The 112,351-nt window shown below is 42.3% G+C and overlaps 8 protein-coding genes across 15 annotated transcripts; 4 read left to right on the forward strand and 4 right to left on the reverse strand.

Annotated features, from left to right (window-relative positions):
* Positions 1-1,259: 1,259 nt before the first annotated feature.
* Positions 1,260-11,399, reverse strand: caprin2 (caprin family member 2). Of its 5 annotated transcripts, none has more exons than XM_085252548.1 (21): positions 11,261-11,399; positions 10,460-10,706; positions 10,333-10,395; positions 10,161-10,247; positions 9,551-9,789; positions 9,209-9,291; positions 8,806-8,907; positions 8,117-8,154; positions 7,827-8,009; positions 7,358-7,399; positions 7,136-7,264; positions 6,938-7,022; positions 5,311-5,360; positions 5,112-5,219; positions 4,933-5,034; positions 4,708-4,848; positions 3,957-4,098; positions 3,705-3,878; positions 3,340-3,401; positions 2,562-2,613; positions 1,260-2,439 (listed from the first exon to the last, which is right to left on the reverse strand). In XM_085252548.1, the coding sequence occupies exons 2-21, from the start codon at positions 10,691-10,693 to the stop codon at positions 1,820-1,822; spliced, it is 2,736 nt and encodes a 911-aa protein (XP_085108674.1). In that variant the 5' UTR covers positions 10,694-10,706; positions 11,261-11,399; the 3' UTR covers positions 1,260-1,819. The 5 variants fall into 5 exon arrangements, with proteins under 5 accessions (XP_085108674.1, XP_085108678.1, XP_085108677.1 ...); XM_085252552.1 differs by having other exon boundaries at positions 1,260-2,394; positions 3,765-3,878; positions 10,460-10,709; XM_085252551.1 differs by having other exon boundaries at positions 3,765-3,878; positions 10,460-10,709.
* A 1,147-nt stretch (positions 11,400-12,546) lies between these two features.
* Positions 12,547-35,937, forward strand: ipo8 (importin 8). 3 transcript variants are annotated; one of them, XM_085252484.1, is made up of 25 exons: positions 12,547-12,947; positions 14,566-14,647; positions 15,185-15,341; positions 15,487-15,645; positions 18,075-18,231; positions 18,657-18,746; positions 19,645-19,739; positions 19,835-19,919; positions 21,182-21,316; positions 21,697-21,796; positions 22,136-22,212; positions 22,462-22,578; positions 22,672-22,761; positions 23,252-23,417; positions 23,877-24,037; positions 24,377-24,502; positions 24,589-24,664; positions 25,104-25,229; positions 25,878-25,975; positions 26,089-26,184; positions 26,443-26,663; positions 27,242-27,447; positions 29,139-29,360; positions 32,059-32,188; positions 34,360-35,937. In XM_085252484.1, coding segments are annotated over exons 1-25 (3,057 nt in total). In that variant the 5' UTR covers positions 12,547-12,863; the 3' UTR covers positions 34,361-35,937. The 3 variants fall into 3 exon arrangements, with proteins under 3 accessions (XP_085108610.1, XP_085108611.1, XP_085108609.1); XM_085252485.1 differs by having other exon boundaries at positions 24,589-24,655; XM_085252483.1 differs by lacking the exon at positions 34,360-35,937 and having other exon boundaries at positions 32,059-32,192.
* A 3,676-nt stretch (positions 35,938-39,613) lies between these two features.
* glipr1a (GLI pathogenesis-related 1a) lies at positions 39,614-45,606 on the forward strand. Of its 2 annotated transcripts, none has more exons than XM_085251542.1 (6): positions 39,614-39,854; positions 40,460-40,708; positions 40,821-40,933; positions 42,873-42,958; positions 43,950-43,976; positions 44,145-45,606. In XM_085251542.1, exons 1-6 carry the CDS (start codon positions 39,684-39,686, stop codon positions 44,294-44,296), a joined length of 798 nt encoding a protein of 265 aa, XP_085107668.1. In that variant the 5' UTR covers positions 39,614-39,683; the 3' UTR covers positions 44,297-45,606. The 2 variants fall into 2 exon arrangements, with proteins under 2 accessions (XP_085107668.1, XP_085107669.1); XM_085251543.1 differs by having other exon boundaries at positions 40,460-40,687.
* An 11-nt stretch (positions 45,607-45,617) lies between these two features.
* On the reverse strand, positions 45,618-52,373 carry krr1 (KRR1 small subunit processome component homolog). The gene is made up of 10 exons (XM_085251544.1): positions 52,264-52,373; positions 51,570-51,745; positions 50,685-50,819; positions 50,418-50,543; positions 50,025-50,108; positions 49,661-49,717; positions 46,586-46,756; positions 46,381-46,458; positions 46,167-46,263; positions 45,618-46,034 (listed from the first exon to the last, which is right to left on the reverse strand). Exons 1-10 carry the CDS (start codon positions 52,337-52,339, stop codon positions 45,874-45,876), a joined length of 1,161 nt encoding a protein of 386 aa, XP_085107670.1. The 5' UTR covers positions 52,340-52,373; the 3' UTR covers positions 45,618-45,873.
* LOC146554879 (uncharacterized) lies at positions 51,657-57,973 on the forward strand. Its single transcript, XM_085251541.1, has 6 exons — positions 51,657-54,585; positions 54,708-54,779; positions 54,871-54,989; positions 55,061-55,121; positions 55,212-55,306; positions 56,755-57,973. Exons 1-6 carry the CDS (start codon positions 54,550-54,552, stop codon positions 57,734-57,736), a joined length of 1,365 nt encoding a protein of 454 aa, XP_085107667.1. The 5' UTR covers positions 51,657-54,549; the 3' UTR covers positions 57,737-57,973.
* An 848-nt stretch (positions 57,974-58,821) lies between these two features.
* LOC146554880 (uncharacterized) lies at positions 58,822-68,291 on the reverse strand. Its single transcript, XM_085252767.1, has 19 exons — positions 68,101-68,291; positions 67,958-68,016; positions 67,821-67,881; positions 67,099-67,259; positions 66,945-67,009; positions 66,744-66,837; positions 65,775-66,038; positions 65,244-65,534; positions 64,859-65,110; positions 64,203-64,517; positions 64,003-64,124; positions 63,223-63,436; positions 62,980-63,132; positions 62,654-62,844; positions 61,915-62,066; positions 60,592-60,849; positions 60,115-60,268; positions 59,248-59,377; positions 58,822-58,962 (listed from the first exon to the last, which is right to left on the reverse strand). Coding segments are annotated over exons 1-19 (3,063 nt in total). The 5' UTR covers positions 68,103-68,291; the 3' UTR covers positions 58,822-58,837.
* Positions 68,292-69,490: 1,199 nt separating this feature from the next.
* On the forward strand, positions 69,491-96,916 carry LOC146554881 (cAMP-regulated D2 protein). Its single transcript, XM_085252581.1, has 8 exons — positions 69,491-70,051; positions 72,011-72,212; positions 72,642-72,775; positions 75,107-75,234; positions 75,396-75,514; positions 75,990-76,130; positions 76,405-76,577; positions 93,710-96,916. Exons 1-8 carry the CDS (start codon positions 69,584-69,586, stop codon positions 94,160-94,162), a joined length of 1,818 nt encoding a protein of 605 aa, XP_085108707.1. The 5' UTR covers positions 69,491-69,583; the 3' UTR covers positions 94,163-96,916.
* Positions 96,917-108,580: 11,664 nt separating this feature from the next.
* On the reverse strand, positions 108,581-110,863 carry LOC146554882 (uncharacterized). Its single transcript, XM_085252796.1, has one exon. The coding sequence runs from the start codon at positions 110,861-110,863 to the stop codon at positions 108,581-108,583; it is 2,283 nt and encodes a 760-aa protein (XP_085108922.1).
* Positions 110,864-112,351: the final 1,488 nt, after the last annotated feature.

Below are 112,351 nucleotides of genomic sequence, written 5' to 3' on the forward strand. Positions count from 1 at the left end.
TCTTTGGTTGATTAATAGGCTGGTGTGAAAAATTGCTGCCACACCGCCCCCTCGGCCTGTGCTTCGAGGTTTCTGGTAGTTAGAATGACTCGGGGGTGTTGATTCATTTAAACTAACATAATCATCCTGCTGCAACCAGGTTTCTGTAAGGCAGAGTAAACGATTTGTTGATCAATTATTAAGTCATGTACTAACAGAGACTTGGAGAGAGACCTAATATTTAATAATCCACATTTCACTGTTTTACTCTTCGGTTCAGATGTGGATACTGTATTGTCTCTAGCTTCACATGTCTGAGAACAGAATCACCAATTACCAGAGTTTGACCCCCGGCGGGTGTGTCGCCGAGTGGGGAAAAACGGTTAGACACATGAACAGGTTGGTGGTGTACCTGGGGCTTCTGTTTAGGACTATGCTTCCTCCTCACCGTCACCCAGCCGCCCTCTTTCCCCAGCTGCTTGGGATCTGCCGGGGAACAGCCAGCGGGGCCTACGCCATCTTCGGCTGCACCAGCTACAGGGGCCTGGCTAGCTACGGGTGAATGAAGGGTGCGAAGCAGAGTCTCCAATTCAGTAATCCTGGCCTCCAGAGCTGCAAATATACTACATATTCTTTTCATTGTTTTGTGTAAGGGAAACTCTGATCATGTGAAAAGCATTGGTCCCAGCATAAAACTAAGTTAAATTCCATAACCAACTTTTTGTGTCATCGAGTTCCTGTCTGTCTACATCTCAGGATTTCTTTCTGGTATCTAACAGCAGAGGGGGTACTTTTTGGCAAACTGTCCCCATTACCAAACCGATTATACTGGATGATGTTGCTGGCTGCACAATGTTGACTCCTCAGACTCATTTAAGTAAAATGCTAATTTATGCTTCTTAACTGGACAGATTGGTACCCTCCAAGTTTAGCCGACTTGTTTGGGAAGTGTACTTCACGTGGAGCTCTATATCACCACCTGTTTGAGAGAATAAGCGTCACTGTGGTTACAACCACTCACCAGTGGCTTTATGTTTAATGACGCACTTAATACTCATGTGCGGAATGGTTCTTATAGAGCATTTTTGTATGTACTCGAGTAGGGCTTTTTGAAGTTTTGTGAAGACATTTCACCTCATCCAGGAGGCTTCTTCAGCTGTGAACTGGCTCTTAAACAAACCTGCTTAAGTAATGTAACCCAAGAGTGTTTTTGGTTTTTTTAGTTTTTTTTTTTTTTTAACTTAAATAATAAAACCACAAAAACCACTACACTTCACTGCTCATCTTTTATTTCAGCAAGAGACCTCTTATATCTTCACAGTAGACAGTGCTACAATTTTGCCTTTAGTGTTTGACACCACACCCACCACCAAGAACAATCCTTTCCTCAGTAAGAATGAATGATAGGAGCACAGCATCAAGCAAAGTGCTGCAAATACAGTTTGTCAATTCACCTGATATGTTGAACTAAATGAATGACTTGAGGTTAACATCTGGTCAATGCAAACATTCATTGAACAAAAAGGCACAAAATGATTCCATTCTTGCAGGTGCCGCTTTACAGCAGACGGCGTAACTGTATCAGTCAAAGTGGGAGTTCATCACAATGGTTTTTATTTGGTCTGCCTGGTTTGTCAATTGGTAACAGACCCCATTTGAAAACAGGTAAGTTGTGTAAGTGGTCAAAGTGTATAATCTATACTCTCACCCATGTTGTGAACAAGTTTTATGCATTAGCATGCAGCCTGACCACTATACTCAAACGTCAGTGCAGTCACCATTCAATGCAAAGCAAACAGTCCACACACTGGAAGAAGAGTCCCATCAGGCTGACTGCTACTCAATCCTGGTACAGCAGAAACCCAGAGAAGGTGCTGTACTTCCAAGTGCTGCCATAGATGGCTCCACGATGCAACCTGAGCCACACCTGGTCTCCTTGGAAAAGCGGCAAAATGGCGTGGTTGCTGGCCGTTTCATGGTCTGGGGCTCCATCGTTGGCGTATGCCGACACCATCACCTCCTCGTTGCGCATGAGGTTAATGTAGAGTGGCACATTGATGGCAAGCTTCAGGATGTGGAAGATAAAGACATAGGTTCCATTCACAGGGCAGGTAAAGCGGCCAATGTGGGTATCGTACATCTCCCCTAGGTTGCTATGGAGCTGGTCAAATACAATCGGCTGGTCGAGATTTCCTGGAGCGAAGTTGGCAGTGCGAGAGGCAGTGAAGGCCACTCGCAGAGGCTGGGAGAGTGGGTAGAGCTGCATAGGCAGCAAGGCGGTGTGGTGGTGTCCATGTGGAGTGAGTGGGACCTCCACAGTGGAAACAGACAGGGAATCCCCATGACCCGAGTCCACAATTGTGAACGCTCCCTCCCTGTCTGGGCTGCTCACCTGAGAAGAATCACTCCAGGCTGCTGTGGAGTTGAGATGACACAGAATGCCATGTTGATTATTTTTAACTGCAGGAAGAAAACATCAAATCCCAAATTTGAGAATTTGGCTGTGGAAATATGTTGGTGGCACCAAACTTAAAATCAAAAATGGAAGTGGAAGCTGTAGCAGAAAAGACAATGGTTCCTACCACTGTTGTTATGTCTCCCTGCTCGCCTGTAGTTGTGCTGGTACCCCGAGTCCTGAGAAAAAGGCCACAGAAGCACAACAGTGACTTTTACACAGAAGGAAACAAGGACAGAAGATGCGCTTGGTATAAAATCTAAGTTGAAAAATAAAAATTCTGTAAAATGGAAAATTTTGCATCTCTGTGGTTTTCTCTTTTCAGTTGATTTTCATGGAATGGGCCCTCTATACTTCCTGCTTTGAATCTAAATTGTGAGCAGCTGTCTGACACAAACTGGAATTTTATATTTTGTTATTACCTTTAAAAAATGATTTTATATAAAAGTCAGGCATTGTTCAAAGCTTTTGGTGAGTGCTGATGATTACTTGTTATGGCAACCAACACAGTCAACATATCCCACAACTGTTTGCGATTGTGCAGCCTACTTTGTATAAGCAAATACACTTCTACACACCGCTTTCTGATGATCTACTTGATTATGAATTTTAAAGCTGCAAACTTCCTCAAAACAGATTGTGCTTACAGAAAAACTGCCCCCATATAGAAACAAAACGTGTTCCTTTTCCACATGAACAGACTAGTATGAAAACTGCAGGACTTGAATAAGTTGTGCTTTTACTTAGTGAGCAGCTTCACTTCTGTAAATAAATTTATTTGCTTGTCAAGTAGGTTTCCCATCCTTTGCTTGGGTCATTTAATGAAATGCCTTTTTGGTTTATGGCCGTATTTAATCCATCATTTGTGCTGGGATTATAAAATGTTAAAAGATAGGTTGACTTACTCTAGCTGCATAGAGGAGGGGACCAGAGTCCCTGAGATGAGTTGGAGAGATGTAGGATCCTCCTGTAATCAGAAACTAGTTTAAGAAAACCTCAGTTTAAATTGTGCCAGTTCACAAAGATGCTTGATGAGAAGGTCATAACCCCACAATATTAAGGAAAACTTCACACAAAAAACACTTTGTGGTTGTAGGGAAGAAGAACTCCCTTTGAACAGGACGAGCCCTTCTGCACAGAGGCACAGCCACAGCTTGGGGTGGGGTGAGGAAACGCACAACAACAAAAAACCACCACAAACAAACCAAAAACGAAACAAAAAACAAAACAAACAAAAAAAAAAACAAAAAAAAAAAAACAAGACCAATACCTCGTTGCCACCCAGAGGAGCGAAAGGTTTGAGCCAGTGCCTTGCCACCACGTGCCATACCTCTCACAGAGCCTCTGGTGTAGTATGATTGGCTGGGTCGAGTCACACCACCCGACTGGCTTGGAGACTGAAAGATCTGTCCACCATGACCCACCGAGTAATCCGACTGGTACACTAGAGAAAATGCATCTCGATGATGACGACCGGTCTAGCAGTGAGGACACAAAGCCAAGAATGCAAAACTCAACATACCTGGCTGTGCCTCCTCCTCTGAGAGGGCAAACTCGGGTGGTGTCTGGGTGCTGGCAGTGGTGTATCTGGGCTCAGTGAAAACAGAATCTGGTTTATAGGTCACCTCCCCCGTCTGAGTTAAGGAGGTGCTCACTTTAAAGACCTACAGAAAGCAGAAAAAACACAACCAACAAAAACCTCGAGGAGCTGGTTTTTTTGGAAGTCACAAAACAGACATTGAGAAAATGTAGGCTAATGAGCTTGTTTAGCATTCATACATCCATAAGCTGTATGGGTGTTTAATAGTTTGTGGTACTAACTATTAAAATATTAGAATCTTACTTTCCAGAACTGAACCACAAAAATATTTTAGATGAGATGTCAATTTTAAATATGATGGTTCATGCACATGGTTCTCAAAAATTACCCATCTTAAGACTTCCACCAACTTTAAGTTTGTGAACACCCAGAGACTACAGCTGGAACAGCAACACATGTTCAGACACCCAGTAAAATGGCGATATAATACCCACTAACAGCCTTTGACCCATTTGCTGACACCACAAGATCTTTAATCAGAATCTCTTATCCTGAGCTGCACCATGTGTGAGAAGTCTCAGCTCTATTTCTTGCGTACAGTGAGATCTTATCTCACCTCATTTCTTTTTATATCAACACCGTCTGAATCGCATCTCAGAGAGGAGCTACAGCCCTGCACTTTGACTTTAGCCACCAATGATCAAAGTCTGAATGATACTTTGATGAAACTTACTGACTGGATGTTCTGAAACTGTGCAGAGGTCAGAGATCGCCTGGTGGGCGGTGTAGAGAAAGTCTGTCCCTGAGGGGGGGTGGAAGTGCAGGATGTTACCCCATTACAGGGCGACTGCTTCCCTGAATCTGTTACTGGTGTCTGGGAAGGTTAAAAGAAACAAAATAAAGTATTCTGGCAACACTTCACAGAAGAAGTTCTCCGATGGTGGCTAAACTAATCTACCATAGGACAGCTCTTCTCCTCCAGATTGCTGGAGGCAGTCGACTCCCGGCGAAACAGTGGCGGTGAAGGAAAAATCTCTTTTTCAGCCAACTGGAGAGACTCCTAGATTGACAACAAAGCTTAAGAGAGGCACACAGAATGCAGAGTATAACTTTATATTGAAACGAATGGCTCCTTACATGAGGTAGGGCCTTTGGGGAAAGTTCTATGTCACAGGTCTCCAGGCTCCGATTTCCATTGGTCAGACTGACTCTGCGCTCTGTAAGCCTGGTGGGCAGTGGAGTGGACTGAATATAGGAAAGGTGGATATGTCACAACTAAAAACTGTTCTCATTTTTAGTCACACCTGCTTTGTTAAAAAGGAAAAGAGCTCCTTACATGCATCACTTTGGGTAGGACATCAATTGGGCTTCTCAAACCTGCTTTAGCTGTTTAGGTGAGATGGAAAACAAAACAAAAAATATTAGGAAATTTATTCAAAAAAAAATCTAAGCAATATTTCTTTTGTATGACTAAAAGACCGACAAACTGCTAAAACACAAATCACATTTGCATATACTGCTAGTACATTTATAGGCCACACCCAAGCCTGCAAGCGCTTTCCTGAATATTACGTTTAGAATAGATTTAAATGTCTTTTTTTTAGTGTATTTCACAGTTCTGTCTTAATCCTACATCTCCCTATAGCAGCTCAACCCCTTCATAGGAGCATTGCCACGCTAAATGATGAACACATTTTTATTGAGTACTCAAATGGCTTTTTAGTCACACTGAATCGGGGGAATTTGAGGTTCAGCATCGAGCCCTAGGATGGACGTGGAGACTAGATGAGCTGGGAAGTCAAACCACTGATCCAAGTAGAATGCAACCTGCTATACCCACTGAGCCACAGCCAGCCACGCTGACAATCACCTGTACACCTGGTAAGGTCCAGCACACTCGAAAAGCCTCCCATCAGTGATGTTTCCAACACCAGTCAAGTTCATCCATCTCAACCCTGACAAAACAGAATTCATGTAGTCATCCTTTAAACTCTCCCAGTGAGTTTATTACTACACCGGCCCCTCTCACCAGTGACACCAGATCATCAGCCACCAAGACTCTTCCCATCCAGGTTTGCTTCTTTCAATTTAGATTGTTTTATTTTTTAAATTTAAACAAAACTATATTGGATCTTTTGTACACAATCTAGATAAGGTTGGTGTAATTATACCAGACTAAGATGACTCCATCCTAACCACCATCTATTCAACATTCTGCCCTCTAAAAAAAACAAAACAAAAACAAAGTTCAGATCCATCAGGTGCAAAACCAACAGACCAAAGAACAGCTTCTACCCGTGGGCTGTGAGAACCATAAATGCAAAGTGAGCAGACCTCTCTCATACCATCACTTTGCCGCTGCTATTCATTCCAGTCCCTGTGCAATATTTCAGCAGATGTGCAACTTCCATCCCTATCCTTCGTGACCAAAGCCCCCACAATGCTTCCTGGAAGACAAACATTGTGTAGTGTTCTTATATTTTTTTAACTTTTGTGGTCTTGCTACCTTATTTCGCTGTGCGAGCAACCCTACGATGACAATAAAAGTTCTAATTTTTCTCTTTAAGTACCCAGTCCTTCCAAATTGATCTTTATATTGCATCATGAGAACTATTAATCACTGCTGCATTAGCAAGCTTTACAATGATCCCAAACACACGGCCAATGCAGCAAAAACATACCTTTACCATTAAAGAGTACTTTGGTTGGATCTCTTAGTTTTCAGAGTTCAAAGCTGTGCTGGTCAATGCTTGTTGGTGGCACCTTCGCCTAGATAAGGACAAAAGGACCTCCTTCCATTGAACGTAAGCTCTGTTGACCTTTGATAAGCTTCTTTTAAAAAAGGTAAGGCCCACCTGTGCAGTTTCTTTCATCTATGCCATTTTAATTGTTGCATTTTATATGATAAAGCACTTTGTGACACCTGAGAATAACAGACCTTGTTAATTTTTTTCTCAATTTACCCAGAATGGAGGGAGATCCAGAAGGCTGTCTCTTCAGTCGGAGCTGGTCATTTGTAGGCGAGCTCTCACCATCTAGGAGAGAGTCCTGAACAGGACAGCATTAAAAAAAACAGAGCAATAAACCTTCAGTCACTGGCAAAGCTGAAAACAACAATAGTACCACCAGTTACACACAGAAAGTTGCAAACCAAAGTCCACCTGCATAAAACTGAAGGAGCCATGGATCTTTGTCATGAGCTCCTCGAGGTGTTGTCTTCTCAGGATGGGATCTTTAGGTAAGGCAGATGCAGAACTGAAAACTTCCACAGGTATATCCATGCCAACTACCTGTCAGGAATTACAAGGGGCTCATTTGTACACCTAAAAATATTTACAGAGCATCAATGTGCGTGTCTGGTGAAGATCAGCTGTTCAACTCACCAACTTTGAATTTTGCTCCTGTTTGGCCTTCTTCTCTTTCCTCTGGGAAGAATAGGATTTGAATCACCTGAGCTTTTGAGCCAATACTGGCAGATCAGTTCTTGTAATTTAAGATCAACTGACTACTTTCAATAAGTGCGCTCACCCCAGAGAATTACAGTACATCTGCAGCCCTTCCTTATAATAGCGAGTCTTTGCTGTCCCCTCCCCCGAAGTAATGCAGTCACTGGAATGTTACCTTTGCTAAACTACAGCATTAATGTTTCGTTTTATTCGTATCTCTACCTACTGAGCTGTTGTTCACAGACAGCCTGTTCTTCACCATGAGAAGAGGAATGCATAAATCATGTTATACTTCCGTTCGATTCATTCTGATACTAATATAATGAATAGTCGTCATCAAGTCACCCAGTTTTACTCGTCATTGCAGATGACAACTGAGGAGCAAAAATGTTTGACTATATTTTACCAGTTTGCAGTCTGCAGACTGCTTCCTTGTGGTGGATGGAATGACTTTAGGTATTAAAGTGGCAGCTCCTCTCCATGGTTTGAGGACTGCAGTTTGCGGTGATGAAGGTTCCCCTGGGAGCTCCATATCCCAGCAGTCAGGAGGGTCCTGCTCCTTCTCACTCACATATAGTCTATTGAAAAACTGGCATACAACAGAGCAGTGGGTTGGGAACTGTTTGTATATAGAGCATTGAAATGCAGTCGAAGGAAAGGGTGGGGGAGGGGACCCTAAATGAATATTGGGCTTACCTCCTTTGAAACTTCATTTGATTTTGACTTTAGTATGGCTGACAGGGCAAAGCAGAAAAAGAAATATGGAAGTCAACTTTTTCAGGGAAAATATGGCAGTTACAGAAATACATTTCATGTAGTGATGCCTTTTAAAGCTCAGCTTAAGCAGAAACAGGGCAGGAGTGGGATCACAACACTGTCAAAACTAACCTTGGAGCTGTGCAAGGGCCAGAGAACTGTTAAACAGGAGCCCGAGGTGGGACACCTGATGCCAATACAACTACACAAAAGGAATGTAGATGGCTGCAAGTCGCAGTCTAAACAAGCAAGAAATCAAAGCCAGGAGGGGCCGTAGTCTGAAATCTCTCACCTCCCTCTATACGGTCTTATATTGCAGATCGACCAACTCATTTTTCAGCACATGAAGTTGTTCTTTGCCTGCTACAGGTTCTGGTACTTCTAGCTTACAGAACACAACAAGGACTGCCACGGGCATTTCCAAGACAGTACAGTTTGTACAGTTTGGGTCAATTCCTGGACAGGAAACTCAGGAAGCACCAAAACAATGTCAAGGACCACCAAAACTAACCTGGTCAACCCGCTGGTAGGAAAGTACAAAATAAAAACCTAAAACACCGATCCTGTAACACATGCAAGGTTTTTCATGGCTGAAAAGTTGCTATTGAAATGTAATTATGGAATCTTACGAGTGTGGCTGGCTGAGCTCAGGACCACCTCTGGAGGAGGTGGAAGACAACTGAAGTACTCGCAATTCAACAGCCTGGTGAGCTCCTCTTTCAACTGTTTAACTGAAAAGGAAAAAGAAGGCAAGTAGTAGGGAAGATATTCTTAGTAAGGTAAATCTATATGCAAGAATATCCATGTATACCCTGAAAGGCTGAAATAAAAGCTGTGGATTAGAGAAAAACAGAAACAAAAACCTCCAAACACCTTCAAGAGGCTGAGGTGGAGGTTTATGAATATTTTGCTGTGTTTTTCTTGCTGTTCTTTGAATTGTAGACATTGCTTTTTGCAGCTGGTTGTAGGGCTTTGTGTCTAATATGTTAGAATTACAGGAGCTCTAGAGATCTTTCCGGTTTTTGCACTCACACGAGGATCCAGCCACCGGCTTGTCTTTTCCCTCCAACAGGTCCATGTAGGCCAGAGCCGCCTGCTCCATTTGCTCTTGTAAACTACAGCGAACAGAAAAGAGATGTCAGTAGCTATATCCTGAAATTCAAGCCACCCTGTGCCTGACATCTACAAAAATTCTATGTCAACACTCAACTTCCACTCAAGAAGGGCAGAAAACTTGGCTCAGAATTTGTGGCCTCCTGAAAATATTGTGACATGACCAATGAGAAGTGAAAGACTCGGGTCAGAAGTTTCAGTCATTTCAGTTGCTACGTCACCTTCAAAGGAGGAAGTTCACCATCTTATGGTCACTCTCACCTCAGTCTGTTATCTCTCTTGACTCCAAGCAAGGTGGTGAGCTGGCTCAGACTATGTAGCTGCTGGCCTGGAACCAATGGTGCCTGATTCTGGCCGGCCAAAAGGTCTCTCCTGACATGCTCCTTTTGCAGGCTAGCAAGGAGGTGCTGGACCTGGAGTACAGTGGCCAGACGTCGCCTCTCTTCCTCCACTATAGCTACTTGCTCCTTCTTCATGGCTTTCCTCTGGGCCTTAATCAGCTGCAGGGGAGGATTAAAGGAGTTTTCAAATTCTATAGCTAGTTGTGAGACTTCTGACTATACAACAGTTTAATTTATATAATGCATGTGAAGACATGAACGTGCATTTATTTACAAAGTACAGTTCAAATGCAGTTTTAGACCAGATCGACATCAAAACAAAAGGAAAGACAAAAACAAAACAAAGAGCACAGGTTACATTTCTAACTGGGTGGGCAGCCTACAGCCCACCAATATCATCAGATTACCAGGTGTAATTTTGGATATGCTTATCTAATGCACCGGAGCCAAACACAGCACAAGCAACCTAATGCCCAGGGCATAATAACGCCTCGCCAGGATATAAAGACAAAGTGACCAGACACATTTACATTCTGAGTCAAGCCATCCAGGGTTTTGTGGAGCTCTCGTGCAAAGTCCAAGTTGTGCAGCACCTCCTCATACTTTTCCACAGCCGCCTAAAATGGAAATGGAAAGCTCAAATCACCAGTGCAGGTTCTAGAGACAGAGCTCATTTAAGAAATCACTACTAGCTGGACTCACCATTTGATCTTTGTTTAGAACCTCACCCTGCTTCAGTCTCTTCCTGTAGCCGAGCAGTTTCAGCTGTGGGGACAACACGCGTCACAAACAGCAGGCGCCCACTTTTACAGCACTGTCAGAAACTTACCTTCTTTTTCTCTAGGTTGCGAATTTTGTGTTTGAGGCAGATGAGGCCATCTTCTATGTAGGTTTCATAGCCGTAGTAAGCAGTGGAGATTTCCATGTTGAGCTGCAGCGTGTTCAACCCAGCAGGTGAGCCCATCTTCAGGATACCATCAGTGACCGAGTCCTCTTCTCTTCCTTTTGACTTCTCAGGTGGAAAGGTGATATCCAGGGTAGGTGAAGGAGATAGCTGCACCATAGTGAGCTCCACACTGCTATGAAAAAAACAAAACATCATCAAAGCTGGAGAGGAAAGATCCTGTTGTTGCTTGCAGTGTTTCAGTAGAAACAGTGGCTGGGTGGACAGAAGAGTTTGGGCAGCCGCCAACCCCGTGACAAAGCATTTATCCCGGCCACTGAGCAGCCGGCTGTCCCTGGATGAATCATGAAAGGAGCAGAAGCAGAAAGCGCAACAACGCGAACAACGTGCGCAAAAAGATGGTTTTTGTACATTTTCATTTGAACTAAACAGCCTTGTTTAAAACATCCACGTGATTCATTTTAGCCTCACTTGTTCTGCTGACTTGTCAGGGATTCATATCAGCAGAATGGGCTTCATTAAACAACATATGAGGAATTACAGCGTTTGGCTCAAGGTTCCTCAGGTTGCAGTCAAATCCCGATTAAAAATCCACGCAAACTTTCCTGCAGATATCGCGTCAAAAGAGCAGACACTTAGCGGATCAGAACTTTGCCTTCATATTGTCATCATTTCAAATTGTATCACTACAGACGCAGCAGCGTATCATTTCAAACAAACACCCACCTGGTAGCTTGTAAAAATTCCCACAGGAAGTGCCGCCGGACAGCTGCAAGCTCCAGACCAATCCCCCTCTTTTCTAACCGCGATGTTCAGCTGGCAGAGGCCACGCGGGTGTCGGCTCACACCTTTATATACTCTGCCGCTTTACACATGCCCTGCTGGGGCCGAAAGAAATCAGCCACCCCACATCCGGTTCTAGTACCTGTCGGTGACCAGACCGGATTCTCTCTGAAACATCATTACATCACTTTATAACAATATTTCACAAGTGATTTGATGGATGGAAGCATTTTGTGTGTTTTGTTGTTGGTATAAATAAATAATTCAACTGAATCATGAAACGAGTTTACACGCTGTTCGTTCATGACATAGTTCTGTTTAAACCACAGACTGTATTTAAAAGATAGAAGTAGTCACCTCTGCATTTAGAAACATCACCTTTACCTTTTCACTCAGGTTATTTGATGTATCTGTTCATTCATTTATGAGCAAAACGTGACCGTATTCGTACAAGAGTGTGGGAGTGCAAGGTTATTAGTTATTAGTTAGCTGTCTCCAAAAACTATTTTTGTCACACAAAAATAGTTAGTGACAAAAAACTAGTTTGTGACAAAAAGCTATTTTTGTCCCACATAGAAACATGCATCATCGCAACTTTTGGAACCAGCCTCAAGTGACCACTGGAAGAACTGCAGTTTTTGGAACTTTCAACACAGATCTTTCTGCTCTGGAGGTTTGTGCTGCGTCTCTCTCTAACATACATTTACAAAGCTGCACAAAAGTCTGTCATGACTCTTGTTTATTCAGATCCTCATATTTTTGTGTTGCTTTGCTTCCATATTCAGAACTTCTTCAACATGCTGAAATTTCTTTATTATTTATTAAACAAATTAATTATTGAATTGCGTGATAAATATATTATATTATTATTATATTATTAATACTAATATTTATTTTCTTTCACATCTAATGTACAATGTCATTCATTTACGTGTTTAGTTACTTATGTATTAATTTTACTTACTTATTTGTGCTGTTTCTCCACATGTGTGGATTTTCTTTGAGAGACTGAAATTATAGATACAAACGGTGTGTAACTGTGTGTAACTGTGTGCTCATTTAAATGAGCATAACGGCAGGAAAAGGGAATAATCGCGGGTTATAGGAACTTCCCATTCCTTGCAGAAATATTGCATTTTGGAGTCACGTATTCACACTCCAGCCCAGCAGGTGGCGGTAATACAATAAAATGTTGAATGTCAACCGCCTAAAAAAAGAACTCGAGCCAATATTGACAGGTCGTTGCCTGCAGCACTGATGTGAGCGCTGTAAAGGTGTCGGGACATTAGCAGAAAGAACACCGACGTGTCTTTAACAGAAACTCGCCTCCGCTCCTTTAAACAAAATGCTGAACATGTGTCCGATAACAAGCCTTTTATTTTGAATGCTCTGACCGGACGTTGTGTTTTTTACTACCGGAAGCCTTTTCGTGTTTAGGCCACACTGGATGCAAAAGGCACGAATTTTGGGTGCAGAAACGTTAGCTTCTGTTAGTTTCATGAATGTGAGAATAAAAATAGAAACGGAACCGTGGAACTAAACACACATGGATCCCAACCGTATAATCCAGGCTCTGAAGGGAACCATCGACCCCAACCTGAGGATAGCGGCAGAAAATGAACTCAATCAGGTGGGTGAGCTAAATAGTTTTTGGTTTGCTTGTTTTCTTTTTTCGTTCGAGCCGAGGAGGGCTGCTGGTGTTTGTGGAGGATGGCGGACCGTGTTTTGGGGCTTGCGCTCGGCTTTACCTGGTTAACGTTCAGATGCATATATTAGGCCTAAGATCAGCATTTAGTCTAACCGGTACCCCGACAGTCACTGCGGCAGCTGCCCTGGAGAACAATAGCAGGCAGTTCTGACAGCCATCACGAGCTGACGGTCAGCAGCGGGGCTTCCCAAACTTTCTCATGTCAGCACTGGAGTTCAGGACTTCCTCCAGTCCTCTGTTGTTGCTCCTGCCTTCAATGGCCGAATAATAAAAAGGATCGCAATATTTGGCGATTGAGAGCTTTGCTGAGTTACCCAGAATGATGCAGAAACCCACTAATGTTTATGCTGTGTTATTTTAACGCTGGCTGCATCATGACTGAAACTTGAATTGGTAAATCTTAAATGGGTTTGAGCTGTGGGCATTCACACTGTGTAATAACTCCTTATTTAATTACACATGCATTGTGTGATTATATAAGCTTTACATCGAAGCTCTAAACCCCCCGTTTATCAACTATCACCTGCTGGGCAATCCTCGTTTTTTTAAAGGAAAAGAAATCATCGTCCTCTTTTTCTTTCTCCATCTCTGAGATCGCACATTACTTTGTGTTGTTTTTCTTTCTCGGAAACGGATCTATTGCACTGTTAGTTTGCAAAGCTATACAGAAAAGGTTGGTGTGTTTGTTGAAGTTTCATTTTAATTTGTCTGCAATTTCAAAAGAAATAACTGTGATAAGTCTTCGATGTCACAACTTTGACATCTTCCTGGATGAATTCATGGCAGGCATAAGATGTACTTCAGGATGCAGAAGACTGAGTAAGACAAAAAGTATTTAACTCCAAATCTTGGAAAGGGGGAGCTGGCCGGAGAGGAGGTGGAGAACAACAGAAGGTTTGATGTGGGATTGGAAAGTTTACAAAGGCCAGAATACATTCACTGACCAACAGCTGAGAATTGCAATCCTCTAGAAAACATCTGTCTAGGATCCAATATTCTCTTGCGAGTGGACCATGAATGGACTTTGACAGAAGTACAAATGGTAATAAAATAATAATAATAATCAATCTCGCACTGTTCAAGACAGAAATGTTAGATGGCGCCAAATTATAAAAACAGTTAGACTGTATATACTGTGATGAAGTGACGCGACAATAAGTACTGATGGCCTGCAGTGTCTGTGGGGTGCTGCAGCTGCATGAGTGGGCCAATAAAAGAGAATCACACCACTAATGCACATAGACCTGCACAGCACAGTCTTTGCATGCGCAGGCTGCAGTCAGCAAAACAGGTAGAATTTTCATATCAGTGTTATTTTCACTCATTCACTCACACTTTCCTCTTTATCCTTTGTCTTTGCAGTTTAAGTGCCTTTACCGGTCACACAGTTACACACTGGTGAATGCTTCAGAGGCCATTTTTAAGAGCTGCAGCTTTGGCATCTTACATTTCATTTCCAAAAACTTTGGGTTTAAAAATGTTTTAATATTGTTTTGAATACATACGAAATTTTGAAGCTGTCCATCTGTCTGTGTTTCAGTCCTACAAGATCATTAATTTCGCCCCTACCCTGCTTCAGATCATTGTGTCGGAGCAGGTAGAGTTTCCTGTTCGCCAAGCAGGTAAGATGCTAACTGGTTTTGGTCACTCTGTTTCCATCATTATTTAGTAGTTAGAAAAATAGCACTGACCTGCTGAGAGAGACTGTTGTATGAGTATGTCTAAAACTAGCTGCCATGGCCTCCCATTTGGGAAGCACTTCACTAGTAAGTATTTGGAGTAGCAGAAGTGTGTCGGAGTGTGTCGGGGTTTTACACCAAACTTGAAAGGTTAAAGATTTGGATCTGCACGTGTGGTTTCTCAGCCTTAAGAAAATATTAGATATCAACAGGCCCTGTGTGTTGGCCCTGCGACAGACTGGCGACCTGTCCAGGGTGTACCTCCGCCTCTTGCCCTATGACAGCTGGGATAGGCTCCAGCGCCCCCCGCGACCCTGAAAAGGATAAGCGGAAGTGAATGGATGGATGGATGGATCAACAGACCAGTGTTTTAAATGGAGTCTTTGTGATTTGTAGAAGCACATAAATAAATGAACAGTGTGAAACTACATTAGCTATATGACCTGTGTGATGATGGTCTGATTGTCTCGGTGTGTGTAGCTGCAATCTACCTGAAGAACATGGTGAGTCAGTACTGGCAGGACAGGGAACCATCTGTCGGGGAGGTTGTCTTTCCCTTCAACATCCATGAGAACGACCGGCAGCAGATCAGAGATCAGATCTTGGAGGGTATCATCCGCTGTCCAGAGTCCATACGGTACATGCACATGTGCATACACCTGCTCACTCAGGACAGCTTTTCCCCTTCTCTTAGATCTTAACCTATTTCAACCATTAAAAGCCCTTTGAATAGTGCCCACGACATGATAGTGACGCCACATATTGTTTTCTTTTTTCTGTAGTGCCCAGTTGACCATGTGTTTGCGAGCCATCATCAAGCATGACTTCCCCGGCCGCTGGACTGCCATTGTGGACAAGATCAATATGTACCTGCAGTCTCCAAACAGCGGCAGCTGGTATGGAACCCTGCTGGCTCTCTACCAGCTGGTCAAAACATACGAGTAAGTAACCTGTTCATGTTCAGCCCACCCACCAATCACGTGTGGAGAGCAGAACGGGTTATTATTATTTTTTATTACATCTGAAATCCTTTATTTGAAAAGATAGTGAAATTGAGGTCAGGGCCCCTTTTTAAGAGTGATATGTGTGCAAAAGAAAAATTGAGTCTTAGGCCAGCGGCCCCCATCCTTTTTTGAGCCACGGACCAGTTTAATGTCAGGCAATGTTTTCACGCTGCGGCCTTTAAGGTGTCGCGGATAAATACGACAAAATAAAATCCTACGACCGAGACAAAAACTGGTATTTTGTAAATATAATAATAAAGATGAATTCACTGTGTAACTTTATTAGCAGCGTCCTCCTGAAATGCTGAAATCCTGAAACAACATGGAGAGTAACATCCTCCTCTCTGCCCCTTAATGCTCCCTGGTCACTATGGTAACATGTAACTATTTCTTTCAAAATAAGACACATGACTACAACACAGGAAAAGACCCAGGGAAGCTGAGTTAACGATAAAAACCCCGAAAACCATAAATTTCACACCAGAGCCTCAAGTCTCGCGGCCCGGTACCGAACGACTCACAGACCAGTACCGGACCGTGGCCCGGGGGTTGGGGACCACATGACTTTTTTAAAGTTCATCTGGCATGAAGCTGAAGTTTTATAAGAATCAGCAGTTTTAATCTGACGGCCATGAAGGATCTGAATATGGACTGTAGGCTGGATACTTTTTGGTGACCTCATAAATATTGATGTAGAAAAAGATTTCTGAAATTTGTCGAAAGCAGACTGTGGATTTTCAGGCTTGTCATCTGCGTATTTGCCTGTAACACATGTTACATTAAAAATCCAAGTTACAGGAGCAGTGATCATATCAGCACTGAGGCGAAGGAGGGACAGTTTACTGTAGACCATCGTGTGGTTTATCGAGGTAAACGCAAATTAGTTTTTACAGTTCTGAATATTTGGTGGAGAACATATAAAACTGTGTTGTTAGACAACGAGTATATAAAGCAAATTCCCAGCGTGAAAGCATTCCAAACTGATTCCCGAAGGAAGTGATGTAGGTACGTTTTGAAGGCTTTCCAGAACTCGGATGCTTTTCCTGGATGTTTGCAAGAGATAACCAATAGAAATATGATTTCTGTTGTCTAATTTTGATGATGAAATTTGGGATTAATCTGTGTTTTTCCTCTCCCCAACATACAGGCTGTGTCTTTAGCATTGAGATCTCTGGAAATGACTAATGCAAACCAAGGCTTGTTCTGTTTTAAAAACACTTTCAGAACATTGAAACTTTAAATGTCACAGTGGGGCTAGTCATTTTTGTCCTTATCTGTAGCAAAGCTAGCAACCAACTAAATCGCTTCATTTGAGGTGCATTATAAATCTAGTGGAAGCCCGGCTTATGAAGACCCCATTTAATGAAGAATTCATGTTACGAAGGCCTGTGGTACGGCAAAATGCCCGCGTAATGAAGTAGATAAAACAGAAAATATTAAAAAATTAAATAAAATTCCATAATGTTATGTACATGTATACGTACATATGTATGCATGCATACGCATGCTTTCTTCAACCTCCTCCTTCGTCTTCAGCCAGCATCGCCTCACTCAAAAGGCGATGGAAAAAGGTGCTTTGCCTTAAGAAAAATTGATTCACGAAAGACCCTCTGGAACGAATTAATTTCGTAAGTCGGGGTTCCACTGTATTAATTATTTTACAATTAGTAAAAATGTGCAGCTAGTTACAGTTTACATCTTTGTGCCAGAAAATATAACATTACAGTATGGAAGCCCGTTTCTGCCACTAAAAAAAAGGATCCATAACTCGAAATTTCGAGTTATTAACTGTGACGTCTTTTCCTTGTCACCCGGAAGCTGAAGCCCTCAGGCACAAATGCTACAGCTAAGCTGTATTACATCCAGTCATGAATGCACAGATTGCTGAGTGTTTTCAGCCTGGCTTCAAAAATGATGAAATCCTTGTGTTATTGGCTGAATCACATGGTGTTACTATCAGCAGACGTACTTGCAAAAGCGCCAGTTTTGAGTGCGCGTTGCTCTGCGCCATATGCTTCCGGGTAACAAGAAAGTGACCTCATTCACGTAGATTACTGATTGGCAGAGCTAACTCGAAATTTTTAGTTATTAACTCGAAATTTGGAGAAATATAAGTCGAAATTTCGAGTTATGGATATTTGTCTTTTTTTTGTTTGGGTGTTTTTTTTAGTGGCGCGCTTCCATATTACAGTGTAATGTCATTTAAAGAAATTCTCTCAGACCAGCAAGGCATTATAGAGACAGAAGCAGATAAGGCACTCTCTGCTTCAGTCTAACAGCTGAAGGAGAATGACGTCTACAACCTGAAGCACGTTCTGATTTGAACTGAGATCATTTAGTAAGTATCACGCATGTGTGTGCTTCAGGTACAGGAAAGCAGATGAGAGGGAGCCGTTGCTTGCAGCCATGCAGATCTTCCTGCCCAGGATTCAACAACTCATCAGCCAGCTTCTGGTTGATGCCACAATCTTTTCAGTCCTCATTCAGAAACAGATCCTGAAGATCTTCCATGCTCTTGTACAGGTGTGTGCACGTGTGTGAGCTTTTTTTCAGATGTTTTCATGTGCTAAAAAGCCAGACACTGAAACTTTGAAATGTCTCATGTCAAAACATGTAGTTGTAGTTGTTGACACATGTAGCTCTAAATTGATATGTTTCCTTCAGTTGTCTTATGCTGAGCTTACAGAATGTGACTGTGGCCAGACTGAATGCTAAGAGGGTGAGAGGGACTACAGTCCTGCACCTTTTTATTCCTAATTACACACTTTTCAATGTGCCCTAAACTCCACTACACTGGTACAAACAGCAGCAGTTGCTGTTTATTCAGATTAACTGTCGTCGTCCGCTGATGTGACTTATGTATTAAGGAAAGGCTCAGAGATGCTTTCAGAAAGTAGACAGGTGGTCGTAATGGAAAGGAGTAAGAACGTACTTCTTCTTTCTTGCAGTATTCGCTGCCTCTCCAGCTGATCAACAACACAGTGATGACTCAGTGGATGGAAATACTCCGAGCCATAATGGACCGAGACATCCCAGCTGTAAGATCCCGAATCATATAGACACAATGTGATTTAACAAATCCAACAGTATGTGACGTCTTGATGCATTCTCAATCATCTAGATAAGGAAATCCCAAAAAGTTGACTCTGTTCATCTGCACGTAGCGTTTTCAGTGGTCACTCGTCCAAGTGACGTCTTCAGTCTCTGACTGCAGGTTTCCCCAATCTTATAAACAGTACATTTGCATAATGACTGAAACCAGGACCACTAGTGAACAATAGGCTGTGAGGTCAGTTTATGAGCTGACCTCACAGTTTCTTGATCATTTTCACATTACGGATCATTAATATGCAAATTTCCAGATGAACAGAATCAACTTTTACATGGTAAATCCTTTTAAGGTTTGGGATTTTATTTTCAAAACTTGTGTATTGCACTTTAATTCTAGTCACAGAATGATCATTAAAGTACTAGCATGCTTATTCTATGCGCTTTCAGCCCTTTATCTGCCTCGCATTACCAATCAGCCCAGCATGGATGCTTGTGGACTGTGGGAGAGTCACACAGACACAGAGAAACCAGCAAACGCTGAACATTTGTTTTAATAAAAAAAAGTCTATAATGAACTTTTTTTTAATTAAGTCCAAACAAACCACATTCATTTGGTTTCATATTACACAATCTTACAATTACACACGTGAGCCTGAACTGTTAGAAGCTTACTTCTGCTGAGACATTCAGTTATTGTGAGAGCTGAGTGGCACAAAACGGCATCATCAGTGCAGAAACGTTTTTCCACTGACACAAGTGCTCCACAGTGTAGTTAAAAACCCCGTAAATAAAGGTTTCTATAGTATTTCTAGACGCACGGATTAAAATTCTAATGAATGTGTTCTTCACGAGGACCTAGTGCTGACCATACAGTGTGTTTGTTAGGAGACACTGGAGGTGGATGAGGATGACCGTCCTGAGCTGGCGTGGTGGAAGTGTAAAAAGTGGGCGTTGCGCATCATCACGCGACTGTTTGAACGGTGAGTCCAGAAATGCTGTTAAATCATTACCGAGCAGATTTGGGTTTGGCAGAAAGACCTTTTCAGCATTCCTGTATTTCTGATGTGAATCACAGATATGGAAGCCCAGGAAACGTGACAAAAGAGTACTACGAGTTTGCAGATTTTTTCCTGAAGACATATGCAGTGGGGATCCAGCAGGTAAATATGTGTCACTGAGTCTGTTTGAGTTATAGGGAATGTCCGGTAAATAACACTCTGACTTTGATCTTTAATGTAGATTCTGTAGTTGATACGTATCTTTGTGGTATTTGTGCGTTACAGTCAGTAAACATGCACTCTTATTGTTTTACGTGCTAATTGGCTTTGTTCCTCAGCATGACAGCAACAGGTTAACTCAAGAGCTCTTCAATATCTACTTGAAAATGCTATTTTATATTAGGTGCATTCCAAATTCAAGGTTATGTGATATTCATAAGGCGTTTATGCTGTGCCTAAAGGCAGACAAAAGAACATCTCCTAGATTAAAGGATGGTCGTAACAACCGGAGAGTCCAACGCTAACAACATGACTGGGAGCTGAGAAACTTTTATTAGTGAAGAATTCTGTGCAAGTAAAGACTCTACAGACTCTACCTGAAATGTCTGAAGGATATTTTCGGAGGGAAAAGTGAAGAACCGCTCTGGACTTGCTTGAACTTCAGAGGGAGCTGGAGACTTGGATGACTGCCCAAGAGAGACGGGAAAATATGAGAATCCCTGGTATTACAAAACAGAACCTTGAACCTTGAACAGGCGGAAGATAACTTCCTTGCCATGGTGTTTTTGGAAAACATTAAGAGAGAGGTTGGAAATTCCTGAGATAACGAGTTTGAAAATAGAGCACATGAAAGTTTGGCTTCACAGCCCGACTGAGCCACGAGCGCCCAGCCCCGGACGCCGAGAACCACCAATGCGCCGGCGGCTGAGAGCATCAGCCACCAGCAGGGAGTGTGGTGGGGGGTCCCCACAGATGGGGGGTCCTGAGATGTTCCCAGAGGGGCAGTCTGCCCCCAGAGCCAGGAGATGTTGCCCTCTGCTCTGGGGTGGAGACAAGCAGACCACCCCCGGTCCTGCAGCAGCAGGGAGCATCCCAGACGCCAACTCCTCCCCTCAGCCCCCCACCCCCCAACAGAGAACGGGGGTATTTTACACTGACCAAGCCAGATGAGTCTGCCTGTTGCTGTCTTTACCAAGTCATGCTGGTGATGCTGCCGGCTCTGCATTGCTGGGACAGGCTGAAACGTTTGTCCGCAGTTGCTCTGCTTCGACATCTGCAGTGTTGTTGTTTTCAGATGAACAGAATCAACTTTTGGGGATTTGCTTACCTGGAGTATTGAGCAAACATCAAGACTAACAGTTTGTTGCAACTAATCCTATGAGCGACGGTGGTTATTCATCCTGTGCGGTGTGTTATCCATCCAGGTCTTGCTGAAGGTGGTGGACCAGTACCGACAGAAGCAGTATGTTACTCCTCAGGTCCTACAGCAGTGCCTCAACTACCTCAACCAGGGTCTGTCACACTCACTGACCTGGAAACAGATGAAGCCGCACATGCAGGTAGGACATGCATGAAGGAATATGATCTTTGCCTGTTCCTGATCGGACCAGACCCTCTTATTCAGTTTAGAGCGATCTGAATTTAGTTTCACCAAATACTTAAAGGTACTATTCCACCAAAAATGTCAGGAACTTTAGAGAGGAGTCCTTCGGACTCAGTTCAAAGTTGACTTTATTAAAGAGTAACGAATGGATGCTGACTGAAAGTTGTTCTGTCTGTGATTTCATCATTTAATCATTCACATAGTTACAAATTTCTGCCCTACTTTTTCCACTCTGGTCATTTTTATTGTCTATTTATTTTAATAAAGCCAGTCTTATTTCTCCCTCTTGAATCATCTTTAATCTCATTAATATTATGAAGATTTTGTTTCATGTAGACCATATGCCAGGAGGTCATCTTTCCTCTTATGTGCTACAAAGACGAGGACGAGAAACTATGGCAAGAGGATCCATATGAGTATATCCGTATGAAGTTCAGTAAGTGTTCAAGTATCCTGGTATTAGGGTTGTAATGATACTAGAGTTTTAGTCTTGAATTACTTGTGCACACTCTGGAGTCTCTGCTTAGTGTTGCTGTGGTTCCCCTACTGCTCTGCACAGGAACAGGGGGTCCCCATGTGTCTGTAATCTGCAGATTGCAAAGGCAACAACAGCATATCTGAGTTTGGAGTTTGCCTACCAAAGAAACCCAAAACCCTAAAAGTGAAATTGAGAGAAAGTCATTTTTGGCCATTGCTATAACATTGAGTGGTGAAGGTGAGTGCATGTCATGTCTGGGAATATGTTATTTTTGAGAGTATCCATCTTTGTATCTAGACCTCTATGATGACCATGCTCTCCCAGTCACTGCTGCCCAGAGCCTGCTGTGTAAAGCTGCACGCAAGAGGAAAGAGGTGAGCGGGGGGGGGGCATGATAGCGCACATCCACAGGAACCAGAGTGCTTGTACACAGTATGTGGCAACTAGCCCTTTGCCCAGGGATATTGATATTATATTATAGTTTATTCCACCACATGAAAAAAGGGCTCTTTCTCTTTTCCTGCCAGTGTATTTTATTTTTATTACCACAAGCCACAAGCTTTAGTTTCTGCACACAGATCTTGTAAATGTAATCTGCAGGATGTCCTGTATTCATTTTACAGGTCCTGCCTCAAATGATGGAGTTCTGCCATCGTATCCTGATGGAGCCCTCTGCTGATCCTTGCAGGACGGATGGAGCGCTGCACTGCATCGGAGCTCTGGCTGAGCTCTTACTAAAGGTACACAGAGACACGCACAGGAACTCTAACGAGCACTTTTATCAAGTAATCAGCTTCAAGATTCGCTGCATTTCTGCATGTCTGGTCCTACAGAAGCGGCTGTACAGGGAGCAAATGGAGCTGATGCTTCAGAACTACGTCTTCCCCTTGCTTAACTCTCCTTTGGGTTACCTGCGTGCCAGGGTGAGTGAACCTTCCTCCCTCCTTGGTAGAGCAGTGTAAGAGTGTCATGATGGCTAATAATGTGTCACCACTGAATGAATAATGTGGGTGCAGTTTAATCCTGTATGTATAATTTTCACCCTGTGTTTATTTCATAAAACTAAAAAAAACCCATATTATGTCCAGTTAAGGTATTTGAGTTCTATATTAAATTGAACTGCGTGTACAAACTCATCATTTAGGTTTAGGACCTAAACTGGAATAATTCCAGTTTATTTGAATCATGTATTCCAGTGGCTATTGAAACTAATGAAAAGTATGCAATAACCAGTGGTAGGGCATATATTCATTAAATGAAACTTAAAGATGACCTTTTTTTGAGGAATTATTTACATTATTTACAAGCTGCACTAGAAGCTGATGTGGACTAGTGCTGTACTGCTTTCACAAATTTGACCAAGGTGGAAATTGTATGGATGCTGTACAAACTTGGGATACTCTCCTTTGTTAGTCCTGCTGGGTGTTGCACTCCTTCAGTCCGCTGCGTTTCCATGACGAGCTGGTGCTGAGGAATGCTGTGGAGTTGGTCAAACAGGATCTGATAGATGACAAAGAGATGCCTGTCAAGGTGGAGGCTGCCATCGCTCTGCAGACGCTGGTCAGCAACCAGGAACAAGGTCTGTGGAGGACAGCTGATTCACTCCTGTGTGTTAAAGCTGACATTTGTACAATGCACCTTACCAGCTTGACTGAAATCAGAATCAGTCCCATCACAGGGTTGTGAAAATGAATGTTTTGAGGGAGGTATTAGCAGGAAGTTATAATAACTTTGAAAAGTAACGTGATATTGGCTTCGATTTTTCAGATTTTTTTTTCTTGTAAATTTCTCTCGTTTTTCAAGTTTGGTTTTATTTTCTTTCCCATCACAGGCCCAAGCTTCTATTTAAAAATAATGTGTGTGTAAGAAAGGAGACATGGGTATTCCTTTAAGTAGGGATTAGAGACTGGTTGTCATTGTAGTAGTAGAAGCACTTATGAATATTGGTAGAACATAAACACTGATAAGTGCAAATATGATCATCTCCCATACACAGATTTAGTCTCATTTTCTCACTCAATCTTTTCTCATTATAAAGCCAAGCTGTACATCAGGCCTTACATTCGGCAAGTCATGCAGGAGCTTCTGCATGTGGTCAGAGAAACGGAGAACGATGACCTGACCAACGTCATTCAGAAAATGATCTGCGAGTACAACCAGGAAGTGGCCGTCATCGCTGTAGACATGACACAGAACCTGGTAGGACGACAACACACACTTATTTTGTAGCTTAATCAGGTATTAAGGAAGCATGCAGCATCCAGGTGTGTGTGCGTGTGTGTGTGTGTGTGAGTGTGTGTGTGTGTGAGTGTGAGTGTGTGTGAGTGTGAGATTGTGGGTTTGTTTTTCTTCTCCTGAGTAAGACACAGATGAAGCTACTTTTAGGTTAAGTTAGTTTTATTTTAAGTTTAGCTGTGATCTGGGGTAAAACTCGTGAAAAACATCAGGGCAAGGTAAGAGTTAAGATTAATGTGGATGTCCACAAAATGAATCAAGGTCAGTGAAGTGATGGGAAACACCACTGTGTGTGTTCGGCAGGCAGAGATCTTCACAAGAGTTCTACAGAGTGAGGAGTACGAGGAGAACGAAGATAAGACTGTCATGGCTCTTGGTATCCTCAGTACAATTGACACCATCCTCACCGTAATGGAAGACCACAAAGAGGTCTGAGGCGCACACAGCAAGAAGTATTTGAATTTGGGACAGTGGTGAATGTAATATTTGACGCATTATTTCTTTTCATCTCTCAGATCACACAGCAGCTAGAGGGGATCTGTTTGCAGGTGATTGGCCTGGTCTTGCAGAAACCCATCATAGGTATGGCAGGTGTGTGTGCACGGGCAGTCCAAAGAGTGTGTTTTGTTTTGTTTTTTGGCGGGGGGCGGGGCCTCCCTTTTCAAATTCTGTCGTCCTGCACATTTTCACACTTTTCCCTCGTCCTAGATATTGCAAGTGTTCCAAATTTTGTTAATGAATTAATTTTGTTATTTCAAGTAAATACATTCCTTGCTATGTATCCTGATGGAGCCACAGTGATCTCTAGATTATTTTTCCATGTCTACTCAAAGGGAAGCAGTCTCATACACTGGTGTCACGTTTTATCTCCTGCATTTAATGGAAATATGTGTAGAGATTGCATGTTCATGCTGAGTGGTCTGTAAACAGCACCGAGATGACTCTGTTTCCTGTTAGTGGTGTTGGATTGTCTTTCTCTTGTATCTCAACGATGTGGCAGAATATCATTGTCATTCTTTAACCACTGCAGAATTCTATGAGGAGATCCTGTCACTGGCGTTTGGCCTTACCTGTCAGACCATCTCCCCCCAGATGTGGCAGCTGTTAGGCGTCCTGTATGAGGTCTTCCAGCATGACTGCTTTGATTACTTCACAGGTATGTCCTAAACCCAGTTTCATCTCCACTAACTCTTGACTGTATGTGGTATTTTCCTCCTAGATACGTGCAGAAGTTGTATTTGTGTTGTTTTGTCCATAAATTTTCAAATTATATAAAATACGTCTGCTTAAGTTCCTTCTAAACGTGTTATTTAACCTAATTAACCGTCTGCAGCTGCCCAGAAATTCAGTTTACTGTCCAACAGGAAATAGAGGAAATTATCCCCCCTGAGAGGCAGAAACAAGCACATATTTCACACGTTTAAAATATTAATCATAAAACAGTTTTTTGTTATCACAATAGCTGTGAAACCACAAATTGGTAACAACAAAAAAAGTGACATGTAGCCACATTAAGACAGTGACACATCAGCCTATTACCATATTTATTAAAGAAATACACATTTGTGTTTTGTAAGTTTGACTGCTGTGTTGGAGTTTTTACACGTCTGTGAAAACCCCAGACAGCTGCAGATGATTCAAAGGATTTTTGTGTGAATACACAGAGGTTGTGTCACATAGTTCCAAGAATATGAAACATAAATGACTATTAACTTAATAATAATAAAACTCTTGATTCATGTTGGGTAAAGCTTATATGAAAACACTGTTGGAGTTCAAAGTATGAATTGTGTTTATGTCACAGATATGATGCCGCTTTTGCACAACTACGTTACTGTGGACACGGACATGCTTCTGTCCAGTCCGAAGCACTTAGAGGTCATCTACAGCATGTGCAAAAAGGTCTGGCTCCAGATGTGTTGAACTGTGGTTCACAGAAATATCATCAGGAACAAACATGCAGCTTTTTTCCAATGTTGTTGCTGCATTGTGACCAGTAAGCCTTTTTGTTTAAGGTATTGTCCATGGATTCGGGCGAGGATGCAGAGTGTCATGCAGCCAAACTGTTGGAGGTTATCATCCTGCAGTGCAAAGGCAGAGGCATTGACCAGGTCAGGTGCAGCTCTGTACCTTTATTTTCCACTTATCACACAGCCAGCACCGTTTCCTTTATTTCTAACGTCCTGCAGCCAGAACACTGAAGTGTCGCTAAGTGTTTCTCTCTGTCGGTGTAATTATGCCCAAAGCTGGGAAGCCAGAGTCATGCCAGTTTGTTCACCTGCATGTTTCAAGCACACTGTGCTTCAAACCACATGTTGCTGACATTCTGAGGAAACAGTGCAATGTTTTCTGCTCTTTTGTTTCTACAGTGCATCCCTCTTTTCGTGGAGGCAGTGCTTGAGCGTTTGATGCGGGGGGTGAAATCCAGTGAGCTGAGGACAATGTGTCTCCAGGTTGCCATTGCTGCTCTCTACTACAATCCAGCCCTGCTCATCCATACAATGGACAACATGCACTTTCCACACAACCCGCAGCCCATAACCACACACTTCATCAACCAGTGGATGAATGACACTGAATTCTTCTTGGGGTAAGGCAGCAAAGAGAGTCGTTTGATGCTAACTACTGAGTTAGGGTAGAGAAATTCTGGATCAATGTTCTCTTGTGATTTTAAAAATTTCATGTTGTGAAGTTTTTGAGTGAAGCTGTGATTGCTATGAAGGGAGGGACAGTTTAATTCAGTTTTATTGCTTTATATATTTATTTATATTGTGATGTAAAGATCCTGCAGCAATAACAAGAAAGTCCAGACGGTTTGACGAGTTGGAGAAAGAAGTCGTTTTCCTGTGGCTCTATATCAGGAAGATTTATGTTTTCATTTTAAACACAAATTAAATAAATTCGACAGCTAATCAGCGAGAAATGTTGATCACTGAACCATAGAGACACCGTGTCATAGATTTAGAACTGTTTGGATCTGTTTTTCTGAGCTTTGAGCAAAGCCAGCCTGTTTTCCACCTACTTCCAGTCTAGCATCACTGTAACTCCAGCTCTGTAATGGGCACCCACATACCAACAGGTGTTCTTTCATTAATTCTTTTAATTAACAGATGACAGTTTAATTTGTGTGAACACTCAGAAACTGCCTTGTTCTGATTCACTCTACAGACTCCATGACCGTAAGATGTGCATCATCGGACTGAGTGTGCTAATCGAGCTTCCTAGCCGGCCAGCAGTGCTGGATGCAGTGGCTGCCCAGATTGTCCCCTCCATTCTCCTCCTTTTCCTGGGCCTCAAGCACATTAATGCCTCCCGCCTAATCAACAAACCAGAGCTGCTTGCCCGTGCAGGGGCTCAAGACGAAGACCAGAATGGTGAGAATAGAGCAGAAAGCAGGAGGTTGGCACCAACAACAGAAGAAAGAGTCAGTCAAATTAGCCACTGAACTCACCAGCGCTGAGTGTAAATTAGCTGCACTATGTTTCTCACTCTCTGCTCTACTTTGCTTCGGTTAAAAATAAAGGAATTGGGTCCTTAAACCTTCTCTACCTCTGGTGGGTCACACTCATAAATGTATTTGCTGTTATTGTTGTGATTGAGGCGTCATTCTTTTACTCGGACATGTAAATATTTTGATTCGAGTGTATTAGTTTTCTCTTAACTGGGTTGTCAAAAAAATTGATGCTAAAAATTAATATTGAATTCAGATACTCATTTGCAACAATATCGATATCAACTGTGCCGTCTTTGCCCCTCCAGCTGCACACAGCTGCACACAGCTGCACACAGCAGTCAGACAAACAGCTCCTCCCCTCACTAACAGCTGAAGTAGTTTTTCAAGAGGTCAGTAAAGCTCACGGTTCAACAACAACAAAGGAAACGGTTATCATGAATGTTAACTTGACCGTTACATTTTAACATTTAATGTATTTAAAATGTGTTTCTTATTTAGTTGTAGCCAGCTGTGTGGTCAGTTTTAAAATGCAGGCAGTGACTGCATGTGTTCAGTGAGCGTTCTGAATAACCTGGGGTATTATTTAAATATTTAAATGTTAGGTATTTTGCTGTTTGGCCTTTGTTTTTATTAGTAAGTTCTAAAATATTGAAATCATTTGTCAAATGAAAACCAGCACAGCTGTTAACGGAAGCTGAGCGGGAGGTCGAGGCACGGTGTGCCGGGAGTGCGGTGTTCCCCCTGGCTCTAGTGGGCCGTGACCTCCCGGTCAGCTTCGAGCTGGTGGGTAACAGACGTCTCCGAAAACGTCGGAGCACTTTTGCAAATATGTGATGTCTTGATAAACTGAGCAGATATCTGAAGTTTACACAGCTACATTCACGGCTGAAAATATGTTAAAAGCTTATTTTGTGACCCAGAAAGAGAAACATTAAAACTAAGAAGCTGCTGCCACTTTTGGAAACTGGAATTGGCTGGGCCACGCTATGAATTCTGGGATAGGTTGGGCCACAAAGGATAGCAACTTGGCCTTCAAATGTGACCTGCAAAGGATGTGACCTATTTTACGAGATCTTGCAAGAGTAACTCGACATGATCTTCATGTGTTTTTTTTCTCCACTGTCCCTTGCAGGGCTCCATATTTAACCACTTCAAAGCTAAAGATCCAATGTTACCAAAAAATAAAAAATAATCCTGATTGTGTGGAAATACATAAAAGACTGAGCTGACTATAACTGTCAGCTTCTTTAGAGATTTCAGCAGCAACTAGTACAATGTCTCATTAGACTGCACTGTGCTACCAGGTTTCCTACCGGCCTAGCTTGTAATTTTGTAATAGCTACAGACTAAAGGTTACATTACACCCTTACAAAAAGATGCTGTGGTATTCTTTCACATAGGAAAACTCTTGGGAAGATCCTGTTCACAAAGTTGCTTTGGTGTCAGAACCATAAGCAGTTGGTCTGTTGACCACGACCCACCTATAGTGACTCCCCTCTTCTGGGCCAGCACTAGTTTGTGAGCCAGTCCCCAAATCAAACTGTACGCTGAAAATAATCTCTCTTTAAATCCTGGTACCTCACTCTAAATGGCTGTGTTTGTTTACGGCAGAGGAGATTCCTAGTGATGAAGATGAGGTGAATGAGAATTGTAACACCATGCAGCAGCAGTCCAGCATGCCAGCAGGCCAAGGAGGCGATGATGATGACGACGATGAAGATGACTATTGGGATGACGATGGTTTTGAGGGAACGCCTCTGGAGGAGTACAGCACGCCTCTGGACTACGACAATGGAGAGGACGAGTATCAGTTCTTCACGTCTGCCCTGCTCAGTAGGTCATCATTCACGTGTTAGAGAGAACCTTACTGTTTGTTTCCGGGACACTGGGAGCAGATCTTCGGGTCCTTTAGGAAGCAGCATGGTGCTTCATGGACCGGGCTCATTCAGGTGCAACCAAGATCTAGGAAGTTTCGAGAAAGGGTCAACAGCGTGGCCCCTTCTTCAAACCATCTGTGTGTAGTTTTTGTGCTGCTGTTAGAGAATATTGTTGACTTGGAGGTGGGTGATGCTTCTTAGTTGTCTCACTTTCACTCCCCTACTCGTCCACGCCCTGCTTGCAGTGACTGTGGTGCACTACAGTTTGAGGCCCACTGCCTCTCCTTTTATACCATTTTATTCTTTACTTAAATATTTATTTGTTCACTCACTGTGACAAATACAAGACATTATCGTAACCTTCAGAAACCAGCCTATTGCAACTGCATGTTTACATTCTTGCTCTGATTGGATTCGTTGAAGTTGAAACTTTTTAATATCACATACAAAAACATTGCAGTGGGATCAGTTCATTGCTCTGCTGTATTTATGCTGTTATTTTTCCACATAGTTTGGTAACGAAACAGGATAAACACAGATGGGACCGTCCTTGACAAAAATGTGATTCTCAGTAACTTTTTTGTAAAGCAGTATAACCCATTTATAGCAGCATATAACGCCTGCAAAAAGATAGATTGCATGTCTCCCTGGAAGCCCTAAAGATTAGTTGGAAAACTTATCAGAGGGCAGTTAAGGCTGATAAACACTCCTACTTTTCTCAACTTATTTCGGCCAACTCTCATAACCCTCGTGTTTTATACAATACTATAAATTCTGTACTTAACTTGGAGGGTTATGACCTGTTGCCGTCCTCTGAGGCTATGTGCAATAAGTTTATTACCTTGTGGACAAGATTGCTAGCCTGAGGCCTCTGATCCCACCTATTGTTGAGCCGGCCATGTATGCTCCTTGCTCAAGCCTATTCTCTGCTTTTGCACCGATTTCTCTGCGTGATTTAGAGGAGTTGGTGCTACATGCTAAGCCCTGTGGCTCCCCGAACGATGTTGTTACTCCCCGCTTTCTCCAAAAAGTATTTCCCATCATTGGATCTTATATCCTGAAAATTATCAATACTAGTCTGTTAACCGGTCAAGTTCCTAGTGGGTTTAAACATGCAGTCATACACCCCTTACTTAAGAAACCTGGCCTTGATAGTTCTATTATGTCAAATTTTAAACCTCCAAGCTTCCCCTTTTAAGCAAGATCTTGGAGAGGATTGTACATACCCAGCTGTTGGATTATTTGAATGACTCGCAACTGTCTTCCAATCTGGTTTTAAGCCCTTTCACAGCACAGAGACAACTCTTGTTAAAGTTATGAATGACATTCTTGTTGCTACTGATCCTGGTAAATATGCTGTGCTTGTGTTATTGGACATGACAGCTGCATTTGACACAGTGGACCACGACCTGCTGATCTCCTGCTTACACCACTGTGTGGGAATTTCTGATTTGGCATTGACATGGATAAAATCATATCTTTCCGAAAGTAGTTTTTGTGTCAAGCTGGGGCTGGCCGCTTCCTCTGTGGCCCCTCTGCTTTGGGGTGTGCCCCAGGGACCTATCCTTGGGCCATTACTTTTCTCGCTGTATTTACTCCCCCTTGGTGCGATTTTTCGTAAACACGGAGTGTCATTTCATTTGTATGCCGATGACTGTCAGCTTTACTTACCTTTTAGTCATTTGGATACCTCCCCATGTCAATCACTGCTTGACTGTCTTAGCGATATTAAATTATGGATGGCAAATAATTTTTTGAATTTTAATGGTCGCCCACATCGCTCTACTGATACCCCAGATGTTGATTTTGGTGATTTGACCTCTCATCTGAAAAGTTCAGTCACTAATCTTGGTGTTAAACTTGATTCTGCGCTTACTTTTGAAGGTCATGTAAATGGGGTGGTGAAATCAGATTTTATCACCTCAGACGCCTGTCGAAGGTTAAGCCTTTCCTTTCCAAACCCAATTTGGAAACTCTTATTCGTGCTTTTATCAGCTCACGTCTGGACTATTGTAATTCCCTTTTAAAAGGGGTCGGGTCGGGCACCTTGTCACGGCTGCAGTTAGTGCAAAATGCAGCGGCGCGATTTTTAACCGGTAGTAGGAAATTCGATCACATCACTCCGGTTCTGGCTTCCTTGCATCGGCTTCCCATTCAATTTAGGGTTCGTTTTAAAGTCCTTTTATTGGTTTTTACATCTTTAAATGGTCTGGCTCCTGTCTACTTATCTGACTTGCTGAAGCCGCATGTTCCTCCTCGCTCGCTCCGTTCAGCTGAGCAGCTGCTGCTGTCGGTCGCTAAGTCGCGGCTGAAATGCAGAGGAGACCGAGCGTTTTCAATTGCGGCTCCGATGCTCTGGAATAACCTTCCCCTCCAAATTAGACAAGCGTCATCAGTGCAGGTCTTTAAGTCCAGATTGAAAACCTATTTTTATTCCCTGGCTTTTAACTCTGTAGGAAACTGACACCTTCTTATTTATTTTATTGTACGTAATGATTTGATGGTATTTTTAATTTGGTTGTTGTTTTGATCTGTGTTGTTCAGCACTTTGGTCTGCCTGGTGTGTTCTTAAAGTGCTATACAAATAAAACGATGATGATGCATGAAACCACCGTGACACTAGAGCTGTGCTGTGTGTTTGTCTGTGTCTGTAGGGGTCCAGAGTACTGATCCAGCATGGTACCATTGTTTGACGGCTGCGCTCAGCGATGACCAGAAAAAACAGCTTCAGGAGATCTACAGCATCTCACAGCAGAGGAGGAGCACTGCAACTAAGGGCCAATGGTGAGAGACGACATGAGGAGAGAAGTTAGAAAGACAGGAAGAAACATGCTGAAAAAATTGTAATTGACTCGGTGCATGCGTTACCGCATCCAGGGGTCCGGTTCAGCTGTTCAGCTGTTCTGGCCGTTTGCTTAAGCCCACGGTCCTGGACTACAGGGAGTGCAGAATTATTAGGCAAATGAGTATTTTGTCCACATCATCCTCTTCATGCATGTTGTCTTACTCCAAGCTGTATAGGCTCGAAAGCCTACTACCAATTAAGCATATTAGGTGATGTGCATCTCTGTAATGAGAAGGGGTGTGGTCTAATGACATCAACACCCTATATCAGGTGTGCATAATTATTAGGCAACATCCTTTCCTTTGGCAAAATGGGTCAAAAGAAGGACTTGACAGGCTCAGAAAAGTCAAAAATAGTGAGATATCTTGCAGAGGGATGCAGCAGTCTCAAAATTGCAAAGCTTCTGAAGCGTGATCATCGAACAATCAAGCGTTTCATTCAAAATAGTCAACAGGGTCGCAAGAAGCGTGTGGAAAAACCAAGGCGCAAAATAACTGCCCATGAACTGAGAGAAGTCAAGCGTGCAGCTGCCAAGATGCCACTTGCCACCAGTTTGGCCATATTTCAGAGCTGCAACATCACTAGAGTGCCCAAAAGCACAAGGTGTGCAATACTCAGAGACATGGCCAAGGTAAGAAAGGCTGAAAGACGACCACCACTGAACAAGACACACAAGCTGAAACGTCAAGACTGGGCCAAGAAATATCTCAAGACTGGTTTTTCTAAGGTTTTATGGACTGATGAAATGAGAGTGAGTCTTGATGGGCCAGATGGATGGGCCCGTGGCTGGATTGGTAAAGGGCAGAGAGCTCCAGTCCCACTCAGACGCCAGCAAGGTGGAGGTGGAGTACTGGTTTGGGCTGGTATCATCAAAGATGAGCTTGTGGGGCCTTTTCGGGTTGAGGATGGAGTCAAGCTCAACTCCCAGTCCTACTGCCAGTTTCTGGAAGACACCTTCTTCAAGCAGTGGTACAGGAAGAAGTCTGCATCCTTCAAGAAAAACATGATTTTCATGCAGGACAATGCTCCATCACACGCGTCCAAGTACTCCACAGCGTGGCTGCAAGAAAGGGTATAAAAGAAGAAAAACTAATGACATGGCCTCCTTGTTCACCTGATCTGAACCCCATTGAGAACCTGTGGTCCATCATCAAATGTGAGATTTACAAGGAGGGAAAACAGTACACCTCTGAACAGTGTCTGGGAGGCTGTGGTTGCTGCTGCACGCAATGTTGATGGTGAACAGATCAAAACACTGACAGAATCCATGGATGGCAGGCTTTTGAGTGTCCTTGCAAAGAAAGGTGGCTATATTGGTCGCTGATTTGTTTTTGTTTTGTTTTTGAATGTCAGAAATGTATATTTGTGAATGTGGAGATGTTATATTGGTTTCACTGGTAAAAATAAATCATTGAAATGGGTATATATTTGTTTTTTGTTAAGTTGCCTAATAATTATGCACAGTAATAGTCACCTGCACACACAGATATCCCCCTAAAATAGCTCAAACTAAAAACAAACTAAAAACTACTTCCAAAAACATTCAGCTTTGATATTAATGAGTTTTTTGGGTTCATTGAGAACATGGTTGTTGTTCAATAATAACATTATTCCTCAAAAATACAACTTGCCTAATAATTCTGCACTCCCTGTAGTAAGAGACCCTACTGGGTGTTTGCAGAGGGGCGGACCACTAGGGGGCTCCATTCACACCCAGTGAGAAGGGAAGGAGAGGGCTAATGTGTTTGCCGCCTTGTGAGTTCAGTTGTGTGAAGCCGAGATTCAGCGTGTTAGTTCAAAATGTGTTAGCACCAGTCACAATTGCAGTGTTGGCGGCCATGGTCTTTCCACACTCGCCACAGCTGGGGATTGAAACTAGGTCACTCTAGAGCCCTGAGCTTTTCCACACACAGCATCAGGACACGGCACTGACAGTGGGCTATTTTAGCAATCTCTTATCAAAAGCCTCCAACGAATTTAACAAGCAAAAACAGTAGAAAATAAGTCATTCAGTTTACAAATCTTGTGGGTTTTGTCGTAGCAGAGGGAGAAGGATGCAGTTTTAAACGCGTCGCTCAATCCTGAGCCGAGTTTCATCTTGTGTTTTCAGAGCACTGAAGAAACAGATGGGCTGCAGAATCAGGAGAGGGGTCAAAGAAGAGAAACGCTGCTCTGAGCTGAAGTGTACTTCAGTTCAATCTGAACGATGTCAGTCTACATCCAACCATATCTGAACAGATCCCACCAGAACCAGAGTTTCAGTAGACCTGGATGGAGTAGCAGGGGCTGGTTTCAAATCACAATAACTGCTGATTTGCTGCACTGCTTCAGACCCCCACTGGAATAATGCTTTCACTGGGACAGGTCCACCGCCTGTGAGTGTGTGACGGTGTCTCTGTGTGTACTTGAGGAAAAGATCTGCATTATAAATATAAATGTTCTTGACCAGCACAATTCACAAAATATTTTGTACAGTGCAGTGCTTTAATTTGTAACTAAGTCAGTTGTGTTTTGTGTTTGTCTCTCAGCGAAAGTGTAAAAAAGAAAACAATAAAACTGCGTCGGAGTGTTTTTGTATGTACTCTAAGAGCCTCTTTCTTCTCTGGGCAAGAAGAGTCCCTTTCTGTCTGCCTGCGTTGTACATAGACTGTGAATGGAAACGAGATCAGAGGTCTTGTAGATCGACTGTAATGTTACATATGTAATGTAAAGTGGGAGAGGAGGAGCTTTTAGTCATGTTGGATTTGTTTTTGTGAGGTTTTTTGAAACTGATTTAAGAAAACCATGGATGTTCACGCAGTAGCATCGGAGTTTTTTCTTTACTATCGTTACTCTTTACCGTTACTAAACCAACATTTCTGGTGTGTTGTTAAATAACCTGCTGAAATAGTGCAGTTAGTCCAGCTATAAAGAATTTAGTCTTTGGAATTGCTCAGTTTTTATTTATTTATTTATCTTTTTTTGTGGATTACTCAAAAAAAATAATAAAATTTCAGTTAAGTTAAAGAACTAAACTAATAACACAAAAACACTTTTGACATCAGTAAGAACCACAACCGAATTCATGCTTTCTGTAGCTGCATAAGAGTCGTCAGTGACAAGCAGGGTTTAGGGAACATCAACAAAACGATACTTTTGGGATGTTTCGATTCATTTTTCATTCTGCTTTTGCTTCAGTGCTTTTGTTCTACAAATTCTCATAAGTTGTAGAAGTCCTGCTCCTTTGGGGGGGACTACACATTGTGCTTCTGTTATGATCTTTACAGAATACTTGCCACAATGAGTCGTCCTGAATTTACTCAATTTGTGCTTTTGCAAATGGATCAACACAATAGTCTTTTGCATTGATTGTAAAAATCACCACAGCAGTTTGCTCTGGGTGCTTTATATTGGAAAATACAGACTATACAATATTACCCCTCTACCAATGCCAAGCAAGCATTTGACAATGCTGGGAAGAAACTCCTCTCTTTAAAGAGACTTCATCCAAGTGACGAACACTACAAACGCTACGTCCACATGAACAGAGTCAACTTTTGGGGAATAGTAGGACTTCTTTGTGCATTTTTGAGGGAGTAAGCTTTTAAGAGATACACAGAGGAAGTAAATACTGAAGTTAACAATTGAAAGCACCACTCAGGTGCATCCCAGCTGGTACTGTAAGGGTTTGCTCACTGTTTTCAATAAAGATCTGAAAAGTTTCAATGTTTGCATTAGTTTAGTCAGATTGAGTTTGTTTCTACTTTGTGAAGATGGACCACATTTTTAGTTATAAATTCAGAAATTCCAAATTGTTCACATCTTTCTTCCAACGTGGGTATGCGCTGAAGAAATACCTCTGAGACAATGCTGTATGTGCAACACTTTTAGGAGATGGTGCCATTGTATCGCTGTACTGAAGAGGTTTCAATGACAGTGAAGCCTAAGTGAAGATGATGCTTTATCTTCAGCTTAGCAGTTGTACAGAAGTCCAAAGAACTGAAATTTTTAAGATTAAAAATCTTAATTGTGATAATGTCCTAAACAAGTAAATGTAACAAAAGCACAGGCTCTGAATTTTACTCAAAGTAAGTAAGTTTGCTCTTTGCTCCTTGAAGGACGGTTTTACTACCAGCTGTTTTTATGCAAGGGTAACTCAGCCTTGTGCTATATTAATATTATAATAAAATAATATTAGTACATAAGAATGCAAATTGAAATTCTAATTCTAATGAATGTACTCAGCTTGAATCTATTATGTAGGACACAAGCAGTAAAGCAGAATTTGAAAAAAATAACCATTTTCTGTTGATTACATCGTAGACGGTGACTTTAAATTAAATTAAGATCCCTAAAAACCCAAGTAGCTCAACATAGGGAAAAGAATCATGACTCATAATCATTTCTATTGTGTGCTCCAGTAAGTTTTCTGTATACAGCTGGTATAAAGGTGCAATTCAGTTAATTTACCATCATCATTAAATGCAAATTAATCTTGATGTAATCTGACACTTACCATGAGCACCAAACCAACACAGGGCTTCACTCTGAAATCACCACAGTACTACAAGCTAACCTTTTTATCCAGAACAAAAGTACCAGTATTGTCATGCAACATTTCAACATCACAAAGTTACGTTTCAAGAGGTGAGATTAAGAGAAAATGTCTCCCCAACTTAAGATGTAAAAGGTCTTAAAAGCCACCCTTTTATGATTAAAGTGAGTGCTATGGAGGGTTTCTGTGTGTGATTTTGCTAATACTTCAGCTGCTTAAATTTAATCAAAATATAATCAAACATTAGTCTAATAAAATATAATTAGAAAAGTCGAATGAGAATTTAATCATTGGAATGAAATGTTTTTAATACCCGAGTTCTGACATTTTACTGATATTGTGTGTGTACTTCTTTGCTGGGACTGTTTGTGTCGATGGAGAATGTAAGTAAGTAAAACTGTATTTATATGGCACCTTTCTAGATAAAAAGATCACAAAGTGCTTCACACAGGGATGACAAAGTATAAAACAAAAACAGACAGAAGTTAACAAAATGCAATTCTAAAAAGACGTGTTTTTAGTTGTTTTTTTTAGTTGTCCACAGATCTTAAGCTCAGTGGGAGAGAGTTCCACAGTCTGGGAGCCACAGTGGCAAAAGCTGTGTCTCCCTTAATCTATCACCCCAGAACAGGGGTGACAGATTCTATCACCCCTGTTCTGGCCAACTTACATTGGCTTCCTATTAAATACCGAATTGATTTTAAAATTGTATTGTTTACTTATAAAATCCTAAACAATATGGCACCTGACTACCTAGCTGATCTCCTCTGTCTGTAGCCCTCAGAGAGCACTAAGATCATCGGGCCAACTGCTCTTAGTGCAACCTAGGTCTCGGCTGAAGACCAGAGGAGGCCGTGCCTTTGCCGTTGCCGCACCCAGGTTATGGAATATTCTTCCTCTTCATATTCGCGCATCAGATTCCATTCAGTCTTTTAAATCACGTCTAAAAGCGTATTTGTTTAACCTGGCATCCAAGGCTAATTAGGGTAATTTACATCTGGCTTTGCATTTAGATTATGTAATTATTTTATATTTTATTTATTTTATTTATATCTGTAATTTATATTTTATATTGTGACTTTTTATCTGTATCATGATTTTACTGGAAAGCACTTTGGTGTACTTCAGTCTTTAAAATGTGCTATATAAATACATTTTGATTGATTTTTGATTGATTAGTTCTCTGCCTTGTAGGCTGAATAACCAGTAGTCCCTGATCACATGACCTCAGAGACCTGCTGGGGACATAGGGCTGTGAAAGTTCAGTGATGTAGGCTGGCGCTTGTCCATGAAGAGCTCTAAAGGTCAGAACCAGAATCTTAAAATGGACTCTGAATTCGATGGGGAGCCAAAGCAGCTGTGTTAGCAACGGTGTCACATGAGAGTACTTAGATGTTTTGGTCAGAAGCCTTGCTGCAGCCTTTTGGACAATCTGTCGCTCCAGGGAGTCCTTGTTAGACATGTAAAGAGGGAATTACAGTAGCCCAATCGTGATGAAATGAATGCATGGACAACAATCTCCAGTTCAGTACGAGATACAATAGGGCTTCATTTAGAAACGTTTCTTAAATTATAAAAGCAGGACTGAACCAGAGATTTAACGTGAACATCCAGAGTGAGATCTGGGTCAAAAGTTACCTCTAGGTTCCTGATAGATGATTTCACAAATGTTGAAAGAGGACCAAGAGCATTCATTATGTCAGGTACATGTCTGTCAGGAGCACATACAAGGACTTCAGTCTTTCCTTCATGAAGTTGGAGGAAGTTGTTGGCCATCCGACCTTTGATGGATTCTAAGCACACATTTAGAATCTGCAGCTTAGAAACATCTTGGGGTTTAAAAGAAATGTATAACTGGATATCATCTGCGTCGCAGTGGCAACAAATGTCCTCAAAACGCCTCAAAATATGCTGGAGAGGAAGTGGATATATTAAAAACAATAAAGGCCCCGGCACAGAACCTTGTGGCACACCATAGGTGAGAGAAGTGGAAGATGACCTGTACCGAGAAACTGCCACAGAAAAATATCGTTCAGACAGATACGAGGAGAACCACTCTAAGGCAGATCCAGATACACCGACCCAATATTTCAGCCTCTCAAGCTGAATGTGATGGTTAACGGTCACAAAGGCCGACGTGAGGTCCAACATCAGGAGAACAGAACATTTTCCTGCATGTTAGACTGAAGACTGTTTCAGTAGAATGAGCTCTGCAAAAGCCAGACTGAAATTTGTCAAGGATATTGGGTTTGACGGTATTTTTGAAATTGGCCTGTAAGCATTTGGCAGCATTTTTAAAAATAAGCAGGGACTTTACCAGACACCGGTGAAGTGTCAAGTATGGTGAGCACACAGGGGCCGATAGACTGGAAGACATTTTTGAATAACGATGCAGGTAAAATGTCAAGTGAACAGGACGATGCTTTCATTGAAAACTACTTTTACCAGCTCTGGTAGTGAGATGGGTAAGAAACGTTCTAAGATAACAGGCCGAGCTGGAGAAGGAACCGACTATGCAGATGCTGATGGGGAATTTTTTTTTTCTTACATCACTATTTTTTCTAGAAAGAAAGAAAAAAAATGTAAACATGGCACACAGGCCAGATCTTGTCTGAACATGTCAGGATAACTAGGCAAATATTCAGAGAAAGTAACAAATTCAGACTTCAAAAAGGCGAGAAGAAGCATAAATGAGCCACATCTCTGTTTTATCTCAGTTTAGCAGATTCTTTATGTATGTATACATGAACCATTCTGAACATGTTTTGGTTTCTTAGGTGTTGTAAGAACATCCTGTTCCTCTTCAAAGTGTAATTTCCTGCAGCAACTTGACAGATGTCAAAGCGACAACAAACCACAACATCACCGCTTTAGCTTGTTTCACTTTACTGATCTGGAGCATGGCGAGTGCAGTGGAGAGGTTGCTGTGGGCCTGCATTATCCTGGATTCTGGTGTGCGCTCGATTTCACTGCCAGAAATCAGTGATTTGAAGTTCATTGAGGAATGTGTGAAGGAGCACAACTTGGCGCGGTCATCTGTCAGTCCCCCTGCTACCGACATGCTGTACATGGTACGTGAAGAAATGGCGTTTGTTTCCTCTCTCTAGTTCTGGAAAGCAGTAATAAAATCACAGTGAGTAAGCAGTGATAGAAAAAAATGACTTGTTCATGTCTTCTGTGATCTGTCTGCAGACTTTGTTGGGAATGAGGAGGTGAGGGAAAGAAAGTTATTAAAGCATGTACAGTTGTACAAAGCTTCATGCAACACATTCACAAAGCAGACTTGACGTTATTAAGCAGAAGTCAGAGGAAGTAATATAAAAGACAGACAAAGCCACCGATAGTCACAGATAGAAAAGATCTTCGGTAAGTAAAGAAATAAAGAACAGTTCGGTGACAACAAAACTGTGCAATAGATTGCACTCAAACTGCCTTTCTGGCATGGCTAAAGTGCACTGCAAATGTTGTGGCAAAAACCTCGCCACAAGTTTGGAAGTCGACTCAGCCATTTGACTTTTTACTTCTGCTTGTGTATCAAAAATAATGTACTGACTTAGAAAAACAGTGAGGAAGTCAGAAATGTGTATGCACGAAAATGAAACTAGCGTGTTAAAAAAAACTGAATTAACAAAAGATGAGGTCTAATGCTTCAAATCTTCTGTATCTGCTTATCCAGACGTGGGATGAGGCCTTAGCCATTACTGCAAAAGCGTGGGCAAAGCGCTGTATATTTGATCACAACATTTACCTCAAAGATGCTTCCCGCGTGCACCCTATCTTTCTCTCTGTGGGAGAAAACATATGGACAGCCTATCCACCATCACAATTTAATACAGCAAAAGCCATAAAGAGATGGGTGGATGAAGTAAAAGACTACAGCTACCAAAAGAACAGCTGCAATAAGGTTTGTGGCCACTACACACAGGTATGTGACCTTTCTACTGCATGCATAATGTGGAGAAAAAAAAGAGGAAAAAGTGAACCATGATTTTTATATTTTTCTGCATGTGACACTTTAACCTCTTTGGTCTTTGCAGGTTGTGTGGGCCAGCACCTACAAAGTTGGATGTGCAGTACAGCTGTGCCCAGATGGCATCAAGCACTTCACTAATGAAAAAGGTGTCCTCTTTGTATGCAACTATGCCACAGCGTAAGTTGAAAACATGTTTAAATAACACAGTGAAATTAGCAAATGAAAACTTTTGTCTCAGCAGGTTATTCTGGGCTGCCCTGAGTGTCATGTGAAAAAAGGAATTTGTTTATACGTATGTGTTATGCCGCAGTCAACTCATCCAAAATGCTGCTGTGAGAGTACCCACAGGAACTAGAGCCAGGGTGGAAACTCCAGGCCTCGAGGGCCGGTGTCCTGCAGGTTTTAGATCTCACCCTGGGTCAACACACCTGAATCAAATGGTTCGTTCGTTACCAGGCCTCTGGAGAACTGCAAGACATGTTGAGGAGGTCATTTAGCCATTTAAATCAGCTGTGATGGATCAAGGACACATCTAAGACCTGCAGGACACCGGCCCTTGTCATTGGCTCCCTGGCCCCGTCTTATCTCAAAAACCTTATGAAAAGTTACCTCCTTTGCACAGTGTCAGCTTAAAGCACTTGTTGCTGCTGAGTTTGCATCTTTTGCTGTGGAGTACAGCCAGACTTTTGACTGCTTCGCCTTGGGCATTTTTAATCTGTAGCTCTGCTCTAAAAGAATGTACGTACTTGGGCCCGCCTACTATCCTTGAAAAGGTAAAATGATTGGCTAGAATTCAAAGTGTGTGACATCTCAGGGAAAAAAAAGCACCGAAATAAAGCACCAAAATGTGCGCTGCTTGTCGGTCTGGTTACTACCGTTTATGTCAGAAGCGGTGCCACAATGGCACTGGATACGGTACCCATCCCTAGTCATAACTTCTTACCTGAAGTTCAGTTCACCTGACGCTCGGACTGGCGGCCACCTCGGGTCTCTGCTCCTCCTGCCTAACCTTTCCCTCATCCACCTGCTGGCCTCTGTGGAAGCTCCGCCATAGCCACCACCAAACAACTGAGTTATTTTTACACACCGGTCAGCATCTGGACAATCCAACACCTTTCATTGTTTATACCGTCACAAAAAAACCCTCCCAAAAAAATCATCGGCCCATAAAAACTAAAAATCACCATCGGCCCACCGGGCAGATGCCTGGTGGGCCGATGGCCAGTCCAGCTATGGTCTCTCCCTAACAATGTGATGCTGGATGTCTGCCGTTCTGAAACTCCTGTTTGCAGACTACAAAATCTTACCTGGGACAATGTGTTCTAACCCCGTTGTTTTATGGAAGTCATACAAACGAAAATAGTCTGTAAAAAATATCATTCAGTATGATTCAAAGGCGAAATTTTAAAGACTAAGGAAAGTTTAGGGCCAGTCTGCCTGGGCCAGGCAGATCCTCATGTACTAATGAGAAGTGAATGAACTAAAAAAGGGAGCAAGGGTGCAGTTACAATGATCTGAGACACTTTTTTAAAAATAATGTCTGTTGTTTTTATGAATGGCCACAATTAATTATGGGACAGTGTTTTCTCCTCCCCTTTCATAAAGGTCCAGTGTATCCTATGCTAAAGGAAGCATGTTTTTAGCAAGGATGTTTGCAGCTCCAGAATTGGAACAGCTCTTAGTATGGATGCCACACAGATACTCACAGGTCACTTCTCTCACTTTTAGGACCCTCCCTAAGCAGCATGGACTGTTGGAACGAACCCACTGTGTGTTAAGTTATTAATAATCTTTGGCTCTTTTCCATACCTTCACTTTTATCCTGTCCTTCTCCCCTAACCTTTTTTGTGGTATAAAGAGGTTACTATAAGCAGAAAGTACTGAGAAACAAATTAATATCACTGATTTATATGTTTTTCTGGGATCTTTTGACAATAACAATGAAAGAAAGAAACGTCATCTTTAAAATGACCCTATGTTGAAGCAAGCAGATGTGTGTGTGTGTGATAACGTGGGAGGCGGAGGTAAGATGATAAGGGGAAGTGAAGATAATTCCAGAAATTTTCCACCTAGAGTGTGGTGAGGTGACTGAGCCTCTGTTTCTTTTCTTTTACAGGGGTAATATAATCGGACAGCACCCATATGCATCTGAGGGGGGAGCCTGCTTGAGGTGCAGTGGCACTTGTGAGAATAAACTCTGTCGTAAGTATCAAGTGTCTCTGGTTCAGTGTGAAAAGTTGCTGCTTATCTTCAATCAAACCACAAGTTCAAATTTCAGCCCAGCTCATTTTAAAGATGTGAAAATTCTGATTAGAAATCAGCATGGATATTAACTCTTTAACACAGTGGGCCTCATTAACTGACATTTGCACAGTAATGTTCTTGCTGTCATTTTCACAAACCTACAGGATTCATGAATCGTGTCCTGTGTCAGCGAATGTGAATCATTGTAAATAAACAAGTTCATGCTTGCTGTCTGCGGGTTGTAATCTGCAACCTGGAATGTTCACCGTGCATGCTGCCCAGGCCCTCTGTTATAGGAAAACACATTTAGGGTGGTGTGAAGGAGCTCCAAGAGAAAAACTCTCATCCCTTCATCAAAAAAGCAGAATTCTGACTAAAGGAGGCCAAAAAAGTCAGTGTTTTCTTGGAAGTGACACTGGTTTTAAACATTTTTAAAGTATTTAATAATAATATAAAACCCCACTTGGACTGCATGTATCCCCTGAAACTAAAAAGAGAAAAGGTATGACATAAAAGCTGGTGTAGGACAAACTTATAAAAGACCAAACAAAAAGAAGGAAGCAGGTGGAGGACGGGGAGCACCTAATCTTCCACCATGACTAACCCCCTTATCTTTTTACCATGAACCATGAGGTCCGTTTTACATCCTCTCTTTAAATGACCGTAACTTGGTTACCGTTGCAAAATTCAAATGGTTTCAGAAAAAAGAGACAACAAGCTTCATGGTGATGTTCACTTTAGCACAAGGCAATCACAGGGTAGCGTGATTTTGGGCTCGAGAGAAAATTACTTTTTTTTCCTATTATAAGTCCAAGTAGCCTGTATGCTACTTGGATGATTAAGGATTAATGAATGCGGTAAAATACAGTTATTACTCACAGTCATTGAGCTGTGCGTTTACATCTTAAAAAATGTCACCTTGTTCTCTTGTGTCTTAATGTTGTTGCAGGTAGTCCTGAACGTGATTCACAGAAAAGTAAGTCTGATGGTGATTAAGCCAAAAAATAATAGCAGTGAAGGGTAAGGTGTAGCTCACATGGCTTTAAAAGTCCACAGCTGAAGTTTGTCAGTGTGTAGTAATGAAGTAAGCAGCACATTCCACTGCACTCAGAATTTGTCATAAAAACCATTTTTGCATTTCCAGGCTACAACTGGAGCCCAGACTGGGACACCTCGGATACCAGCAGCTCTAGCCCTGTCAGCGTTCTGATCGCTCGGCCGGTTGCCCTCAGCTTCACTTTCATTACAGCGTATGTAGTCCACTACTTCTACCCTGATGCATTCTGCTATGAATAAAGCAGCTTGGCCTGAGCAACACTGATTTCCTTTAGACATTAAGCAAATTATTCTGTCCATGTGAGGCTTAGGCCCACAAATGGAACATGTATGAAAATTAATAAAATTACTTTTATCTCTGCTTAATTATTATCAACTATCAACTCCACTATCAGTCTCACATTATAGCACCAACAACAAAGTCAGTGCTCAAAAGTAATCTTTCATTTGACAGCACGTTTAAGGTGGTCAGGCCAGAGATGAATGGCCAGACCGCTACGAGCTGATGACAACAGTGACTTGGCCACGCGTTCAAACCGGGGCGTGCATAAGAGCATTTTTTAATGCACAACACAAACCTTGTATCAGTTGGGCTCCAGTAAGAGCAGAATGGGGGATTTGCACCATTCATGTACAGACAAGCAACTGTGTGATGCTGTCATGTCCAAGGACCAAGATCTGTGGTCACTAGGTGGTCCAGCACGTGGTTAACGTCCACGATACTCCCAAAAGTATTCGCTCATTTGCTTTCACACACATATGAACTTGAGACTTGAGTGACATCCAGCTGCAGAGTGGGGGGCACAGTTAGGCTCAGTGGGGGAACAGGCGACCATATGGCTTATAGCCAGAGAGCAGTAAGCCTGGGTTCAACTCTTCTAGGAAGGCTTTCCACAAGGTTAAGGAGTTTTATTTTAAATGGGAATTTGTGGCCATTCTTCCAGAAGCCCATTTGTGAGGTCAGACACTGATGTTGGATGGGAAGGCCTGGCTCGCTGTTGCTAATTCATCCCAAAGGTTTTCTGTTGGACTGAGGTCAAGACTCAAGTCAAGTTTACTCACACCTCATTTGCTTGTCCAGGTCTTTCTGGACCTTGCTTTGTGCACTGATGCACAGTCATGTTGGAACAGTCCCTAAACTGCTCCCACAAAGTTGGGGCCATGAAAATGTCTGTAGTGATCGACTCTAAAGAAAGATGGTGATCTCTGCGTACTCTGCGCCTCGCCACTTTGATGTAATACCAATCAACAGTTTACTGTGAAATATTTAGGAGCATAGCATTCCTGAGAGCAATCCATTCTTTCACAAATACAGGTAGAAGCAATCTGCATGCCCAGATACTTGACTTAATACACCTGTAGCCATGGAAGTGATTGGAATGCCTTATTCCCATTATAGTGCAAATCAAAGAAAGCACTTCAGAAGGCAAAAAGGGTCCAACCCAGGCCTTGAAAGGTGTGCCTAATAATGGGTGTATTTCTTTAAGGGTTTGGAGACTGGGCATCTATGGTAACACAGCAAAAATGGAAATTAAGGGAAATGTAAGAAAACAAGACCTAGTTTATTTAAAAAAGAAAAAATAACTCCTTTAATTTTACATTTTTTTCCCTCTGGAAATAATTAATAGCAAGCGAGTCAAACAGAAGGAAAAAACCAACACATTCCCGTCACTGTGTAACACTGTAAAAAGGAAAGTCAAGACAGACGAAGCATCATCTTGATCCACGCTCTACACATTCACTGAAATTCTTCTTGCTGTGAGCTCAGAGTCTTTTCTCTGTCCAACAAGTGCCACAGCACAGGGAACAGTGCACAGTTAGCCTTTGCTTTTCGCTTTGTTGCTCTTCTTCTTCTTCTTTTCAGTGGTGCTGCTGGTGGGAGGTGCAGGGTTTAATGGTGGAGCACCCAGTTTCTTTGTTTTGGCTTTTTTTACTTTGTCCTTTATAGCTTCGATGTCCAGCTTGCCTTCTGTAGGAGCTGTGGATACATAGATGAGACAAGAATGGACAAATTAAGGGCAAAGCTATACCAAGTGCTCAAGCATCCAGGTTTTTCCTTTAATTTGTCACTGCTAGGTTCTGAGATCAGTGCTTGTTTTAATATTTCTACCTTTAGCAGTCTTCTTCATCAGAGGCTTCTCTTTAGGAGGAATGAAGGCTTTGTTCCGCTCTTCTTGCTTCTTGGTCAGTGCGGTGGCCTGTTTCACCTACAAAGAGGAAGGAAGTTTACAAAGGCGACGTTACACAATGCTTGGTTGCTGCCACTGAAACTCAAAAGCAGCCTGAAGAAAACCGAAAGAGACAAAGCCACCATAAATTCTCACCTTGATTTCTTCCATCTTCTTCCTTTTCTTCACACTCTCCCGCAGGAAGAATTCTCCTGTGGCCAGCTCCTGGTCAACCTGCATAGGAAGTCCACATATTTCAAACGTACTTTAAATTGCCTCAACATGCAATTTAGTCTCAGCGGTTGTGTGTGTTTGTTATACATTAGAAACACTGAAATTCTTCAAACATGCTTCCCCTGACCTTGCTCTCTGGCTGTGGAGGAGGGAACGGGGTGTACTCCTTCTTCACGCTCTTCTTCTTGGGTTCCTTGCGCTTGGCAAGATTCTTGTGTCGGAACTTGGGCAGAAAGCGCTCCCAGTTTTGCATCCGCAGTTCGGGGTCTTTGGACAGCTCCCGTTTGATCATCAGAGTCTGATGGTTGCAGCCGTGGGTGGTGGTGATGGAGGGGCAGAACAGCAGTTATAAAGATGCAATACTTTGGTCATGTTGTGTATTTACACCTTATGTAGTGACTGCAGTAAAATGCTGTTTTATTAAAGACTGCACTGTGCAAAAGTCGCTTATTTCGTTTTTTGCTAGAAAACTGGGAAATAAGTGCAGCGGTAAGTGGAGGGATTTACTGAAATGTGCAAACATAAATGGAAACCAACGAAACCAAAGAACATTTCCAACAAGTCAACGTCTCAGAGGAAATTCCAAGGCTCTTCTTTTGTTCTGTTCACAAGATGATCCCACACAGTTTGAATAACACTGATCTGCTTTTCCATCAGATATGCTTTTCCTGCATTGGCAGTGAGTTTGAGATCGCTGTCATGTCTTCCAGATGGTATTGCATGACAGCTCAGAATCTGAAGGTATTTTTCTGCAATCAGCAGACCACCACCAATTTTGACGAGACCTCCACCACTGAAACCACGACAGAACTAGGGCTGCTCAATTAATCGAATTTTAATCACGATTACGATCTGGGCTTTCAACGATCATTAAAAATGACTGAGCCGATTATTAGCCCCTCCCTCGTGCTTTACTCTCGCGCTGCTCTGTGTGGCAAATCCAGCGCACCTCTCTGCATTTCGAACACGTGTCACAACAATTAAGAGCAGCCAGTGTTGCCAACTTAGCGACTTTGTCGTTATATTTAGGGAGTTTTCAGACCCCCTTAGTGACTTTTTTTCTAAAAAGCGACTAGCGACAAATCTGGCGACTTTTTCTGGTATTATTGGAGACTTATTTATGACGTGAAAATGCGTATCGCTCTTACTCTCAACAAGCAGCGGGTGCTGCCGTGGGCACCTCACCCGTGCCAAAGCTCTCCCAGGCGGAGGATAGTCCTCCCCCGCTGTTATCAGGGCAGGAGATGTTCACACCCATGCGTCCAAAGGGCAAATGAATCGCGCATGAGTGAAGCCGCTGCTCCCGCACTGACTCTAACGCAGTCAATTCTTCTTCTACTGTTATGCTGTTTTGTGGATCACAAGGTTTAAAACTACTTATAAACAAACACTCTCACACACAAACTAACTCCACCAGAGCGCCTATTTCGGGTCACTTTTGCCAGTCCAGGCCCGGATAAAGGAGCAGGGTTGGAATTGTGACATTAAAAAACAATAATTGCTAAAATAAATTTAATTTGTAGTTCTAAATAAATTCTAACTGCTTTTAGGACGTTTTTTACTCACTTTATGTCTCTTCCACGATGTTATTTCTCTCTCCAACAACGTAGGTTACAATTACATTAGCATGACCAATTATACAAATTAGGCGATGACGTCATTTGGCGACTTCTAGCGACTTTTAGGACAACCAATAGCGATTTTCCTTACTGAGGAGTTGGCAACACTGAGAGCAGCGGTCTCCAACCTTTTTTGCGCCACGGACCGGTTTATGCCCGACAATATTTTCACGGACCGGCCTTTAATGTGTCGCAGATAAATAAGACAAAATAAAACTAGTACTGGTACCGAAAAAAAGAAAATTTATTCATAACACACGTGAAAAGACCCAGGAAAACTGAGTAAACGATAAAAACGATAACAAAATAACGCTGAAAACCGATAAAAACCCTGAAAAATATACATTTCACACCTGAGCCTCAACTCTCGCGGCCTGGTACCAAACGACTAACGGACCGGTACCGGTACGAGGCCCGGGGGTTGGGGACCGCTGATTAAGAGGACCCGAGGGAAGCTCGGAAAGCTGAGCAGTAGTTATTTGGAGAGGAGAGTGACGGCCGCTGGTTGAAAAGAGAGGTAAAAAAAAACTTCAGTGGTGTGGAAACATTATGGGTTGGCGGAGTCAGACGTGGATCAAGTGGACAAAGTGTGTAAACTTTGCTACAGTGTAGCTGCACCACAGAGCAACACTGCAAAGTTCACTAAACAGATGTTTACATTTTTCATTTATTTTTTATATTGCAAACATTTGCACTGTTATCAGTATTTGCACACTATTTTATGACAATCTTTAAAGTCATTATTCAATACATTGTTATTGTTAAATAAATATCGTCAAATAATCGAGATCTCAATTTCAGTGAAAATAATCGTGATTATCATTTTTGCCATAATCGAGCAGCCCTAGACAGAACCTCCAGTGTGTTTTACAGACGCTGGAAACTCACTGTTGTATCTCTGTCCTAACCTCTAATACGAGCAGGAACATTTAGAGTTTCAATCCATCAGACCTGTTGACATTTTTAGTTCAGGGCTTGTGTAATTTAACCCTTTTTCCCAGTTAATTTCCCTTAAGAATAGCTTCTTCAAAGCCTGGAATACTTCAGTTAGAAGGTTTTCAAGGAGGCATTATGTTGATGCCTGAACCAGCTCAACAGGCTCCCTTTGATGTTCTGTTCAGGAGGAATATTTTTCTGTTGTAAAATATTGGAAAAACATTCCTATGAAAATGATCAGGTACCTCGACTGTAAAGGAATGAGGGAAGAAAAGACCCCATGAAAAGAAATGTAGAGCTACTATTCACACTTTTACAAGAAAGTCTGGCTCCATGGAAGTAAAATATATTAAAATGATGGCTGGCTAAAGACTTCTGCACAGTGCTGTAAGCTGTAACTACTGGTTAGGCAATTTAAATAACATTCTGTGACTCATACAAAACAGGAAGTCCTATTTTAAATAGTCAGCTCTGTGAAGCATGCTCTTTCATGCCCTCAGCTCTGGGCTGAGCCAACCTTGGCGTGCAAACCCAGAGAGATGGACTTCAGTCAGGAAATCAAGAACAAGGATGGAAAACATCATCACTGGGCATAAATGCAGCGCAGTTTCACTCTGACTATTGTTTCTGCAGCAGTTTGAACACACCTTGATGTTGTAAATGGGATGAATGTTCTTCATGGTGTCCAACACCACTTTACGAACCTGAAAAGCAGAGGCAGAAGAAAATCATAAATGCTTCAACATTCTTTGTCTCATTACAGTAACAGTTCACCTCTCCATCAGGTTTAGCTAAACCCAAACTGAAGAGCGTTTGTATTACACCAACAACTTCTCTCTTTTACTCCCACGCATGAACCCACACAGTGGGCTCAGATGTTTAGCTGTCAGGAGGTTCTGTATACCCTGATGTCACAGGATAAACAAACACACTAAAGTAGTCAGCGTAGGCACCTTTTCATTAATACAACTGATCTTATTATGTTTAGTCGCCCATTACTGACAGTCTTACCTCCTTTAATCCGCTGTAGGGTCCCAGTGCAGACACCGTGTTCCCCTGCACCATCACATAGCAGTTGGTCAGTAATTCCAGTGCCTGCAGAGAAGCAACAGGCAACATGAAGCACACAGACAGAACTTCAAAAGAAATCATCTGTTAACGAGAGTTGCAAAGACACATGGGCCGATAAATGCTGCCACCTACTGACGTTGATTCAAAAGTACACAACACAGACTTGTTTACATTGCAGACTGGTGAAAATCAGTGACACAGATGCACAATTCATGATTTAGAAACAAATTGGATTCTCCTACTTTTTCCTAACATCCATCACAACACTCTGTGGAAGCCGTGATTAACTTCAGACAGAAAGACCTCAGAAAGCTGGACTCTGGTGTGACTCACCTTTAGGGTGGAGCCTTTGGGGCCAATGAGTCGCTGCCTTCGCTTCACAAACCGCTCTCTACTCCTCACCATAGTGCCAATTTTGATGATGTCACAGGCGATGTCATCCTGTAATATTCTTACAGCCTGGAGGCAACAACACATCACTGAGGTATCAAAAAGTCTGCATCACTCTGAGTGCTTAGTGACAGCAATCACACACATACTCGAAAACAAAGGATGAAATCTACATGTTGTGCATGCTGCAAACTGGCACAGTAGTGTTACCTGTTCAAATGGCACACTCCTCGCCAGCAGCTTAATAAGATCTCTGGCTCTCACAATGGCATAAGGGTCAAAGGTCTTCTTAGTGGTGCAGACTGTCATGCTGCCTTCTATTAGGTCCAAAGAAGGTTTAATGTGCTGAGAACAACAACAAATGATTCAGTATGTGAACAGCTCAGGTCGGCAATTCAGCCTCGTAAAGCTGCCAATGTAAGAGCCAACTTAACACTTAACTGTGAGAAAATGTTACAGAGGAGAGAAATAATGTGTGATAATAACTGGGGATGTGGCAGTGTTCAAAATGAATTCAAATATAGTTCAGCTGTAGGACTTTCTGACACTGTGGACCGTGGCCTTTGCTGAAAGATACAAAGAGCTTACAAAGCATCAAAGAAGTCTCACTGCTTAAAGGTGTCGTGGGCATCTTTAAACAGTGACACATTCCACAATTTCCAATGCTGACCACACAACCTCCTGAGAGGTTGTGTGGTCAGCATATGTTGTTGTAGCGATTTGGCCGAGTAAAAGAACACAAACTAACACATTTGGACCACTAGTGCTGAATTTCTCATTTCTATTCCTCCGCTTACAAGATTTCAGTGTTTTTTCATTTGAACTTACAGGTGATAGGTCACAATAAAATTTTAAAACCCTGAAATAATTTATCCTGGAACCTTTTTTACATTGTAAATCTGTTAACAGGGGAGTGCAGACTTTATATCCACTATATGTGTACATTAATACAAGATAGCATACAACCTGATTAGACTAAAGAAAGTGGTAAAAAAAAAGGTTGACTTTCTTCATTGAGCTACATTATAATTGAGATACAGCTGACAGACAAGTATTATCATCTGTGTTCAGTGCAAGCAGCTTGTTCTGACTCACCACCTCTCCTAAAGCCTTCTCCACCAGAGGCCAGCACTCTTTCAAGTAGGCCTCCCTGTACTTGGGGAAGAGGGTGGCAAAGCTACTCTCCTCCAGCAAACCGCGGGGGTTATCCTCTTTGGTGAACAGTGGCTCCTTCCATCCATCGGGAACTGTCAGGAGTTCGGATTCATCCACTGCAGGACGCACGTGAAGTCACGTTACTACAACGTTACTACAACGGAGGCATGGACTACCAACACGAGGTATACTTAAGCAAAGGGAACAGGGTGAGTTAGAGACAGAATATTGAAAAGATATACTGAAGGAACGCGGAGAACAGTCCACTGACTAAAATAAGACACGTTTGAAATTCTCATCATCGACGTGTTCCCCTGGCTGAGGCGACTCAGGCTGCAGACTTTGGAAACGTGTTTGAATCCCGGCAGGTAATAGCTAGCTGCCCGGCGTCACTTGTCAGTTTAAGTATGTGAAAAGTAAATGTTCGGGTTATTTTTTCTTGATGCGACCATTTAGCGAGTGAGGGTAACTGCACTCACCAAACAATCTGTTTACAATGCGAGAGCCGCCATGCTAGCAGAACTCCAGCATGGCTCGCAGCCGTCGTCTAAAGCTGGGAAACAATCCTGTTGTTCACGCGGGACGGCTCGCTGGTGTCACTTAACCTCATCTGACGCGAAACAATCAAACTCACCTTGGCTTTTAGTCTTCTTCGATTTTTTCCCCGTTTGCTCCTCACTCACGCCGTCACTGGCTGTGGAGGACGCCATTGCTGAGAAGAAACGGAAGTGACGTACAGTACTCTTCCTGGTGCAACCTGGAGCGTCTACTAAAATAAAAATAAAAGCTTTCTAACATCTCACCTGTTTGTTTTTATTCAGGCAAACATGGATACCATTTTTAATGATTGAGCGATTAAGCTTGTGTTTCTGTCATGTAGTGATTGTGCTTAACTGTACGAAGCTTACTGTGTGAATGCTGTAGGCATTCTCTGTGTGTGTGTGTGTGTCCCAAATTAAAGGTAAAAACATACACACACTCTGACACACAGATGCAAACGCACAGATAGATTCCTTGCATGCGTCTTCAGCATTACTGGGTTTCTGCAGCTCCTGTTTTTCGTGTTTAATCCATCCGGCACACAAGCAATTAAACACTATGAATCTGTTCCACAATATTTGCAGTCACTTTACAATGGGTCACTTTAAAAAGGCAGTCACGGATCACCACTATAGCATTTTGACAATATTTTGACAGTATTTGAATAAAACTGTTTCCTGTAGCCTAAATACGTCTCTGTACCTGAATAGAACTAAAGCTTTTTCTCATAGGGTTAATAATATGTCTACCAACTATTTCACGTCCACATTACTGCTGAGAGTTATTCCAAAAGCTTCCTTTAGTGGCTCTTCATCAGAATATTTATTTACTTGTTGACATGAAAATCAGTCACTGTGTATTTTTAACACCTAAAATTCAATGTGATGCCATTATCCTGCCAAACAACATAAAAGTCTCCAAAACGGTTAAGTATGGAACATATTATAAATGGAAAATCTTATATTGCACTCTAAGCACAACAAATGTGAAATGGCAGGAAAGATCAGTGCTCTGTTGCTGTATGCAGAGTACATGTGTACATTTTTCGGAGTACCAAAAAACACATTGCCTTTGCAGACTGATGATCAAACACAGAGATAGAGGTCGCAGAAAAATTACAAATACCTGCACGTTGCTGTCTTATGTCATTCAGTCACCTAAAGGTGGTAAGTTTGACCTTTGTCATCATGACTAGGTCTGCATGCCTACTGTAAATGCACCGATTTCCAGTCATGTGACTGGCTGATTTGTCTTAATGAGCAGTTGAGCAGCTGTACCTAAGTTACCTGATTTTAGTCATTAGGCCTTTTATAAAGTATTACTGCCATTTGTGTCTTAATATTTCTAGTAACACTACTGTAACTGCAGTGAGCACGTGAGACATCCCTTTTTATGGAAAAGGAAGGAAAAGTCATATTTATTATTATTACACGACTGTTTGTGCTGACTGAACAGGCTCAGGCTGAAGCAGTGCAGATCCTGGCCTATTTTCAAGTATCATTAAAGTTACCACGTGTTTAAATGTCACCATTAGATGTCAGTAGATTGCAGATTGCAGTCAATTCAGGCACTTTTCTTACCCCTCCTGACTCAAGTGCATAAACCGATCTACGTTAGCTCTGGTAATTCTGACGATCGTTCAGTAATTTTTTGTTTATTCTCTTTATTTGCTTTTTGGAGAAGTGAAGTTACAAAAAGCTCTTCAAACAAATTTGCTTTGGTGGAGAGAAAACAACCGTTGTAGACTGTTTGGGGTTACCTTTTATAAATGTGGGACTAGTATTGAATTTTCAAAAGTGAAGTGAGTTCTTCTGACCAGGTTCAGACCAGGATGAACACAAGTATGATACTGAACCCACTAGAGAACCGCTCCCAGCTGTGGGTTCACCTCCTCCTGCTGAACTCATAGAGAAGCAAACAACCAGTCCAGGGACAGACTCTAACGTAGCATCACTTTCATCGGTCACTCCTGACCTCCTGTGAAGCATGACGAATGTGGCCTCTCTAAATATGAGTAACTAAGAAAACATGTCAGTAGGCATCCTAGTAGTTAATGACTTAATTATTTGGGGTATTATTGCTATAAAAAATAATATTAACAGTATTATTATTATTGTGCTTCTGGCTTTAGGCTCTACTGATAACGCAGAGGTCTCTTCTTCCTCTGGGCTGTTTAAAGGGCCAGTTTATCCAAAGCTGTGTATATACCAGCTGCTGTCAGGCTTCAGATAAATAAACATAAATAAACATCAGACTGTCAAAAGAGCTCATCTGTGCGAGACCACCGAGCTGAGAGCATTTTCAGGTCCAGATCCCCCGTACGCCATCGTTGGAGAGCAGTTAAAGTTTTTCTTCCCGACTGTGATTTGAAAACGTCGAAATGGAATCAAGTCAAGGAATCTATAAACCTATCAGGGTATGTGACCGTTTTAGTTTTTACTGCATTTCAATAATTTGAAGAATTTGTTGTAGTTTTAAAAGTTGACAAACTGAGAATCATTTTAAGTAACAATGACTAAATTGCTATTTCTTTGACAGGTGTTGTTCAACACACCGATTTATGAAACTGCTGTAAAGATTTGCTGGCATCTTCCGGGCTACAGGACTCAGGTTAGACCCAGATTCATGCAAACCAAAGCTGACAGAAAATATCAGGTCATTTCTGAGAGTGGTGGTGATTAAATGTCTCCTTTACTTTTAGATTGCGATTATGACGGAGTTTCTCAGACTTCAGCAGGAAGATCTAATTCCACCGAACCTCACTGCTGAAGATCTGAGAGATCTTTTGGTGGAGAAGAGCAGGGAGACACTCAGAGAGCAGTGAGTTACTGTCACATCTGAAAGTCTGTTTGTGATGACGTGTAAAACCTCTGCTTTGCTCTCTTTTGAAGGCTGTGGGAGTTTGAATTAGAGGATTTTGAAGAAGAGGAAGCCAAACCTCTTCTAAGGCTGGTAAGACGAGAAAACCCACAAGACTTTTTTTTCATTATGTTCACATAACCTTTAAACATAAGCGCACTGTAAATGTGTTTTCTGTTTCAGGTGTGGGCGGTGAACGTCATCAATAAAATGAGGGACGTTGAATTTGAAGCCAGAATGCTTCTTCAGTTCCCAGAGGCCGTGCCTCCTAAATTTCAGTGAGTCACATGTATACAGTCATTAACCCTGTAAGACCCAACCCATCAAAAAACAGCCAGAAAATTCAGATTCTTTGGAACTGAGATGTTTATTAACCCTTTAAACAAAAGCCACAAATTAGTTCTTTGCTATGTCATGTTGTGTATGATTTACTTTTATCATGTATTTATCATATTTTTTGTATCGCATTTGATACACTGGGTGTTTTTGGCAACTTTTTGTTAACGACAATGTTAATTTTAGACAAAAAAAACTTTTGTCCATAATATTTTGAAATTATAGCAAGTATTGATCATGTTGATGAGATAAGATAAGATAAGATAAGATAACCTTTATTAGTCCCACACGTGGGAAATTTGTTTTGTCACAGCAGGAAGTGGACAGTGCAAAAGTTATGACGCAAAAATTAGAATACAATAAGAATAAATACAGTACACAGCTGTACAGAATAGAATAAAATAATATACTATATACAGTAGAATAAAATAGAATAAAAATATACAATAAGATAAAAATAGAATACGAATGCTATATACAACTGAGTAAAAATACAACGATGCCAGAAAAGATTATTGCACTTAGTGTTATTGCACATGTGTGGATGTGTGTGTTTGTTCAGTTAAAGTCTTTGTTGTGGAGTCTGACAGCAGTGGGGAGGAAAGACCTGCGAAATCTCTCCGTCCCACACCGTGGGTGCCGCAGTCTCCCACTGAAGGAGCTGCTCAGTGCTGTCACAGTCTGCTGCATGGGGTGGGAGATGTTGTCCATCAGGGATGACAGCTTAGCCGCCATTCTCCTGTCACTCACCACCTCCACTGGGTCCAGAGGGCGTCCTAGAACAGAGCTGGCCCTTCGGATCAGCCTGTTCAGTCTCTTCCTGTCCCCAGCAGAGATGCTGCTGCCCCAGCAGACCACACCTTAAAAGATAGCAGAAGCCACCACAGAGTCATAGAAGGTCTTCAGGAGTGGGCCCTGCACTCCAAACGACCTGAGTCTCCGCAGCAGGTACAACCTGCTCTGCCCTTTCCTGTAGACGGCGTCTGAGTTATGAGTCCAGTCCAGTCTGTTGTTCAGATGAACACCAAGGTACCTGTAGCTGTCCACAGCCTCAATGTCCATACCCTGGATGTTCAGTGGTTGCAGTGGAGAATGCTTGTGCCTGTGGAAGTCTACCACCAGTTCCTTGGGTTTACTGGCGTTGATCTGGAGGTAGTTCAGCTGGCACCAGTCCACAAAGTCTTGAGTCAGACCTCTGTACTCCTTGTCGTCCCCATCAGTGATGAGGCCGACTATTGCAGAGTCATCAGAGAACTTCAGATCGAGGTCTCAGAAACTCATGTATGATACAAAGGTGGTTACAGGGTTAACAGTCCAGCTACAGTGTTTCAATATTTAAGTGATGCTTTGAATATGTTTAAAAGATACCTCTTATCATGTTTTTCTACAGAGCACCTAAACTCCTGAGCGTGGTGAAGGATTACGTTGAAATCCTAAAAGAGAAGCAGCAGGAACAGCATAACAGCAAACTGCTCACCGTGCAGGAGGTAGTGATCGAGGTAGTTCCCCGTGTTCTCCAGAGCTTCTGGGAGCTTCCTCCTCGTCCCCTCCTAAACATGGCCTCCCAGAGTCTAAGCATCCTCTCCACGAGTGTCACCAAGGCCACTTTAGATCGTGTCTCCAGGAGTCTCACGGCGATGGAAACACAGGCCATCTTCACCCGCTCCATCCGAGACGATATGGTCAACAGCATCCTGACGGAGATCAGGCAGAAATTTCCTCAAGAAATTCTGTCTATCAAAGTTGCAAACTTTGCACCAGTGTTGCTGAAGACCATTGCTGATGTAGCAATGATCCAGATATGTGAAATCTTTGAGCCCCCTTCAAGTCTTCCTGATGTGAAGAACACAAATGGAGAGCGCTCCTCTGACGGTCTTTCAATGGCAAATGTTCCACCAGCCGAAGGATCTTTTTCAGAAAGTGTTCCAGAGCCTGACGTTCCCTGTGAGGAACTTCTTGCTGAAAGGGCATCCAGTCTGAGTTTTCAAGACCTTACGATCGAAGGAGCTCTTTCCGAAAGTGTGCAAGAGCCTGACGTTCCCTGTGAGGAACTTCTTTCTGAAAGTTCTTCTAGTCTGAAGGCTGAAGACCTTACGATTGAAGGTCTTTCGGAAAGTGTGGCAGTGGCTGACGTTCCCCGTGAAGAACCCTATGCAGAGTCCAAATCCAGTGTTAAAGGCGAAGAGCATAAGATCAAAGGATCTCGTTTGGAAATTGGGCCAGTTCCTGATGTTCCCTGTGAGGAACCTTTTCCTGAACCCGAATCCAGTATGAAGTGCAAAGACCTTCAGATCAAGAAGAAGAAAAAGGGCTTCTTCAAAAGACTGAGAAGTCTGCTCTGCTGTTGTTGCAGACCAAAGGACACCGACTGACATTGAAACTGTGACCCAGTGTTGGTGTTCCAGTAACTGTAAATATGTAAATATGTTCCTTGATGATTGCTGTTCATGATTTTGGGGTTTCTTAAGTTTTCAGTGGGCTGGGTGTTTTTTCCCCCCTTCGTGTTCTTTACTTAATTATTGTTCATAGTTCCTGATTTGTTTTCCTAGTTTTTAGTTTCTGGAGTTCAGTTGAGTTGCTATATGAGTTTTGAGGTTTTTGTGATATTTATCCCTAATGAAGATGTTTTTCCAGCAATAAAAGCTGCTGATTTAAGTTTCATTCCACCTAAGAGTCCTGTGTTTGGGTCCTACTACCTGCCTGTCACAACACACCATGACAGTTTGACCAGTTTTATGAACTCATTCATATTTCTACACGAGTCTCCATCTAGATTCAAGATTTTTTTTTCCCTTTCAAACATTTATGTCTCTTATGGTTCTCAAAATACTTCCACAAGTCCAGTAAGATAACACATTGATGGTATTCATTTAATACAATTTCAACCCATTCTGATAACATATGAACAACAGTAACTGAAACTGGTATATAAAATGCATTTCCTGTCAAAAATGCAGTGTGAATGCTAATAGCTGAATAGTTTGAATTTTTAGAATTGCTAAAATCTTTGGTGAAAAACATGTTTCATGGGCTGAAATACACCAAAACATTCATCTGACAAATTTTTCTAGTTAGACATTATGAAACATGACATGTAAAAGTGAATTTTGCCAAAGTTCTAGTCAAAGTTCTAAGATAGTAGTTTTGTTTTTGTTGTTTTAAAAACAAAAAAACAAAAACAAAAACAATAAAAACAAAAAACTACTACATCATGTATAATTTTCTCATGTCATGTGTAATTTCCATTGCAAATATTAATCACAGTTAAAGTAAGAGGGGAAGGCAGTAAAAACTCTGGAACGGAGACGTCATCAAGTACACTGTCGTTCCAATTGTAAAATGATCACGCTGTGTTCCTGGGAAGTCCACACTCGCGTGCAAACTCATTAGCGAGAACAAGTACAAACTACTTGAGAAACAGTCCGAGAGTTTACAGCAGGAAACAACAAGTTACACATACTGTTTCAGACACTTTATTGGGACCGTAGCTGTTCATAGTAAGTCATGATTGCTTTGGTAGCACTCACTAAGAGCACCGTTACTCCCAGAAAGCCTATTGATCCAGCCACAATGGCTATTACAGTCATGTACTCTGCCCCTGGAAAGAGATGGATATAGGTTCATTTCATCACCCCTGTATTCACAATACACACAGCTACACACATGCACAGCAAGTCAAGACATATTAGAAGATCAGTGACAGTGTATATCAGGACTGCCTTTTTTATATGAACCAAGTAGAATTGAAGTTAAAACAAAAAACTAACAGAAATGCATTGATGCATTGTAATCTAAGAACGGTTATGGAAGCAGATGCAGATTCTTTTAAGAGTTCAGTCTTAAATTTGAATGAATGAACTGAATGATCCCTTGACAAGCTTACAGTAAGACGGTGTAGCTGACTTCACTCTTGTGTTGACAATCAAAGGTCCAGCAGACACGACAGCAGCGTGTTTCCCCTCACTCTCCATTTGACTCACGGACCTCTTTGTGTGCTGCTTGCCAGTGCATTTCTGCAACAGAATGAGAGTCAACTTTAGACTCATGCAGAAACACAAAACAAACAAATAAACTTCTGAAATCTGGATAGAATAAGGTAAATAAATTTAACACCAATCTGACTGAACCACAGCAGCATGTTAAATGAGCAATAATGGTCACCTAAGGGAATTTCATGTACCTGTAGGTTTTTGTAACCTAAAAGCTTTGAGCTCTTGTCTTCAGAGTGTACCGGCACTTTAAAGATTCCAACAGCTGATATCAAATCCAAGTGCAAAGCTGACCACCTCAAAATGGGATTTGGCTGAATCTCACTGTGGCCTTATTTGTCAAAATATCCAAACTAAATGTTCCACAATAAATGTTTTGGAAACTTACAAAAAAAGATATTTTTTCCTCTATTCATAGAAACCAAACTAAAATAAGAGTCCTACTCCAAATAAAAACTGAAGTGGCAAAGTGCATGAAAAACAACCTGTCAAAACTTACAGCCATGACTATATGAATGTCGTTTCAGTATAATGACAGCCAAGCAGGAAACAAAATGCACTGCGACTGACATGCAGTGACACACACGTGCAGTAGTTGTTGCATGCCAAGACACAATCAGAGTGGGGACAGAAACAAGACAATGTTCCCACCTGTCCGTCCCTTTTGTCTGAGTAACCTCTAGCCAGACACTTACATCAAATGGATGAACTACATTATTTTACCAAGTGCATCTCAAGCTTGAAACAATTGGCCATTTTACCAGTCGACAGTCTTCATCATGTCCACATATGCTGGCCAGGCAGTGGAAGTAAAGAGGTAACTTCTTAGGCATGTTGAACATCTGAATGGAAAACCTGCTTCTATGTGCCAGACCGTTCACAGACAGCCAGTGGAAAGTGGGGTCAACAGGACAACTGAAAGGCATACGCAACAAGGAAGAAACATAAGCGTGTGGTTAGATTTAGCAATCCCAACCTTTCAAAATGTATCTTCTGAAAGTCATCAAGTCTGTGGGCACAGAGGAACCAGACTTAACAGAGCAACTGAGAAAGCTTGAGACATACACACACACACAGTATGATATCTATAACCATAAAGTTTTAAAAAGGTTTATTCTAATAATATAAAAAAAGAGGAATAGGTATTTGGTATGTTCAAAGTCTAGCCCATTCATTGCCAGCTGCATGCTCAGCAATGGATCCTAGTTGTCAAACATAAAACGAGATTTCATGAATACCCATCTTGCAAAAGGACGCCCTGGGTAGGGTCGTGAGGGTCGATGCTCTCAGTCGTCCAGCACGACTTCACCTGCAGGAGCAGGTCTACAGCAAAAGAGCCGTTTGTCTCCAGAGCCACCTGGAAGAACAGTGTGTCCTCGAGTTCCAGGGTTATGGCATCCCTGTAACTGTTTGTGTAAGACTCATCCCTGTACAAGGTCATTTTCAGGCCCAGGTGCACTGACGAGTTAAACTCCACCAAGGTCATGGAAGTGAGCCTACAAGCAGAGAGTCAGAGAGCTGAATCAGGATCAGAGAGACTTTATTTATCCCCAAGGGGCAATTAAGAAGTCATTTTCTTTCATGTTGCCCTGATTTACAGTACATTATGATAAAAAGAAAGCACACCTGCCTCACTTCACTGAAGTTTGCATGGATTTGTTCATGCACAGCCCGTGAAAGCACTACCACAGCATTCCCAACAGGTTTAACCTCTTAATTTAAACGTATTCCAGTATTCCTCATCCTACATTAAAGATTACTACTACCCCCCTCACCTTCATTGCAATGAGTTTCTCATCTAAGGCCAACAAAACATATTTTGGATGCATCAGGGGAATAAATATTCAGACACATCATGATTTTAACTGGAATAACAGACATTTTTTGGTAAAACTTTTGGCTTCATATTTGTCTTTACAATAATTTGGTAAGGAATGTATGGTCAACTCGGGTCCTGTGGCTACATAACTAGACAAAATCACCAACCTTCCAAAGGGTGTACATTATGGCAAAACATCCAACTTTGGTTTCATCTGTCTAAAGTCTTGCAGTTGGTTCTACCTACGAGTTTTGTAAACATAATCCATGCTTCCATATTTACAAAAAGGCTGAACAAGTCATATCTGCTCAGCCTTTCCCCCCCTAACTGTATTGTTCTGAACTTTGAGGCCTGTAGAGTCTGAGATGCATCTCTTGGGCGTTTTGCAGTTTCTGAACACTGCAGTGTGACCTTGGGACAGATTCTACTCCTGAGAAGATATGCAAACATCTTGAATGCTTTCCATTTGTGATACTGAAGACTTCAAATTGCTCCCACTGATCAAAGATCAGAAGATTATATTGATCTTTGAGAAACAAACTTTGCTGCTGTTGTCTTACATTTTTAATCCCTATGGAAACATTAACAGTGTTTTCACACATTGCTTCTGCATTTTGGCTTAATTTTTGTATATAATGTAGTCTAATATGTTTTGTAGTTTCTGTGAGGTTGCATTTACTTAAACCCCAAACTGGTAATTGTATGAATATTCCTACAAACACTGGGATTTGATGAATCTCACCATTCCATATCCACGCTGACTTGAGCATTGCGGACATAATGTCGTGGGTAAACGCACTTCCACACCACTTTTAGGTCCCGCCTGCTGATCATCTGCCCTTTGGTCAAAGTGACACTCAGAGTATTCTGGAAGTTGATGTGAGTTTTGTTAACCTAGACAAAACCGACAAACAGAAATAAAACTCAAACCACAGGTATGAGGGGAAGGAGTAAAAAAGAAAAAGAAAGAAAGAAAACTGTAAAATTAAATCCATTATTGTAAAACTCAGCTAATTTGACTGCACACAGCTAAACAGATGCATTCAAGTTGGGAAAACAAACCCTAATTTGAGTATACATCATATCACTTGGAGAGCAACAATTTTCAGACTATTGTTAAATAAGATTATAGGACTCAGGATGCTTTATGCAGACTATGATTCATTAATTATCCAGCAAATATCCAGTCATGAGGTAGGCAGTGGCACCCACCACATGCGTTTGCCTTACAAAACAAAGATCACTAGGACTGCACAAAAATACAAAATCTTTCCATCCCTCACCTGTGGCATGACATGCATATCACATAATGCTGTGCAATCAATCCTGTCGAGGGCAAATATTCAGAGGTCACCGGTGTATGCTAGGCTGACAACTTAGGATACTGAGTGAAAACTAACAGAGTGTCTTTTTTAATATTGGTAAGAAATCTGTCTGGCAAACAAACCTTTCAGAGCTTCTTGCTGAGCTTAGTTACTCACCTGCTTCTCGGTTCCACATTCAGAGACTTTTCGTGAGGTACGGAAGTAGTACAGTGTCTCACTCTCATTCACAATGCAGCGACCATCATTCAGCTTCACTGCAACTGCTCCTCCCATGCGAGAATGCAGGTAGGGCTTTGCTATTGCACCAGCCATCAATTTATCCAGACACCGGCTGAAGAGACCTTTTTCTGTTTGAAATCGAGGGTCAAAAAAACAAAACAAAAAAATCAGCAGCTGTACTACTACACAAGCAGTTTTTTTTAAAGGATGAGCTTTTAAAATAAAATACATAGGTTTAAGAGATTGATGAGAGGTCTCTGTACCTTGGCAGACTGGATGTGAAGCTGGAGCACGCTCAGTCACAGAGCTGACGTCATAGTAACCATGCTGGCATACACAAGAATATGAGCCCAGAGTGTTGATGCACAGAGAATTGTGAGAACATAAAGGCTGTTTGGAAGCACACAGGTCTGGACCTAACAAGGCAAGCAAAGAAAATAAAATTCCACTAAAAACATGAAGGTTTTTACTGGCAAGGGCTGAGCCAGCTTTTTACCAACACTTACCATCCCAGTAAATGACTCCACCTTTAACAGTGATGTTGGTGGCATTTAGAGAGCCAGTGTAATACAGAAGATCTTCAATAGGTACGGGCACATTTTCTTTAGTTTGGGAGGCATCAAAAGCCGTGAAGAAAATCTCAGTTTTGTCTGGCTCATCTGCAGGTTCAAAAGAGTCCAACTTTATCCGAACTGGCTTATCTTTCAATAGCTCCTGCAGCTGGAGGACAATACAAAGTTTCAACTTGGCAAGTCATCATAAATTTAAAAAACAAAAAGAAACAACAACCTTAAATTCAGTAACCCTCATAAGAAACTAAAAACCTTGATTATAAGTTTTAAAGTTTAAATGGAATAGCAAGCATAGAGAGTGAGGTTACTCATGTATGGCACCTTGCAGTCTGCCAGCTTTTAAATATGAACGTCTCAAACCTGAAAGCTAAAAATTTATATTAAAACATAAAAGCAAAAATTTCTGGCACAACTTCACCTACTTCCAAATATGAGACCGATGAGAGTCTAGTGAGCTAAACAAGGTGTTGCTGACCTTTTTTCACTACTCTGGAAACAGAGCTACTATTAGCAGGTAAATTAGCACACTCAGATCTGTCATCTTAAGGTTTTTCCCTCTCACTATGCACCCTAGCTAACATTAGATGTAGAAGAGTGGGAGATATTTTAAGCCGGGTTTTCACTTTTTATACAGAATTGTATAAAATTAAGATGAGCCAATTACAGAGTTTTTAGTCCATAGCTGCTGATATTAATTTTTGATGTTTTGCTCACCTTGTTGTTGAAGATCTCCTCTATTTTATCTTTAGCTTCTGATGTGCCGTTGTTTAGATCCTCAGGCAGTTTCCAGGGTACAACCACTGTGAGACCCGTGTTGTCATAATCTAACTCTAGTTCTAAAGACACCAGGAAATGGGAACAGTGGGTAAAGGTTTACATCAAAGACTATTGAAATAAAGGTATGTCAAACCAACCCATGTCGTGAGCAGGTCCACCAGCCTTCACATGGAGCTCTTTAGATGAATTGGCTGCCATGAAAAACAAATGCGAATGTTCAGACTCCAGCTGGTTGTCACATTCTTCCCACACATTGAGAACATAAGTTTTCCCTTCTTCCAGCCCGAGGAGGCGTAGCTTTGTGACTGACACACGGCTGCTGTCGATGGTGGTGCCGTTCTTCAGGGACAGCTCATATACGAAGCCCACAGCTTGCTGCTGTGGGCTACTAGGGGTCCACACAGCAGCAGAGTCATTAGAGTGGTACGTCAGCTCAGACACACCGTGAGGTCCTGGATTCACATGCAGAATCAATACAGAGGACACAAAGACAAGTAAATAACATCATACATATGAAGCCCAACATGTTACAAATAGCAGCAGTAAGATAAGTTGACAGTGAAAATAGAGAGAAGCTAATAGAGCAAACATGTCTTTAGCTGACTTACTGAACCATCCTGAGACAGCCGTTTTAAATTCAGTAATGTATGGCAACTACCAGTTTACAATATAATTATACTTATAATTCAATATTTCATTAATCCCATTAACACTAGAAGTAGTTACATTATTAAATGCCAAACACCACCAGTTACACAACTTGGCTGGCCAACGCACACAGGTCATGTTTTACCTGTTTGTGCTGTGACCGTCTTAGGACTCATGAGCACACCATCTCCACAAAGTGCCTCCACCCTGGCCTGGTACTGTTGGCATGGCAGCAGCCCCCTCACAGTGTAGCTGTTCATGAGAGTAGTACCCTGCAGCACACCTTCATGAAACACTCTGAACATGGAGATGGAAGAGGTGTTCCTCACCTCCCAGCTCAGGGTGTAGTTGGTGGGGCCAAACAATGTTTGACGCAAGTCCTCAATGTTGGAATGGACTGAGGGAGAAGCAGAAGGGGCTTTCACTGAAGGATAACTAATAGCTACTCTGCATGAAGTTTTAAATTTAAAAATGCTATTCTATAGGGAGATAAGTGAGTGCCAGTACGGTCAAAAATGTGAGTCACATACAAGAGTTTCCGTCATTCAGGACCATCTTGCTGTAGCGGGACTCGATTCCTGCCTGGCAAACAGTCTGTAGGCCAAACTTCACTCTGCTGCAGGGCTGCAGGTCAGACAAGCTGACCTCAAAGTTATCTTTGTGCCAAAACGAGACCTCGTCTGTGATGTGGTTTGTACCGTTGAGGTGGAAGGCAGTGAGAAGGAAGACCGAGTACTTGCTGTTCACAGGGCAGTCCCAGGATAAAGATATGCTGCTGCTGTTCCATGATGTAACCTCAAAGTTCTCTGGAACATCTGGATCTGACGAGAAACAGAACAAGAGCTACAGCAGCAGTTTTAGCATGTGTTGAAAACAACTGATAGCAGTGTCACTTAAAACAAAACACCCCCAAAAAGCTTTGAGGTAAAAAACAAACAAAAAAAACAAAAAACAAAAAACAAAACATAGTTGGCGCCATCTAGAGGTTGTTATGTGAATTTAAGGCCTTTAACCTTTGCAAATGTACTTTAATTAACTAAACATCACTCATTAGTCCATACCAGTAATAGTAGAGAGGCATGCTAAGGAGAGAGTGTCTGCAATCTCCACACAGGCCATGTAGAGGGTGCAGGGGTCCAGAGCAGAGAAGCGGTAGTGGTTGTGAGTGGTAACATCCAAAGTATGCGTGTTATAGGAGCCTAGTTCAACATGGTACAAAGTCACATTGTGACTATAGATGACATCTGGTTGATTCCTCTCCCAGGAAACCAGCAACATGGAGGGACTGCGGGACACCAGTTTGCAAGCGAGGCGCATTGTGTGACCTGAGGAGAAAAAAATAGTTTTAAAGATGCAGAAAACTGCAGCAGTAACGCACACGTTCATCTTAATCATCATAATAGTTTGAATGGTAAACATTTTTACAGCACAACTGGGTGGCTGCAGCTCAGGAGGTAGAGCAGGTCATCTACCATTTGGAAGGTTGGTGGTTTGATCACTGGCTGCTCCAGTCTGTATGCTAAGTATCCTTGGGTACTGAAGCCCAGGTTACCCTCCAATGCATTCGCTGGAGTGCAAATGTTAGATAGAACAGGTGAAAAACACATGTTGTATGAAGAGCTTTGAGTGCTCGAGTAGAGGTGAAAAGCATTTACTTCAATGATATCCACGCTAGGGTAGCCTAGCTACAGGTCACGTGGTCTCCAAACAACTTAAATATCAACTGGTTAGATACTGGTTGGATTAAGTTAGCAGCAAACATCAATGCAAGGCAGAAGAGACTAGAACCTTTCCTGAATATTCAACATCAGTAATGGTCACTTACCTTCTTGCTAATAGTTAAATGACAAAATTGGCATCTTTTACCAGTTTATTATAAATACAGGGTATAAACATTAGGAAACAACTAACCATGTATAAATAACACCCTGTGGTTTTATACAATTCTGTTGCTAAGGACTATTTCATAGCTGGTTCAGGTGACTTCCCAGTTTTGCTGTCTAAAGTGCAACTATAGGAACGACACTCACCCAAAGCAAGGAAGAAATTTTCCTCCTGTTGGAAGTATACTGTTCCATTTTCACATGCAAACACTTCAGTGGGACTCAACAACTTGAGGAAATCCTGAGGAACGATCAGATCCAAACAGCAATCAAACTATGCAGTGAGGTGGACTGTGCATGAAATCTAACATAACCACTCATCTGTGTAAAAGTTGTTGTCAAAAGTACCTTAGTGGCATTTGTTGGATGTTGTAGTGGCTGCTTTCGGCCTCTGACTTTAGTAAACTTTATACCTTGGGGTGAGGTAAACACATTTAAAGGAACATTAAACAAGAGGTTGGGGTGTCAAATTAAATTGGGATTAAGAAGGTATGTTGCTTACGTGGGCTTTGGGGAACTGTTAGAGTCCATGCCTGGACAGAGCCACCATATTGGAGGGTTAGCTGGTTTTCAACACCCGGCGACAGAGTCACAGAAGTCACTTTGCCCACCTTTCTGATGGATTTCAATGATGTGCCATTGAGCCATATGTCTCCATTTTTCCTTCAAGAATGGGAAACAGTACACCTCATTTTCTCCCGTATATTACATGATCATTCCATGTGACTGATTAATAGCTGCCTGTTTATCGTCACCCTTATTCAGACATGGGCAGCATAACATGATCCGGTCACATTTGAAGTTTTAACAAGCCGTTCTCTTTATCATCTAATACAGTAAGTCATCTTGGCTAAGCTCATTAGACCTCTTTGATCAAAACTAAACATAGTATATTTACTCAGTTACTTCAGTTGAGTAGTTCTAATGTAATAGTGGGACGTTTTGTCATTGGTGTATGAATTCTTGAGGTTGTAGTGACCTTAAAAACATTTGTTACATTAAACTTTAATAAACAAACATTAAGAATTATTTGATCATAATGTATGCAGTTCTGTAAATACAGGTACTTTTAATTAAGGTACCTGACGCATATTTTTCATGTTAAAACCTCTGTACTACCAACTTATTTAAGAAACTAAATACTTATTTCATCCCTTTTACATTTGTCCTGAGGTCTCTGAACAGCACAGGGGGAGATTATGCAAATCTATGAATCACGTTTACCTGTCCAGATCATTCCCTTTGCTCATCCAACACAACGAGAAGGAAATATCGTTGCAGCGTCCTGGAAGAAAGTCGATGAGAATACCTCCAGATGTCACGTTTTATTTTCACCATTTTACCTCAGCAACCAAACTCACCGAGCGATATGACATGAGGCACCAGGATGAAGAAGACGAACGAGTACTGTAAGGAGTTCCTGAAAATATTAGAAGCATATGAATCCGCTGAATTTGAGTGAGATAAGTTTGTATGAACCGGTAGTGATAAGTTATTTCCTTACATGTTCGTTGGAAATCCAGCAAAGGAAAGTAGGTCGCGTTTATTAAAAGAAGGCCGGGGCTTGAATCAGCAGGCTGCTAATAAGTGACAGGTGTGCACTTTCAGCTCACCTGCTCAGATCCTCGGTGACGGATTACTGACGTAAAAAAGTCTTTTTTATTTGTTAGAAACAGAAAAAGCCCGCCTAGTATTGCACCAATAGCGATACGTTGTATTATTCTTTATCTGCTAATGCAGAGGGGAAGACCACGAAGGATTACACAACTTGATTGCAAATGTGCAAATGTTTTCATCTCCTGTTCAGCGACCTGCCATCGCGCACGCTGGTCGACACTCCGCTATGGTTAAGGATATGATATGTACACGTCTGTTTCCAGGATTTTTTATAAATGTCTCAACAGGTGAAGCCAAGTGGGTCATACTTACCGATTCATTAATGTGTAGTGCATCACTTTATATGTTACAGCTGGAGATTATTTTAATTGCTTATATTCTGCTTTCCAGCTTTATTGTAATAATACGCATTCGTTTATTTATAATAACATATTACTACAATCAATTATCGTCAGAATGTTAAGTAATTAACACTTTGAAACAAAAAAGGGTTAATCTGAAAAAAAAAAAAAACATACCATCTATATGTTTGATGGTGAAATTACACGAGAAACTGCTTCCGTCATATAAGTGATTCTACAGTCTGAACTCTGGGTGCAACTCAAAAAGAAATATCACACTGTAATCATTATTACTGGAAACAAGAAAATTATCTAATCCCATACTTTAAAAAAAAGAAAAAAAAAAGCAGGTTTTACGAATTTTCTGGATTTAAATTCGACTTTTAATTCTTTTCGAGAACAGCCGACATGCTAAAGATTGAGATCTTCCAAAAGGGGGAAATGTGTGTTAATAAAATAAAATAATAAAAATTAAAAATCAAAGCACACTTTTCTATGACATAACCCCAATTACAGAATAACTGTGGCATGTTGTTGTACATAAGGCCTGTAGATGGCACTGTGTACCTTGTGTTTGCTGTCCTCTGCCTGTAAAGAAAAGCGTATTAATAAATGTATTGGTTTTAATTATACATCAGTGACTGATAAGTCTGAATGGTAAAGGAGAAACAGATTTTTATATAAGCACAGAAACCGGCGTTCATGGAGCCCACTGCTTGGCTCATCCCTGTTTACCATTTGTGCGTGACTGCGATTACATTAAGCAAAGGAAAGACGACTCGTCCTCTATTAGTGGTCCTGCACCGCAGAGTCTGCATCCAGCTGTTCAGAGTCTACTGGACAGCACTCAACAGTAAGACAGAGCAGCTTTTGTCTGTTTAATCTTAATAAGGAACCAGGCAAATTGGAGTCACAAGCATGCAGAGTGTGCAGAGAGTTTCAGGCGTATGAGGGCCGCAGCCATAAGTCAAGTCAAATCATGATCCAGGCAGCTGGTCTGGGGAAGTATTAAGAGTATTCTATCACAATATGGAGAACTGGCACTGTTTGCTGCTGCTGTGCACACTGAGTTTAGAGCTTTCCTCTGGAGGAGTTACAAAAAATGATGATGACATCGACCTTGTCAGCTTTTTGAGAAATGTCTACCCCGAGCCGTTCATCATCAACCGAGACTTTGAGATAAACTCCGTCGAGGAGCTGGGACGCCCGGGGGACCCTGCAATCATACAGCAAACCAAGGACAAACCTGTCACTCAGGATACAGATGGGGCTGCTGGACCAGTGGTGATAACCAAAGATGGCCAGATCAAGGGGATTACTGTGGATAAGGCCCATGTATTCTATGGTGTTCCGTACGCAAGTCCTCCTGTTGGGGCTTACCGCTGGAAGCCCCCCAGACCTGTGAGTCCTTGGCACGGGGTTTATGATGCCTCCTTTCCCAGGGCCGCATGTATGCAATTCTGCAGTAAAGCTATCACTGAGGAGTGCCCTAAGAGTGTAGGTGTATTACAACCTTGTATTTCTTTATATCCTGCTACGATGTTTTATATCACTTTAATGTTACAGCTTGAGGTTATTTTAATTGCTTCTGTTCTGCTGCTTTGTGATAATACATAGCTGTTGTGATTAATAATAATAATAATAATGGATTGGATCTATATAGCGCTTTTCAAGGCACCCAAAGCGCTTTACAATGCCACTATTCATTCACTCTCACATTCACACACTGCTGGAGGCAGCTACAGTTGTAGCCACAGCTGCCCTGGGGCAGACTGACAGAAGCGAGGCTGCCATATCGCGCCATCGGCCCCTCTGGCCAACACCAGTAGGCAAGTAGGGTAAAGTGTCTTGCCCAGGGACACAACGACCAGGACAGAGAGCCCAGGGATCGAACCGGCGACCTTCCGGTTACAGATGCGATTCCCAACCCCCTGAGCCACGGTCGCCCGTAATGTGCTGACATGCTAATTATCATAAAATGACACTAACAGTATAACACTGAAATTTTAATTTGCATAGCCTTAGTGCACGCAAACTTTCACATGTCAAAGATATTTCATATCCAGTTCAATTAGACTGGTTAGATGCAGCAGGTGGATCAAAAGAGCTGCCACTGACAGTGTGATGAAGCCATGGATGCTAAATTCTGTACTTAGAGATGAAACCAATTTCATTAGAGTAAAAGTGAACAATCCAGCCCAGTGAAAGTCGTTAGAGTCCATGTTGTAAGGCTCACGTCACATGGAGCGGCGTCACTTTATGAGGCCATTGTTAATAAATTATATTTAGCAAAAAGATTCTCAAAGTGACAAATATCTATAAATAAAAACCTATGTATATTTGTTTTTTATATATTTAAATTGTATTTACAGAATACAATTTCCAAACTAGTACAGTTATTTACAATGAGGGAGAGCAGTTATGCTACTTTGCTGTATGCCAGATTTTTAAGGACAGCTGATAATAATCTTGTGTGAGTAGAAACGTAGTCAAAATCCAAATGTAATTTAAGTTAGCGATATTAAGAGTTTTTAACAACATGCTCCAGTTATCCATCTGTTTGTTTAAACCGGCAAACCTACCAAGACTATTAACAATATCTGTGTATATAAATAAGAACTATGTCCTTACACTAATACAATAAGCTTTCTGAATCAACTTTCTGTCTAAATATGATTTAAAAACATAACAACAACAAAAAAAAGTGCCAGCCACTTAAAATAACTGCAGAATGTATGTCGGTAAAATGACAGCAGATAACTGAGGCGATGAACAGTCTGCAGCTCAGGAGGTAGAGCTGCTCATCCAATAATTGGAAGGTTGGTGGTTCGATCTGGCTGAGATCACCAACCACCAACCAAGATACTAACCCCAAGCTGTTGCACAGTTGGAGTACGAATGTGTGTAAATGGGTAAATAAAGTATGTTATATAAAATGCTTTGAGTGCGCCAGTAAAGTAAGAAAACATCATATAAGAACCAGAACATTTAACAAAAAGTGGAGAATCCAAGCACTCGTATATGCAGCACTGGGACTACCTAACCTCTGAGAAATTCAACTTTATTAAAAACAACTAACAAACAATATCAATAAAATTAATTCAGAAAATGTGAGTAAGCAAACTGAGTACACTAACCAAGAGACGGTGCTCAAAGGGGACAAATGTCCTTATTCAGTCCTAAATAAGGTGTAAGGAGTATAAGAAACCTGCTGTGTGAGCCTACTAATTAGTTTGTACCATAAACACTAAATAAATAATTTATATTCTATCTGCAGTTTTTACCTTTCACCTGGCTGGCAATTGCCTCCTAACTCGTATCCATGTATCCATGTATCCATGTATCCATGTCACACACGGCCAGAAGTATTAAATTCAAAAGAAAAAAACAAAACAAGATAAAAGTGACAACAAAAAGTGAAAAATTGAATGACCTGCATCCTCTGTCTCCAAAAAGGTCAGTGAGGATTGTCTCTACCTCAACATCTTTGTACCACTGGATGTGGACTTGAGCTCTCCTCTGCAGAGCCACCTGCCTGTCATGGTTTGGATCCATGGTGGAGATTTCATTGCTGGTTCTGCCTCCAAGCCTCTGTATGATGGACGTTTCATTAGTAACTTCACCCACAGTGTTGTTGTAAGCCTGGAGTACCGACTGGGTAAGAAGGATTACGTTTAAATGGACCCATTAGTGTGTAACAGCCTGTGTATTTGAATCTCAGTGCCTGTGTCACTCTATGATCCCACGTCAGATTTCACTGTGCACACAGGGATAAAATTCAGATGAACTTTAGCAGTGGACGTCTCAAAGGCAACAACAAGAAACTCGTGGAATCACTTAGTGAAAATAAGAATTTACTTATTATAGAGAGCATGTGTGCGTCTGTGTGTGTGAGACAGTACGAGCCTGAATAATGCTTGTGTGCCACTTTAAAATGGCCGAGCCTGTTGGTAATTACTCTGCTTTCCTGCAAGACTGAAAACAGGAGCTCTGATATGTGAACAGTAATTTGGAGCTCGGAGGAAATGAATGTCTTGCCTGAGTCAATTACGTCTTGTTGATCATGTGAAATCCTGCATCATTAAAGGTGCATTTGGGTTCCTTGTGTCGGGAAAAGATCCTCACACATCAGCTGCAGGGAATTATGGGATCCTGGACCAACAGGCAGCTCTTCTTTGGGTCCAACAGAACATTGCTGTGTTTGGAGGGGATCCCGCCAAGGCAAGCAAGCACACAGACACACACACACAGACACACACACACACACACACACACACACACACACACACACACACACACACACACACACACACACACACACACCTAAGATAATTATTTTAAAATGAGGCATTTATTAATAAGGTGGGAATAAACATTGTAAGAAAACAGGACAAAAGAAGAAAAAGGGGAAAATACTGAGAGAATGACCACAGTGGGGAAAATAGTGAAGCAGTTGCTTCCAACAGTTAAAGATACTCATTGTAAACTTTATGCTCAGAAGCTCCGACATATTTTCTCAAATTCATAAAGTATAAACATTTAAAGAAAAGTATAATCTCAGAGGGAAAAAAAGGAAACACATTTCCAAATTTGATAACTCACTTGGTTTGGTTTAGACCAAAAGTTTCATGCTATTTCCATATTTAATTCTTGGACTTTGCTAGAGTAACTTTTACAGTTTAAAGTCATTTTTGTTTATCTCCTGTCAAATGCAGCATCTTAATTAACCTTCTACTTAAAGCATGCTATTTGAACCTCTTCCACTTTTCTTTTAATCCAACTTTGTTGTGATTTGTTGCCCTTCACAAACAACAGATTGGAACAGCATTCAGGTGCCCTTAGATGGCCATTTTAAGGAGATCTGCTTTCAGTGACATCATCTGACATCACAATTCTTACCTTTTTCTGTCCTTCTGTTGTATACCTGCTGGTGTGGTTGGGATAATTGTCCTCTTGTAAGACCGAGGCCAAGCTTTAGCTGTCAGACTCACTTTTCTCTAGAATACTTTGGTAAACAGGAAAGTTGACTCAATAATGTGTCTGCAGAATAAGCCCAAATCATCACCTCTCTACCACCGTGCTTGACATTTTGTTTGAGGTTTTTATGCTGATATGCTGTGTTTTGTTTTGTTTGGCAAAAACAAACAAACAAACATGTCAATGTCCATTATAGCCAAATATCTGCACTTTGGTCTCATCTGTCCAAAGGACGTTGATCCAGAATTCTTGTGTTTCTTTTTCAGATGCAACCTTCCAATACTTAGCCATGCAACCATGTTCTTTTTAGTGAAAAGAGACTTTCTCCTTGCAACTCTTATATTCCTTTATCATTATCATATTTACCATGCTAACTGAGGCCTGTAGGGCAATGTTTGTGGCCCACTATTGTTGATGCTGTTTATCCTCATATATACCTGAATTATCCAGACCAGCAAAGCGCCAGAACTTCTGCTCTTATAGCAGAAGTTTTTTGCTGATGAACAGTTTGATGCAGTTTGGTGCATTTGATTATCAGCACCGGTCTACTTTATAATTTCACTTTCTATGGGCATGCTCAGTTTTTCACAAACGTCTTCTACATTTTGGCTTAATTTAATTTTTGTTAAATAAATAATGACATGGTATAATATGTCCTCTTTTGTTGCTCATCTGAGCTTATTTTATTACCTGGTAAGGAACAGGTTATTTCTGTTACACCCTGATTGTCATGGATCGCTGTGTGGCAAGCAGGAGGGGGACCCAAATGCAGAACTCACAGACACGGGGATGAACTCGAGAAACACAGCTTTAATGCTGGCACGGCAGAACACAGGAAATACAAAACTAAACTGGGAAAAGTAAACTAACACTCTCAGGTAGACACAGGAAGATCCACACAACATGAGGGAGAACGCGACGCCGAACAGAGGGAGACGCAGACAGAAATACACAGAGGGTTAACGAGGAAAGTGGGAACACACGGGGAACACAGCTGACACAGATAACCATAACGAGACAGGGCGGGGTGAACATAACACTGACGGGAGACGGGCAGAGTCAAACAGGAAGTACAGAGGTTCAGACAGGAGGAGAGAGCACGGGGAGAACACAGACATAACAGGCTGGGGAAAACATGGAATAAAACACGAAAGGGGACAAGGGCTCATGAATACATAGAGGGGCACACAGGGGGTGAGAGTCACAAAGGGAAAGCACACAGGGAACATCATAACAGGGCAACTCAGGAAACAGAACCTAAACAGGGAACTGAATACAAAAATACAAGAGAACTAAGAATACTGGGCCAACACGGCCCAGGACCATGACACTGATAAGTTAAGCCTTTCTCAGGTCAAGCCAACTCCAAATTACAAAGTTTCCTTGAAGAAGCAAACTTGCTTTTCTTTCCAAGCTCCTTAGACTACGATCACCTGGATGTAGATGTCGTACATTTACTAAGCCTAACTTTCATTGTTCTGTTTGTATTTCGTTTGATATGAAATTAATATTTTTTGCAATATTAACAGAAATTAAGTTAAAGAATTTTAAGTAGCGACATTTTTTTAAAATCAGGTCACAGTATTTGGGGAGAGTGCAGGCGCTCAGTCGGTAAGCCTTCACCTGATGATCCAAAGCAGCAAGCCTCTGTTTAACCAGGCCATCCTGCAGAGCCTGCCCTTCTCCATCCCTCTGAAGACCAGGTGAGGAACTAACAGCTCAGGGCAATACTGGGCATGGATGTGAGATAGATGCATGCTTTGATTTAAAGCTGAGCATTAGATTACGTGAAAGATCTTGATCACATTTCAGGATGACTTCAAGCTGAAATGTAATTTTCTTTTTTTCTGCACATCTTTCCCAGACATGATGCCCTGAAACTGGGAAAAGGCTTTGCTAAACAGACGAACTGCTCTGTGAGCGACTTTGTCTGCCTGCTGTCTCTCACTCCGCAGGCCATCCTGGCCGCCCAGATGAAAACAAGTAGGACGCCACAAACCCCAGATTTAGAGCAACACTCATTGCTGCCCACATATTACATAAGGAAGCAGGATATAGTATATTTGTCTGCAAATGACTGTGAAAAACATGTTCATAGTGAGATACTTGTAAACAAAATCATTATGACTGAACAATGAGCCTCTAAAGGGGCAATTAGAGTAATTTTACTGTCTAACAGCAAGGAATAAATTTGATATATCTGCAGGCCCGACATTGTTATTGATCTGTATCACTGTGATTACATCATCGACAGCAGTTTTCAGGATGGATGAACTCACGGTTATAGCTTATAATTGAGGCAGGAAAATGCACTCTGGAGAAGAAGTTTAGCTCCCTTCCTTAGACAAACAAATCACATTAATAGGCTTTTGAGTTTTTATAACACTGCATACGATGCATTGCTTAATATACTTTTCTCCCTCTGTGTTTTAACTTGCCAATCTGTTTTTGATCCCAGGTTCCAAGATTTTGAACCCATTCAGGTTTCTGGAGGTTTTTGAGACGTGGGGTCCGTATATCGATGGGGAGTTAATCAAAGAGCAGGCTGTCACTGCCTTTCAAAAGGGGCACTGGCAGAAAGAAAAGCCAATACTGCTGGGTAAGAGCAATAAGAGAAACCACATTGTATTATTACTGTTATTATTCAGGATTTATATTTTATTCTCTCAGCTTTCTGCTTAACTCCCACTGGTTCTTGTTATACAACTATTTGATATGAAAATTCCGACATCATGACAAAGCTGAAGGCAATGTTTGATTTTTAAGTACAGAGACAATCAGAAAAGCCATTGGGCAGAAGAATCACAGCAAGTCCACAGGCAACACAGACATCTACTTGTTTCTTTAGAGTAATGTTGTTTTCTGTCCTGCAGGTACAACGTCCGAGGAGGGGGTTCTGTTTGTGTATGGGGTCTTCAACAAGCCAGTCTCCACAGTGGAGTGCACCGTGTACATCACAGCCATCTTTAAACAACACACCCTACAGATCCTACACAAGTACCTGCCCCTGTACAGGGATGCTGACCACAGAAATATGCTGGCTCAGGTAAGAGGAGTTTAATACCGTCTTTTTAGTGTTAGTATTGCTCTTAAATTGGAAAAGAGTCTTTCACATGGCTGGGGAGGAATTTCGGCCTGCTTTTGTTTTGCAGAATTTTGCAGACGTTTTCAAACTTGAATGACCCGTTTAAAGCCCTGCTAAAGCATTTTGGCATTTCCTTCAGCACTTTCTGGCAGAGAGTCTTGTCTTGTAGCAGCCCCGATCATCACACTACCACCACCATGTTTGACTATTTGATATTTTTTTAATGAAATGCCAGAGATTACTGGACACAAAACTTGAACAAAAGTTCATTTTTGTCCCATCAACCCAGAAAATATTTTCACAAAGTCTTGGGGATCATCAGTTTTTAGCAAATGTGAGTTGAGCTTTTATTGTTCTTTTTAGTAAGCAGTGATTTTCGTCTTAGAACACAGATGCCATTTCTGCCAAGTCGCTTTCTGATTGTAAATGATGAACACTTTGACCTTAACTGAGACAACAGAAAACTGCAGTTGTTTAGATGTTGTTCTCAGTTCTTTTGTGGTCTCCTGGATGAGTTGTGTTTGTGCTTGGAGTCATTTTGGAGAGAACTTCACCACTGTTCAAAGTTTTCCTCCCTTTCCTTGTAAACTTTTCCAGAATGTTTTTCTCATCTATTCTCAAGTTTCCTCAAAATATGGCATGATGGTGGTGTTTCTTTGAGATTTTTTACTTTCTCACCTATGACTTTAGATAGCTTCTATCCCTCATTAAACGAAATCATCATTTAAAAAGTACATTTTGTATTTAGTAGTAGTAGTAGTAGTATTTATTTATTGTCATTGTCAAGAACAATGAAATTGCGTTTGGGGCTTCCATACAACCCACTATCTTTGTCTAATATTTATATATGCAAAAAAGAAAAAAAGAAAAAAAAAGAAATAATCTAAATGATCAAAATTTACACCTTTTACCACTTTAAATATATAAAGTGCACCATACTGGCAAATATTTAAAAGTGCCAGTATGGTGCCATATTATTAGGATGCAATGTTTGACTTTAAGCCTCAGTTTTATATAGGTAGGGCTGGTGTGCAGTTTAACACTGAAAACAGGTCAAATGTAGTCCACATGTAAAAGAAGTTCAATTTCTGGTTTGAACATGCTGGTTGGTGCGTAGGTCCTCTCTGTGCTAGCTTGTTAGTTTTTTCAACAGCTCTCATGGTTTTGATCTCTATCTCACACACTCATACTTAACAGGTGGAGAAAATCCATGTCACTTACATCGTCTTGATGCATTCTCAATCATCCAGGTAAGTCCATCTGGACGTAGCGTTTTCAGTTGGAGAAACATTTTGTCACTCATCCAGGTGACTTCTTCAGTCTCAGCTGACTGCAGGTTTCCAATCTTATATCACATAAATGGCCCCATGAAAAGTGGCAGGTTAGCCTCCTTAGACTGTGAGATTTCCATCAGTAATGGGGGACATCTAAAAGCTGACGTGTACCGGAAACCTACGCATATGGGTCAGTATTTAAGGTTTGACTCTCATCATCCACTGGAGCACAAACTGGGCGTCATCAGGACGCTACAACACAGAGCAAACACCATCCCCACTGACACAGCAGCCAGGGAGGCAGAAGAACATCAAGAAGGCCCTGAGTAAATGTGGTTATCCCAGCTGGACTTTTGTCAAAGCTGGACAGGCACCTAAAGAAAGCTCCAGCCGATCCAGGAGAGAAGGACAATCGCTGCCTAAGCAAAAACCTGTAGTGATCCCATATGTGTCAGGAGTATCGGAGCAGTTGAGATGCATTTTTTCTAAACACCGGGTCTCTGTGTCTTTTAAACCCCAAAACACGCTGCGCCAAAAACTGGTCCACCCCAAGGATCGGGTCCCCCGACACAAACAGAGTAACATAGTGTACGCTGGTAAGTGCAGGAGGATTGCCAGGATTTATACATCGGGGAAACCAAACAACCTCTGGCGAAGCGGATGGCACAACACAGAAGAGCCACCTCGTCAGGCCAGGACAGAATCAACCTTTGGAGACGTGTCACTTACAGCTGTTTGTAGTAGTCTTTTTTTTCATACCAGCAGCATGAAGTAGCAGATTTAGATCAATAATTATTCATGACTGCTTAAATTTCCAGCGGACACTAATTTTATGATAAATTGCTTCAGATATTTGTAATGGTTAACATGATGGTTGGTAAGCAAACCAACATTGTCTGATGTTGGCATGTGCTAGCATAAACGTCTTTGTGTGCTGTGTTTATCATTAATTTTGATGAGGGAAAAATGAGAAAACCCCCGAGCAGTATTCTGGCTGCGATTTTGATGAATAGTGTAAGGTGTCAGCCTCTGGGAGCGGGTCAGGAGGTGACACCTATTTAGTATTCAGTCACAGCTGACTGTGCAGTGAGGCTGTCCTGCATTTCTTCGTGAAGGGTGCTTCTTCACAGGACCGGGGGTCAGTGCAAATATCCGAGCATTGCTGGGAAATGTATTTTAAAGAAGCTGTTTTGAATTTTTCCTGCCATGCTACTGTGATTTATTATTGCTGCTCCTATATAAAGAGGAAATGTTTTCCCTCACTCATTAAAAGTGTAACCCCTAGCCTCCATTGACAACCTTGAAATTATGACAATAATTATGGTTGCCTGCCAGAGACAAAGTTTTGAAGAGACCAAAGGCTAATTATCTAGAGTCCCTTGCTTGCATTTCCTCTGCCACAGGGTGCACTGGTTAACACTTGAAGAAGAGTTCACAGAAATAGAGAAATATTCAGTTCACAGAAGGGGAAGTTTCTGAAGCATGCTGCTTTTGATCCGACAAATTGCATATAATTAATATTCCTCCGTTTGCTGTGGCTTCGTTTCTATCGTTGTTCTATCTGGTGGCTGTCAGGAAAGTGTCAGGGAGCTTTACATTCAGCCAATAATTTGCAAGAACCTGCAGAGCCGAACATCTCTACAAACCTAATGCGCTGTCTGTGTTCAAGAAGTCAAACAGCTTATGTAAAAGAAAAAAAGGATGCATTTACATAATGAGCTGCATCTGAAGAGGTTTTGTTCTGTTCCATTCCTCCTCTTGCTCACAGACTGAACAGTAAATCCTCACACACACTCTGCCACACACATGCATCAATAACTACTCATTGCGTGGCTGTGTGAGGCAGGACATCACGTATGGATCGATAACCCTCCTGGCCAGTGCTTGGTGTGTAATGAGGACCCAGCTGTGTTGTACTGTCTGCCGCCTGTCTGTGTGTAATGAGTGATGGGAAACTGAAAACAATTGAACTCTTGCTGCTGAAGTTGGTTTGAAATAAATGTTGCATTTCCTTATGACCAGACTGAAAAGACAGGAAGATTTCACCATGCATCAAACTTTGGCATTATAAGTAACCTTCCAGATTTCAGTGGAAATCAAACAACATGCTTTAACGCTGCCTACAGAGGGAGCTACAGCTCCACTGTCTCTCATTCAGTATTTTTTTTCTCACCTCCATCATTTGTATGGGTGAATCATTGGGACCACCTGGAGTCAGGGAGGTTGTCTGCTTGAGATTCAGCTTGACTAAGAAGCAACTCGTCTCTCCTGAACATCTACAATGACAGGGGGGACGAGCTGAGGAATCACAGATGAAGTAGAGGACAGGCTTCCAGAGGAGGAAGCAATGACTGGAGGAAGACACCCTGTGTGTATTAATGCGAGTAGAGTGAATAACAAAAACATCTCTTAGAATGACGTACTCTGATTGGCCTTCAAAATGATTATAAGATTGTAAACTCCATAAAGGTACAATCTCTTGCAGCCTGTGTTATACTGCATCAGCTCAAACTAAGTATATAAAAACAACTGTCACCTGAGTGTAATCTTAAATAATGTCATAATCACTGATGTTAAAAACTGTAATACGTTTGCTACATGTAATATGAGCAGTGTTAGTCATTGTGACTGACCCACAGAGAATTAGCTGTTGACTTTGCAGTTCCCCACTGAGTGTTTTAGCATCACTTACATCATTGTTTTGGTTCCTACGTCCAACAGCTATGGTTTAGTCTCACTGATGTCATCAACCTCATTTTCAAGTAGCTGCTTTCAGAGAGGGAGCTTTAATAAATCCAGAGTAAATAGCCTGAGGTATACTCAGCACTATCTGTCGGGAGCAAATAAAGTCAGGAACTAGCTGGCAAACATGCTGGAGATTTTTCCAGTTAAAACGCCAGCTATTTCCAGAAAGACTAAACAAAGCAAAAAATGAAATATCCAAAGTCAGAATGTATCTGTCCAAAAATCAAGATAAACTGCAATAAATACAAGTGCCAGATTGAGATTAAACATGCAGCTAGCCAGCTTTTTATCTTGCAATATGTAGTAGTACCATTACTGGTAGCATGTTTTCCAAAATTGTGGCTTTGAAGCAAAACGATACTGAGCCATGGGGGTAACTTCGACTTACTGAAAAGTAAAATATATATGTTCTACCTTATAAATAACCATCATCATATTTGCAATAATTCAGAATGAACTATTAGAGGTATAATTGCCACAAAATTAAAGAAGCATACTGATGACATGGCATCAGTCTTGTTTTGCCATTTTGAGCTGCGTTTTTCACACGTGTGACACTAATGTTTAGCGTTTGCTGCGTTTTTACTAACTGGAAAGTTTCTTTTTCTGTCCAAACGTATGTTTGGAAGACTTGGTTCCACACTTCAGTCTCAGTATGGTGTACAGAGGTTAGCACTGTTGCCAGCTAGAAGGTTTTGGATTTCTGATCTTCCAGCAGTGTTTGTTGAGTTTTCATGTTCTTCATGTTTCACTGTGGCCGTCTCAGGTGATGTTCTAAACGGGCTGTAGGTGTAGATGTGAGTGTTTGTGGTTATGTGCTGCCTTTTCCCACCCAAGGAAAATCATGCAAAACATTTTTACCTTTCAGAAAGATGCATTTATTGCTTGAATTTAAATCATAAACACCAATAAAACCAGCAAACCTCATATATTCCTTAGCTATACACATGAGGAAAATGAAGTACAACCTTACAGCTTCTATAGGAATCAAGAGGCTGATAATCAAAGGCACTTCATTAGTTGATCATTAGCATCTGTGCCCACTTCTGCACTGAAGCAAAAGATTTGCTGGTCTGAAGCAGTCAGGTGTGTCTTAACTCAATAGCAGAAATGATTTTTCCAGCAAATTCACCCCAAAGTCAGATTGTGAAATGCTCTGTGAAACATGCACCTCAGACTTTACAGGTCTGAGTTAGCATTTCAAATATAAAGTTCATGGCAGTGCAGGACTCTTCTTTCTTTCAGCAGGTTTCTGTCACATTTTTCAATTCAGAATGGAAGGTATCTTCCCCCAGGGAACTCCAGGGCGGTCAGGAGGTGACACTGCTGGATATATTTAATATTCAGTCGCAGTTCACTCTGCAGCAGGGAGTTGGTGAAATTACAACAGGAGCTTACTCTTCCACGTACACACACTGTGTGTCTTTATAATAAGTTAATATACTGTGTTGTGTTGTTTGTTGCGTTGCGGTGTGTCATATCGTGTCGTGTTGTGTTATATGTAGTGCCGACGTAGGACAGTTTTCCAATTTCATTGTACTACTGTACTATGTGTGACTGTGCAATGACAATAAAGAGTTATCTTATCTATAAATGCCACTTTTCCTGAGGCCCGCAGGGGTCAGCGCAAACCAGTCACAGTGGAAGCAGATGTGGAGAGCTCAGCTTTAGTCCTACAATTTTTATATTTATGGAGTATATACATTTTCTCTGCATTAGACAAACACAGTATTTCTGAGTGCATTTTGAACAATACGACTAACATAATCAACTTCGTTCCCATTGAAAACCCCACTAACCAAGTCTATGAGCTCTGTGACAAGTCTCGCTATGGCAGAATTATAAACACCTCTGCTGTCCTAAGGAAAAATGAGACTTGATTTTGTAAGCGAGGGAATTTCAGCTGAATCACTGACAAGCTCATCGACTCTGTGTGAAGTGCTGCCATCACTATGAGCAGTTTCAGTAAAGCGGCAGCTTCTGTCAGACTACTAGAAATGACGTGGTACAGATTTTTATGTCTGTGAAGGTTCTCGGTCATCCAGGTCATCGTAGTCCAAGGAGCTTGGAAAGAAAAGCGTCTGGAGGTTGGCGAGCAGCCTCCCAAAGAGAGAGTGAAGGCCAGAGAGATTACAGGATCTAGCTTTTATACTCCGGTCATTCCCACCGCTCATGTGCTGTTAGATCATTAACGATCTGACCAGTGCTGCGGGGAGGGAACACAAAAGGGCCCAAACAGTGCTACCAGGCCATCACGCGCCCACCCATAAAAATAGGGCTTAGACAGCCATGACGTTAGTTAACATTTTGCCAACACTTGAAGTTGTATTACTAGGACACAGCCCTTGATAATGCATCAGCCAAAACATTGTCTGCTCCCTTTATGTGTCAAACTTCCAGATTATATGGCTGAAAGAAAAGGCACCATCTCAAACGCTGATTGGGATTCTGGGGATTCTGAAGAAAATGAAGGAAGGTGAGGCGATTGTGATCTGTGTAAACTAAAACAGGATTCCCCCCTGCCCCTACATACACTTCAAAATGTTGTAGAGCCCATATTAAAGCCGATGCGCCCTTCTCCACTATCGAGTAGTTCATTTGGTATAATTTGAACTTCTGGGAGAAAAAACTGACAGGAAGGTCCACTCCATCCTCCCCCTCCTGCAACAGAACAGCTTCGGCTCCCACCATACCAGTATCTACCTGTAGTTTGAGTGGCTTATCCATGCAGGGAGCCGCTAGAGCAGGTACAGAGGAAATCAAAATTTTCACTTCCTGAAAGCCTTCCTGACAAGGCTGCGTCCAAAAAATCGTAAGCTTGTAGCCGAGAAGGTTAGAAGCTACAGTGGAAAATTCTTACAGAATTATCTGTAGTAGCCAACAATCCCAACAAAGCAACCAAGTTACTGGGTGACTCAGATGTCCCTGTAAAATGGAATCGCCAGGCGCGCATTGGTGTAACATCCTCTGCACCACTTGCACAGACATAATAAGGCTTTAACAGGTATGCATGAAAAAGTGATTTCCTTCTGTGGTTGGGAGTAGCAACCAGATGATTTCGATCTGACACCTGCCGCAGTGTCTTCCAATCATCCTGTAAAACTGCTAGTCGACCCTGAACAGTGTGACCACAAACCAATTAATTTGGGCTGAACCCAGTCCCAGCCTGAGTAACTTCTCGTACCACTAGCATGAGCCAGTCCCTCATTGTTTTGGTTTCTATGTCCAACAGTTATTGGTAGGCAGTCCCTCCTTCCAGTCACGATCCACTTCTGTACAATAAGCACGCAACAGGACTTCAAGGTTTGGTGAAACCTTTCGATAGCTCCCTGACTTTGTGGATGGTAAGGATTGGACTGGGCATGTTTTACCTGAAGGAGCTTCAATATTTCTGTGAACATACTTGATGTGAAATTTGTCCCTCGGTCACTCTGAACAATCTTTGTGATACCAAAAACCGAGATAACCTGTGACAGGGCTTTAACCACTGCTCTCTGGTAATGTTGGGTATTGGGTAACCAGCTGCGTAGCGAGTAGTTAAACACATCACTGTTAATAAGTACATATTTCCTGCCTTTCACCTGGGTAACGGCCCCACACAATCAATCGGCAAATGCTCAAAAGGTAGGGCAGCACGGTGGCACGGTGGTTAGCACTGTTGCCGCACAGCAAGAAGGTCCTGAGTTCAATTCCACCATCAGGCCGGGGTCTTTCTGTGTGGAGTTTGCATGTTCTCCCCGTGTTTGCGTGGGTTCCCTCCGGGTACTCCGGCTTCCTCCCACCGTCCAAAGACATGCAGCTTGTGGGGATAGGTTAATTGGATAATCCAAATTGTCACTAGGTGTGAATGTGCGAGTGAATGTGAGTGTGAATGGTTGTCTGTCCCTGTGTGTTAGCCCTGCAACAGACTGGCGACCTGTCCAGGGTGTACCCCGCCTTTCGCCCTATGACAGCTGGGATAGGCTCCAGCCCCCCGCGACCCTGAAAAGGATAAGCGGAAGCGAATGGATGGATGGATGGATGGGACATAAAGCACACCCAACATGCTCCTCTGACCATTGACGGAGCGTCTGTGGAGAGAGTGAGCAGCACCAAGTTCTTGGGTGTGCACATCACAGAGGATCTCTCCTGGACGTACAACACCACAGCACTGGCCAAGAAATCACAGCAGCGTCTCTTCTTTCTCCGCAAACTAAGAAGAGCAGGAGCACCAGTCCCCATCATGCACACTTTCTACAGAGGCACCATCGAGAGCATCCTGTCGAGCTGCATCACTGTGTGGTTTGGAGCCTGCAATGCGTCCTGTCACAGAACCCTCCAACGCATAGTGAGAGCTGCAGAGAGGATCATTGGTGTCTCTCTCCCCTCCCTCCAGGACATTTACAGCACCCGTCTCACTAAAAAAGCCCTTTGCATAGCGGCTGGTCCCACGCACCCAATGCAAAGCTTCTTCAAGCTGCTGCCGTCAGGGAGGAGACTGCGGAGTCTCCAGGCCAGGACCAGCAGACTGAAGGACAGCTTCATCCATCAGGCTGTCAGGAAGCTTAACTCCCTTCCGATTCTGCCCCCTCTCCCCTCTCTCCTCCACGGTCTCACTGAACTCTGTCATACACACACACACACACACACACTCTCTCTGACTCACTCACTGGCCTGCACCAGTTACCAGTCACTTTGTGGAGCATTGGACTGCCATTACCTCATAAGACTTTGTTGTTACACTATCTCTTACCATATATTACTAAATCTCCATTTGCACTATTTGCTTATTTGCACTACTCTGCCTGGTTTACACCCAATGTCATTTACCCTTACTTGAATATTGTATATTGTATATTGCATAGCTTTCTTGTTATACGTAAAATGGTATTGTAATTATTAAAATTTTTACTTTTTAATTATTTTATTTGCATTTTTTAATCACTCTCTTATATTTAAATGTTCATTGCTATTTCATCTAGGGTTTGAGAGTAACGAAATTTCTATTCTCTGTATGTCCTGTACATGTGGCAGAATTGACAAATAAAGTTGACTTGACTTGACTTGACTTGACTTGACTAAAGGTGCTCAATTGCTTGGTTGGGCTTTCCAATCACTTGACAAATGTGACCTGTTTTAATGAACAAGGAAATGAACTTTTTCAGTTTTGGCCCAAAAAAATGGCAAAGGACTCTGTCATAAGTTTTCTGAACACCTAAATGTCCAGCAGTGGAATCATGAGCCGTCTTCAAGACATCCGCTCTAAGTTTATGTGAGATGACAGAAAGCATGTCCCATTAAAGCTGGGCGTACACTGTGCGATTTTTGGCCCATTGTGAGCCGATTTTTCAGTCGTGCGACCGTTTTGGTGATCGGCCCAAGTTGATATACTGCTTAACGATGGTGGCCAAGAGCAACTTCACCCTGTACTAGCTCTAATGACAAAAACAGATGATGTAACGGTACAGTCATTACATTTCAACTCATACCCAGGACTTTAGAACAGCAACCAGTATCAATTTCTGAGGGCAACACTGGGATAAATAAATGATAAATCCAAAGCACCTCTGTCTCTAAGAATGTTTACAGCTATCTTCTGGTCATGACCCACCAATGAGACTAAACCTGCAGATACGTATGGTCTATACCCTGGGTCAGTGAACTGGAAATCCAGTGGATTTCTTTGAATAATCCCAGGAGTAATCGCAGACCTAGTGTGAACCTGCACAGCAGCTATTACCTTATTCCTTTCAATGGGGGCAGCCAAAACTGCAAAGGCAATGTTTCACTGAACGAGTTCCCTGTGCAGATTTAGCCTCAGCCTGCAACAAAGGGCACTCATTTTCCCAGTGCCCTTCACCTAAACAGTAATTGCATGTCCTACTTTAGTTTCAATTTGCGCTGGTAGAGTCTTGTTTAGTAATTGCATTCTGTTGGCCCTTTCTCCCAACTAACAAGACAATCTCCCTGCTTCCAACCACAACCTCCTTTGATTGTCAAAGTAAACTCATCTGCCAACACTGCAGCATCAGAAGCATTTTTCACTTTCTCCTCATTCAAGTATGTAGCTACTCGTTTAGGAAGAGTGGACCATAACTGCCCAGCAAAACAAGCTCCCCCAACTGTTCAAATGTACTTACTCCAGAGGCAGACCACTGTCGTATCTTAGCCAACCTCTCAAAATGCAATAAATAAATAAATAAATATTGTCATAAGCTAGTAGAGACATCAAAAAGTTCTCTGAAGTCTGGTGAGCTAGTCTGACAAGAATCAGGAAGCTGACCCTTAACCAGGTTTAGTCTATAATGCTCTAAAGTTAGTGAGAGGCACACAGCAAGCTAGAGTTCAGAGTTTGGTCTTGAGCTTGTTTTTGTCCTACAGCACAGTGTGAACAGTACTTTTTGGGGTGCACCATGATGAAAGAGCAAACCTGACATGCCTAAGCTGAAAAAGCTTTGCCTAGTGAGGCCAAAGCTTGGACTGTCCTGCAGTGTGCTTTATACAGAGTGATGCAACTTGGGTAGTTGTTTCTGTGTGATTTCTACTGATGACTGGAAAAATCTCATACTTGGGCTCTGACGTAGATGCTGCACCTCTCCTCTCTGGTGCACCTTGAGATGTTTTATCAAACAACCTGAATAAAAAAGAGCCATAACCTATTTTTTACTCCCAAGCTTGGCATTTAAGCAGATTGCTGTTTGCTATCTGTCTTTTGTCTTCATCTCTTACTAAAAAAAATTCCCAAAAGGAACCTTATCAGGATGTTAAAAAACCCCAAACATTATCTCCAGACACAGAACAATATATTGAACACAATCAACTTTACTGAAAAGAGGCAAGGGCAAGTTATTCCAGGGGTAGAAGATGAGGATCGGTCTGGGTGGAACACTCTAGGTCTCAGAAGTGGTATTTACCAGATGTCATCATGTGGTCACATGTAGGAAATAAAACCACAAAGGTGGAACTAATAGTAAAACAGAAGGTGGGATATTAGGAAAAAACAATCTAGTATCAGCAAATGGTCCAGCATTACATGACTGCTTACAATGGAAGTGGCCCAGCTCAACCATTCTGGAATCTCCAGATAACATTAGGCTTAAGGGTTCCCAAGAGAAGAACTCATTTAGGAAAGTGGTGGAAAGAGCTTCCTGGTGGCTGTGGCCTAGGAGAGATGTCAAGGCCTGGAAACTGTATGGAGATGAGTAGTGTTCATTGCTGAACAGCCAACTCATGACCTCAGTGGCCACATTTACTGAAAATGGTTGTGATATGCCTTCTCTTATGTAAATAAAAATGTCAGTAATTGAAATTGAAATGTCCTTTGGTAACATGGTAATTTTGCATTGTTCCCTCTTTTGCTGCCACTGCTCCTTCCTTGGACGACTTTTGATAGATACTAACCACCGTATCCCACAAAAGCCGGAGCTTTGGAGATGTTCTGCCCCGTCTTCTATCACAGCTTGGCTCCTGTCAACCCAGGTCAAATCTTTACACCAGCCCATTTTTCCTGCTTCTAACACGTCAACTTTGAGGATAAAATGTTCACTTGCTCCCTGATATATCCCACGCACTAACAGGTGCCACAGTGAAAAGATAATCAGTGTTATTCACTTCACCTGTCAGTGCTCAGAATGTTGTGCCTGATCGGCATCCATAGATGAATACGTTCAAATGCACAACAGTTACTGAATGGAATTTTTAAAGCATTTGTTCTTTCTGAACATGACAATAATCTGACACTGGAGAAAAGAAGCGTGCCCAAAAACAAGAACAGATTTTAGCAACGAGAGAGCAAGTTGGACGGGGGAGAGAGAAGAATAGAATAGAATAGAATAATCCTTTAATTGTCCCACAAGGGGAAATTTGGGTGTAACAGCAGCGATAAAGACACATAAACAAACAAACAGTACACAAGACACAGAACAGAAACATACACAATTTTTACATACTTACATCAAGGACAGTGGTTACCAAAAACAGAGTACTGTACCGTTATTGAATTAAATACAGATAAGAGGCAAACCCAGGTTGTAGTGTGAATCGGTTGATAAAATAGTGCCAAGTTGTGAGGAGAAATTCTTTTCAAAAGATATAATAAACATAACTTGTGCTCGTATTGCCTTGAATGTGTGAGACATGATCATAAACCTGTGTGGCAAAAAATAAATAAGTAAATAAAAAGAATTGAGTGAGAGAGACAGAGAGTCCCGTCAAAGTCAGCAAGTTGTTTTCAGCTTTCAGATGTTCAGCTGTGTGGGTGCAGGTTGTGTGCTGCTGAAAAAGACACATTGGTTTCTAGGTAACAGGCAGGAGAAGACAGTCTACCTTCATTTTCTTTGCTTCTTTTTAGCCGAGAGGGAACAACATTTTCGCTGCTCTGCCCTTAGCCCATCTCTTTGTAGATGCAAGGCTAATTAGTTATTCTTTTTCTTTTCTACACACGGCAAACTCCACAAGAATCGCAATAAAGTACCGACTTGGATGTTTCTTTAATTTTAAATCAGATTGGTTGTTTTCATTTTGTTTCCAGGCTTAATACTATTCAATACTAGTATCTGACTAGTTAATTAATATAGAGCTACATATCCAGCATATGGAACATACAGCCATGAAATTTGTCCATACTTAACCTTAACCCACAGGTTATTATGGCTTTAAGCAAAGGGTAGGCAGTAGGCATCCATCCATCCATCCATCCATCCACCCACTTCTGTTTCCCCAGTTCAAGGTCATGGGGTGAATTGAGCCTATCTCAGCTGTAATATGGAGCGAGACAGACATAGTAATATAATAAGAATATGGTAATTACTAGGGTAATCTTTGTGTGTGATCTAAAATGAGTTGGCAAATTTGCAAAAAAGAATTCAGAAGGGAGCAAATATTTTACACTGCACTGATGGGTAAAGTGCAGAAATAAAGTACTATTTGAAAAGCTTGAGTGGTCATAAGTAAATGACAGTTTTCGCAAAGGTGGGCTTACCTACCTTGACATGACCCTTGCCAATGTCAAACTTTAGGTGAGCATCATAGATGTGAATGGTGGATCTGACTGCAAATCTAAAGGACTTTGTGGTAGCAACTTGTCACTCAGAAAGCAGCACCCAATAGACACAGTGCTTTTCTCTAAGCCGTAAATGGTAAGGTGAACATCGAGCTTTACTGAGATTTGAAATTCACAATTGAGACTACAGCAGAGGGCCAGAGACATGAGTGCGAGTTTAAGGCAATTCATTAGTAACTTCACTTTGAAGAGTGAGATGATGATGACCATTTATTGTTCCAGAAAAAACTGTTTGATGAAGATTTGATCCATTACTGTAGGAGGAATATTGAGTGAACTGCATGTCAAGCAAAAGACTTGTTTTACAATTTTGAATAACGTCTTTCATACACATATAAACCTCATCTTATCGATTCTCTTATCGACTTTCATTAGGTTGTCAGTGGCTGCACTTTGAGAGTGGCCACCATCGTTAAGCAGCATATCAAAGACATGACATTCATGTATTCGTTCTTGTTGTGCATGCTGTATGGTCAAATGTTTCTGCATGTTCAAGGTATTTCAGCTGTTTGTTATGATCAGTGTTGGCGTTATTGCTCAAACAAGTAATGTAGTGCACATATTACCCGGAACACTTAAGTGATGCAGTTGTTACAAAACAACCTGAAACGCATAATTGTCAGCTAACAATATAAACCTATAGACTACAGTTCCACACACTCCCCTGGTACATTTCCTACAATGAGCAGACTATTGCACAAGTTCAGATAGAACCGATAGGCAAGCAATTCAATTCAATTCAATTTTATTTATATAGCGCCAAATCACAACAAAAGTCGCCTCAAGGCGCTTCATAGATACAGAGAAAAACCCAACAATCATATGACCCCCTATGAGCAAGCACTTTGGCGACAGTGGGAAGGAAAAACTCCCTTTTAACAGGAAGAAACCTCCGGCAGAACCAGGCTCAGGGAGGGGCGGCCATCTGCTGCGACCGGTTGGGGTGAGAGAAGGAAGACAGGATAAAGACATGCTGTGGAAGAGAGACAGAGATTAATAACAGATATGATTCAATGCAGAGAGGTCTATTAACACATAGTGAGTGAGAAAGGTGACTGGAAAGGAAAAACTCAATGCATCATGGGAATCCCCCGGCAGCCTACATCTATTGCAGCATAACAAAGGGAGGATTCAGGGTCACCTGGTCCAGCCCTAACTATATGCTTTAGAAAAAAGGAAAGTTTTAAGCCTAATCTTAAAAGTAGAGATAGTGTCTGTCTCCCGAATCCAAACTGGAAGCTGGTTCCACAGAAGAGGGGCCTGAAAACTGAAGGCTCTCCCTCCCATTCTACTTTTAAATACTCTAGGAACAACAAGTAGGCCTGCAGAGCGAGAGCGGAGCGCTCTAATAGGGTGATATGGTACTACAAGGTCATTAAGATAAGATGGGGCCTGATTATTTAAGACCTTGTATGTGAGGAGCAGGATTTTGAATTCAATTCTGGATTTAACAGGAAGCCAATGAAGGGAAGCCAAAACAGGAGAAATATGCTCTCTCTTTCTAGTCCCTGTCAGGACTCTTGCTGCAGCATTTTGGATTAGCTGAAGGCTTTTCAGTGAGTTTTTTGGACATCCTGATAATAATGAATTACAGTAGTCCAGCCTGGAAGTAATAAATGCATGAACTAGTTTTTCAGCGTCACTCTGAGACAGGATATTTCTAATTTTAGAGATGTTGCGCAAATGGAAGAAAGCAGTCTTACATATTTGTTTAATATGTGCGTTGAAGGACATGTCCTGGTCAAAAATGACTCCAAGGTTCCTCACCGCGTTACTGGAGGCCAAGGTAATGCCATCCAGAGTAAGAATCTGATTAGATACCATATTTCTAAGATTTTCAGGGCCGAGTACAATAACCTCAGTTTTATCTGAATTAAGAAGCAGAAAGTTAGCGGCCATCCAGGTCTTTATGTCTTTAAGACATTCCTGCAGTTTAACTAATTGGTGTGTGTTATCTGGCTTCATGGACAGATAGAGCTGGGTGTCATCTGCATAGCAGTGAAAATGTATGCTATGTCTTCTAATGATACTGCCTAAGGGAAGCATGTATAATGTAAACAGAATTGGTCCTAGCACTGAACCCTGTGGAACTCCATAATTAACCTCAGTGTGTGAAGAGGACTCTCCATTTACATGCACGAATTGGAGTCTATTAGATAGATATGATACAAACCACTGCAGTGCAGTACCTGTAATACCTACAGCATGTTCTAATCGCTCTAATAGGATATTATGATCAACAGTATCGAACGCTGCACTGAGGTCTAGCAGGACAAGCACAGAGATGAGTCCACTGTCAGAGGCCATAAGAAGATCATTTGTAACCTTCACTAAAGCTGTTTCTGTGCTGTGCTGAGCTCTGAAACCTGACTGAAACTCTTCAAATAAACCATTCCTCTGCAGATGATCTGTTAGCTGTTTGACAGCTACTCTTTCAAGGATTTTTGATATGAAAGGAAGGTTGGAGATTGGCCTATAATTAGCTAAGACTGCTGGGTCTAGAGATGGCTTTTTGAGTAAAGGTTTAACTACAGCCAGCTTGAAGGCCTGTGGTACATAGCCGATTATTAGAGATAGGTTGATCATATTTAAGATCGAAGAATTAATTAATGGCAGGACTTCTTTGAGCAGTTTTGTAGGAATTGGGTCTAAAAGACACGTTGATGGTTTGGAGGAAGTAATTATTGAAGTTAACTCAGAAAGATCAATTGGAGAAAAAGAGTCTAACTTAATATCAATGGTACTAAGAGTAGCTGTAGATAATATTACATCTGTGGGATGATTATTGGTAATTTTTTCTCTAATGATAAAAATTTTATTTGTGAAGAAGTTCATGAAGTCATTACTAGTTAACGTTAAAGGGATTGTTGGCTCAAAAGAGCTCTGACTTTTTGTCAGCCTGGCTACAGTGCTGAAGAGAAACCTAGGGTTGTTCTTATTTTCTTCAATCAGTGATGAATAGTAAGATGTTCTGGCTTTGCGGAGGGCTTTCTTATAAAGCAGCAAACTATTTCTCCAGGCTAAATGATGATCCTCTAGATTTGTGACACGCCATTTCCTCTCCAGATTACGAGTCATCTGCTTTAGGGTACGTGTTTCAGAATTATACCACGGAGTCAGGTACTTCTGATTTGAGGCCTTAGTTTTCACAGGAGCTACAGTATCCAGAGTCGTACGTAGTGAGGAGGTGAAATTATTAACAAGATAATCGACCTCTGTTGGGGTAGCGTTCAGATAGCTGCTTTGCTCTGTGTTGGTACAGGGCATTGGAGATGATAACAGTGGGTGGATTATATTCTTAAACTTAGTTACAGCGCTTTCAGAAAGACATCTACTTTGATAAAGTCTACTCTTCACCGCTGTGTAATCAATTATTGTAAAAGTAAATGTTATCAGGAAATGATCAGACAGGAGAGGGTTTTCAGGAAACACCGTTAAATGTTCAGGTTCGATGCCATATGTTAAAACAAGATCTAGAGTGTGATTAAAGTGGTGGGTGGGTTCTTTTACATTTTGAGAGAAACCAATTGAGTCTAATAACAGATTAAATGCCATGTTGAGGCTGTCAAGCAGAACAACAATTTCAAGGAACTAAAGTACTAGGAGCTGGTCCTTTACAAGAACCGGTTCTCTATTCCCATGCCTCATAAAGCTGATAAAAAGTCCAGGTTTGTGAAAGTCATTACAAATCATCCTGAGAGTGTAGATTTGCCAAATTTCATTATAGTTCAGGCACTAAGACAATTTTGTGCCAACCCACCCATGGGATGTCTGATTGGACTTTGGTGGTACTATTAGTAAGGTTGTGTTTTCTGGAGTTATATAATTTATGTTTTACTCCAGTCTTATCTGATCTTAATCTGCAAAAACCACAAAGATCAGGTGGTGTTACTACAGGAAAAACAATGCTGATCATCAGAGTTAGTGGGTTTTATCTTCATGCAACATGCTTGTTTGTAAAACATTTAATAACAAGACAATTAAGACATAAATAATGTGACCTCACCATCTCCCTCTTATTTTCCTTTCCTCAGATTGTTACGGATTTTGTCTTCTTATGTCCATCGAGGAGGTCAGCATGTGCTGGCACAGCAGCGGGGAGCAAGTTCTGGATGTATGTTTTTGACCATGTGATCTCGGACCGCAGTGTCTGGTCAGGTCTCACTTTCTGCTATGAGCATTCCTGCCATGGTGCAGAGCTGCCCTTTCTTTTTCATTCAGCCTCTGTGGCCAACTTCACCCTGTCACCGTCGGAGAAGCTGCTGTCCAATCGAATGCTGTGCTACTGGGGTGCCTTCGCTCACACCGGCGACCCTTCCTCCAGGAGCCAACAGACAACTTTCTGCCGGGAGCAGCGTCTGCCTATTTGGCCGCGCTATTCTGACACCAGTGGCTTTCTGGTCATGAACCTCACTGTGCGTTCCCATACGCAAGCTGGAACCAGAAACCATATATGTGATTTCTGGGACCAGCTGGGCATCTACTAGAGAGGGAACAGGCTGGGCATGCTGTTCTTTTGTTGAAACTAGAGTCAAAAGAATGGCTCTTTTCCCTGCATTGTTTTGTTTCTAAAAGTAGGATGTGTAGATGTCTGCTCTAGCTTTGCTCTAGAGTTAGTTAGTTAGTTAGTTAGTTGATGGAGTTTTGCTAGTTACTACAGTACTGCCCTTTTGTCTTTTGTTTGTTGCAAGTAAACCATGTATTTGTTTGTATGCGAGATTTCTTTTCTAATTGAATGCAAGTCTGCATGACTTGAATTGTTATCTAGGAGCAAAGCAGCCAGACGGTACTTTTTAGCTATATCAGTCACCAGACTGGATTATTACAACAATTCACAAATTCATTACCATAATGTTTGGTACAAAAAATCATTGCTTAGGGGGAATCCTGCTCATTCTGTTCTGTTGTTTATTAGGGATTTGCATATTTGGACTGGAGTGAAATGTCTTGTCAACTATGTGGTGTGGTCCAAAATATTTTTCTGCCCTGAAAACACATCACTGAGTTATTTCTGCTCACAACTTATTAGGACCTGCAGCCATGTGTTGTTCTAAGAGAAAAGCCTCCCTTTACAAAATGTTATGACTCATAAGACACTGACATCAAACACTTAGCCAGAAGAAAGCTGGTTCTATCTGGCAAAAGGGGAAAACGAATGCATTTGGTAACAGTGGTGAACATCAGTAGGACGATTGGTTGATTGAAGGCTAGTTTGGTTTCTGGGATCACGTCTGCTATGCAGGCTAATGTCAAAGAAATGCAGAATATCTCAAACAACAGGAAATTGGATTTATGTTGACTGAGCAAGTTAGTGGTGAGCTGGTGAACCATATCTTGCTGCCTATCTGTAACCAAATCCTTCCTGGAAATACTATTTACCTTATATAACCTGCGACTTTAAGGCAAAGTGATTGAAGATTAATTGAACTAATAATGCTGGTAGAGAAAACCACTGACCGGCATATGACAGTATGGTAAATACTCTACTTTAAATGTGGGTCACTGGAACTAACTGCCAGTCACAAAGCAATGGTAAAGAGGGAATTGTTGCATATGAGCCCTAGAAGGCAGCATGGTACTACTCAAATTTGGGCTGCCAGTGATGTTTTTTGCTTTTCGCACCCCCCTGCAAACCCCAGTAGTCTTGCAGTGGCACCATTTCTCACACGTCATTGTTATGCTCTCCTGGCTATTGTTTCTATCTTAGATTATTAAGTAATTAAGAATTAAACCCATGTCAGTCTCCACTTTATATTGTACCTTATGAGCCAGGTAATAACCCTAAAGGCCATCAGCAACACATCTGCGTGTTGTGAAAAGTAAATGGCTTGACGCTCTCAGCTAAGTCACTGACATTTTATTTGACATGTTATGTCAAAACAATTCAGTTATGATTCTCATCATATCAGTCTTGCCAGTAAGTGATATGGGTCCACAACGAATGCTAATCTAAATTTACATAAATAAGGGTACAGCTTGTCATATCATCCAAGAACAGAGGAGGCAGTAATTTGTGTGAAATAGTTGTAGTTTATGAGTTTTACGTTCCAACAGAAGTGGTTTGAAGTCTTTCAAATCCTTCACTTGATCTGGGAGCTTAACTGGCAAATGTCCAGTCATAAGCCTGCTTCCTTAGCCTTCAGGCGTTCACCACTCCTGTCTCTTTCTAGAGCAACTGAAGTGGCCTCTCTCCCTACTGGCACAAAGGCCACAGTGAATTGTCCTGTTTCCTTTGGGGCCAGTTTAATATATGCCACAGACACACACGACCATTTTTATTGGCTGTTTACACACGACTGGTAGCGCGCTGACACACTAGGGTGTGTTGAGGCCACCTCATTATCTCAGCAGACATTTACTTTGCTGTCATCCAGTATCAAAGCACGGCCCTGTCTGAGATGGCCGCACAGCTAATCAATTGCTGTTCATCCCAACACTGCGCCAAAGGCTGTGCTCACAGGCTGTCCCCCTCCCCCTAAAAAACCCTGCTGCTCATTATTGTGACAGCTGATAAGAGGGAGATGGAGTGAGAGCGAGAGGGGACAAACAGACACAATCCTTTCTGTTGCCTGTATAATTTAGAAAAGGTTATGGAATCAATGTCTGGCTGTCTCCAGCTCCAGATCAAGGTTGTTGGCTTTGCACAGACATTCCAATAAGATCTGATTATGGCCACTGCATTTGCAATTAAAAATCAGATGACAGCCTTCGCTGCCCAGTATGCTGCTTGGGACAGTTAGAATACAGCAGCACGCTGTCCACTGGCGTCCTTCTCAAAACAAATTGGGCTCGTTCAACTTTTAACCTCCTAGGACCTGGCGTCCCAATATGTGGACATCACATTTTGGGTTGTCTAGACCAAAATACTAATTTTTGCTCTACATGGGCCTGATATCCACTTACGAGGACGTTATACTGCCACTGTTCTTTCAAAATTTTAAATGAATGCCCTCTTATGTTGATCTCTTTTTTCTCAGAAACAAAAATCAGGTAAAAAAAAAAAATCAGATAATTCTTTGTTTTTACATTCATCAGGTCCCAATCAGCCCAAATAGCAGAGAGAAATTAAAAATGCATGCCATGACAAAGTTTGGGTCTTAGGAGGTTAAAAACAGTTTGACATAATAAGTGTATTATGTGTTCTTGCTTTCAGTCAGTGAACTGATTTAAAATGTATGCCACTCTCACATCTGTGTATACTGTTGTGGAAGTTTTCCATTAAATAAAGCCTGCAGACGAGCGGTGAGCGGTAGCTAACATTCTTTAATCAAACACACAAAGAACAGACAACCAAGCTTGATGAAGTCCCTGCATGACCACGGGACAGACGGTCAGCAGAGTCTCCCTGAGCCCAGCATGGCTCTCAGTTAAATACCTTCTCCAGGAACAAAAGGCAGGACACAGCTGTTTCATACCTTAAGGTTCACACTCCCTTGCTGCCTCCCAGAGTCCTCGAAGAGACAAAAGACTCTTCCTGTGGAGTTGTCTGCTTCCCCCAACTTCCTTACTACACCCCCACCATCTGTCTTACTGTATGAGTGTGAGACATGTTAAAATCCAGTGGCACCAAGGTATCATACAATAAAATAATGTGATTAATACATAAGTAAAATAAATTCCTATACAATACCTATAAAGTTAAATGTGAAACTGACATAAGGAAAATACATAGCACTAAGCAAATCCAGAAACAACACTTCTGAGGGATTCAGTTTCTGAAAAACAAAACAAAACAAAACTCTCTAGACTTCTGGGCTACACATCAAATCCGACTTTTTTGACCCTGTGCGACCCAAATCCGATCATGGTGTGACAGTGTGAACGGCACAAATCCGACCTGGGTCACTTTCATATGTGGTACTGAATCCGAGACATATCTGATGTTTCAGAAAGCGACTGCTGTTTGATGGTCACGTCGCATTAAATCCGTCTTTTACGTCACTGACACGAGACAGACGCCAATTATCAGCGCCGGAGAAGACATGGTGAACGCTTCCTGGCCATCCCGTGTAGATGTCAGTGAAACTGCTGGGAAGACAACGTTGGAGAAACGTGAACATTTTATTTGTTCTGTATAATCTGCAGATTCTGACAGAAATCTGCAGCTATCCTTTGAAGCAGCGCTCCTCTAAAACAGCAAAAAGGATCATTATTAGGCCAAATGTAAATAACAAAATAACTTTAACTTAAAGCGAAATTGGGAAACGAAAAGTCCGAAACAAGTCTTTATATGAAGGCCATCAGTCACACAATACTGTTGGTCTGGGTCTAAACAGAGCGCGTTGTGTGTGACGTCTTCTTTTGCACATGCGCCGCTTTGAGCGTTCACACTAGAGCTATGCTTCTCTCCTCTCTCTCCAGCTACCACCTGTAAACTCTAGACACCAAGGTGTTCTAGACCCAAGACCAACAGTCTGTGACCTGGGTTTGCCCTTGGTTCTCCTCCCAGCAGGATATGCCAGGACACCTAGTCTGATACCTGAACCAACTTAGCTGTCTCCTTTTCAATGTGAAAAAGCAGCAGTTCTACTATGAGCAACTCTTGTATGTCATCCTTGGATTCTTCATCTCTACGGTTTAAACCTCAGGCATAGGAATCCCCTATCTCTAAGGTTTAGGAATCCCCTTCAGTCTCAGTCTTCAGACTGAAGAAGCCACTTGGTTGAGTGAAGAAACGTTTCTCCCACTGGAAACGCTACGTGCAGACAAACATACGTTTTTGTGATTTCCCTACCTTAATTAATAAACATGCATCAAGACACTCTGGAGGAAGTTTATCGCTGTCACTTGTATCTGTGATCTTACTTTTTTGATAACTGCCCACATCTTGTTGCCATATGATGTAGGGACATAGTTCAAAAGCTTTGTCTGTGTCTGTGATTCCAAAATACTAGAGCTCCTCTAACCTGAAATGAGCACTCCACCCTTTCAATACTGAGAACCTCTCATAGTGAGGTTGTAAACCACCTCCATCCTGGAAGTCACTGGTGGTCACTGCCCAAGAAGCTCATACCTTTCCAAAAACGGTAAGGATAATTCTGAGAATACCAAATTGAAAGGTGTAGCCGATATCCCTGTGTTGCTGTTGTTCCTGCATCATAATGATAATGTTTGTAATTGAACCAGTTACACTGTTGTGATGTGATAGCATTGCAGTGTGAAGAGAATAACTGTTTATATAAAAGTCTGTACAGGAACAAGTGGTAAGCATGTCAGCTGCTTACTTTATTATTTGATATCATTTACTCATGTTGGTTTGCTCATGATCATTTTTAAAAGCATTAGCTCACTTCTTGGCTAATGCTAACTGCTCAGACAGCATCACTGGTCAGTTGATGATCCTGGACCAAAATTATTATGAGGATGTAGGAACAACACTAACACAGGGATGTGAGATTGTGAACTTGGATACCCTTCAGTCCTTGGATTCACCTGGAAATCCTGCTTATTAAAGTAATGAATGGAGATGATGACAAAGACCATCCCTGGAAAAATACATCTCCCCATGGGCACAATTCCAACTCTTTATCAGCAGTGCAAACTAAATTATTTCTACAGGAACTGAAAAAGCTGTAACAACAGGCCATAGAACTTCTCCAAATCAACAAAGCACACTGGGTAATTTCTCATGGACCCCAAAGTATCATTAACAGGCTAAAGAGCTGGTCCAGTGTTGCAAACCTTATTTTGGGATAAAGTTACCTGCAGAGTTTTAACATGTGTTTAATATTATTTGACCTGTGATTCTATATAATAATGTCCAGATGACTACAGAAATTAACATTGTGACTCTCTTCCGATTCATTTGGATAAGGGCTTGGTCTTGTAGCCTGGAATAATTTATTTCTAGAAGGACTTTGACTGAGCTCAGACCCAGTTAGCATAGCTTAGTAAGAAAATTAAAACCAACCTGACTCTGTTAGAAGTTAATGAAACCTACCTCTACACTGTGAAGCTTATAGTTTGAACTATATGATCAAATAAGTTTCAAAATCCTTATTAATAATCTGGAGAAGTGCTGCCAGGAGGAGTTTGTTACATTTTGACAGAATTGGGCTACAACTTTCTTCCATTGTTGTACTTCTAAGTGAAACTAACCCAGCAAGAAGGTAAACAAGTGTTTTTCTCAAAATGTTAAACCTTTCTCTTAAATTCTGAAAAGGGCCACAAAAACTGTTTAAAATGAAAGCATGGCGTTCTAACACTTGTGATATTCTGTTTGAATTTAGCTAAAAGAAAAAAAATGTGACAAGTTTGCTTGTAGATTATGGCTTTGGAAACCCCCCACAAATGACACTGCAGACAGATAAGACTGTTCATTTCTGTTTGTGGCTGCCTCTTCTCTTTCCTGGCTTTGCTCTTGGCTACATGAATAAAAGCAACACAAGCACATCTGTCTCAACACAGTGAAGGCTCAAGGGCAGATACGAGAGGTGAGATGAAATTAGGACTGCTGCTGTTTATTTCCAAGATTAAAAACAGAGCACAAAGGCCTTTTGGCTGAAATATCACATTGTATATGATAGTTACAGTTTCGCTTTGAATGTGGAAGTGATATTCTCTCTTATATTTCCTTTTAGTGCTGTGGGCAGATATCACCGTCGACAAACTCCTGCTTGAAGATGTGCCATTTATCTGTCTTGTGCTCTAAACAAAGCAGCCTGTGAAGGATAATCTTTTATTCTGCTGCAGACTCAGCAAACGTTTCACAGAAGGCAACAAGACCAAGTTTCCTCAAACAAGTGCAAACTTTTCAGCCTGTTTAAACTGAAGTTATGGCCTTCTCATGGACTTGGGACATATTTTAGTTTACCATGAGCATGTAGGCAAGCATAAACAGCTATCAATACTTTAGTGTAAAGTATTATATGTGGTATATTCCTACTGAATTTTGAAAGTATTCAGAACCTTGAGTTTCAATTGCACATTTCAGTCAATTAGCAGCCTTGGATATCTTTGTACGTACCTTTTAATATTTAAACTTGGTGTCTCTGCAGATTTTGGGTATATACTACTCCTATCCAAAAAATCATTACAGTAAGTATTTTCAGCTCAGCTCAGTTTATTCATTTATTTATTGTTTCGGTCTAAAGATTTTCGTAGCACTTTCTATTACAGCTCATTAATAAAGTGGTAATAGTAGCGAGGCAGAAATGAAAAAAAAAAAACCCCACTTTGTATCTGACCTTTCCATGTGCGTGAAAGTGCTGCGAGGACCTAAAACAAAAGAAATATAAGATATTAAAAATGTCCTTTTAGATATAGTGGTCACTGAACTAATATTGTTTAAACTATTACACCTGTCTGAGATTTGCTAGATTTTAAGGAAAGACTGTTTTTGTTCTTTCTTGGAATGAAAGAAATCTCAGAAATCACCAAAAGAAATTCCACAATAATATATTTTCTTTAAAACACTTTTTTTTTTTCAATTTGTCATAATACGTTATTGAATCACATGACCAAACATGGTATTGATTGTTACATGGTATGTCATTTGTATATGATCCCAGTTGGATATATTGTTGGATATATACAGTATATTGTAGCTGAACAATCCCTCCCTACAGTAATTAGTAACATACTGACAACCACCAATAATCCCACTGCTTTTACATTTCTAGTGCTAAACATGACATTTTATGAGCTACGTTTCTGTACCATCAGGGATTAACACAGGATGGATGAGACTAGAATAAGGTGCAGACATACATTACTTTGCACAGCTTTGTTTAGTTGTTTACAGTCAGTCATCACTTCACCATAAAAAATAAACACAAACACTTCAAATGAAGGACTGTTAGTCATTTATGCAAATAATAAATAAATAAATCTGGTGAAGTATTGGTTTCAGCCAACCTCCTGGTTCAGTGCAGTGATGCTTAACATTGCTTGATGACAGAGAATGAGTAAGCATATGGATTACAGCACAGATGCATCATGGGACTGAGACATACAAATATTGAAAATCACTAGCACAGTCAGAACCAAACAGAAACATTAGAAGCAATTTGGATTCGAACCATGAATTTCAAGTTTTGAGGAGGTAGACTGTGGAATAATTTTCTTCACTTTAACTTTTATGTAACAATTACTTTACTTTATTTTTCCATTATCTTCTTACTCCACAGGGAAACACATATTCTTCTATAATTCCTTATTACCAAAGCCATCCCCTCCATATGTTTTGAAAAACACTTGCACATGTTTAGTAGGACCTTTAGGCGTAAGGCCCAGTTAAGTGCCAATTAAAAGCGAAAAAAATAATTGAATCAGCTTTTTTATTTCAGTATTATACAGAAACCATGTGCATACAAATGACCTCATTCAGAATATGGAGCTTTCTGCTGACCTGCGAGCCTGTGTCTCATTCTCTGGAGATTTACTATGTTATGGCAATGCTGCTGCCAGAGTTGTTGTTTTTTTTTAACTTCCCCAACCTCAACTGAATCAGTCCGAAGAGCTTACAGTGTACATATAGAAGGTAGACTATGGCGTTATTTTTGTGCCACTATTCTGAGTGCACGTAAAAAAAGTTTGCAGGTGCAATTGTTGCATTTTGAGGAGAAATTTATTTCGAGCGAAGAAAAGCTAAATTTGAGTGAACAAAATTCATTCCTGCGTGCAAAAAATGTATTTCAGTGTTTGCTATTATCCACACACCAAAGCAGCCCCTCTCGCTCAGTTTTTGCATTTGCGCTCGCTCGCAATGTGTTGCTCGCGCTCTCAACATTTCTGCCTCAACTCTTTCTCTACACCAGGGGTCAGCAACCTTTAGCACCCATAGAGCCATTTGGACGCGATTTCCACGCAAAAGAAAACACTGGAAGCCGCAAATACTTTTTGACATCTAAAATGAAGATAACACTGTACATATTGTTTTTTACTTTTATGCTTTGTGTGAACAACTAAGGTGTGTTGCTTAAATCCATGAAGTGCTACAGAGAAAATTACATTTTATTTATGTAATTAACACATTTTGAACTCTTAAAGAAATATAACAAAAGGAAAGACACCCAGCTGAACTAAAATGATCCATGTAGCAAACAAAAACTGCTGTGAGCCGCCCCCCTTATATCGCCTTTGGGCTTTTGGAGCCTTGACCTGACTTTTAAAAAAAAATAATTGGAAAAAAAGCACTATGCTGCTGAAAAAATGAAAAATAGATATTTGCAAAATTCTGCCTAAATATGTATTTTACCTGGTTAATGTGTGTGGCGGGGCATGGTCTGCAGCGCCGCTCCAGGGGTGGCAGACGCACCTGAGCGCCACCCGCAATCGCGCCTCCCCGCCTTAACGTCTGTGCTGTTGTGTTGGTGTGTGTCGGGTTGTGAGCTGAAAAGCTACAGCCGGCTGTATGCGTACAGCAACTGTGTGTGAAAAGTGGTCAATAAAGAGATGCTGAAAAGCGTGTTCATGAAAACATCGTCGGGTCTGCCGTGATATGTTTACAACGGGACTTCTGCTCCTGAACCTCTGCGCACAGCGTCTGCAAATCGGGGCTGTACGAAGTCACATTCATCTTTACGCAGGACTGTAAGCTGTCGTCTGTGAGGCGTGAGCGGCGTTTGTTTTAACATAGTTCACAGTGGAGAACAGCTGCTGACATAATGTGGATCCAAAGATCCATAATTAGCCTACCTGGGGTGGAAATTCTCGATAAATGCACGGCGTTTCGGCGGGTATACCGGTGTTCTGGGAATCCATCCTACCTGGCAAACCATCCTACCCGTTGTTTCTGCACATGCGCACAACACGAAATTCAGTGACAAATTGTCCTACCTTTGTGAATATTAGCTAGAAAAATACTCTGACCGGTAAAATTAACTGCCAAACCATGCTACCTTTGTGAATGTTACCTACAAGCAAACTTTAACAGCTAAAATTCAGTGGCAAATCATCCTACCTTTGTTAATAACAGCTAGACACATACTCTGACGGGTAAAATTAAGTGCCAAACCATGCTACCTTTGTGAATGTTACCTACAAGCATACTTTAACGGGTAAAATGAAGTGGCAAACCATCCTGGCTGTTTGCATATGAGCTACAAGCATACTCTGATGGGCAAAGTTAGGTGGCAAACCGTCATACCTACTTAAATTGGTGCTGGAATTACTCTGTGACAGCAGAAATGTGCATAAACTACTTACGGTAGGACGTTTTGCCAAAGTAGGATGGTTTGTCAGAACACCGGCTTCCACGAGTGTGACGCTTATTTTGAGCGATCAAAAACTAATAGAATATAATTTTATTTTTATATTTGAATATCACAATAATCTTCCAATTTAGAACTACAAGTTAAAAAAGAACTAACATAAAAGGCATCTCCGAAAACGTTAGAGCACTTTTGCAAATATCTGATGTCTTGATGAATCGAGCAGATATTTGAAGTTTACACAGCACCAGTCTCGCATGAAAATATCTTAAAAGTTTATTTTGTGACCCAGACAGAGTAATATTTCAAACTCCGCCACTCTGTGTTCCTCCGCCACTGCCTCGTTTGAGCTTTGGACCAAATGCATTCTGGGATATTGCATTTCATCATTTCGAGCTGATTGGAGACCAGAACAGCCAATCAGATTTTTTGCATCCAAGTCTGTGATTGGCTGGTTTTGTGGCACAAATATAACGGTGTAGAGAAAGAGTTGAACGCGCTCGCTTGCAATGTGTTGCTCGCGCTCTCAACACATTGCGAGCGAGCGCAAATGCAGAAACTGAGCGAGAGGAGCTGCTGAAATACATTTTTTGCACACAGCAATGAATTTTGTTCACTCAAATTCAGCTTTTCTTCGCTCAAAATAAATTTCTCCTCAAAATGCAACACTTGCACCTGCAAGCCTTTTTTTCGTGCGCTCAGAATAGTGGCACAAAAATAACGCCATAGTAGACTACAGTGCATTTTGCTTATAAATCCAAAAAGGGCTGTAATTCTGAGCTGAGACTTATGTATTAAGAAAGTGTAGGCGGGTGAGAAGAGATAGCAGAGCATTCAAACTCCAGTTTGCTACAGCTTACTGTAACAATAACACTCGAGAGGGCACCTTTTACTGTATTGAACCAAACATTTACAGCATCAACACAACACTGATCAGAGTTTCTGAAAGCTCCTTTGTGTTTAAAGCTTTAAAGCAGCTTTGACCCAGTATAAGTGGAGCAACTGTGTTTGAACTATCCATAGTGAGAAATTCAAAATGAAAATCCTCTGTTGCTTTAGTTCTGCGTGCAAACTAACGATCTGGTTAATCCTGTGTATTGTAAAAACTGAAAGACAGCTGTGATTACTAGTAGCTCAGTGCTGCCTGTGGTATTGGACTCAGCCGTAACAGTATCCGCCTGGTTTTGTGGTTCATTGTTCAACGTTGAATTGCACACAGGTCTCAGAGCTTCAAAAAAAATGTTTTCTCGCCTCACAGTGAGCCATGAGACTGTGAGGCTATTCAGAATACATTCGTCAGTCATAATTACCAGCTTTCTGAGCAAATACCGGGATGTTTCTGCAGCTTAGTCACTCATGGGCAAAGCACTAGTTTTTGAACTTCACAGTTAATCATTTTTCCTATGGCAGCTTTTGATTTGCAGTTTGCTTTAATACATGATGCAGTTACTACAGTAACCATCAAGTACAGACGTTTTGCTCGCCTCTTTCAGTAACTTTGGTTAAATCTCCATTAACCGACCTTTTTTTTTAAGTCACTTGTGAGAAATGCAATAAGCTGTAAGCATCACCTGCACACTTTCTAGATGTTGCACATTTACTGTGCAAGAGTGTGGGTGGTTCTTCTGTAAATCTGATTTTGCAGACTTATTTTCACCATCCTAGATAGTACTGGAGCCCCAAGAGCAAAGAGAGAGAACTGTTGACCAAAACAAATGTCTTCTTAAATATTTTTCATCTCTTTCAAAAAGTAAAACAAACACACACACTGTCTGTCACGGTCTGGCTGGCAGACCGTGGGGATGTGGGGAAAGGAGGACCCAAAACGCAGACTCTGCGATGCAAACAGTGCTCTTTATTCACAGTGAAAAACTGTAAACACAATAACTCCCCGTTGCTCCCTTGAACCCCGTGTGCGTGCTTCCCTCCGACGTCTGTGCTCGTGCTCGTGCTCCCCGCTGTTGTGTTTCCGCACATCCCGTGCGTGCTGCCTTTCTGGACCACTCTTCCTCCTGCAGGGAAACCATAGAGGCAGCCGTCAACACTAACCCTCGGCGGGCATATACGAACAACACAGACATATGCTGACACACTAACTTGGTACGATAACTCAATGATCCCGCGTCGGTGGGAGCTCCAAGACTCTCCTAAGTAGCTCCCCCGACGAGCCCTGATCAGCGGCAGGTGTGTGGCTTCGGGTGTGGCCAGTCCCTCCGCAGGGCCACACCCCTCAGGCCTGCAGGTGGCCGAGCTCCATCCTCCAGGCACACCCGCAGACATACACACCCATACCTCGCCTAAACATATGAGTGGGACACAGACTAACACAGCACAGAGAAACACACATATGTACACACACAGAGAAGGAGAAACGACACCAAAAATACATAATAATAATAATACACAGGTCCATGACTGCCCAGGGATCCTGGGTCGCCCAGTCCCAGGACCCTGACAGTACCCCCCCTCTAAGGGTCGGCTCCCGACGACCCAAAAACACAAACCAAAAACAGTACAACCAACCCAGGGCGGGCGGCGGGAGGTCCAGGACGGAGGGCAGAACCAAAACAAGCAAAAACCCCCAAAGAAAATCAGAATCAGAATCAGAATCAGAATGGGTTTATTGCCAGATGTTGAGGTTTACAACATTAGGAAATTGCTGCGGTGCTTCAGTGCAGACAATAAGAATTAAAGTGCTATGTAGAAAGAAAGATATGTGCATGAGATATACATGAGATATACATGAGAATAAGAATTATGAGTGCTACGTAGAAAGATATATACATGAGTGCAGGTGGTGATCAGTGACAAACATGGAATGATGCAGTGACACAGCGTAGGGTCATGTGTTAGTGGCGGGTACAGTCATACGGTTATTGTTCATGTGTCCAACAGCAGAGGGGAAGAAACTGTTCTTATGGCGAGAGGTTCTGGTGCGAATGGACCGGAGCCTCCTGCCTGAGGGGAGCAGGTCAAACAGACTGTGTCCAGGGTGAGAAGGGTCAGCTGAGATCCGGGCTGCACGCCGCAGTGTCCTGGAGGTGTACAGGTCCTGCAGAGATGGGAGTCTGCAGCCAATCACCTTCTCAGCAGAGCGCACAACACGCTGCAGTCTCTGTTTGTCCCTGATAGTGGCTCCAGCGTACCACACGGTGATGGAGGAGGTGAGGATGGACTCGATGATTGCGGTGTAGAATTGCATCATCGTCCGTGTTGGCAGGTTGAATTTCTTCAGCTGCCTCAGGAAGTACATCCTCTGCTGGGCTTTCTTGATGACGGAGGTGATGGTGGGCTCCCACTTCAGGTCCTGGGTGATGGTGGTACCCAGGAAGCGGAATGAGTCCACAGAGGTGATGGGGGTGTCAGTCAGGATGATGGGGGGGAGTGGGGCTGTGTGCTTCCTGAAGTCCACAATAATCTCCACTGTCTTCTGGGCATTCAGCACCAGGTTGTTGTGGCTGCACCAAGACACCAGACGTTCAACCTCCCTCCTGTAGGCAGACTCGTCCCCGTCTGAGATGAGCCCAATGACGGTGGTGTCGTCTGCGAACTTGATTAGCTTGACAGACTGGTGGGTGGAGGTGCAGCAGTTGGTGTACAGGGAGAAGAGCAGAGGAGAAAGAACACAGCCCTGAGGGGAGCCGGTGCTGATGGTCCGGGAGTCCGAGACATTCTTTCCCAGCCTCACGTGCTGCTTCCTGTCCGTCAGGAAGTCAGTGATCCACCGGCAGATGGGATCAGGCACATTCATCTGGGAAAGCTTGCCTCGGAGATGGTCTGGAAGGATGGTGTTGAAGGCAGAGCTGAAGTCCACAAACAGGATCCTGGCGTAGGTTCCTGGGGAGTCCAGATGCTGCAGGATGAAGTGTAGGGCCATGTTGATGGCGTCGTCTACAGACCTGTTGGCTCTATATGCAAACTGCAGGGGGTCCAGGAGGGGGGCCGTGAGGGTCTTGAGATGGGAGAGAACTAGGCGCTCAAATGACTTCATGACCACAGATGTCAGAGCCACGGGTCTGTAGTCATTTAGTCCAGTGATCCTAGGTTTCTTGGGGACAGGGATTATGGTAGAGGACTTGAAGCAGGCAGGCACATGACATGCCTGCAGTGAGGAGTTGAAAATGCCAGAAAACACTGGGGCCAGCTCGTTTGCACAGTGTCTGAGGGTGGCAGGAGACACGCCGTCTGGGCCGGGAGCTTTTCGAGCATTCAGACTCTTAAACTGCTTCCTCACATCTGCTTCATGAATATGAAGAGTTGTGGTCGGAGGAGGTGGTGTGAAATCCTCTTTTGTGTGGGGTGAGGGGGCGGGTGTTGCAGGTGAACAGTTTGAAGGTGGTGATGGCTCTATGGAGGGGGGAGAGGTGGGGGAATGAGTGTCCAAAGTGCCTCTATTGTTGGGGTCGTTGAAGGTGTGAAGGCTGCCTGATGGCTCGTCAAAACGACAGTAGAAGTCGTTAAGGGTGTTGGCTAAGAGCAAGTCGTCAGTGGAGTGGGGGGTTTTAGGCTTGTAGTTTGTTATATTCCTAAAACCTTTCCACACAGAGGCCGAGTCATTCTCTGAGATCTGCTGCTGCATCTTCTCAGAGTGCTGATGTTTGGCAATGTCCACTTCTTTAGTGAACCTGTACTTGGCCTCTCTGTAGCAGTCCCTGTCTCCGCTTCTGAACGCCTTACTCTTTTCCAGCCACAGCTTTTTGAGTTTAGGAGTAAACCAGGGTTTGTCATTGTTATAAAACAACCCCCCCAAGGTCACAGTCCCAGAGTCCGACCGCGCATCCCGCAGCGGAGCAACAAAAAGAAAAAACGCCACAAAACAGTCTCAGGCGGCCCATCAACATAACAAAAGAGTTCAGGGGGCCTACCTCGAGCCCAACGGCGGCGACGTAGCAGCTCCGGCGGACGGCCCCGGGTCCGGCAGCAGCAGCAAAACAGTTCAGGGGGCCTGCCACGGGTCCGGTGGCAGCGGCGCTGCTCCTCCAGCGGCCTGCCACGGGTCCGGTGGCGGCGGAACGGTTCTGGCGGCCTGCCACGGGTCCGGTGGCGGCGGTGCTGCTCCTCCGGCGGCCTGCCACGGGTCCGGTGGCGGCGGAACGGTTCTGGTGGCCTGCCACGGGTCCGGTGGCGGCGGCGCTGCTCCGGTGAGCAACAGCGAGGCGTGGCACCAGGTCCATGACGCGCCGATCGCTGACGTGGACGCACCGGACGTAGATGGCGAGGAGGCCGTGCTAGACGTGGAGGTCCCTCCGGTCCGCTGATCTCCGGCTCCGGCTGAGCGGGTCCCTCCTCGGCTGCTGGCAGCGAGAGCTCCTCCTCGGCTGCTGGCAGCGCCGGTTGTTCCTTCCGCTCGCCGAACTCCTCTGCTGGTGGTTCGCTGAGCTGCTCCTGCTCGCTGAGCTGCTCCTGCTCCGGCTCGCTGAGCTCCTCGGGCATGCTGAGCTCCTCGGGCATGCTGAGCTCCTGCTCGGGCATGCTGAGCTCCTCCGGCTCGCTGAGCTCCTGCTCGGGCATGCTGAGCTCCTCCGGCTCGCTGAGCTGCTCCTCGGCTGGCAGCGCGAGCTGCTCCTCGGCTGGCAGCGCGAGCTCCTCCTCGGCTGGCAGCGCGAGCTCCTCCTCGGCTGGCAGCGCGAGCTCCTCCTCGGCTGGCAGCGCGAGCTCCTGCTCCGGCAGCGCGAGCTCCTGCTCCGGCAGCGCGAGCTCCTGCTCCGGCAGCGCGAGCTCCTCCCATTCGCTGAGCACCCACTGGGGCCCGCAGAGCTCCCACTCGGGCAGGGCAGGTGCAGGTGGTGAGGTAGCGGCCAGTGAAGCAGACGGCTGAGGGGTGACTGCAGGCGGATGAGTTGACGGCTGCGCTTCAGCCACAGATGGATGATCCGGAGGCGACGATGGTGTGGCAGCCACTCCCGGTAGACTGGACAGCGATGCAGGGACAGATGGGTGAAATGATGGCAGAGGTGGTCCGGCCGGCATATCGACCTCCAACTGAGGATGAAGGTGAGAGGCTGACAGGACTGAAGACTGAGCCACCAGCTGGGCAGCAGGCTGAGGTGAGGGTGAGATGGCTACTATGAAGGGTGGAGAGGATGAAAATGTTACAGCTGGCCCAACAAATTCCAGGGGTCCAGAGGCAACTGAGACCTCCAGTTCGGTCTCTGGGGAAGCCCTGGGGAGAACCTCCGTCTCCATGCGGCCAGACTGAGCCAAAAAGTCATTTGGGTCTGTATGCTCGGAACTCCCTAGCTCCCAGCTTACAGTCTCAGAGGGAATATTTGCTGGGTCTTTGGAGGTACAGCAAACAGTTTCTATTTTTATGTTTACAGAAAGGGAATTTATAACACCGGCAGAGTCCATTTTACTCACTGTGGCATCCAGAGCCGCTGGTCCTGAGTCTTCGACCAGCACAGGAGTGAGTGTGGATGTGGTTGAACGCTGCTTGCGAGGACGCCTTCTCCTCCGTGAAGGTGGGGCCGGGTGTATGGAAACAGTCTTCTGCTGTTCATCTGGGTTGTGATTTTCAATGACATGATTAATAGACACAAACGAGTCGGGTTTACTCACTGCGGTGATGAGCGCTGTTGGTCCGTTGCCAGCTGACTGGGCTGAAACCGCAGGAGTGGGTTGAGGCGTAATGGGATGATGGTAGAGAGTGCGGCATGCCTTCCGTAACGGCGGATCAAACGATTGTGCCGCGAGCACCGACGGGAAAGCCCTCCGCCGACGCGTGAAAAACCAAGCGGCTAGAGTCTCTAGGAGAGCAGCCGAACTGTCCATGCTCGGACCACCCAAGCCAAATAGTTCAAAACTCGAGCTCTCCCTTAACCTAGCGACCAGGTGCCTAAGTTTGTTAATGTCCAGAATGTTCGTGGTGAAGGTAGTGGATGAGAGATAATTGTCAAAGAACACTACCTGTATATGTCTCTTGTGTGGGTCTACAGCCTGGATTACGCTCCGGCAGTAATCCCATAGCTGCGCGAGCGATCTCTCCTCCGTGGCAACTCCTGAGTTTGCTGGGTCCATGGCGGTTGGTGGGATCATTCTGTCACGGTCTGGCTGGCAGACCGTGGGGATGTGGGGAAAGGAGGACCCAAAACGCAGACTCTGTGATGCAAACAGTGCTCTTTATTCACAGTGAAAAACTGTAAACACAATAACTCCCCGTTGCTCCCTTGAACCCCGTGTGCGTGCTTCCCTCCGACGTCTGTGCTCGTGCTCGTGCTCCCCGCTGTTGTGTTTCCGCACATCCCGTGCGTGCTGCCTTTCTGGACCACTCTTCCTCCTGCAGGGAAACCATAGAGGCAGCCGTCAACACTAACCCTCAGCGGGCATATACGAACAACACAGACATATGCTGACACACTAACTTGGTACGATAACTCAATGATCCCGCGTCGGTGGGAGCTCCAAGACTCTCCTAAGTAGCTCCCCCGACGAGCCCTGATCAGCGGCAGGTGTGTGGCTTCGGGTGTGGCCAGTCCCTCCGCAGGGCCACACCCCTCAGGCCTGCAGGTGGCCGAGCTCCATCCTCCAGGCACACCCGCAGACATACACACCCATACCTCGCCTAAACATATGAGTGGGACACAGACTAACACAGCACAGAGAAACACACATATGTACACACACAGAGAAGGAGAAACGACACCAAAAATACATAATAATAATAATACACAGGTCCATGACTGCCCAGGGATCCTGGGTCGCCCAGTCCCAGGACCCTGACACTGTCACATGTTTTCCCCACAATTTTTGGTTCTTTGAACCGATAGAGCAAAAACAATAATGGAACTTGAATTTTTCTTGCAAATTCTTTTTTTCTAATAAATCAAATACACAACAGTTTAGATGACATGCAGAAAATGTCTCACCAGAATTTTCTCCACACTTGCATCTCAAAACGCTTCTGCACTTGTCCTCTCTCCCCAGCTTAAAGTTACTGACTCACTCTCAAGCTGTCAGATGCACTTAGTATGCTCAGATATGAGTTCCCACATTGGGGATATTGAGTATTAATTAATTAAGTAAAATGAAGAAGCATAATAAATGAAAATCTGAATCGAATGCAATGTAAAAAACACTCAATACAGTCTCTATAAAGTAAAATAGTTCAACAATATAGCTCTAAAAAATGGAATAATACCAGCTTACAAGGTGTAGTCCTAAAAAGGAACACAGGAAATGTGAAATGGCATTGAAGTTACTCAGAGTGTGAAGTGTAGTGGACACTGCAGTGCAATAAAGTGGCTCAATATACACAGAGTGTTATGTTTAAAGTAAGAGCTGAAATAAAATTATTCAGTTGAATTCAATTCAATTTTATTTATATAGCACGAAATCACAATAAAAGCTGCCTGCTCTATGTTGCAAGGTAAAGACCCCACAATAATACAGAAAAAACTCCAATTATTATATGATCCCTTATGAGCATGCACTTTGGCGACAGTGGGAAGGAAAAACTCCCTTTTAGTAGGAAGGAAACTCTCGCAGAACCAGGCTCAGGGATGGGCGGGGCCATCTACAATGACT

This window comes from Mchenga conophoros, linkage group LG17 (assembly GCF_057382185.1).
Source record: "Mchenga conophoros isolate Kocher_MC1m ecotype Shallow Benthic linkage group LG17, M_conophoros_male_GT1.1, whole genome shotgun sequence".
Lineage (NCBI taxonomy): Eukaryota > Metazoa > Chordata > Actinopteri > Cichliformes > Cichlidae > Mchenga > Mchenga conophoros.

Bases quoted from the DNA above. Each gene is read 5' to 3' on its own strand.
- ipo8 (XM_085252483.1), top strand. From the start codon at position 12,864: ATGGATCCCAACCGTATAATCCAGGCTCTGAAGGGAACCATCGACCCC. The intron at 21,317-21,696 runs GTAGGACATGCA...TGTTTCATGTAG, and splicing joins AGATGAAGCCGCACATGCAG to ACCATATGCCAGGAGGTCAT. The intron at 21,797-22,135 runs GTAAGTGTTCAA...CTTTGTATCTAG, and splicing joins GTATATCCGTATGAAGTTCA to ACCTCTATGATGACCATGCT.
- krr1 (XM_085251544.1), bottom strand. From the start codon at position 52,339: ATGGCGTCCTCCACAGCCAGTGACGGCGTGAGTGAGGAGCAAACGGGG. The intron at 51,746-52,263 runs GTGAGTTTGATT...TGCGTCCTGCAG, and splicing joins GAAGAAGACTAAAAGCCAAG to TGGATGAATCCGAACTCCTG. The intron at 50,544-50,684 runs GTAACACTACTG...TGTTGCCTCCAG, and splicing joins GGAGTGTGCCATTTGAACAG to GCTGTAAGAATATTACAGGA.
- LOC146554879 (XM_085251541.1), top strand. From the start codon at position 54,550: ATGGAATCAAGTCAAGGAATCTATAAACCTATCAGG. The intron at 55,122-55,211 runs GTAAGACGAGAA...TTTCTGTTTCAG, and splicing joins CCAAACCTCTTCTAAGGCTG to GTGTGGGCGGTGAACGTCAT. The intron at 55,307-56,754 runs GTGAGTCACATG...GTTTTTCTACAG, and splicing joins GCCGTGCCTCCTAAATTTCA to AGCACCTAAACTCCTGAGCG.
- caprin2 (XM_085252548.1), bottom strand. From the start codon at position 10,693: ATGGTGCAGCTATCTCCTTCACCTACCCTGGATATCACCTTTCCACCT. The intron at 3,879-3,956 runs GTATGTTGAGTT...CATTTTCTCTAG, and splicing joins AGAGGAGGAGGCACAGCCAG to TGTACCAGTCGGATTACTCG. The intron at 2,440-2,561 runs GTAGGAACCATT...TTCTTCCTGCAG, and splicing joins AGGGAGACATAACAACAGTG to TTAAAAATAATCAACATGGC.
- glipr1a (XM_085251542.1), top strand. From the start codon at position 39,684: ATGGCGAGTGCAGTGGAGAGGTTGCTGTGGGCCTGCATTATCCTGGAT. The intron at 39,855-40,459 runs GTACGTGAAGAA...CTGCTTATCCAG, and splicing joins CTACCGACATGCTGTACATG to ACGTGGGATGAGGCCTTAGC. The intron at 42,959-43,949 runs GTAAGTATCAAG...ATGTTGTTGCAG, and splicing joins TTGTGAGAATAAACTCTGTC to GTAGTCCTGAACGTGATTCA.
- LOC146554880 (XM_085252767.1), bottom strand. The intron at 64,125-64,202 runs GTTGGTTTGACA...TGGTGTCTTTAG, and splicing joins TGGACCTGCTCACGACATGG to AACTAGAGTTAGATTATGAC. The intron at 59,378-60,114 runs GTAAAATGGCCA...ATTCTGTTGCAG, and splicing joins ATGATGAAGACTGTCGACTG to AAATGCACTGGCAAGCAGCA.
- LOC146554882 (XM_085252796.1), bottom strand. From the start codon at position 110,863: ATGATCCCACCAACCGCCATGGACCCAGCAAACTCAGGAGTTGCCACG.
- LOC146554881 (XM_085252581.1), top strand. From the start codon at position 69,584: ATGGAGAACTGGCACTGTTTGCTGCTGCTGTGCACACTGAGTTTAGAG. The intron at 76,131-76,404 runs GTAAGAGCAATA...TCTGTCCTGCAG, and splicing joins AGAAAAGCCAATACTGCTGG to GTACAACGTCCGAGGAGGGG. The intron at 76,578-93,709 runs GTAAGAGGAGTT...TCCTTTCCTCAG, and splicing joins ACAGAAATATGCTGGCTCAG to ATTGTTACGGATTTTGTCTT.